Source organism: Gymnoscopelus microlampas (genome assembly GCF_963454915.1).
Source record: "Gymnoscopelus microlampas genome assembly, chromosome: 11".
NCBI classification, from domain to species: Eukaryota; Metazoa; Chordata; class Actinopteri; order Myctophiformes; family Myctophidae; genus Gymnoscopelus; species Gymnoscopelus microlampas.
In genome coordinates this window covers 37,525,463-37,642,530 of record NC_139948.1, presented here as the reverse complement: position 1 = coordinate 37,642,530, position 117,068 = coordinate 37,525,463, and the positions used below count along the sequence as shown (strand labels likewise).

Here is a 117,068-nt window from a genome sequence, read left to right as displayed (position 1 = left end):
GTTACTTTACACGACTCACTGGTTTGTACTACAGTATGTGGTAGCTGAGAATGAGGTGCGTTCAGGTCAGCTGAGTGTTTTCCACCAGGCTAACTCAATTCTCCCTCACCTTGCCTAATGGAAACAGAAACCTTACCTCCCGGACTGTCTCCTATCATTCATAGAACACCACCCCGAGTGTGTTTGTGTGCTACTGGATTCTGGATACTTATCAGAATCCTTTGTGCTCCTGAAATATATATGACTTCTAACTAGACGACAGTTAAATCACTCACTTCTAGTGTCGACGGGGCATCTGCGATACCGTAATACGATATACTGTAGTACACTTGATATGCTTAGCATGTCGCACCCAGAACGAAGGTCACTGATCGGTCTCGTGCTTCACCAGCGACTCTCAATCAGATTCCGTAGGCCTTTGAGGTGTACATTCGGCTGCAAAGCATTTTTAATTCAAATAATTGTTTTGTTACATTCACTTAGTTAATACTACTGACATAGTTGTTTAACCCATTAAAACCGGGAAAGCATCTGTCATTTTAGTTTTAATGTTGACTGCTGACTACTGGACTCTGACAAGGCTTATTATGAGCTGAGAGGAGGCAACACATCCCCTATTTACTAGAGCTCAGGTAAACCTGTTCTTCAAGTCTTTGTTGATCAATATCCTCTGTCCTTTACATACTGCAGTCAATTTGCTTTTCACTCACACAGCAGTCCAGTCTCTTACCCTTCATTTCGAGGAGCAAAAGATTGCACGTTCTGCAGTGCCCTTGAAACTTCCAACAGGAACCCAGCCATGCATGCGTTGCGCCCACGTGCGTCCTCCCAGCCCGGGAAACCTTCCTTCCTCCAGAGTGCCAAGATAGCTGCGGTCCTCCGTCCGCGGGCTGTTTCCTCGCGCTCGGGCTCCGTGCTGGAAGACGAGCTGTCCTGCCCCATCTGCTGCGAGATCTTCAAGGACCCTGTGGTGCTGAAATGCAGCCACAGCTTCTGCCGTGCCTGCCTGCAGCAGTTCTGGAACAAAAAGAAGGCCAGGAGAGAGTGTCCCGTCTGCAGGAGAAAATGCTCCCTGACGGAGCCCACGGTCAGCCTGGCCCTGAAGAACGTGTCCGACACCTTCCTGAAGGAGCAGGAGCGGCAGGCGGCCACGGGCGGCGCGGGCACGGCAAGCGGGTACTACGCGGGCATGACGGGGGACCAAGCAGAGGTGAGGTGCCTCACACACGGGGAGGTTCTCAAGCTCTTCTGCCTGGACGACTCGGAGGTTCTCTGCCTGGTGTGTCACACCTCCAAGAGACACCAGGGCCACAGGGTGTGTCCCTTGGAAGAGGGAGCTCACGACCTCAAGGTGAGGTTCTCTGCCGCTCGTTCCACAGAGGGCTTTATTCTACCGCGTTGCTCTCTGCCAGGAGACGTCTGTAAGCGGGTCTGTGTGTGTGTGTATCTGTCTGGAGGTAATCTCGCGAACTGCTTCTTGTGCATATTGCTAGTAGGCCACAGAAGAACTACCTCCACAATGTCTTCTTGTTTCTATATTCAGGCTCTGATTGGTATGCAACCTTTGTCCAAATTTGGAGTCAAAAGATATACAGTATTATGTCATAGACCACTGACATGGTGTAGATCAGGGGTTTGCAACTTTTTCACCCCAAAAAATAATCATATTTGAACTGGGGACCCCCACCCTGACAAGTACTTGGAAATGTAGTAGTTGAGGCATTACATTTAGTTTGACTCTGATAAATATTGTGAAAATATCTGATACAATCTCACAACGCCTTGCGTTGTGAGGCATTGTGAGCTTGTAGATCAGCTATTTTCATATTTTTGTCTCTTTCCTTTATTTGACAATTTGGCCAATGTTTGACCAGTTTTTAAAGTGTAGTTTGTTGATTATTTTTGACGCAATAATGGTCTTTTTCTCTTCTTTCTTTTTGAGGTATTAAAAATGTCTTTTATTTTTAGATTATGGAAATGTTTTGAAAATACATTGTAAAAAATGTCTCTGACCCCTGGATAACTTTCAAAATTGTCTTTAGATGTTGCTTTAAAAAAAAAAAAGATTTCTCCCTCTCTCTGTGTCTCTCTCTCCCTCCCTCTCTGTCTCTCTCTCTCTCCCTCTCTCATTCTCTCCGTCTGGATCCTTCTAGGAGGAATTGAAGAAGGAGCTGATTCCTTTGAAGAAAACTATGCGAAGCCTGTATGAGGGCAAGCAGGAGTGTGATGACACAACGGTTCACATGAAGGTATCAATAAACAAGTACTATTGTAGAATCCCAGCGTCTATCAGCTCTCTGACATTAAGGCACACACCCTGTTGGTGAATAAACACTTCGAGGAATGTGTTTGCAAAGCTCCACCCAGTTTGTTTTCAGGAGAAACGTTATTTGATTATGTGACATGGTGGTGTATTGTCTCTGTGCGTAAGCGGAACAATGCACAGCTCTGTTGTGAATTAACCCATTAAGACCCGAGGCCGATTTCTAAATCCCTAAACTGATTTCTGAAAAAAGACATATGTTGGCTATATCAGTGGCTCTCAAACCTTTTCATGTCAAGGACCACCCAAAATTACATGTATTTGGCCCCCATCTCAAAATATTTTGTTCCAGGGACCTCCAGAAGCAAAGATTTGAGTTTTTTTTAAATTTTTCGTTTTAAAAAATATATATATTCAAAGATTTGCAAATGTGCATGATTTAAAAAAAAAAGCAAGCTAGATTTTAGCTATATATATAATATAGCAACATTGGTTGGCTATTCAAAAATAGCAGATATACAAGCTCATAGTGCGTCACTTTGTGCTGTGCTACAAGCTTGTAAATTTGCTATTCTTTATATAGCCAAAGTATAAAATATGTTTAAAGTGGTTAAAATGACACAGATGCTTTCCCGGTTTTAATGAAATACTGGTTTGGGTGATATACTGATTTTATATACCTACTGCTTTTCTACAGTATATGCTGGATATGTTTTCAACCTGGGCAAGAAGCATTTCTGCTAATTTTCAATCATGCACCTCATGTATATGCCGGTCTTTGTATGTTTTTATTTGACTGTGCCTTCCTGCTATTTTTGTTCCTTTATTCTCGCCTTTTCCCTATTCTAACTCGTCCTGTAACTGGAAAAAGCAATTACAAGTATCAATGCAATGTAGAAACACTCTGTTACAAGTAAAAGTCTGGTAATCAAAATGTACTCACGTAAAGTACAAAAGTATTGGCATAAAAATATACTTAAAGTACCAAAAGTAAAAGTACTCATTATGCAGAATGTCCCATTTCACAAGTTATAATAATGCCTAAAATGTATTAAAATCTTTAGAAAATAGCAGATCTACAAGCTCACAACGCGTCGTGAGTTTGTAGATCGGCTATTTTCAAATAGCCAAAGTTTAAATAGGGGATGAATGGGTTAATTTTGTAATTTGTTTTGTAATACTAATTCAAATCTACAAAGTAACTTAGTAACTAAAGTTGTCAAATAATTGTAGTGGAGTAAAAAGTACAATATTTGCCTCTGAGATGTAGTGGAGTAGAAGTAAAAGCATTGAAAATTGGAAACACTCCAGTAAAGTAATAACTCCTCAAAATTGTACTGAAATACAGTACTTGAGTTAATGTACTTAGTTACCTTTCCACAACTGGTTGAGAGCTTGCATTGTTTACGCTGATCTGTAATCGTGTGATGTGACACTGAAGCTGATATTTGTGTGTCATTTAGAACCAGACGCAGGCTACAGAGATGCAGATAAAAGAGGAGATCGAACAGCTCCGGCAGTTCCTCCAGAAGGAGGAGACGGCGCGGCTGGCCGCCCTGAGGGAAGAAGACGAGGAGAAGAAACAACAAATGAAGAAGAAGACCGACAGCATCACCAAAGACATCCTCACGTTCTCTCACGCCATCATCGCCATCGAGAACGAAATTGCATCCGACGATGCTCAGTTCCTTCAGGTAAGGTGCGCTTTTGGTTAAATGTTTACATTTTAAAGGGGGTGTTAGTGAAATTGTTTTGTTAAAGTAAGTGTTAACTCATTCACTGCCAAGAACGACTTACACAACTTGTTTCCCATAGGCCCAGACTGTAGCTCTATATTCTGATAGTAATCATGGCTATGGAGTGTGTGTTCAGTAACAGGGGTCTTCCTGTATCTCCAGCTCTTTAGTAAACAGAAAAATACATTTGCAGGTCAGGGTATCAACTCATACAGGATACAAAATAAACAATTGGAAGTGATGAAACAAAGAACATTTATTGACGGTTTACCAAAGAGCTGGAGAGATGGGGAGACCCCTGTTACCGAACAAACACTATCTACTTGTATAGCAATGATTACTATCGACATGTAGATTTAACTTTTTAACAAAAATATCACTTATACCACCTTTAATAGTGTTTCTCCTTGTTGATTTACATCTGACCACACAAATGCTCCTTTCTGATTTCAGAACTATAACAATATCAAGAAGAGGTAAGTTCTTTTGTATCTTCTTCTCCCACTACCATTTAATACAAACTTCCAAGACTACGCTGCAAAATCCAGAGTGTTTATGGTAAAAATGGACCCCCAGAATGATTTAGCTGAGTACCCATGCGGCTGACGCCCCTGTGTGGGATGTTATTTCCACAGAGCACAGATCACTCCAAAGGAACCAGAAAAGCTACCTGAAGTTCTTATAGACGTGGCCAAACACATCAGCTCCTTAAAATACCAGATCTGGGAGAAGATGGTGGACCTTGTTCAATACAGTAAGCAGAACCCCCCCTACTCTATGTAATCGGTGATAATAATGTTGTTGTTTTTTTAAATATATTTACATCAGTGGTTCTCAACATTACATAGAACCACAGCTCTATGTAATGGCTGATATAAACAATGTTGTTGTTTTTTTTACTATGTAAAAGAACATTTCAGGGTTATTCTAACAACGTCTCTGTCTCCCCTCTCCATTCAGCGCCAGTCTGCTTGGATCCCAACACGGCGTACTCGTGGCTGTCCCTGTCCAAAGACCTGACCGCCGTGGCCAACAGCGGCTCCGTCCGGCAGCTTCCGGACAACCCGGAGCGCTTCGGACACTTTGTGTTTGTGCTGGGCTCCGAGGGCTTCACCACGGGCCGCCACGCCTGGGAGGTGGACGTGGGCGACAAGGAGGACTGGATGCTGGGGGTGGTCAAGGGGTCCATCAGCAGGAAGGGCCGCATCTCTGGATGTCCGGAAGGAGGGTTCTGGATGATCACCCACTGCGAGGGCGAGTATTCGGCCATGACTCGGCCCAGCACCCCTCTGGAGCTGGAGGGGGAGCTGACCAGGGTGAGGGTGCAGCTGGACTATGACTCTGGAGAGGTCACCTTCTCCAACCCGATCAGCATGACCCACATCTACACCTTTCACGATTTCTTCACCGAGAAGATGTTCCCCTTCTTCTGCCCGGGAGCCAACATAAATGGGAACAACCCTGCCCCCCTTAGGATCTGCCCTGCTAAAGTGGCTGTATGGAATAGTGCCACCTGGTGAAATGGATGGATTTAGCAAGGCAGTACTTGTATATTAAATGAACTTTAATGTTTGTATTTGGTGTGTTTTAATCAGTCACACAACACATCTTCATAAAGAAAAAAATAACTTGATCTTGAACCAGAAGTAATCAGAAGTACACCGTTTTTCTTGTTTAACTGCAGTTATAATAAACTTTATCTATATAGCACTTTACATGACATGAAATGCAGCCTAAAGTGCTTTACATAAAAAAGATCCACAATAGAAAAATGCAAGCAAAAGAAAAATAACACAATATTAAACAAGATAAAAAACATTAAGATCAAAAATATGACCAAGAAAACATTAAAATGAGGAAAGATCAAATGAAAACGATACAAGAAAATAGCAAGAACAGAACAAAGACCCAGACCCAGAATAAAAAAGTGGGTATTGAGCTTGCTTTTAAAGCTATCTTGTTCAGGCCAGCACTAGATGACCTAAGGAGACGGGTTGGAACATATTTGGACAGGCAATCAGAAAGGTATGAGGGTGCTAAGCAATTAAGTGCCTTAAAAACTATTCAAATGTTTTTAAAGTCAATCCTAAAAGTTACCGGGAGCCAGTGCAAAGATGCTAAAACTGGAGTGATATGTTCTCTCATCTTGGTTTTTGTTAACAGTCTGGCTGCCTGTCTGTCGGTGCTTTTCTTAGGAAGGCCAGAAAAAAAGTGCATTACAGTGGTCGAGCCGTGAGAAGACGAAAGCGTGGATTAGTGTTTTTGCAGTTGATGAAGTACAGAGTGACTGTGTGTCTACCAGGGTACGGGCTTCCCCTGGTAATCCAGGAAGGCTCCATTCTGCTTGTCAGTCAGGGAATCCATCACACGGAGCATCCCCTCCACACTCTCTGGAGGGTCAATTTGTGCCTGGTGGTCACAAACACACACTTAGCGTTTAACATTTCATTGCTGTTGGGCAGAAACCTCCTAGCTCCATATTCTAACTTTTTGTGTTTTTTCATATAATGCCCTACCTTGATCACACTACAGCGTCACACAAAAGCATCAACTGTAGCAGATCCACAAGCTTGAAACGTGGAGAAAAACTACACGTTTTGAGCTTGAATCCTTGAAAAGTAACAGTTTTGGACTTATATATTACACTGTAGATTGATTCTCTACTCTCCCAGTCATCCAGCCAATCATGTTTCCAGCAGCTACAGATCAGCTGGAGTCTTGGCCCTGCAATAACATCATAATGGCTGGAATTGCTCCAGATTATTGTTCCCATTACTGTATGTATCATGCATGTCAACATGTGAATTACGTTCTTTGGGAAATTAATAAAGTTACTTTTAAATGAATTTTCATTCGTTTGTTTACGGATTCTAATTGGTATGTATTGTAATCTATTTTATTTCCTGACCTCGATGTCAGTGGCATCGGCTTCATTTGCCACACTTCCGCCCATCTCGGTGCGCACCCAGCCAGGGTGCAGGCCTGCAAACAGGATCCCATCTTTCCTGAACTCCTCTGAGCAACACAGCATCAGCATGTTCAGCCCCGCCTGGTGGTTACAGGAGAGACCAAGGGAAGGAAAGGGAAAGGAAAGGTGTGACAGGAAAAATAAAAGGCCAGTCAGGACATTAGAGGTGATGGTTCACCAGTTCCTCTGTCACATGTTTAACTACTTAAATCCTATACACTTCCTTATACAATTTACAATTTAGGAGACGCTCTTAATCCAGAGCGATTTACAGTAAGCAAGGAAAACACGAGGTAATACATAAAATGCATAGAAATAGTAATCTAGGATCACAGGTAAACCAAGAACCTATCATCGGTCTAAAAAGTATAATGTCAAAAAATCAATCTGTGCGTTGAAACTATGCATACTAGGATGCCAGGTATACAAATTACCTGGCATCTGCCTACATAACATGCTATCTAAATTACATTTTAGCCTTTGCATAAGCCTGCAAGGTCGTCAAGGCTAGGGCAAGTGCTACGGCCTGGAGTGGAGTCTGAAGAGGTGAGTCTTCAGATTACATAGAATATACAAAATAGCAAAAATAGCTGATCTGCAAGCGAGCTTACAGCTCACGGCAGTTTCTACAGTGTGTGTTGTATGCATTAGGAAATTAAATGGTCTGTTAGTTTGTCTGTCTCCACCTTGCTGATTCGGTAGGACAAAGCAGGGGCGATGGAGTATGAAGCTGCCAGAGCTGCCATGGAGGCCATTACTGTGGTGATGTTGATGACGGCCGCTTTGCAGCAAGACATCCCAGGTGCTCCGCTGGCCCTCGCCGCTGTCTGCAGAAGAGGCAGGAACTCCTAATGACGACCGAAGGGGGAGAGAGAGGCCATGATGAAACTTCTGTCGATGGAAGTCCAACTTCCTTGCAGAATTACTTCTAAACTTCCAGTGGATTCTAGAATGAGCATAGAAAATTATTTTTCTTCTATAGGACATGGTTGGAGTTTTGCAAACACATTCCTCGAAGTATTTATTCACCAACAGGGTGTGTCTCAATGTCAGAGCTGATAGGGCTGGGCCGCTGGGCGATATGGACAAAATCAAATATAATATTTTTGACCAAATACCTCAATAAAGATGTTGTGATGACAATATCATATTGTAAAACCAAGAAAAGATACCACTCACCATATTACGATAACCAAAATCTAGTTTTATATCATATCGATATTATATCGATATATTTCCCAACCCTAATACCAACTAACTTATGTATTACTTGTGCTTACTTGTGCATGACATGTTTACAGTATGTACACATTTTTGTTAGAAGGCTCGTCTTGGCACATCCTCTGCCCTTACTTTAGTCGCATTCATAGGGCCCATAATGTTGGTGTTGAATGCAGCTTGCATGTCCTCTGGGCTGGTGGTCATCAAGTTGCTCTGGGCAAGGACCCCTGCATTGTTGACCAGCAGATTGAGACCACCTGTCCCCACCAGAGAGCCTACCTGCTGGGCAGACTGCTTTATGCTAGAGAGGTCAGTGACATCTGAGAGACAGTGAGAGAGAACAGAGCAGCAGTCAATACCAGACACTCACCATACTCATCAGAACACTGGGTTTCTTATACCCACTAGTGTAGCGCATGGCTGGTCCCACAGGGGGTTTGACAGAAGGGCTATTGAAAGATTTAATGGGACCATAACAGAGAGGGGAACAGAGCTCTTATACCAAGACGGATGACAGTGATGACGTTAGGGTGCTTCTTTGCCAGGGCTTGCAAGGCCTGTAAACACACAGGAGAAATGGTTTTGGTATCGGCACTCTGACAGATTTTTGTATAAATGGACAATTCTCACCTCACTTCTGGGTCCAGCTGGGTCCCTGCAACAGGCAAATAACTTTTGGATTGGACGCTTGGTTTCCACCATTTGCTTGACCATCTCCAGGCCTAAACCTCGGTTAGCTCCCGTGATAAGCACACTGTATGTTTTAGCAGCCATTTCCCCTGTCTCAGATTTACCCAGTTTCTGCATCTCAGGCAAAGTCCCTCTCTTTTGTTAGATGTTTATCTTAGGGGCTGGTCAGGCCACACCCTCCAGTTTTGGGCAAGCTCTTTTTATGTTTGCGCACATACCGGTTACACAGAGAAATGTACAGTCATACAGGGTGAAATATGAAGCCACTTGGAAATGATTATGATTCATTTTGTCAAAGTGGCCTATTTACATAGGAGATTAAAGCAACATCTAACGAAATTGCTTTTACTACCAATATCATGTTCTTAAAATTGAACAAGATGTGTCTATTATTATCTATTAATATTATAATGTATTAATAATCTCATTGTGGGCATATTCTGAGCATAACAAACTGCAAAAATAAGTGAAATGTGAAATTAGGAGAGCTAAACGGATGCAAAAAGACAAAATAGAAGACAATCTTAATAGCAATAATCTTGGCATTAGATGGTTTTAACTCTGACAAGTCATTGGCTCAAGTCACACTGAGTTACAGATTATATGTTTGTTCTGTGATGAATATGATCAACTGTTAGCCTTTCTAACTCATCTACCCTTATTACAGTGATGATCAACGTACTGGTTAACACTTTGAAGCACTGCAAACACAAGACAACCCAGATCAGTGGTTCCCAAACTGGGGGTAACTCGGGACCATTCAGAAATGGGGGAATCCTCCCCTCCCTCTAAATTCAATAAAGCTAAGATTGCTATGATGCTATTAACTACAATTAACAAAACTACCATAAAGAACATAAAGTAAAGAAGCCTAAAATGATTATGTCGACCTTAAGTTTAAAAATAAGGATTTCAACCAGCAGGGACATTAGCTGGTATTATTATTATTATTATTATTATTATTATTATTATATAAATGCATTTGACTACAAAAGGCAAAAAGTCACGTAACTATCAAGTATTTTGGTCTCATGTTGTTGCCGCGACACCTGCTGGCTGAAAAAAGTCAATGTAGGGCTTTATAAACACTGACAACATAATTATTCACATTCATTTTTATTGTGTATTATGTAGATAAATTACTGATAGCATTCTTTCTCTGTTGGTGGGGAAGTGTAAGGTTTGTGCGTGATGAATCTAAAACTTGCCTTACTTTAGGAAGGGGGGAAACAATAATTGACAATTATGAATTATGAATTGCACTTCATAAACTTACAATATCACTGGTGTTCACCGTTCACTTAGGCTACGGGGTTGGGAAAAGCCATCTAAAACTTAAAATGCAATCAAAAATCCATAATTCAAGTTGCACAAAGATGTGTCTTTTCAACAGACGTCTCTACGCACATGTTAGGGACCAAAAAAAGTGTCACTACAAAGTACTACCAATCAACTCTAAATTGCCTGAAACGTAGGCCTACTCCTAACAGGTTTTCGGGGGGGCGATTTTGGCCTCCACACTTAGTGATTTTTTCGGATTTAAAGGGATATTTCACTTTAAAAAAAACTTTTGGTCATTTTATGGTCTACTCAGGCTTTTGTGAACCCCCCAGACAGTTTTTAAGTTGCTTGATTCAGTATTTAGATATTTGATATTCATTTTGCCAGCCACGCCCCCTTCCTATACAAACCCATTGTAACTTCAAACTCTATTTTTAACCCGTTTAACCATCAAAAACACCCGTCCTTGGTTGTGGTGACTCACCCTGCCCTCCTAATGCATGAGAGGGCCGTGTTTTTTTGATAACTTTTTTCATTTATTTTTAATATTTTTTTTTTGTATTTAATTTTTTCATTTTTCAAAAAAAATAAATAAAAATAAATGAAAAAAGTCATCAAAAAAACACGGCCCTCTCATGCATTAGGAGGGCAGGGTGAGTCACCAGAACCAAGGACGGGTGTTTTTGATGGTTAAACGGGTTAAAAATTGAGTTTGAAGTTACAATGGGTTTGTATAGGAAGGGGGCGTGGCTGATAAAATGAATATCAAATATCTAAATACTGAATCAAGCAACTTAAAAACTGTCTGGGGGGTTCACAAGGGCCTGAGTAGACCATAAAATGACCAAAAGTTTTTTTGAAAGTGAAATATCCCTTTAACTTCGTTTTGGTAGTGACACCATTGTGTCACTACCGAAACGGAAAAAAAATTACGAAGTCCAGAGCTCGATGAATGTTAGGGACCAAAAAAAAAGTCACTACCAATCAACTTTAAATTGCCTGAAACGTACTGTACCCCTAACAGGTTTTTGGGGGAACAATTTTTTTTTAGTTTCGGTAGTGACACCATTGTGTCACTACCGAAACGGAAAAAAAATCACTAAGTCCAGAGCTCGATGAATGTTAGGGACAAAAAAAAAAGTCACTACCAATCAACTTTAAATTGCCTGACACGTACTCCTAACAGGTTTTTTCGGGGAACAATTTTTTTTTCGTTTCGGTAGTGAGTGTGACACCATTGTGTCACTACCGAAACGGAAAAAAAATTACTAAGTCCAGAGCTCGATGAATGTTAGGGACCAAAAAAAAAGTCACTACCAATCAACTTTAAATTGCCAGATTTAAAGTTGAATTTTTATTTCGTTTCGGTAGTGACACCATTGTGTCACTACCGAAACGGGACCAATTTTTTTTTGGCCTCCACACTTAGTGATTTTTTCGGATTTAACTTCGTTTCGGTAGTGACACAATGGTGTCACTACCGAAACGAAAAAAAAATTACTAAGTCCAGAGCTCGATGAATGTTAGGGACCAAAAAAAAAGTCGGTAGCACTTTACAATAATGACCCGTTATAAAGCATTTATAAACGTTTATAAGTAGTTTGTAAACTATTAACAAATCATTAACAACCTGTTTGTTGACATTCGTAAATGATTACTAAAACCTTTATAACTACAGTTACAAATCATTTGTAAAGTATTAGTAAGTAGTGAACTATTCATGAATAAGCCATTTATATACATCTTTAAAAGATTATTATATCATTTGTAACGACCCATTCTAAAGCATTTATAAACGTTTATAAGCAGTTTGTAGACTATTAACAAATCATTAACAACCTGTTTATTGACATTCGTAAATGATTACTAAAACCTTTATAACTACGGTTACAAATCATCTATAAAGGTATTAGTAACTATTCATGAATAAGCCATGTATAATACATCTGTAAATGATTATTAAATCATTTGTAACTGATGTTACATAATATATACAAGCTATTGGTAGCTTGTTCATGTTTAACATATGCTTTGTTAAACATTCCTAAAGTATCTATAAATCCTTAGTACATGTTATTATGTGCCCTATAGTAAAGTGAAGACAGTTCATCATTTACAACTGTCTGTTAATGTGTTTGTTCATGTTTAACATGCTTTGTAAAAGATTCCTAAAATATCTATAAATCCTTTGTCCATGTTATTATGTGCCCTACAGTAAAGTGAAGACAGTTCATCATTTATGACTGTCTGTTAATGTGGACTTTCTCCTTACCTGTTGCAAACTACCTGGCTTTCATGAATGCAGACACCAAACAATTACTAGAATTATCATTCATGTTAAGCAAATGATGCGTAAGACATTCGTAAAGAGTATGTAAACCATTTGTGGTGTTAGGGACCAAAAAAGTCACTACAAAGCACTACCAATCAACTCTAAATTGCCTGAAACGTACTCCTAACAGGTTTTTGGGGGGACGATTTTGGCCTCCACACTTAGTGATTATTTCGGATTTAACTTTCGTTTCGGTGGTGACCAACTTTCGTTTCGGTAGTTTGATTACAAAATGTCAGTTGTGTAAAAAATAATCTGACTATACTAAGTTGTTATTTGTTTGTTTAAGTCAGGCTATACTCTACTCAGAGTCATAAGTTTACAAAATGTACTAAAGTACAGTGAACGTCTGTGCGGTTTGTTTTCATCACTGAAAATAACGTACATGTAAACTGATGTCATGTGCAGTTGGGGTGAAGAAACACAACCATTTCCCTCCTAATAATACCTATTTGATTTGACATCCTGACTTGTTGCTGTAGCTGAGGCTTGAACCTGTTACCTGCGGCTCACTAGTCAGTGACTCTATCCATTCACCTACAGCTCTTTCCTTGGAATCTGCGGTTCTGAAACGCTTTGTTGTCAACCCCCCAAATTGACATGTATTTGGGCAGTGGACCCCAATGTGAAAAGATGTAGTGTCAGGGCCCCCCATGAAAAAGATTTATATTTATGCTGTAACACATTATTTTAAAGTTATTTGTCTTGTTTGTTGTTCAAGTCAAAGCACCAGGAAGGCTGTACTTGTCAGCCATCTGTTGGCTCAATGGGTTGAGACGCAGTATTCATGATCCAGAGGCCATGAGTTCAAATCCCATTGATGTCTTTCCTATGATTCTTTCCTTTGCAGACTGGCTTCCAGAAGATCAACTGAAAACTACCAGGAAGGCTATATTTGTCATCCAACTGTTAGCTCAATGGGTTGAGACGCAGTATACATGATCCAGAGGCCATGAGTTCAAATCCCATTGATGTCTTTCCTATGATTCTTTCCTTTGCAGACTGGCTTCCAGAAGATCAACTGAAAACTACCAGGAAGGCTGTACTTGTCAGCCATCTGTTAGCTCAATGGGTTGAGACGCAGTATTCATGATCCAGAGGCCATGAGTTCAAATCCCATTGATGTCTTTCCTATGATTCTTTCCTTTGCAGACTGGCTTCCAGAAGATCAACTGAAAACTACCAGGAAGGCTGTACTTGTCAGCCATCTGTTAGCTCAATGGGTTGAGACGCAGTATTCAAGATCCAGAGGCCATGAGTTCAAATCCCATTGATGTCTTTCCTATGATTCTTTCCTATGCAGACTGGCTTCCAGAAGATCAACTGAAAACTACCAGGAAGGCTGTACTTGTCAGCCATCTGTTAACTCAATGGGTTGAGACGCAGTATACATGATCCAGAGGCCATGAGTTCAAATCCCACTGGTGTCTTTACTGTGATGCTTCCCTTTGCAGACTAACTTCTAGAAAAACAAGTTAAAACCACCAGAAAACCTGTAACTCTCAGCCAACAGCATAGCTCAACTGGTAGAGCGTCTGTCCAATAACATGACTTGACTTGACTTGAGTGGGTTCGATTCCCACTCGAGTCAAGTGTCCCCGGTAACTTGGGGCAACGGATAAATTGACTGATATCCTTAGTGATGCTTCCCTTTGCAGACTAACTTCTAGAAAAACAAGTTAAAACCACCAGGAAACCTGTAACTCTCAGCCTACAGCATAGCTCAACTGGTAGAGCGTCTGTTCAATAACATGACTTGACTTGACTTGAGTGGGTTCGATTCCCACTTGAGTCAAGTGTCCCCGGTATCATGGGGCAACGGATAAATTGACTGATATCCTTAGTGATGCTCTTGTTCCCCCAAGTTACCGGGGATACATGACTCGGAGTGGGAATCGGACCCACTCAAGTCAAGTCAAGTCATGTTATTGGACAGACGCTCTACCAGTTGAGCTAAGCTGTTGGCTGAGAGTTAAAGGTTTCCTGGTGGTTTTAACTTGTTTTTCTAGAAGTTAGTCTGCAAAGGGAAGCATCACTAAGGATATCAGTCAATTTATCCGTTGCCTCAAGTTACCGGGGACACTTGACTCGAGTGGGAATCGAACCCACTCAAGTCAAGTCATGTTATTGGACAGACGCTCTACCAGTTGAGCAAAGCTGTTGGCTGAGAGTTACAGGTTTCCTGGTGGTTTTAACTTGTTTTTCTAGAAGTTAGTCTGCAAAGGGAAGCATCACTAAGGATATCAGTCAATTTATCCGTTGCCCCAAGTTACCGGGGACACTTGACTCGAGTGGGAATCGAACCCACTCAAGTCAAGTCAAGTCATGTTATTGGACAGACGCTCTACCAGTTGAGCTATGCTGTTGGCTGAGAGTTACAGGTTTTCTGGTGGTTTTAACTTGTTTTTCTAGAAGTTAGTCTGCAAAGGGAAGCATCACAGTAAAGACACCAGTGGGATTTGAACTCATGGCCTCTGGATCATGTATACTGCGTCTCAACCCATTGAGCTAACAGATGCCTGACAAGTACAGCCTTCCTGGTAGTTTTCACTTGATCTTCTGGAAGCCAGTCTTCAAAGGAAAGAATCATAGGAAAGACATCAATGGGATTTGAACTCATGGCCTCTGGATCATGAATACTGCGTCTCAACCCATTGAGCTAACAGATGGCTGACAAGTACAGCCTTCCTGGTAGTTTTCAGTTGATCTTCTGGAAGCCAGTCTGCAAAGGAAAGAATCATAGGAAAGACATCAATGGACATCAATCAGGACCTTCAGTATGCAAGGCCTGAATCTTAACCACTGCTCCACCATGGTATATACTTCCTATGGTCTCTTGCACGCTCTGCAGTGAAAGATCAGATAAAGGTGCAGGAGTCGGGTATTGGTTGGACACCTGTCCTGGTTGGATTTGAACCGGTAACCTTCTGGTTGCAAATCCTGTATCTAAACCACTGCACCACAGAGGTTCTGACTTGTTCTGTTAACGTAGCCTGGCAAAGTTTGTACCCTTTTCCCTATAAATATCCATTGCCATTGACAATGTATTGGGCGCTTAAAGTTAATCAAAAACTACAAATCATTTCAAAGTAAAACATCTCAAGGATGCATGTCCACAGTAAGGGGGAATTGTTGTACTGTGAATGGAGTTTCTAGGTGAAAGTGTTTTTTTGAGGTCCCAAAACCTTCCATCCGCCTCCATTATAAATCTCTGAACTTTTAAAGGAGTACAATTCTAAAACTATGCAACATTTCAAAGATTCCTTTTCAGGCAAACATGTCCACAGTAAGATGAACATTTTAAAGTATGAATGAGGTTACTAGGCGTAAGTATGTAGTTGTAAGCCTGCCTTTAAATGTCCATTCCCGCATCGACAATACATGGGGCGCTTAAAGTTAAATATCTCCCAAACTATAAATGATTTCAAAGAAAAAATCTCAAGCATGCATGTCCACAGTAAGGTGGAATTTCTGAACTGTGAATGGAGTTTCTAGGTGAAAGTGTTTTTTTGAGGTCCCAAAACCTTCCATCCGCCTCCATTATAAATCTCTGAACTTTTAAAGGAGTACAATTCTAAAACTATGCAACATTTCAAAGATTCCTTTTCAGGCAAACATGTCCACAGTAAGATGAACATTTTAAAGTATGAATGATGTTACTAGGCGTAAGTATGTAGTTGTAAGCCTGCCTTTAAATGTCCATTGCCGCATCGACAATACATGGGGCGCTTAAAGTTAAATATCTCCATAACTACAAATGATTTTTAAAAAAAAGTTTCTCAAGCATGCATGTCCACAGTAAGGTGGAATTTTTGAACTGTGAATGGAGTTTTTAGGTGAAAGTGTTTTTTTGAGGTCCCAAAACCTTCCATCCGCCTCCATTCTAAATCTCTGAACTTTTAAAGGAGTAAAATTCTAAAACTATGCAACATTTCAAAGATTCCTTTTCAGGCAAACATGTCCACAGTAAGATGAACATTTTAAAGTATGAATGAGGTTACTAGGCGTAAGTATGTAGTTGTAAGCCTGCCTTTAAATGTCCATTTGCCGCATTGACAATGTATTGGGCGCTTAAAGTTAAATATCTCCAAAACTACAAATGATTTCAAAGAAAAAATCTCAAGCATGCATGTCCACAGTAAGGTGGATTTTTTGAACTGTGAATGGAGTTTCTAGGTGAAAGTGTTTTTTTGAGGTCCCAAAACCTTCCATCCGCCTCCATTATAAATCTCTGAACTTTTAAAGGAGTACAATTCTAAAACTATGCAACATTTCAAAGATTCCTTTTCAGGCAAACATGTCCACAGTAAGATGAACATTTTAAAGTATGAATGATGTTACTAGGCGTAAGTATGTAGTTGTAAGCCTGCCTTTAAATGTCCATTGCCGCATCGACAATACATGGGGCGCTTAAAGTTAAATATCTCCATAACTACAAATGATTTTTAAAAAAAGTTTCTCAAGCATGCATGTCCACAGTAAGGTGGAATTTTTGAACTGTGAATGGAGTTTCTAGGTGAAAGTGTTTTTTAAGGTCCCAAAACCTTCCATCCGCCTCCATTCTAAATCTCTGAACTTTTAAAGGAGTAAAATTCTAAAACTATGCAACATTTCAAAGATTCCTTTTCAGGCAAACATGTCCACAGTAAGATGAACATTTTAAAGTATGAATGAGGTTACTAGGCGTACAGTAAGTATGTAGTTGTAAGCCTGCCTTTAAATGTCCATTTGCCGCATTGACAATGTATTGGGCGCTTAAAGTTAAATATCTCCAAAACTACAAATGATTTCAAAGAAAAAATCTCAAGCATGCATGTCCACAGTAAGGTGGATTTTTTGAACTGTGAATGGAGTTTCTAGGTGAAAGTGTTTTTTTGAGGTCCCAAAACCTTCCATCCGCCTCCATTATAAATCTCTGAACTTTTAAAGGAGTACAATTCTAAAACTATGCAACATTTCAAAGATTCCTTTTCAGGCAAACATGTCCACAGTAAGATGAACATTTTAAAGTATGAATGAGGTTACTAGGCGTAAGTATGTAGTTGTAAGCCTGCCTTTAAATGTCCATTGCCGCATCGACAATACATGGGGCGCTTAAAGTTAAATATCTCCATAACTACAAATGATTTTAAAAAAAGTTTCTCAAGCATGCATGTCCACAGAAAGGTGGAATTTTTGAACTGTGAATGGAGTTTCTAGGTGAAAGTGTTTTTTAAGGTCCCAAAACCTTCCATCCGCCTCCATTCTAAATCTCTGAACTTTTAAAGGAGTACAATTCTAAAACTATGCAACATTTCAAAGATTCCTTTTCAGGCAAACATGTCCACAGTAAGATGAACATTTTAAAGTATGAATGAGGTTACTAGGCGTAAGTATGTAGTTGTAAGCCTGCCTTTAAATGTCCATTCCCACATCGACAATACATGGGGCGCTTAAAGTTAAATATCTCCCAAACTATAAATGATTTCAAAGAAAAAATCTCAAGCATGCATGTCCACAGTAAGGTGGAATTTTTGAACTGTGAATGGAGTTTCTAGGTGTAAGTGTTTTTTTGAGGTCCCAAAACCTTCCATCCGCCTCCATTATAAATCTCTGAACTTTTAAAGGAGTACAATTCTAAAACTATGCAACATTTCAAAGATTCCTTTTCAGGCAAACATGTCCAGTGTAAGATGAACATTTTAAAGTATGAATGATGTTACTAGGCGTAAGTATGTAGTTGTAAGCCTGCCTTTAAATGTCCATTGCCGCATCGACAATACATGGGACGCTTAAAGTTAAATATCTCCATAACTACAAATGATTTAAAAAAAAGTTTCTCAAGCATGCATGTCCACAGTAAGGTGGAATTTATGAACTGTGAATGGAGTTTTTTGGTGAAAGTGTTTTTTTGAGGTCCCAAAACCTTCCATCCGCCTCCATTATAAATCTCTGAACTTTTAAAGGAGTACAATTCTAAAACTATGCAACATTTCAAAGATTCCTTTTCAGGCAAACATGTCCACAGTAAGATGAACATTTTAAAGTATGAATGATGTTACTAGGCGTAAGTATGTAGTTGTAAGCCTGCCTTTAAATGTCCATTCCCACATCGACCATACATGGGGCGCTTAAAGTTAAATATCTCCCAAACTATAAATGATTTCAAAGAAAAAATCTCAAGCATGCATGTCCACAGTAAGGTGGAATTTTTGAACTGTGAATGGAGTTTTTTGGTGAAAGTGTTTTTTTGAGGTCCCAAAACCTTCCATCCGCCTCCATTATAAATCTCTGAACTTTTAAAGGAGTACAATTCTAAAACTATGCAACATTTCAAAGATTCCTTTTCAGGCAAACATGTCCACAGTAAGATGAACATTTTAAAGTATGAATGATGTTACTAGGCGTAAGTATGTAGTTGTAAGCCTGCCTTTAAATGTCCATTCCCACATCGACCATACATGGGGCGCTTAAAGTTAAATATCTCCCAAACTATAAATGATTTCAAAGAAAAAATCTCAAGCATGCATGTCCACAGTAAGGTGGAATTTTTGAACTGTGAATGGAGTTTCTAGGTGTAAGTGTTTTTTTGAGGTCCCAAAACCTTCCATCCGCCTCCATTATAAATCTCTGAACTTTTAAAGGAGTACAATTCTAAAACTATGCAACATTTCAAAGATTCCTTTTCAGGCAAACATGTCCACAGTAAGATGAACATTTTAAAGTATGAATGATGTTACTAGGCGTAAGTATATAGTTGTAAGCCTGCCTTTAAATGTCCATTGCCGCATCGACAATACATGGGGCGCTTAAAGTTAAATATCTCCATAACTACAAATGATTTTAAAAAAAAGTTTCTCAAGCATGCATGTCCACAGTAAGGTGGAATTTTTGAACTGTGAATGGAGTTTTTAGGTGAAAGTGTTTTTTTGAGGTCCCAAAACCTTCCATCCGCCTCCATTCTAAATCTCTGAACTTTTAAAGGAGTAAAATTCTAAAACTATGCAACATTTCAAAGATTCCTTTTCAGGCAAACATGTCCACAGTAAGATGAACATTTTAAAGTATGAATGAGGTTACTAGGCGTAAGTATGTAGTTGTAAGCCTGCCTTTAAATGTCCATTTGCCGCATTGACAATGTATTGGGCGCTTAAAGTTAAATATCTCCAAAACTACAAATGATTTCAAAGAAAAAATCTCAAGCATGCATGTCCACAGTAAGGTGGATTTTTTGAACTGTGAATGGAGTTTCTAGGTGAAAGTGTTTTTTTGAGGTCCCAAAACCTTCCATCCGCCTCCATTATAAATCTCTGAACTTTTAAAGGAGTACAATTCTAAAACTATGCAACATTTCAAAGATTCCTTTTCAGGCAAACATGTCCACAGTAAGATGAACATTTTATAGTATGAATGATGTTACTAGGCGTAAGTATGTAGTTGTAAGCCTGCCTTTAAATGTCCATTGCCGCATCGACAATACATGGGGCGCTTAAAGTTAAATATCTCCATAACTACAAATGATTTTTAAAAAAAGTTTCTCAAGCATGCATGTCCACAGTAAGGTGGAATTTTTGAACTGTGAATGGAGTTTCTAGGTGTAAGTGTTTTTTTGAGGTCCCAAAACCTTCCATCCGCCTCCATTATAAATCTCTGAACTTTTAAAGGAGTACAATTCTAAAACTATGCAACATTTCAAAGATTCCTTTTCAGGCAAACATGTCCACAGTAAGATGAACATTTTAAAGTATGAATGAGGTTACTAGGCGTAAGTATGTAGTTGTAAGCCTGCCTTTAAATGTCCATTTGCCGCATTGACAATGTATTGGGCGCTTAAAGTTAAATATCTCCAAAACTACAAATGATTTCAAAGAAAAAATCTCAAGCATGCATGTCCACAGTAAGGTGGATTTTTTGAACTGTGAATGGAGTTTCTAGGTGAAAGTGTTTTTTTGAGGTCCCAAAACCTTCCATCCGCCTCCATTATAAATCTCTGAACTTTTAAAGGAGTACAATTCTAAAACTATGCAACATTTCAAAGATTCCTTTTCAGGCAAACATGTCCACAGTAAGATGAACATTTTAAAGTATGAATGAGGTTACTAGGCGTAAGTATGTAGTTGTAAGCCTGCCTTTAAATGTCCATTGCCGCATCGACAATACATGGGGCGCTTAAAGTTAAATATCTCCATAACTACAAATGATTTAAAAAAAAAGTTTCTCAAGCATGCATGTCCACAGTAAGGTGGAATTTTTGAACTGTGAATGGAGTTTCTAGGTGTAAGTGTTTTTTTGAGGTCCCAAAACCTTCCATCCGCCTCCATTATAAATCTCTGAACTTTTAAAGGAGTACAATTCTAAAACTATGCAACATTTCAAAGATTCCTTTTCAGGCAAACATGTCCAGAGTAAGATGAACATTTTAAAGTATGAATGATGTTACTAGGCGTAAGTATGTAGTTGTAAGCCTGCCTTTAAATGTCCATTCCCACATCGACAATACATGGGGCGCTTAAAGTTAAATATCTCCCAAACTATAAATGATTTCAAAGAAAAAATCTCAAGCATGCATGTCCACAGTAAGGTGGAATTTTTGAACTGTGAATGGAGTTTCTAGGTGTAAGTGTTTTTTTGAGGTCCCAAAACCTTCCATCCGCCTCCATTATAAATCTCTGAACTTTTAAAGGAGTACAATTCTAAAACTATGCAACATTTCAAAGATTCCTTTTCAGGCAAACATGTCCAGAGTAAGATGAACATTTTAAAGTATGAATGATGTTACTAGGCGTAAGTATGTAGTTGTAAGCCTGCCTTTAAATGTCCATTGCCGCATCGACAATACATGGGGCGCTTAAAGTTAAATATCTCCATAACTACAAATGATTTTTAAAAAAAGTTTCTCAAGCATGCATGTCCACAGTAAGGTGGAATTTTTGAACTGTGAATGGAGTTTTTTGGTGAAAGTGTTTTTTTGAGGTCCCAAAACCTTCCATCCGCCTCCATTCTAAATCTCTGAACTTTTAAAGGAGTACAATTCTAAAACTATGCAACATTTCAAAGATTCCTTTTCAGGCAAACATGTCCACAGTAAGATGAACATTTTAAAGTATGAATGATGTTACTAGGCGTAAGTATGTAGTTGTAAGCCTGCCTTTAAATGTCCATTCCCACATCGACCATACATGGGGCGCTTAAAGTTAAATATCTCCCAAACTATAAATGATTTCAAAGAAAAAATCTCAAGCATGCATGTCCACAGTAAGGTGGAATCTTTGAACTGTGAATGGAGTTTCTAGGTGTAAGTGTTTTTTTGAGGTCCCAAAACCTTCCATCCGCCTCCATTATAAATCTCTGAACTTTTAAAGGAGTACAATTCTAAAACTATGCAACATTTCAAAGATTCCTTTTCAGGCAAACATGTCCACAGTAAGATGAACATTTTAAAGTATGAATGATGTTACTAGGCGTAAGTATATAGTTGTAAGCCTGCCTTTAAATGTCCATTGCCGCATCGACAATACATGGGGCGCTTAAAGTTAAATATCTCCATAACTACAAATGATTTTAAAAAAAAGTTTCTCAAGCATGCATGTCCACAGTAAGGTGGAATTTTTGAACTGTGAATGGAGTTTTTAGGTGAAAGTGTTTTTTTGAGGTCCCAAAACCTTCCATCCGCCTCCATTCTAAATCTCTGAACTTTTAAAGGAGTAAAATTCTAAAACTATGCAACATTTCAAAGATTCCTTTTCAGGCAAACATGTCCACAGTAAGATGAACATTTTAAAGTATGAATGAGGTTACTAGGCGTAAGTATGTAGTTGTAAGCCTGCCTTTAAATGTCCATTTGCCGCATTGACAATGTATTGGGCGCTTAAAGTTAAATATCTCCAAAACTACAAATGATTTCAAAGAAAAAATCTCAAGCATGCATGTCCACAGTAAGGTGGATTTTTTGAACTGTGAATGGAGTTTCTAGGTGAAAGTGTTTTTTTGAGGTCCCAAAACCTTCCATCCGCCTCCATTATAAATCTCTGAACTTTTAAAGGAGTACAATTCTAAAACTATGCAACATTTCAAAGATTCCTTTTCAGGCAAACATGTCCACAGTAAGATGAACATTTTAAAGTATGAATGATGTTACTAGGCGTAAGTATGTAGTTGTAAGCCTGCCTTTAAATGTCCATTGCCGCATCGACAATACATGGGGCGCTTAAAGTTAAATATCTCCATAACTACAAATGATTTTTAAAAAAAGTTTCTCAAGCATGCATGTCCACAGTAAGGTGGAATTTTTGAACTGTGAATGGAGTTTCTAGGTGTAAGTGTTTTTTTGAGGTCCCAAAACCTTCCATCCGCCTCCATTCTAAATCTCTGAACTTTTAAAGGAGTACAATTCTAAAACTATGCAACATTTCAAAGATTCCTTTTCAGGCAAACATGTCCACAGTAAGATGAACATTTTAAAGTATGAATGAGGTTACTAGGCGTAAGTATGTAGTTGTAAGCCTGCCTTTAAATGTCCATTGCCGCATTGACAATGCATGGGGCGCTTAAAGTTAAATATCTCCAAAACTAAAAAATGATTTAAAAAAAAACAAATCTCAAGCATGCATGTCCACAGTAAGGTGGAATTGTTGAACTGTGAATGGAGTTTCTAAGTGAAAGTGGTTTTTTGAGGTCCGAAAATCGTCCATCGACCTCTTTTATAAATCTCTGAACTTTTAAAGGAGTACAATTCTAAAACTATTAAACATTTCAAAGATTCCTTTTCCATGTCCACAGTAAGATGAACATTTTAAAGTATGATTGAGGTTACTAGGCGTAAGTATATATAGTTGTAAGCCTGCCTTTAAATGTCCATTGCCGCATCGACAATGCATTGGGCGCTTAAAGTTGCTGGCCTAGCCTGGGATCGTACCTGGGGCAACCAGGGTCTCTGGTTCCCTGGGCAGGCTTATTAACCACTCAGCTATGGCCACAGTACCTACTGAGCCCTTGGATAGACAGAATTGGATTTTATGTGTGGTAAGTTATCATACAGTATGGGTTGCTTATTATATACATACAAGCTCATAATGCGTCACATTGTAGATCGGCTGTATGTGGTTACTGTACAGTAGGTGTTGTATTAATAATTACATCTGCAAAGTAACAAGTAACTAAAGCTGTCATCTGCTGTAATTGGAGTGGAGTAGAGTAGTAAAGTAAAAGTACCTAAAATTGTACTGTGCATGTGACAGGTGTGATTGGTGATGAGTGAGAGGGGTGGATCCAATCCATGGGAATAGGGGGAATTCCATATGATGATCACCTCATCACATTGTTGGGGACAGGGATCGAACCAGCGATGCATGGATTCACAGGTTGCCTCTCTTCTCATTGAGCTAGAGATAGGGCCTCCCTGACGGTGTCTGTTGATATCTATAGTTTTTTCCGTCCGTTCTGAACCAAGCCTCTGTTTCGCTAACTACTAATCTCCTCGGAATGGAAACTACTGAAAATAGTCGATCTACAAGCTCATAATGCGTTGCTATATAAAAAGGTGTGAGATTGTAGATTGGCTATTTTCACAAGAAAATATGTCATACATAAAAAACAACTACTCTCAAAAGCATTTCATGTTATTGTTTAAAAATTGCACATGTCTGAATTAACAGGGTCCGCTTGAGAGTTGTTATTTTCAAATTAATCATGCATGTCCACAGTAAGGTGGAATTTTTAAATTGTGAATCAAGTTTATGAGCTTGTAGATCTGCTATTTTTGAAAAATCTTGAAAATGTGTGCATATCTTTGAAATATATATTTTTTTTTAAAGCGAACATTTTTAACTCAAATCTTTGCTTCTGGGGGTCCCTGGCACAAAACATTTTCAGATGGGGAGCCAAATGTATTTAGGGGTCCTTGGCATGAAAAAGGTTGAAAACCACTGTTCTAAATGGCAGTGGTTCACAAACTTTTTAGCTCAAGAGTCTTGAGGCTTGGGTCCCGGCTCCCGGGGAGACATCAAATTTCTCTTTTGGGTCTTGAGTCCCAAGACTCGAGACCCAATTTAGACTTATTTAGAGTAGCCAATAATGTTTTACCCCCTTATCGTCATTATGCCAATTAATTCCTCCCCATACACATTTCTGTGTTGTCACTGCTGTTGCATCCTACTGACTAGTGAGGAGCCCCCACCGAGAGGACATAGAGCCCTTCGTCCTACTCCACCCACGCAACACTCCCTGTTAACAGGTGCCGCCCCAGCCCGTAAGAGTACATGCAATGACCAATATCACCCTCCCAGCCCGGCTTCCCTACCCCGAACATGGGCCAATTGTGTTCGCATAGAAGTCAGATGCACTACAGTGGATTCGAAGTAACAACCTCCATGGTGGTGGGCAGGGACTTCACCACTGCTCCACCCGAGCGAACAACAAATCTTTACAGAAAAAAACTTGATCTTGAACCAGAAGTAATCAGAAGTACACAGTTTTTCTTGTTTTCTTTTTTTTGGTCAAATATGTTTTATTAAGAACAGATTTTATTCCCGCCGGGGACGCTGTGGGCGCTGGGGGCGTGTCTTCTCCTCCGCGTCATCAGCGCCCATACCCTTGGTGGGGTTGGCGAAAGGGCCTACTCTGTGTGGAGTTTGCATGTTCTCCCCGTGTCTCCTAGGGTAGTTAATACCCTCACAAAAACATGTAGTAATCCTGGTCACTATACTGCCTCCCCCTGGTCAGCCGGGGCGCCTGATGGAGGGGAAGGGAACTGGTTGGAATAACGTGTTCCTTCCACGCGCTACGTCCAACCAGGGAAACTCTCCCCTGTCAGGTGACAAGAAGGTCAGTTGGCTCTCATGCATTGAAGGAGGCATGAGCTCGGCCCTGGCCTCCCTAGGCTGGTGGGGGGGGTGTAGTGCCCAGGATCACTTAGCAAATTGGCACCGGGTGTAAAAAGGGTTACAAAATCGTGGGATAAAAATTAATAAAAAAAAAAAAAAAAGAACAGATTTTAAAATGTTATATAATATGTACAATGTACATTCTTATTTTTTCCGTACAACAAAATGCAAAGAAAGAAGAACAAATAAGACAAAAGGAAAATAAAACCCTCAATCCCTCCCACCCATACTGTTCAGTGACATTACATAAAATAAAGTAGTAAAATGAAATGTTGCCATGGAAAACAAAAACAACACTTGTGAAAATGATGATAGCCTAGTCGACCACAGTTTTTCTTGTTTAACTGCAGTTGATGAAACACAGAGTGAGTGTCTGTGTCTACCAGGGTATGGGCTTCTCCTGGTAATCTACCAGGTAATCTACCAGGGTATGGTCTTCCCCTGGTAATCTACCAGGGCTTCCCCTGGTAATCTACCAGGTAATCTACCAGGGTATGGTCTTCCCCTGGTAATCCAGGAAGGCTCCGGTCTGCTTGTCAGTCAGGGAATCCATCACACGGAGCATCCCCTCCACACTCTCTGGAGGGTCAATGGGTGCCTGGTGGTCACAAACACACACTTGGTTGCTGTCGGGTTGCTGTCGGGCAGAAACCTCCTATCCCCACATTCTAACTTTTTGTGTTTTTTCGTAGACTTTTTGCCCTACCTTGATCACACTAGAGCGTCACACAAAAACATCAAAAGTAGCAGATCTTGTCGATCTGCTACTTATACTGTTTTTAAAATTGAATCCTGAGTAACAGTTTTGGACTTATATATTACACTGTAGATTCTCTACACTCCCAGTCATCCAGCCAATCATGTTTCCAGCAGCTACAGATCAGCTGTAGACTTGGCACTGAAATAACATCATACTGTCTGGAAGCATTGCTCTATATGTATTGTATTTTTTTTTATTCAGCAATCCTGACCTAGAGGTCAGTGGAATCAGGTTATTTACCGCACTTCCGCCCATCTCGGTGCGCACCCAGCCAGGGTGCAGGCCTGCAAACAGGATCTCATCTTTCCTGAACTCCTCTGAGCAACACACTGTCAGCATGTTCAGCCCCGCCTGGTGGTTACAGGAGAGACCAAGGGAAGGGAAAGGAAAGGTGGGACAGGAAAAATAAAAGGCCAGTCAGGACATTGGAGGTGATGGTTCACCAGTTCCCCTGTCACATGTTCAACTACTTAAAGCCTATATACTTCCTTATACATAGAATAGAAAAAAATCTAAAAGCTCACAAGCTAGTTTACAATTGACTATTTAGGCATTTAGCAGACGGTCTTAATCCAGAGTGATTTACAGTAGGCAAGGAAAGCACATAATACATCAAATGCATAGAAATAGTAATCTAGGATCATAGGTAAACCAAGAACCTAAACAGTAGAATATCCCCAAAAATCTATAATCTGTACATTGAAACTAAGCACACTATTGGATGCCAGGTCTACAAATGACCTGGCACACATAACATGCTATCTAAATTTCATTTTAGCCTTTGCATAAGACTGCAAGGTCATCGAGGCTTACAGCTCACAGCAGTTTCCACAGTGTGTGTTGTATGCATTAGGAAATGAAATGGTCAGTTTGTCTGTCTCCACCTTGCTGATTCTGTAGGACAAAGCAGTGGCGTAGGAATATGTAGCTGCCGCATCTGCCATGGAGGCCATTACTGTGGTGATGTTGATGATGGCCGCCTTGCAGCAAGACATCCCAGGTACTCCACTGGCCCTCGCTGCTGTCTGCAGAAGAGGCAGGAACTCCTAATGACGACCGATAGGGGGAAAGAGAGGCTGAAAATGGGCTGAGAGGCCATGACGAAACTTCTGTCAATGTAAGTCCAACTTCCTTGAAGAATTACTTCTAAACTTCCAGTGGGTTCAAGAATTAACATGTGTTTTTCTTCTATAAGACAGGTTGGAGTTTTACAAACACATTCCTCGAAGTTTATATTCACCAACAAGGTGTGCCTCAATGCAGTGGCTTAACGAGCCAACAGTGGGCCAGACGCGGTTGCTAATCTCCCGCTTTGGGTATAGCTGAAATCAGTATCAAGAGCTGATAGGGCTGGGCGATATGGACAAAATCAAATATCATAATATGTTATGCAAATACCTCAATTAAGATGTTGTGCCGATTGAACAATTTTGAACTAAGTATAAAATAGTAAACCAAGAAAAGACACCACTCACCATATTACGATCTAGTTTTATTATCATATCGATATAATATAGATATATTTCCCAACTCTAATACCAACTAATTGATTTGTATATTATTACTTGTGCATGATATGTTTATGAACACATTTTTGTTAGAAGGCTCGCCTTGGCACGTCATCTGCCCTTACTTTGGTCACATTCATAGTGCCCATAATGTTGGTGTTGAATGCAGCTTGCATGTCCTCTGGGCTGGTGATCATCAAGTTGCCATGGGCAAGGACCCCTGCATTGTTGACCAGCAGATTGAGACCACCTGTCCCCACCAGAGAGCCTACCTGCTGGGCAGACTGCTTTATGCAAGAGAGGTCAGTGACATCTGAGAGACAGTGAGAGAGAACAGAGCAGCAGTCAATACCAGACACTCACCATACTCATCAGAACACTGGGTTTCTTATACCCACTAGTGTAGCGCATGGCTGGTCCCACAGGGGGTTTGACAGAAGGGCTATTGAAAGATTTAATGGGACGATAACAGAGAGAGGAACAGAGCTCTTATACCAAGACGGATGACAGTGATGACGTTAGGGTGCTTCTTTGCCAGGGCTTGCAAGGCCTGTATACACACAGGAGAAATGGTTTTGGTATCGGAAGCACTCTCACAGATTTTTGTATAAGAGCATTGTAGCACAGAGGACAATTCTCACCTCACTTCTGGGTCCAGCTGGATCCCTGCAACAGGCAAATAACTTTTGGATTGGACGAGTGGCCTCCACCATTTGCTTAACCAGCTCCAGGCCTATACCCCGGTTAGCTCCAGTGATAAGCACACTGTATGTTTTAGCAGCCATTTCCCCTGTCTCATTAACCCAGTAGCTGCATGTCAGGCAAAGTCCCTCTCTATGTTGAATGTTTATCTTAGGGGCTAGCTAGGCCACACCCCCCAGTTTTGGGGAGGCTCTTTTTATGTTTGTGCACATACCGGTTACACAGAGACGTAAATTGCACTGCAGGGTGAAATATGAAGCCACTTGGAAATTATGATTAAAACGGATGAGAACACAAGGATGGTATTTTATATCAAAGTGGCCTATTGTCATAGGAGATTAAAGCACAAAAACATTATCGAAATTGCTTTAAGGGACTTGTCGAAATCTACAGAAGGGGGTCCCTGGAGGAAAATAGGGGAGGGTCATGTCTTTCTAATTTTAGTCCAAGGGAGGGTCAGCTAATTTTACTTTGAAGGGTCATGGCATTTTAGATCAGGGCAGATACATTTTCTCCAGGGGTACCCTTCTTTAAAAATCGACCTGTCCCTTACAACTAATAACGTGTTCTTAAAATTTAAAACGATTTAAAAAACATTTTTACAGCACATTTCATAAGCATTGTGCGTTTACTGTTATTGGATAAAATATGCTCCTTTTGTTAGAACTGGTCCCAGATTCAGACATTTGATGTTAGTTCCAGGGTGTCTCATTGTGGGCATGTTCTGAGCTTAACAAACAGCAAAAAATAAGTGAAATGTGAAATTAGGAGAGCTAAACGGATACAAAAAGACAAAATAGAAGACAATCTTGGTAGCAATAATCTTGGCATTAGATGGTTTTAACTCTGACAGGTCATTGGCTCAAGTCACAGTGAGTTACAGATCATATGTTTGTGATTTCTGTGATGAATCTGATCAACTGTTAGCCTTATTACAGTGATGATGAACACACTGTGGTTAACACTTTGAAGCACTGCAAACGTAATAAATTGTCAAACATTGGCCAAATTGTCAAATATTACCTAAGAAAGAGGCAACATTTTCACAACATTTATCTGTGGGGGTCAAGGCCTGAAAAGGTTGAGAGCCATTGGCCTAGATAACAATAGGATCCATCTGCTCACCTGCAGAATAGTGTTGTACCATAACAATGTTGTCACTCAGCCAGCAGAGGGTTCCAAAATGATGGAAACCGTCTACTGTGATTCCTGTTGCCAAGAACATCCACTCAAAGGTCCGAAATAACTACGGGCCAGTTTCCCTGCAGATCATCCTTTTCATAACGTCCTTTGAGAAACAAATGTAAACGTCTGGACCAAAACCAACACAATCTGTTTCAGTTTGCATACAGGGCCTAGAATGTAAAACTCATGCAAAGCTGTTTGTTGATTTTCTCCCCCATCAGCTTTCAACATCATTCAACCCCTCCCAATCCTTTTAACTACTTTGCAGTTGATTCCATTTTGGCTCAAATTGGCCGATTGGATCCTTGACTTCCTCTCCAACAGAATACAGAGGGAGAGTGACAATTGTGACAGTGCATGTCATGTGAGCTCTCTTCATCCACAGGTTCACCCCATGGGTGACAGTGGTTTTCATGTCAAGGACTCCCACATTGATACACATAGGCTGCAGGTCCTCCAGTATCTTGATGGCATGGGACTTGAACCTGCAAACTGTCTATAGCAGAGGCAACCTATGAAGCACACCCCATCATTGCGCCAAGGCACCTTTGGGCCTTCAGCAGGTGTCCTCTAATGCTTTTGTATTTTAGATTTGAAAATTCCAAAGTACTGTAACATTGAACTATATGAGGACAGGGATTTGAACATGGAACCTATGTGCTTAAAATCAGATCATTAGACCACTATACTATACTACCTCTCAGGCACTGTATGGTGTATGTCTCCTAGTCCTCTTGAAGCGTTTTCTTTTGTATTTTAGCCATGAAAATGACAAAGTACTCCAACATTGAACTATAGGAGGACAGGGATTTGAACATGGAATCTCTGTGCAAAGCGTCTGATCACTAGACTATTACAGTCACTCTCAGCAGATGTCTCTTAGTACTGTTGAAGTGTTATTTTGTATGCTAGCCTTCAGTTAGTAAAGTTGCATTATGTATTTCCTGTTCAACCCTGGAACAGGAAATACTCTGAAAAAATGTCAGAATGCACGTATTGTAAGTCGCTTTGGATAAAAGCGTCTGCTAAATGACTGTAATGTAATGTAATGTAATGTATTCCAACAATGAACTATAATAGGAGTTCTGGGACTTGAACATGGACTCTCCGTGCTGAATGGCAAACCACATTAGACCAATACACTATCACTCAGTAATTCTCAACATGTGTCCCGTAGCACTCCAGCATTTAAAGCTTCATTATGTAACATTATGTGTTCAACCCCAGATTTGTCTTTCAGTGCTTTTGCGTTGTTCTTTTGTAGTTTATCTGGCAAAACGTTAAGGTACTCTAGAATTTGGTTCAACTACAGATGTCCTGGGACTTGACGATGGAAACTCTCTGCTGGAAGACTGAGAGCCCTATCTTGTGCGGCACCTTATCGCTTATGCCTAATCTTATTAGGCAGTTTTTTAGTATTTGGGAAAAAAGTGTTAAAATAGACGATCTACATTGACACATTGTGAGCTTGTAGATAGCCTATTTTCACTATTTTAAAATGTTTTTCAAAATACAAACAAATGCCTAAAAAGATTAGGCATAAGGGATAAGGGGCACACTATCATGTGGTCCCCCTGGGGTTCCCGAGCCACAGCGAAAACCACTGCTTTAGAAGAGTTCATGTCCTACGGCGGAACACCAGTACTATTGACCTGTGAAGGCCTGAGAAGATGGGGATTATCCTGATTACAGCCTATTCTTATACAACAGTGACAATGTTTTTTCACCCCTTAATGTCTAGTCAGGTGGTTCTCAACCCTTTTCAGGCTGTGACCCCCCCAAAATAATCATTTTTGAACTGGGGACCTCCCACCCTGATAGCAGATATACAAGCTTGCAGCGCAGCTTGTATATCTGCTATATGAGAACTACTGTTCTAAACCACCATTCTAAATCCAAAGAGTTTTCTGAAAACCCATGTTATATAGCAAAAAAAATCTCATGCATTGAAGGAGGCATGAGCTCTGGGCTCCCTAGGCTGGCGGGGGGAGTTTAGTGCCCAGGATCACTTAGATAATTAGCACCGGGTGAAAAAGGGTTACAAAATCGTGGGATAAAAAAAAAATATATATATATAAAAATATATATATAGCTAAATCTAAAATGACAGATGCTTTCCCGGTTTAAATTGGTTAAAGACTGATCTCTTTTACTGATCTCTGCATGAATTAACACAACGAGACGGTAAGAGACTATTATTGACTGACTTTAATATTTACATATTTTCATCCGCTAAAATAGCACTGAGAATGCATTGGCAGTAGGCTAGTACAGTAGTGCAGGCAGGGGTGAATGAGAATGCATTGGCAGTAGGCTAGTACAGTAGTAGTGCAGGCAGGGATGCCGAGTGGCATTCTGACCACACGAGTGCACCGTTTCTCTGCCTATATTCTCACGTTCAGGTTTCCAGACTAAAAGATTCACGGAGGCTTGCCTTGCTCTACACATGCATGTCTTGTCCACCATGCACGGCAACGACGATGGCAAGCTGGGATGCAGTGACGACGGCGACATAATTGCTCAGTTTGTGTAATTTATGTTCCGTCGCACGACTGCGCCGAAAACAGCTAAAATCTGACACCGTAGTGTGACGAAGTAGGCCATATAAATCAGGCTTTGAGTGACAGAGGCGGCGAGGGACCTTAGAAACAGACAAACAATAAACCAAAGGACTTGTTTGTTCAAGAAATATCCACACATTGTTACAGAGGGTGAGGACAGGCAATTTTCGCAGATACGTGACAGAATAGGCCTCCATGGTGTTGACAGTATGTGCTAGCACAGTGGTTCTCAACCTTTTCAGGCCGTGACCCCCCAAAATAATCATAATTCAACTGGGGACCTCCCACCCTGATAAGTACTTGGAATGTAGGAGTTGAGGCATTACATTTTCGGTTCCACAGATAAATATTGTGAAAATAGCAGATCTAGAAGCTCACAATGAAGATCGGCTATTTTCAAAATGTTTGCCTCTTTCTTATATTATTTGACAATTTGGCCAATGTTTGACCAGTTTTTATAGTATAGTTTGTTGATTACTTTTGATGCAGTAATGGCCTTTTCCTTTTCTTTTTTTATGAGGTATTAAAAAGGTCTTAAAAGTCCTTAAATTGTCATCTGGAGACCCCCCCAAAATCATGAGGGCATCCCCCTGAGGGTCTCGACCCACAGGTTGAGAACCACTGTGCTAGTATGTTTTTGCCAGTTGATAGGACTGGTGATGTTTGGACAACTCTAGCTGCTTGCTAGAGTGGTAAATGAATGTGTGGCTCGAGGGTGCAAGCAATGGGTGAAGACAGGATTTATATGAAACAATATTCGTAGCACGTGAAACTGCAGCGGACAGTGTAAATAACATCAAATAACATTATAGTGTGACAAAAAAACACACCTTACAACATAGAGAGAAAGACACAAACATACTTCAACCTCCATTTGGCAATGTGTTCCTTTGGCTGTCCAGATAAAATTGGCAGTGTCTGGCTCTTAACCAACACACACACGCACGCACGCACGCACACGCACGCACACGCACACGCACACGCACACACACACACGCACACGCGCACGCGCACACACACACACACACACACGCACACACGTACGTACAGTCATATGGTACACATACACACTCTACATACATACATACAGTACATACAGGATGCGGTACATAAATAACATGCACAACAGTCACAAATATATAAATACGTGGTCATTAAATGCACTTCTGTGTCCCCCCCCCCCCCCCCCCCCCCCACCCCCCCTTCTGTGTCTTCGATTTGAAAACAAGAAGGTGCATAAATAAAACATTCCTATCATCATAGAAAAGGTCCATGCAGGTCTGACAGTCCTCTGAGGTCAGAGAGACTTTGAATGCCGAGAGAGAAAGATGCGGAGCACGTATTATACTGTAGCATCCCTGCCAAATTGGCTCTATTCCCCCCATCCGCCATTCCAGCACGGGCGGGCGGCCCCTCAGTGGTGGGGTGGGGGGTGGGCGCTCGCTGATAAGAGTCTGTCAGTCTTCTGCTCAGAGATGCGTGCTGTCCTGTGTGTCGAACCGGTGGCTCTCTGAGCGGCCCGCGCTACACTTCCTGCCGCCGCTCCCCTGATTGGGCACCAACGACAGAGGGTCAGGCCGGATCAGGTACCTGCAGAGTAGAGAGAGTAAAGACATTTTGAGTGGTTAACTGTGGAGCGTCTATATCACTGTTTCCCAATGTTTATGGGTTTATATATTATTTCAAAATACATATAAAAAAAAGTTGAAAACTACAAAATCACAACTTTTCATCAATTAAGAACAATTCCAAATCTTTTCAAAAAGTATTACATAAATAAAATGAATTCAAAAATAAACAAAGTGTCCCGGCGACATTGTCAGGGAGGCGGCTCTGTATCGTTTACGATAGTCAGTCACTCATATTTGATACAGTCTATTTCTGGCGAAAATGTTATTAATAAGGCGGCCGTAACGTTAGCGTTTTCTCTGCGTCAGTTGATGCTTCATAGTCAAGAGTCAAAACGCCGGGCTCATTTGTTTATTTTCGGAACAAAGTTTTTATATGAGGCAACATTAAACACGTCTATGGGAATTCAGAAGAAAAAAAAACTTGACCCAGGTAGGATGCGTAAATTACGTCAGACTATAATCTATTGGCATTGGCAACGACTAAATTGGGGGACAATGCAAAAAATGAAAAAGAAAAGTGTTTAACTGTGCTGGTTCTCTATGCACTCACACAACATCATGCAGCTCCAGCCTGGTGTCTGGTGAAGGGTTGATCAGGATGTAAGACAGTCTGTTTCCCTGGTCTGTCATCCCATCTGAAACAGGAAGGGATGTATGTACAGTATGCGTGAGACAGGAAATAGAATGAGCAGAGGAAATACAGTAGGCTATGCTGCGGTCATGGACACGGAGCAGAGGCGCTGAACGCTATAAATAACCCATAAGGAGGAAGGCGGGTGAAGATAAAAATGGACACAATATGATACAGTATATACAGTGGTGGAATGTAACTAAGTACATTTACTCAAGTACTGTACAATTTTGAGGTATTTTTACATTACTGGAGTACTTTTTCAATTTTCTATCATTTTACTTCTACTCCACTACATCTCAGAGGCAAATATTGTACTTTATACTCCACTACAATTATTTGTACTTTAGTTACTAGTTACTTTGTAGATTTCTGATCATTATTACAAAACATACATTAACCAATTCAGCCATGAATATACTTAAGCTATTTGAAAATAGCTGATCTACAAGCTCACAACGCGTCGCTTTATTACTTTGGGTACCTTGATTATACTTTGATGCCAATGCTTTTGTACTTTTACTCAAGTCAATTTTGAATACCAAACTTGTCTTGTAAACTGACTATTTCTACATTGTGGTATTACTACTTTTACTTACTGTAGGTAAAAGAAAAGTAGTACTTTTTCCAACCCTGAGTATATGAATTATAATAGACAGGCAGACAGACAGCTAGACAGACAGACAGACAGACAGGAAGACGTGGTGTACCAGAATGTCAATGCCTTCAGTGCTGCTACCAGCTGTAATGTAATGTATGTGCAGCACATTGACAATAATCCAATGAACCATGAACCACAAGAGGATAACTGCAAAGGGAACTGCACCGCGGCTCCAACGCGCTCCTTTGACCTGTTTCTTCCCTATGTTTTCTCCTTGCTCTCCCTCGTCTCTGTCCCCCCATCCCCCTCCCGGCGCTGAAAACTACATGGAGCTTGCACAAGGAAATAACGTCACCCACTTCTTCTTTAAACCTGTCTGTAAACCTGTGCTGTGACAATAAAGTTTATTCTGAGGAAAGCATAGACAGTAGGCAGTGGGAGTGGACACACCTTTGGTGTAAACATGCAGTGATGTTATTACCAGTGGTGGAAAAAGTACTAAATTTTTTTCTACCTAAGTCAAATATCAATACTGCAATGTAAAAACACTCTGTTACAAGTAAAAGTCCGGTTATCAACATTTACTTCAGTAAAAGTACAAAAGTATTGGCATCAAAATATACTTAAAGTACCAAAAGTAAAAGTACTCGTTATACAGAATGTCCCATTCACTAGTTATCATATGTCTAAAATGTATAAAAAGCTTTTGAAAATAGCAGATCTACAAGCTAGATCTGCTATTTTCAAATAGCCAAAGTTTAAATAGGGTTGAAATGGTTAATATATGCTTTGTGATATTAATCAAAATCCACAAAGTAACAACTAACTAAAGTTTTTGAATAATTGTAGTGGAGTAAAAAGTACAATATTTGCCTCTGAGATGTAGTGGAGTCGAAGTAAAAGTAAAAGTAAAAATTGGAAATATTCCAGGAAAGTAAAACCTCAAAATTGTACAAAAAAGTACAGTACTTGAGTACATTCATTACTTCTTTACACCACTGGTTATTATTACTCAACGGTCCTTACTGAAGCCCGTGGGCGAGAGGCCCAGGTGTTTCATCCTCATCCGCACCAGGGCGTTGAGCTCCTGCCTCTCGGAGCGGCGGAACAGGGTCAGCCTCTGCTGGCTGATCCTCTCGGCCGCGCTGCCGGGACCCCCTCCTTTGGCCCCGCCGTGGGGGCCCCGGCCCCCCTTCCTGCTCAGCCGCCGGGCCCACTGCATGCTCTTCCTCCTGAGGAGAGGGTGGTCCGCAGAGTGGGAGGAGGAGGAGCAGGTGGAGACGGGCTCCGAGGAGGTGGAGTTTCGGTGGGGGGCCGTGCGGGACAGCAGGGGCTCCCTGGGCTCCCTGGTGTCCTCGTAGTCCTCCACCGTGATGGACACCTGGGACTGAAGAGGACACACACACTACACATTTACTATACTTGTGAGGACATCAACGTTTTAGGACCCCGACTTTATGAAATCAGCTTATTGATCAGCTATTTTCGGTGCGCATAATGAAGCATGAATCAGGCATAACCCTATAAATGTCTAATGCTAATGCTAACCCCTACATGAATCTTTTCCTAATTGTAAACCTAACTATATAATCTTGTTCAACCATAAAAGAACCATTTCTCCTGCGAGGACCATTGTCCTCACAATGTCTATTACACAAAATATACTGTACTTGTGGGGACATTTGTCGCATACACACACGCACACACACTTAAATGAAACCAACGTTTCATTTCCTAGTCTAGTGTAAGTCAGTAATGAAGCCGCTATCAAAGACCTTTTATTAAATTAACTTATCTGCCTTTGACCTCTCTGATTGAGGAGGAAATTAGAAATATTAGTTTACTTTGTCTTATCAAAGTTGGGATGAGTGGTATACTTTCGATAGCGGTACAGTAGGTGTAAGGAGGAATTATTCCTGCATGTATAAAAGTGTGTTGTTGTTGTTCACACAGGACAGGAGTCTAAATCAGAGCTCAGAAATGCAGTGGTGGAAAAAGTACTCAAATGTTTTATTTAAGTAAAAGTATCGTAGCATCGTAATGTAGAAACACTCTGTCACAAGTAAAAGTCTGGTAATGAAAATGTACTAGTACAAAAGTATTCCCATCAAAATATACTTTAAGTAGCAAAAGTAAAAGCACTCATTATGCAGACTGTCCCGTTTCACAAGTTTTCATATTTGTAAAATGTATAAAACAAAACTTTTGAAAGTAGCAGGTCTACAAGCACACAACACGTCACATCGCAACGTGTACTGAGCTTATAGATCGTCTATTTTCAAATACCGGTAGCTAAAGTTTAAATAGGGCTGAAGTGGTTAATGTATGTTTTGTAATAATAATCAAAATCTCTAAACTAAAGTTTTCAAATAATTGTAGTGGAGTGAAAGTACAGTACAATATTTGCCTCTGAGATAGTGGAGTACAATCAAAAGCATAGAACATTGGAAGTAAAGTAACAGTACCTCAAAATTGTACCTAAGTACAGTACTTGAGTAAATGTACTTAGTTGCTTTCCACCACTGCCGAAATGGATACTGTTACGGCTGTATGTTGAGCAGAGACAGATAAAGAAAGCCATGGGGGCTATGGGTTAACTGTGAACAAAAGGAGAAGGTCTGCACACCGCCTTGATGCGGTAAATAAATAACGTTTCGGCCTATGTGGCCTTCGTTCGACGAAGGCCACATATGCCGAAACGTTATTTATTTACCGCTCTATTCATTAAATTATGTTGGGAGCATCAAGACGGTGTGCAGACCTTCTCCTTTTGTTCACAGTTTATCTAGTTTGATCCAGCACCCGTCGAAATGTTTGAATGTGCGTGCACCTCTTAACCGTTATAAGGCTAATGGGTTAACAACATTCTTACACGAAGAGTAAAAGTATTTGAACATATTTTCTACCAGCAATAAAGAGTATAGGCTACTTATTGAAATGAATTTCTCTGCTCTCCTCTCTCTCCTCTCCTGCAAAGATGCACAGCAGTTGCTACTTTTCTGTTAGGAATAGGAACAATGAAAAATCAACTGCTTGAAAAAGGGTTCACGTGCAGTTGCTGAGCTCATACATGATTTATGCATGGCAAATTAACTGGTGCTGATGCAATATATGGATAACAATCTGTCCCAGATCCATGAAATCCTTTTTTTTTTTTAAACATCAATGCTGTCTACCATGTTGAATGGCAGTGCTGTGTGGAATTCGGATGGATTTTGATTGCAAGCAGTGTGCGCGCATTGCAAACCTGCTTATAGGTCAATCTACTATCTAATGCAGGGGTTCTCAAACCTTTTTATACCACGACGGGATTTTTTGGGGCTAAAAAAAAAGAATATATTATTTCGAAAGATTTTTCAAACGTTTAAACAAAAAAAAAGTCACAACAAAATTAAAAACTATTCCAAAAATGTTCAAAGGTATTTCATGAATAAAATAAAAATAATAAAAATAATATCAAAAATAGCAGATCCACAAGCTTGTAGATCTCCTATTTTCACTAGTTTGGGCCCCGGGCAAATATCTCATTTCTCTTTTGGGTCTAAAAAGTTTGGGGACCAGTGTCCTACACTACCATATAAATACACATCACATGTACAGTTAACGTACAAGCACCTCAGAGATGGGAAGCTTGTGTGCCTCAGTGCGGTAGATGCCTATAGGGATGTCTCCAGTGGACGAGCACAGCTTCTGATAGAGTCTCCCATAGGTCCGGATCCAAAGGTCATCCTCCGTGATTTTCATCTGGGAGAGAAAACGTACACGCGCACACACGCACACACACACACACACACACACACACACACACACACACACACACACACACACACACACACACACACACACACACACACACACACACACACACACACACACACACACACACACACACACACACACACCTTGTTTTGGCATCAGTGAATCTATGGACACTATTGTGTTGCGATCTTAAGCCCTATGTACGCTGTTATAGCCACTAATAGCCTTCCTGTCGCATTCCTATGCCAATAATTTGATGACCGGCAGCGGTTCCGGTAGGAGACACAAAGAGTCTCCTTTGTGTCTCCTACCGGAATCGCTGCCTACGGGTCTGCTGGTCATCACATTATTGGCTTAGGAATGCGACAAAAAAAAAAGATATCCATGAAGTCTCCATGGGGGAACTAATCGATAGAAAAAAAAATCTTTTTTGGGGTGAACTATCCCTTTAAACTTAGGTTAGCCCATTAAAACCGGGAACCGTGTCATTTTAGATTTTAGCGTTGGCGATTCAAAAATAGCAGATATACATACAAGCTTTGTGCCGCACTGCAAGCAAGTACATCTGCTATTTTAGAAAAGTTTTGAAAAAGTCTTGAAAGTGTTTGAATTATTTATTTTATTCATTTTGAATTATTAAAAAGTGTGAGAACTACTGTTTTAAAAAGCATATGTAGAATCGGCCTCAGGTCTTAATGGGTTAAACCAGTGTTTTTGTTGTTGTTGTTTAGTTGTACTACTTACAGCACAGAGGAAGCCAGAGCCAGGCATGGAGTCTAGTCCCAGCAGCAGTCTGGTGATAGAGATCATGTAGTCTTTTACAAACGACTGGAAGGAGAACAGAGACACACACAGGGTTTAGTCCTCATGCACGTTAGTGGTGGAAAAAGTGCTCAAATAGTTTACTTAAGTAAAAGTATCAATACTGCAATGTAGAAATACTCTGTTAAAACTCTGCGTAAAAGTCCGGAATTCAACTTGAGTAAAAGCTATTGGTATCAAAATTTACTTAAAGCACCAAAAGTAGAAAGTACTTATTATGCAGAATGTCCCATTTCACACGTTTTCAAATGTATACAAATCTTTTGAAAATAAGATCGCGATGCGACGCATTGTGAGTTGTAGATCTGCTATTTTCAAATGGCCGAAATGTATATAGGGTTGAAGTGGATAATGTGTGTTTTGTAATAATAATCAAAATCTACAAAGTAACTAGTAACTCACGTTTTCAAATAATTGTAGTGGAGTAAAAAGTTTAATATTTACCTCAGAGAGAAGTGGAGTAGAAGTAAAAGTATTGAAAATTGTAAAACCTCTAAATTGTACTTAAGTACAGTATTTGAGTAAATGTACTTACTGTAGTTACTTTACACCACTGCATGCACGTCAGTGACAGTAGGATGTATGTGTGTTTTAAAGATACATGTGCATTATTCCAGTTACCTGGTAGAGCAGAGTGTCCAGCATGTTAACAGTTACCTGGTAGAGCAGAGTGTCCAGCATGCTGACACTGAACACCTTTCCTGCAGCGAAGGGCAGGCGGAACATGAAGACTAGGTTGGAACCCCTCTCTCTCTCCTTCTGAAGATCACGCACACGCACACACACGCACACGCACACACACACACACACACACACACACACACACACACACACACACACACACACACACACACACACACACACACACACACACAGGGAAGAGAGTGGACATTGAGTAAGCATTCTCTGAAACACAACAACATAAATAATAATAACAATTTAAAGTTGTTTTTCTGAGATGAGACATATGTTGGTTTACTTGTTCAATTTTAAGTTCTGTTATTGCTTGACCACACAGTTATTTAGATGGCATGTTATTTAGACAGATGCTTAGGTTTGATGTTCACTTGGTATCCTAGTTACGTCGCAGCACTGAACTGTTGTCTTTGTACTCTATTTACTTGAACATTCACCATGTCGTTTGTTGACCAGGGTTCATGCCATTTACTCTCATCTTGCACTTAAGCCATTAAGACCGGGAACGCATCTCTGTGTCATTTTAGATTTCTTTGGCTATTCAAAAATAGCAGCTATTTTTTTGAAAAACATAAAAGAAAATTGTGCAAATCTTTCAATATATGTATATATTTTTGAAGTGAAGATTTCCAATATTTGCAATTACAGCAATCTTAAAATGACACAGATACGTTCCCAGTCTTAATGGGTTAAGTCGCTCCGGATAAGAGCATCTGCTAAATGGCTAAATTGCGAATTGTAAGTCAAGCTGTGAACCTCATTTTAAGGACAGCGCTGCTGGCGATGCCACAGAGAAACTAGAAAGCTTTAACCCATTAAGACCTGAGGCAGATTCTACAATGCTGTCTAAATCAGTAGGCCGAGCTAGTTCTCAAACTTTTTCATGCCAAGGACCCCCAAATTGTATTTGGCCGCGGACCCACCATCTGAAAATGTTTTGTGCCAGGGAGACCCCCAGAAGAGAAGATTTGTGTTAAAAAAAAAATCAACGTTTTTCAAAGATTTAAAAGATTTTTCAAAAATATAAAAAAATAGCAGATGAACAAGCTCGCAGCGCGGAACAAAGTGACCGCTGTGAGCTTGTAGATCTGCTATTTTTGACAACTACTGTTCTAAATTCTTTAGCTATATATAGCTAAAATCTAAAATGACACAGATGATTTCCCGGTTTTAATAATAATATTTTTTATAATAATAAAAAAGGAACCGTTTTGGACATACAAGGTTTCCCCCCGACAGCTACGAAGGTGTGAACAGGTGTGGGTTGTGGAGAGAATGTGACCATGGGCGGGTGGGGGAAGAAAGTACAAAAGTATTAGCATCACAATATACTTACAATACCAAAGTAAAAGTACTAAAATGTGTCAAATCATTATGAAAATAGCTGATCTACAAGCTAGCCGAATCATAAAATGGAGCCTAGGTGGTTAGATTGTGTAGTTGAGTTTTAAAGAAAAACTTAGGTTTCTATATAGCTAAAATCTAAAATGACGCAGATGCTTTCCCGGTTTCAATGGATTAACCCATTAAGACCGGGAACGCATCTGTGTGTCATTTTTGGATTTATTTGGCAATTCAAAAATAGCAGATATACAAGCTCATAGCTCATCAGCTTGTAGATCTGGTATTTTTGAAAAGTCGTGACAATTTGTGCAAATCTTTGAATATATATATATTTTTAAAGTGAACATTTTTAACTCCAATATTTGCTTCTGGGGGTCCCTTGGAACAAAATATTTTGAGATGGGGGTGTATGTATTTGGCCGCGGACCCCCATCTCAAAATATGGGGAAAAGGGACCCCCAGGGGACCCCCAAAAGGGACCCCCAGAAGCAAAGATTTGAGTTACAAATCTTGTATCTGCAATTTTTTCAATAGCCAAATAAGTGGCTAAAAATGACAGATTCTTTCCCGGTCTTAATGGGTTAAGACAAACATAAAGCTCCTTACCTTCTCCAGCTTGGACAGAGCCAGGGAGTAGTGGTCTTTGACTTTGAACTGCATGAAGCGCATGTTGGCTGGGTGGGTGAGCTCTGTAATGATGCTGAGAGCTGGGAACAGTCTGGCAGTGGAGTGAGAGAACAGACAGAAAGAGGAGAGGGTGAAATGTAAGAACCCTGACCCCCCCAGACAGACATCACTTAGCTCAACGTGGGATTGTAAAGTGCGCTAGTAGGAGGAGGACGACGATCGAGTGCAGACCTGAAAAGCGTCTGAACATTCACAATGGTCTTGGCGTCGGCCATGTAATCTTCCTCGGCAATCATGGAGCTCTCCTTGTCGACCACCACCATGGTGTCGGCAAATGTCACTCCGCAGCGCAGCAAACTGTCCAGACTGCCAAGAGAGAGAGAGACATTAGAGAGAGAGAGAGAGAGAGAGAGAGAGAGAGAGAGAGAGAGAGAGAGAGAGAGAGAGAGAGAGAGAGAGAGAGAGAGAGAGAGAGAGAGAGACATTAGAGAGAGAGAGAGAGAGAGAGAGAGAGAGAGAGAGAGAGAGAGAGAGAGAGAGACCAGATGGAGCAGGCAATTAAATAGCGCTGCAGACAGTGTCAAAAAGCCAGAAAGACTTGAATTTGAATACATCAAAAGTGTTTTTTTTGAGTAGCGGGGCTACTCATGAAATGAATAAAGATGAGGGGATAGACGGAGAGGAGAGAGGGAAAAAAAGGGAAGATAAGTAATGAGATCAGCCTGAGCCGTCCGTCCGTCCGTCTTACTTGTCGATGGAGCCCACTGTGTAGAACACCATGGGGAACCAACAGATTGCCTCCAGGAAGTCTGCCTCAGGTCTGAAGAGCCAATCAAAATACAAATAGATGGTTTTATTTCTCTTTTGACAAGTATATCTCCCCAATATCGTCGCTGTCGCGGCGGAAACCTTGTTAGATATTAAAGAGTAATACGTAACATAATGAAGTGCAAGGCTCCCCGTGGAGATAGGATCCCTATGGTTTGGGGGAATACAGTAGGACTCTAGGTAATGACTACAGGAAATAACACAGCATTACAGTGGAGTGACTCAGCGGTTTATTGGCTTCTTCTTTTTTTATTGGATTCCGCAGTCGTTTCGCAGCGGTGGAAAAGTAACTAAGTACATGTACTCCAGTACTGTACTTACAATTTACATCATCAGTCTAACAGTATAATATAAAAACATCTATAATCTGTACATTGAAACTATACACACTATAGGATGCCAGGTCTACAAATGGCCTGGCATCTGTCTACACAACATGCTATCTAAATTACATTTGATCCTTTACTTAAGAGCAGTTTTGAGGTATTTGTTGTTGCTTTTTTACTCTACTGGAGTATTTACAATTTTAAATAGTAATCTCAGAGGCAAATTTTGTACTTTTTACTCTGCTACGATTATTTGAAAACTTATAGTTACATGTTACTTTGTAGATTTTTATTTCAAAACATGCATGCTGATATATTGCTGTATATTAATGTGTTGGATCCCAGGACGGCTGTCGCTTCGGCGAGAGCTGACGGGGATCCATATAAATAAACAAATAAACAAACATTTACGCTCTGTTTGCCTTTTTGGGCTTCGTAAAGAAAAACTGCACAGGGAACCAGATACAACGAATAATTTAAATATACAAAGAAATTACTGACAATACCCAGTACCAATAAAACAGGCCATATTTAATAATTGCATAGTTTCAAATGTTTTTTTTTTTAATAGCAGAAATAGCTGATGTGATGTGTTGTGAGCTTTTAAATCTGAACAGATGAATTAATACAGATAAACAGAAACGACTCTGACTAAATAATTACGATCAGGCAGATGTATTTAATAATTGTGATAGTTGTCACCAGAATGCTTGTTTGGAAGGAACTCACATGCTCTCCAGTAGCAGCACTATGGGGTTGAGCTCCTTGCGGGGTCTGTAGTACGCTCTCAGGGGGACAATGAAGTTGTACAGGCCGTTCCCCGCGCTCTCCGCTGACACGATGATCAGTTTGTTCTTGAAGCCGTAGGAACGGGCGTCCTCGAAAGGGACGTGGTGGCAGGCCTATAGGGGACAGAGGACTGTGTGTGATGTCTGTGTGAGCTACGGCAGGGGCTCTCAAACTTTTTTATGTCAAGGACCCCCTAAAAAATATATATTTGGCTGCGGACTCCCCCCCCCCCCCCATCTCAAAAATATTTTGTGCCAGAGGGACCCCCAGAAGCAAATATTTGGGATAAAAAATATACATATATTCAAAGATAATCTTTGGGGACCACTGAGCTACAGGGTGGCGGTCGGGGACGGAACTTGGATTTGCCATACTGTACCTTGTCCATGCGCAGGCAGCAAAAAGGCATCTTTTCCTGCAGCAGGTGGCACAGAGCAGGGGAGCTGCCGATGTAAGGAGAGTTCAGCGGGTAGCCCTTCACCCACCTGCACACACCCAAAATGAACAGACAAGCACTTGGTTAACCTTCAAAAGTTCAGTCTAGGGGTGCACCAGCTAATCGAACTAATCAAATTACTCCATTATAAACATAATCAATAATTTGGTAATGTCATTATAGATTTAGGTTTCCAAAAATGTAAAACAGAAATAGTAAAATACAATTACCATACTTTTAGGCCCGAAAACTACAAAAACCTGAAAAGGTGTCATTAAGAGCTTAATGACCTCAAAGTCACGCATCCAACAAGCTTTGAACTGAGCAGATTGGACCTTCCGTTCCAGAGATAATGGCCAAAACATCTTGAAGACGGCCAATTTCGCCGATTTTCGATTGAGTTTTGTCTATTGTTGTCTGTTTTTCTTTAATAACACAGGCTAGGAAGGTCGAACGGAGACAAACTAGAAGATACCTGTATAAAGTTCACTTTGTGCTGCATCCAACACACCCACTGCCATTTCCGTCCGCCTTACCTTTAGGCCGCTAGGGGCAGTTGAAATGTATTTTTTGGTGGTAATCGATTTTATCATTTTTAATTGGTCGTGTGGCAAAAAGAAAACCAAAGCCTAAAGTAAACAAAAAAAAACCCTCAGTAACTCACTCTTGGTGGCCGCCCCACCAGTGGCCCCCCCTCTCGTCTCGGTCGCTGTCCTCCTTGCCCTCCTCCCCGGCCTCGTCCTCGGACTGGTCTCCCAGCAGGTCAAAGGTCGGGTTGCTGACCCCGTCCACCAGCTCCAGCACGGGGGCGATGCTGTGCCGCCGGTCCTCCGTGGAGCCGTCGGCGGCGCCGCCCATGGCCGGCAGCGCCAGGGTGTTGGCGCCCCCCGCCTCGTTGTTCGTCCTGGAGCCGCTCCGGCTGCCTCTGCCACCACCGCCGCCGCCGGGCCCTCCCCCCATGCCGCCCTGGGGGTCCTGGCCCTCCGGGCTACTGTCGCTGGAGTCCTGCAGGTCTATGGCCACGGTGCCTGCAGCGGGTTAACAATCAAATTCAGGGTTAACAATCAAATTCAAATTCAATTCAAATTCAAGAACAGCAAAAGTAGCAGATCTGCAAGCTCAAAATTCGAGCTTGTAGATCTGTTACTTTTGATGCTTTAGTGTGACCTGTAGTGTGATCGAGTAGTCAAAAAAACTACTCGAAAAAATTGGCGAAAGGGCCTTTCTGTGTGGAGTTTGCATGTTCTCCCCGTGCCCCTAGGGTAGGTACCCTCACAAAAAACATGCAGTAATCCTGGTCTCTATACTGCCTCCCCCTGGTCAGCCGGGGTGCCTGATGTAGGGGAAAGGAACTGGTTGGAATAACGTGTTCCTTCCACGCGCAAGTCCTACCGGGGAAACTTCCCCCTGTCAGGTGATAAGAAGCAGCCTACTCACTCCTCATGCATTGAAGGAAGCATGAGCTCAGTTAGGGCTCTCCCCAGGCTGGCAGAGGGAGAGTAGCGCCCAGGATTACAAGCTTTGGCACCGGGTGAAAAATGGGTTACAAAATCGTGGGATAAAAACTTTGAAAGAGAAAAAAAAAAGTTAGAATATGGAAATAGGAGGTTTCTGGCCGACAGCAGCAACGATATAATGTTCTTTATGGGAAACACAACGTTTGTGTTTGGAGACCTTCATCAGGTCATCTGACAAGATAACAAGATAAGCTGATGAATGTCTCAGGATCAGGTCGTCTAACAAGAAAACAAGATAAGCTGATGAAGGTCTGCACACCGTAATGTTGTGTTTCCCATTAAAAAACGTGATATTCAGCATTTTAAGACAGTGTATGGGAGTGTTGCTTTTACATTGATCCACCCTCTGTCTTCTCCAACGCACCTGTCGTTCTGTTGGCAAGAGTTTTTTCTTACCATAGATAGAGTGCAACACTTGGAACGAGTGAGTGGAACAGTTCCAGTGTTCGCCACCAGGTGGTATCTATGTCCCCGACCCCCCCCCCCCCTATTTTAACCAACAAATGAATGTGCATTTGACATTTCAGTCTTATGGCAGCTGCTCTTATCAAGGCTGACAGTCAACCAGATACATTAATATTTTACATTAGCACGAGTCATTCCAATTTATCCTAATAGCTTTCAAATGTGACAATCTCACGGTGAGGGGAAATACACGGACCAGTGAACTATGGCAGTGGTTCTCAACCTGTGGGTCGGGACCCCCAGGGGGGTCCCCACAGGATTTTGAGGGGGTTCCCCAGATGACAGTGTAATGTAAGGACTTTTAACTAACTTAATACCTAAAAAAGAAATAAATGAAATGAAAAAAAAAACCCATTACTGCGTCAAACATAATCAACTATACTATAAAAACTGATCAAACATTGGCCAAATTGTCAAATAATATAAGAAAGAGGCAATTTTTTGAAAATAGCTGATCTACAAGCTCACAACGCCTCACCTCGCAAGGCGAGGTGAGGCGTTGTGAGATTGTAAATTGGCTATTTTCACAATATTTATCTGTGGAGCCGAGTCAAACCCAATTCCAAGTGCTTGTCAGGGTGAGGGTGGAGGGGTCCCCAGTTCAAATATGATTATTTAGGGGTCCCCAGTTCAAATATGATTATTTTGGGGGTCCCCAGTTCAAATATGATTATTTTGAGGGTCCCCAGTTCAAATATGATTATTTTGAAAAGGTTAAGAACCCCTGAACTATCTCTGAGTCATGTTTGAGCGTGTGGAGCGTCTGAGTGTACGCCTGATTTACATGTGGTTGTGCACCGCCGTCCGTCACGCATTGAAAGTAGAGACCGGCTATTTCCACTATTAATGTTTTTATTTTTTTAAAGTTATTAAATGTGCCAGTTATCTCTTTGTATATTTAGGTTATTTGTCATATCTGCCCTGGGCAACTTCAAAGCATTAAAAGCCAATAAGAAATAATATTCTAATTCATAACGTTCCAGTGTTCAACAACAAAAACACAATGAAATCGTTTAAATTGCAATTATTGGTGTGACAATGAATGGTCATGTAAAATGTAATTTCTCCTATAGAAAGGTGATGGCATTCAATGCCTACATCACCCCCGCATCCCTTATTTTACCCTTTTTCTACTCGGTACATATAGTGTTTTATATTTGTTGAAGATTGTATTTTGGTGTTATTTTTTATGCTATGTTGATGAATTGAATACATAGGACCACAATGGAAACAAGTCCCCAGGACTTTTTTTGTGTCATCCTTTTAGCCTTAATGTCTGCCTGTTCCTAGTGCTGTTTACATTTCTGTCCAATAAAGTATTCAATCAATCAGTGGTGGAAAGTAACTCAGTACATTTACTCAAGTACTGTACTTAAGTACAATTTGGAGGTGTTTTTACTTCACGGGGGTATTTCCAATTTTCTGCTATTTTCAAAAGATTTTCCTACCATTTATACATTTGAAAACTTGTGAAATGGGACATTCTGCATAATGAGTACTTTTACTTTTGGTACTTTAAGTACATTTTGATACCAATACTTTTGTACTTTTACTCAAGTACATTCTGAATTCCAGACTTTTACTTGTAACTTTCTACATTGCAGTATTGATACTTTTACTTAAGTAAAACATTTTAGTACTTTTTCCACCACTGCCTACTGACCCATGCTGGCGATGATGCTGTGGACGGGCAGGCGGGTGAGACCGTGGTAGATGGTCTGCTGCCGCGCCTTGCTGCCGCCCCCGTGGCCGCCGCCCCCGCCGCCCCGCCCCGAGGAGGAGGGCTGGTCCCTCTGGCCCCTGACGAAGGCAGAGTTCTCCTCCTTGGAGATGTTGATGTAGAAGCAGATGTCCGAGCCCCCCATGATGTGGCAGGGGCCCGGGTTCAGCAGGATGTTGGTGGTGTCCAGGCGGCGCACGCCGATCAGACACACGCCGTACCTGCAAGGCCACACGCAGACACAAAGCCACAGAGGTCAATGTTTTTGCAAGAAGGCATAGTTGTTGTTTTTTTTCCCCTCCTTTCCTTATTATCATGACTATTATTATTAATTTAATTCAGATAATTAATTAATATATATATTTTTCACTATTTTCATTATTATGTTCATTTCTTTTTCTTAAACAAGCATTTATAGCAGCTTGTGGCAAGCTAAACAATAACAACTGCAGTATTAAATGACATTTTGCGACTCCTTTTAACACTGTTTCAGAGACATAGCGAATTTCATTCTATAAATGTTGCAACTTTTAAAATCTATAGTATTTTTTTTGGCCACCAGATGGCGACCTAGGATTTTGTTTAAAGCCACGCCCATTTCCCCTAAGACCACGCCCCTTTTGCCTTCCAGGATATATAAAGGAAGGAACCTCCCACATTCCTCTCTGTGCTCATAGAGCATGTATGTATCTGTCATGTTCTGTGGAAGGAAGTAAAACAATGATTGCATTTGATCCTCGCATCACCCTCAGGCTGTTATAATGTACTGTACGTGGGGGTAGCTAATGTGTGCGATGTCTACTACCCAGACATCTATTTACTGACACAGGCATTCTCCTGTTGCATTGTACATGTTTGAAAGGCCAACACCCAACAATTGTCCTGACCTGATTCCCCGGACATTTTCCAGTGTTCGTATGAGAAAGGGGCTTTAGTGAATTTGACATTAGGCTCTTTACTTGGTCTGCTCTTTTTCCCCCTCTACACCAAACATCTTTTGCAGAAAATAGCAGATCTAGAAGCTTGTAGAAGCAAGCTTGTAGATCTGCTATTGTCAGCGAATGTTCCCACCAGATTAGGGATGCTAGGGGGTTTAAGTGGTTATGTAAAAAAAGAAAAAGCTGTTATCAAACAAAAAATGAATTTCCGCAAGGACAAATGAAGCATCTATCTATCTAAAGATTTGGCGACCCCCCCTGTAGTAACTCGGAGGATCACCTAGGGGTCCCGGACCCCCTGTTGAAGACCCATGAGGAGGCATGTCCAAAGTCCAGTCCGGAGGGGGCCAATCATGGCAAGGATGGCAGATTTTATATGGCCCGAGGCTTCCTTCCTAAAATGTATTATTCATGGCCCGCCGGTATATCTATGTGAAATTCATACGTTGAAATGAACCTGCAGAGATTGATATTTCTCAGGAAACGGCTTGTTCCTTGTGTTCTTTCATTCTCAAGATGTGAGAGAAAAGCTATTTCTTTATTTTACATCTGGTTACATTTGGCTACATTGCCATTTGATCAAAAACAACTTATTGGAATGCAGTGCATGAATGTGAAAAAAGGCAGAAAGAGAAATTGGCTAAATTGTTTTTTGTTTTGTTCCCAGGTCAGATGAGTGCATACTGATTTTGCATTGCAGTTAAATAAAATTGTTGTAACTAGACCATACCCGGTCGGCGCAGCGCATCCGTGGGTGGATATGCGCACATGATCTGGCAACCCGGGAGGCAGTTCGTCCCATAGCTGGGCAGCCCCGTAACCATGGCGACAGTGTTTTACACAAAAACGCTAATAAGAAGCTGAGATTTGATGAAATTGAAAAACGGGCTTCACAGTTAAGTTCAGATGGTAATGGTCAATGGCTGTGTGCAAAATCAGAGCAATTGGTCCAGCCACTGAGGAGAACCGGGTAGCTTCACCACCACCACCACTACAAACGCACAGAGGTTACTAAAATTATAGTAGGATGCGATGCATTTGTAGTTGACCTTGTTATGGTTAACACTTATTCTAACAAACAAACAAACAAATAAATAATAATACGATGATGATGGCCTTACTTTTTATGAGCATGGAAAGAGGCGAAGGTGAAACTCTTCCCATGGTACTCCCCGAAGAATTTGCTTTCCTCCAGACGGATGTGATGCACCTCATTGGCCGAGCAGCGCCGGTAGGTGCGCTGCCATTGGTCGGCCGAGGTGGCTCCGCCCTCCCTGAGACAGAAAAGGTAATAGGGACTTTTACATTAAGCTTGGGCAGATACAGGCTTTATGAATAACATTCAAAGAGCCTATCACTGATCTGCAGCTACTTAGTCAGGAGTATGTATAACGTGTTGCATGATGAAATGTCCTTGAGCTTTATGGGATTACAGTCTCTTAATGAGGAGGGAGGTGTTTGTTCAGTCTCCTCTTAAAGGCATGAACCCTACTTGATGTAATGTCTCCAACAACCACAGGGGGAAGGCTGTTCCATGTTGTTCCATGACTGATTGGCCATGAGGGGACTGTAATGCTTCCAGCTCAGTACCACCATAGACATAATGTAATATATACGTCAGTACCAGCATAGACAATGTAATATATGTCACTCAGTATAATGTAATATAAGTCACTCAGTACCACCATAGACATAATGTAATATACGTCGCTCAGTACCATCATAGATATAATGTCATATATGTCACCGCCATATTGGTACGGGCAACTGGCTAGAAGTCCACTGCAGGATATACCTGAGTCGTATATAACAGTAGTTCGCAAACTTTTTCGTGCCAAGGACCCCCAAATTGATTGTATTTGGCTGCGGACCACCATCTGAAAAAGTTTTGGGCCAGGGACCCCCAGAAGAGAAGATTTGGGTTAAAAAAAATCTAAATTATTCAAAAGTTTCCAAACCTTTTCGATATAAAAAAAAGTATTTGTTGTTTTTTTAGCAGATGTACAGTACATGCTCGCAGTGCAGATACCTGTTATGATACAGATAACCTGTATCATAACATATTATGTTGGACATTTGTAACAAACCAAACCGCTTGAAAATTGAAAATATGATGAGACTGGATTGATGGAGAATGAATGAATGAATGAATGAGTGAATGTCTTTATCGCAGACTCATAGTTCATAGAAAAACATATAAATACATACAACAAGGGACCAGTGGTGTAAAGTAACTAAGTACATTTACTCAAGTACTGTACTTAAGTACGATTTTGAGATTTTGAAGTGCACCAGTAAAGTAAAAATCACACCCTGTGTGAAGGAAGCGGTGCCTTTGGGGCGGGGCTTAACTCATTTCAGTTCGTCCCTATTGGTGGTCTGAGTCCACTTACCAAATTTGTACTTGGTAGCATGCTGCAAACTGGAATAATGGCTGTTTAAAGCCCAGCCAATGGTGGACAGTAACGGAGTAGATGTACTTGAGTACTGTACTTGAGTACAGATTCTGAGGATCTGTACTTTACTTGAGTATTAGATTTTTTTGATACGTATTACTCTTACTTGAGTACATTTCCAAGACAAATATTTTACTTTTACTCAAGTATATTTCTAGGAAGGCTATAAAGTACTGAGTACTTTTAAGCCCACTCCACATCCACAACAATGTTTCGATCGCCATGCAACTCCTTGCAACATGCAACTACTTGCAACTACTTGCAACCATTAGCCCCAATGGCAGTTGCAAGGAGTTGCATCGGTGTGGTTGACCTTAAAACAGTTTTGTTGCAAGGAGTTGCGACTAGCATTGGTGCGGTTTGGCCTTTAGGTTGGCTGTTTTTTTTCTTCCCTAAAATGCAATTGGCCTAACTTCTGCTCTCACACTAGCCGTGTTTCTGGCTTCCCCCTCCGCTCACCTCTTTGTTACATCTTGTATGGGTGTAGAGGAGTAAAAGTATTTAGTTCTGGTTCCTCAGTCATTTCTATATTTTTATAGGCATTTCTGAAGGCTTTGTATAACGTCTACAAGCAAGCACATCAGTGCATGCAGTGCAGGTGGTTTCAGAGAGTTACAGTACTTCTCTGAAACAAGAGTAACAAGGTCCTATAAATTCATTGTGAAAACATTACAGCAATTCATTGATATCAAAATTAAGAAATGTACTTCTACTTTTACTTTTACTTGTACTTTAAGTATTTTTCAAAGCATGTACTTTGGAATACTTAAGTATATTTAAAAGCAATTACTTTTTTACTCTTACTTGAGTAACATTTTGACTGAGCTACTTTTACTTATAGTGGAGTAAATTTGACCAAGGAGTATCTGTACTCTTACTCAAGTACTGGGGTCGAGTACTTCGTCCACCTCTGAGCCCAGCCAATGGGCAGACAGAGGGGGCGGGGCTTAAGTAATTACAGTTTGTCCCTATTGGTGGTTTTAGTGCATGTACAAAATTTGTACTCCGTAGCATGCTGCGAACTTGAGTTATGGCTGTTTAAAGGCCAGCCAATGGGAAGACAGAGGGGGCGGGCCTTCAGCAATGCATGCTCGTCCCTATTGGTGGTCTAAGTCCACATACTAAATTTGGACTTGGTGGCATGCTGCAAACTGGAGTTATAGCTGTTTAAAATCCCGTGCTCATCCCGTGCTCATACGGGCGGACGACATAACATACGCTGGGCGTCCCTGGACCCCTCGTTGATAACCAGTGGCACGTGTGGCCAATGAGAGGAGAGATGGCATAGGCAATCTCCACGTCCGTGTGTGTGTGTGTGTGTGTGAGTGTGTGTGTGTGCGTGTGCGTGTGTTTGTATGTGTTGCTTCTTTGCCGTGCTCATCCCGGGCTCATACGGACGGACGGACGGACACACAGACACACAGACACACAGACACGGAGTCAAAGTCAAATGTAGAGCAGTTGGCACCGCTAAAAATACCAGTTACTTGAGTAAATGTATATAGTTACTTTCCACCACTGGTAGGCAGCGAGGCCAACACGGTGGTATCTACGGTATCTATCTACACATCTATGAGTGGCCCCGCCCACACAACCATAGTCATTTCCTGTCAAGGCTGCTGTGGTAACGGCTGCTGACGTCTGTGTTCCAGGCTGCTGATCAATACGTCAATCAGCAGCACACACAGACACATGCAAGGCCACATGTCACATGGCGTCAGCCTGAGGAAGCCTTAACCCATTGAGACCTGAAGCCGATTCTACATAAATCCTACATAGATCCTAAATCTCAACAGTTTTCTGAAAAACATATGTTTCTATGTCAGAGGTGCTCAATCTTTTTCATGTCAAGGACCCCCAACATTATATGTTTTTGGCCGCGGACCCCCATCAAAATATTTTGTTCCAGGGACCCCCAGAAGCAAAGATTTGAGTTAAAAATGTTCGCTTTAAAAATATATACATATTCAGAAGATTTGCACACATTTTCACGATTTTTGAATAGCCCAAAGTGTAAAATAATGCTTTCTTAAATCAAATCTAAAAATGACACAGTTCCAGGTCTTAATAGGTTAACCCATGAAGACCGGGGAACGTGTCTGTGTCATTTTTAGATTTATTTGGCTTTTCAAAAATAGCAGATATACAAGCTCATAGCGCGGCACTGCTTATTTTTTTGAAAAAGTGTGAAATTGTGTGCAAATCTTTGAATATATATTTACACTTTTAACTAAAATCTTTGCTGGGGGGGGGTCCCTGGAACAAAATATTTTGAGATGGGACCACACATCATTTTGGGTGGTCCTTGACATGAAAAAGTGTGAGAGCCACTGATTATAGCAACATTCATTTTTATATTTAATATTTATTTTATATATGTTTTATATATATATATATTTGTAATATTTATATTTAATATATATATTTAAAGATTTGCAAAAAAAATATATGCTTAATAAAAATAAATAGCAGATCTACAAGCTTGTAGCGCAGCACTCGGTACCACGCTATGAGCTTGTATATCTGCTGTTTTTGAATAGGCAAAGTATAAAGAAATGGTTAAAGTGGTTACACAGATGCGTTCCCGGTTTTAATGGGTTAAAAAGTACAATGTCACAAGTTGAAGGCGGGCATGGACAATAATCATCTGAAGATGGATATATTGTTTCCGTCGGGCACAAACCTTGTATCTCCATATGTTTTTAATGGCCTACTTCCTCATACCAGAGTCTCAAGAAACAAAGTAGTGAAAATAGCCGATCTGCAAGCTCACATGTGACGCGAGGCGTTGTGAGCTTGTAGATAATAATAATAAAAAAGGAACAGCTTTGGACATACAAGGTTATCCCCCTGAAAGCGACGATATGGTTTAATATGTGGCGGCCAGAGGGTGTGAACAGGTGTGGGTTGTTGTGGAGAGAATGTGACCATGGGCGGTTGGGGAAAGAAAAGTACAAAAGTATTGGCATCAAAATATACTTACTGTAGTGTGTATAATACCAAAGTAAAAGTACTAAAATGTGTAAAATCTGTAAAAAAAAAAAAAAATGCTTATCTACAAGCTTGTAGATCAGCTACTTTCGAATAGACAAATTATAAAATGGAGCCTAAGTGGTTAGATTGTGTAGTGATAATCTTAATCTGCAATGTAACTTACTAAATCTGTTAAATAATTGTAGTGTAAAACATGAAGAAGTACTAGATTTGCCTCTGAGATGCAGTGGAGTAGAAGTATATAAATTATAAAAAAATGGAAATACTAAAGTAAAGCAAATGTACCTCAAGATTGTACTTAAAGGACCACTTTGGCCATTTTCAACCTACTGTATATTCATGTAATTGGTCCTCACTAATGATCATTATAATATGGTACCATTTCTGTCTATTACTGTAGGTCTGTGTTATCAGAGGGCTGTGGACAAGTTTGGTCATTTCAAACAATATTTCAAACTTTTTGCTATGTATTTATTTATTAATGCAAGAACAATGGCTTCTATTTCGGCAAGCTAAATTTCCAGGAAGAGAAAGGCCGTAGTTTCTATTAGCTTGGAATCCCAGTGGATTAGCTTGGAATCCCTTGGAAACCTGCCTACCAGTGACATCATCATGTCACTGGTAGGCAGGTTTCTGAACTGTCCACAGCCCAACCTCTGAGACACAGAGGGAGCAGACAGAAACGGTGCCATTTTTATTATGAGCATTAGCGAGGACCAGCATACAGTATATGAAGATAGGTTGAAAATGGGTGAAGGGGTCCTTTAAGTACAGTACTTGAGTAAATGTACTTAGTTACATGTCCGTCAGTGAATTTGTGGTGGCCAGTAGGTGTGAACAGGCCTGAGAACAGGCCCCGGGCCGTGGAGAGTGTGACTGTGGGCGGGTGGGCGGGCTGCAAAAAACAGAGCTTGACACGACAGTGCAGTGTGCCAGGCGAGCTTAACCCATTATGACCGGGAACGTCATTTTAAGATTTCTTTGGCTATTCAAAAATAGCAGATATACAAGCTCATGAGCTTGTAGATCTGCAATTTTTGAGAGAAAAGAATCGTGAAAACGTGTGCACATTTTTGAATATACATATTTAACTGAAATCTTTGCTTCAGGGGGTCCCTGGAACTAAATATCTTGAGATGGGGTCTCAAATACATATAATTTTGGGGGTCCTTGACATGAAAAAAGTTTGATAACCACTGATATTATAGCAGCATACGTTTTATTTCATTTTTTTAACTGTTAGGATTTAAAAGACATTTGTTGAATCCCCAGAAGCAAAGATTTGAGTTAAAAATGTTTAAAAAAGACAAAGACATCTTAACTCTTTAACTGCCAGAGTATATACACAATCTACCCCCTTCCCTGCCAGAGAAAATACATTGCAAAAAAAGGTAAAATGTGAATTTTGTCTCCGTATATTTTTTAACATTGAAGTGAATGGAGCAGAAAATCTTCGCATTGCGTTATCTCCTGCTTCCTTTGTGATAATTAAAAAAATTAAAAAGAAAAAAAAGTTTTTTTTTTTTTTTTTTTCAAAACTCTCGTTTTTCTCGTCGACGGCTGGCTGAGCCATGCGGAGAAAAACGAGAAATCTCGTCAATGGCAGGAAAAGAGTTAAAATGACACAGATCTATGCGTTCCCGGGTCTTAGCGGGTTAATGTCACTCCACAGACAGAAGGGTTGGAGAGTGACAAACACTGGGCATTTGTCATTGGCACATGCCACCAGTGCATGCCAAGGCTCACAACGGTCCAGCTGGAAGCTTAAGGACCTCTTGAGGACTGGAACAAAACCCGTTTATAGATTCACGTGGGACCTTTGCACTCCAACAACTAACAAATGATTTGTTGGCGACAAACTAATTCCCTGTTCATATCTTCTTCCCAGTGCAGGGCATCAGGACAACACTGTGCAGGATTATGTTCTGTACAGCATTGGTTCTCGAAGTGGGGTCCGGGGACCCCCAGGGGTCCTTGGGGGGGGGGGTACCAGGGGGTCCCCAGCAAAATTAGTTAATATAGCGTCACAATAATTTTAACCACTTAAACCATATTTTATACTTATGCTATTCAAAAATAGCAGATCTACAAGTTCATAGCGCGGTACAGAGTGCCGTGCTATGAGCTTGTAGATCTGCTATTCTAGAAAAATCCCTGGCAGAAAATATTTTTGAGATGGGGGGGGGGGTCCGCAGCTAAATATATATAATTTTGGTGGTCCTTGACATGAAAAAGTTTGAGAACCACTGCTGTACAGTATTTAGATTTACCTCTTTAGGTTTATTATCCCCTGCCAAGAGGCCGGAACGGCCGAAGGCGAGGGATTATGTTTTCGCCCTGTCCAACATATAGGCCATACACATGACACGATTTTCCGCAATTTTCCCGCGATGCATTGTGATCTACATTAAGTCGGTTATTGGTTCTAAATATCTGCGTCAATGTATTTTCGGTTAGTTAGTTCAGCCTTAAATTACATTTCGCCGTACGGCCCTTTTCACTCGACACATTTCCCACTATTTCTTTTTCCGTTAGTAAAAAATCACATCATTGCTGTGGAGCACCACACCACAGTGCTGCTAGAGCATACGTGAACCAGGCCTGGTTGTGTACTCACTGTCCCCTGGAGGAGTGGATCAATAGGGTGATCAGGGTGGAGGTTGCTGGACACACGCAGTTTAGAGCCAGCATGGCGTATTTAAACTCCTCTTCACACACCACATGATCTGTAAGGAGAGAGAGAGAGAGAGAGAGAGAGAGAGAGAGAGAGAGAGAGAGAGAGAGAGAGGCTCATCAGTGGCGGCTCACGCACGCCCGCCTCAGCAAAACACAAACAACAACCATAAATCGTCGCTGTCGGGTGGAAACCTTGTATGTAACCGTTACCTTGCCAGGAGAAGCTTTAATGATAGCTTTTAGGAAGGTCACTCCACAACCCGACCTTCTGGGGTTTGTTGGCCTTGCCGGCACATGTTTTGATTTCCATTTTTGTTCTTTTCCATATTTTTCCATTTTTGTTTTTATCACATGTATTAAAAATATATGTGCAAATAAACTAAACTACACTAAACTAAAGAGATGGAACGAAACATTTTGGAAATAGTGAAAGTATCTGCAGATCGGCTATTTTCACTACTGTTGCTTGACGGCCTTTTACGACGAAGTAGGGCATTAAGTGACAAAAAAACATAGAAAGTTTAAATGTGGAGATACACGGTTTCTTGCCTGACAATAATGATGTTTCACCAGCCAGGCAGAATACTTGATGTTCATCAGGGCAACAACAGTGTGCATAATTAATGTCGTTCCCGTAAATTAGCGACCTACTTCGTATTACAAGAGCGTTGATCAACATGTCACGACTCGTTATGAACTTTGATGTTGCAATTCGTTTTTTTTTTAAAGTTAAAGTGATAGAGTGTGTCAGTGTTTATTTTTTAACTATAGGTTCGAACATCTACGTTGCACCGCCGATCCGACCAATATGTCTGAGTCTTAGTGTCAAGGGCTTTGTCAGAGTACCCATTGTACCCTGTCTGTGACCTTTTTGTGGCCATATATGGAGATTTCTATATCTGTCTGTCTACCGGTGTCCCTTTTATGCCCATATATTATGGAGATCCCTGATGTATATTGGTATGCCTATATGGACATATCGGTCTGATCGGCGGTTCTGGACAACCGCATATCCGAACAACTCGACGGCGGCCAGCTTGCCGATGCGCAAGCTGGGTTTGGTAGGCTCCATGTATGCACATGACCTTATATGGGCATAGCGGTCGGATCTGTGGCTCTGGACAAACAGGTCTCCATATATATCTCTATATGGGCGTATCAGGTTTGTTTATGGTTAGGTCTGAGTCATAGTGACATGCCTATATATGGGTGTATCGGGTTTGTTTATGGTTATATCTGGGTCAGAGTGATGTGGATGCGGTCGGCCGGCCCTCGCACAAGCCAATTTTAATATAGGATATTTAACCAAAGAAAAGTATTTCCCCCATTTCCTGAAAAGTACGAGTTTTCTTTTGGACATACAAGGTTTCTTCCCGACAGTAACAATATACTGCAAGTATGATAATGCATACATACTTCTCCACTAACAGCTCACATGCTGCCTAAAAGCTGCTGTAATTGAGGTTAAAATGAAATAAGGCCTGTGGGCCGCTGTAAAGACTCATCATGCATTTCACTAATTACACTGATAAAATGAATTACTCCATTTTTTATCTCCAAAGACACACACACACACACACACACACACACACACACACACACACACACACACACACACACACACACACAGACACACACACGTACAAATACACACACACAAACCCCCACACACGCACACGCACACGCACGCACACACACACACACACACACACACACACACACACACACACACACACACACACACACACACACACACACACACACACACGCACGCACACGCACGCACACGCACACACACGTACACACACACACACACACACACACACACACACGCTGTAGATGTACAGTGTAATTGCCGTAATGTTTCAGGCAGGATATTTACACGTGTATAAATATGCATGGCCAACAGGGAATAATTAAGGGAATTAAGCCCTAGTATCTTCATGTTGTCTATTTTCCTGGCTCTGCTGGGCAGCTAGCTTGTGTTTACCCCTATATGTTATATTATTGTCTTAGTATTCGGAGCCCATGGCTCTGTTTTGCGGGGGTGCTGGGGAGACCTAGCAACGGGCCTGTGTCTTCCCCTCTGCATCCAACACTAAAGGTAGCTCTCCACCGCACTGACGACGGCGGCGGTGAGTGTTTGAAAGTTGCCAAAAATCTGCTGTTAAATGGGCGGTGGGCACACTGTCGCGTTGGGTTGCAAGTTGTAGGGAAGCTTTGAAACCGTCGGATAGCAGTGGGCTTGTTGTTGGAAAAAGACATCAAACCGGCCTGGACCACTGGCGTAGCGGTCCAGGCACCTATAGGCTCAATGTAGCCTGACAGCGTGTCGCGGGTTTGACTCCCGGTCCCGGCGGCCTTTGCTGCATTTATCTCCCCATTTCCTGTCAGCCTACTGTCCTGTCAAATAAAGGCATAAAAGCCCCCCCAAAAAACAAAGAAAAAGACATCAAGCCATAGGCTGTTTTAGCAACTTAGCAGCCGTCTGTCGGTGTCGTCTCTCAGGTGCATTCATTCATTCTATCTTTTGTGATATTATGTATAGCATATGTCCTGTTTTTTGTGTATTCTATTTTATTGGTTGTTATGTAATGTATATAACTAGCTGTATAGAACTAGTGGCCGTCGGAAGACTAGCGGTCGTTGAGGCGTCAACTAATGGGGATCCTTTTACAGAATAAACTAGGGATGTCCGATATTATCGGCCTCCCGATATTAGCATAAAAATTGATATCGGGAAAATAGCGGTATTGGTTTTTGAAAAAAAAAACATTTTTTTTTTTTATTTTTTTTTTTTTTTATAAATAAGTTACAGGAGTTCTTACTGTATATGGTGTGTGTGATATGAAATTTGAGCTTACCCTAATCACAATAATCCCCGCATATATCGGTATCGGTTGATATCGGTATCGGTAATTAAGAGTTGGACAATATCGGTATATCGGTTATCGGTAAAAAAGCCAATATCGGACAACCCTAGAATAAACCACTTTCAACCTGGGGTCTCTGTTTTGGCGATGTCATTACATTACTAAAATCGGAATAGCCGATCTACAAGCCCACAACGCATAGCACCGCGACACACTGTGAGCTTGCAAATCGTCTATTTTCGGTGAAGTATATAGCGCTTAAGTGATTAATACAGCTGTAGGAGCCAACACAACCAACAACAGTGATCAAACACAGATAACAAACAGTCTGCGCATTTATCTGTTGCTGTCTGCACACAGCTCCTTCCTTCAATGGAAAGACCGATAGAAAGATTAGTGCTTTTATATTACCAGGGAGCTGGGCCCCGGGAGCATCCAGCACCCCCCCCCCCTCCCCCCCCCGCTGTGTAATTCCTGATTGCATTATCTTCACTGACGAGCAGGCATAATATTACACCTGTCTCCGTTACCGACACGCTCATGCTTGATGTTAAAATGTGCTCCGTAGACCGTATTTCAACATCAGTAGCAAACTTCAGAGAGCAGCCCTTTTCATTTATTTATTTATTTATTTCGAACATATTAAAAGCATAAATGAGAATAAGACAAAGGAGAAAATAAGGGAAAATTAGATTAAAAAACAGCGCCAAAGTTATTTTAACGTCATCCTTAAATTATATTCCATGTTCGAAAAAGGAGTTTGTGAAAACAGTTTTGGTGACCCCATGGCCTTTCCTCTAGCGAAACACTTCATTTAACAAACAATTTTTATTAAAGCCTATACTTTGTTACAAAAATAGCCAATTGTGTAGATGAGCTTGTAGATCTGCTATTTTCGCTATTTTCGAACCTTTCAAAGATTGTGAAATTTATTTTGTGACATTTCAGACTGTAATGACCTGTCCAAAAATAGAAACGCCGCCCACTGCAGCCCGGGTCATTTGGGACACACACGCCAAGTTTGAGGTCAATCAGTTGTTCCCTGGACATGAACATTATTTTTTCATTCTTTTTAATTGTTTTGATGTTTAGTCCCACTAGCGAGAGCGCTATGCTCTAAGGATTGACAGCAACGAAATAAAGAGGCTAATTAGACTTGAAGTCATGAATGGCGTGGTGATGGGTCAGTGTTAATTAAAGCAGCTTGTTTATCAGCCAGAGCTCTAAATAGCACTTTATGTTGGTCAATGATACCAGCAAGCTGGTATTCAGTCACATCCCATTCAAAATAGAGGCTTTTAACACTGTGCTAATGGACCTTGAATAAGGACTTGATTGAATCGACTTCACTTGATTCTTAAAGCAAACAGCTTACCACACACACGCAAGAGCGCACGTGCACACATAGACACACGCGTGCACGCATACGCGCGCTCGCGCACGCACGCACACACGCACGCACGCACACACACACACACAGCCAGCCTGTCCCAATTATTACATAATCGTAATTATTTGAGATACCCAATGATTTGGCATAATCGTCATGAGTTGAACATTTTTCAAATATTTTCAAAAATAGTGTAAATAGCAGATCTACAAGCTTACAACTTGTGAGCTTGTAGCTATTTCCACTATTAATGTTTTTAAGCTTGTATAGGCAATTTAAAATATAAAATCTGTGTGTTCTCTTCTGGGGGTCCCTGGCACACAATATTAATACATTTTGGGGGTCCTTGGCTTTGAGAACTACTGATTTAGAAGGCATTTGTAGAATCGGCCTCAGGTCTTGGATGGATTAACCCATTCAATCCGGGAATGCATCTGTGTCATTTTAGATTTTAGCTATAGCCATTATTTTATAGGCTACTTTGACTTTCCGCGCTATGAGCTTGTATATCTGCTATTTTTGAAAAATCATAAAAATGTGTGCAAATCTTTGAATATATATATTTTTAAAGCAAACATTTGTAACTCAAATCTTTGCTTCTGGGAGCTTGTATATCTGATATTTTTTGCTACTTTTGAAAAATAATGATTTTTTTTGCAAATCTTTGAATATGTATTTTTTAAAGCGAACATTTTTAACTCAAATCTTGGCTTCATGGGGGTTAGGATTTAGAGGACATTTGTAGATTGAATCCTGATTGAATGGGTTAATAGCAGCTATATGGGTGTCTGCAGGGACGTGCACAGATAGACTCTAGGTGGTGCTGGAGCTGCTGCCCTTTGCCCTCTTGACCAGAAGTGCCCTTTTGAAAAAAATAAGAAAAAAAGTTTTTTTTCCCCCCAGTTTACAGCAGGGGTCTTCAACAGGGGGTCTGGGACCTCTAGGGGGTCCTCAGAGTTACTACAGGGGGTCCGCCAAATCTTTATGTGATATGATTTTTCCTTTTACCATAACCCCTCGAAACCTAGCATCCCTTTTCTGAGGAGAACTTTAGCCAAAAATAGCAGATCTACAAGCCCACAACGCCTCGCGCTGCGAGGCGTTGTGGGCTTGTAGATCGGCTATTTTTGGCAAAGAGGTATAGGTGTAGAGGGAAAAAAGAGCAGACCAAGTAAACAAAAAAAAGTATAATTTACTTGAGCACCTGCCCCTCAAAATGTCTGTGCACGCCACTGGGTGTCTGTCTGTCTGGGTGGAGCAGGTGCAGGGTTCCTGACGCACCGTGGAGACTGCTGGCCTTCAGATCCTCCACCATGCCTCTGGCAATAACCATGTACTATCTGCCTGTGTGAGTGACAGGCATGGAGTCCAGACAAAGACCAGAGCCCGCTGGGCTTTTTGTCTTACACTACCACTACACCAGTGATTCTCAACCTCTTTTCTTTCAAGGACCCCCCCCCCCCCCCCCCCCCCCCCTCAGTTTGACAATTATGCATTAACAGCACAGACCCCCCCGTTTGATAAGATTTTGTTCTGGGACCCAAATCTACACTGTAAAATCATCCGTGTTTGTTGGACATTTGTACACTCTCAGAGTTACATACAGACCCATAAGAGCAGTGGTGTAAAGTAGCTAAGTACACAAATCATATCCGAGGCTTAAGACCCTTTAAGGTCGCCCCCCCACGCAACTGGACCAAAAAATAAACCTTTTTCGTCATTTCCAGTAGTCCTTCTTGCAGCACTTCTGTAAGAACTTAAGGACTATTATCTCCCCTCGTCATCCTCTCCTGTGGTCTCTCTGCTCGAGGGGCCTGAACTCACACTACCACACAAACCTGATTACTGACCTGGAGTCAAACACATGCAACAAGACACACACACACACACACACACACACACACACACGCATGCGCACATACACACGCATGCTAGCACGCACAGTCGCGCACGCCTTTCTGTTCAACACTGAACGGAAATCAATTACCACAACGCAGCAGCACACGGCACCACAAGCCCATTCTGCTTCCATTAAAGCCTCGGTCTCTCTTTTTTGCCACACAGCCCATTTAGACGGATGCTCTGATCTTTCCCAATGAGCGTTATGCCATTGTCAAGCTATTCCTGGGGATCAAATCAAGTCTTGACTGCGGGGCTCATTAAAAGCCTCCCACACTGGCACTTAGCGAGCATTTCCCAAGCAGTGTCACATTGAGGCAACAACCGCTAAAAGCCCACGTGATGGCATGCTGATTTGTTCCCTGGGCATCCCTATCTTAATGACACAGAGTACACTGTAAAGTCTATACCGAGGATGCGGTCCATGATTATTAGCCCTGAGATCGTTAGTGTTCTGATTCATCATGAATAACTTATAAAGCCTATAGGGGGTTCTCAACCCGTGGGATAGGGACTGCTGGTGGGGCGCAAGGGTATTGCAAGTGGGACCCCAAATAATTGGCAAAACATTTCAATGATAATATAACATGGATATAAAATAATAAAATATATATATATTATATATGCAGTAAAAAAATATATCATTTTTTTCCCTTTACATTTTTGACAAAATGAGTTTTCATTGTGATACCGATTTATAGGAAACTTGTACTACGTTATTTAAATTTTCCAAGCCGGAACACAATAGATTGATCGTTAAAATAAACATGCTCTGAAAATGAACGCGGTTGGCGGCCCACCCGCAGTTGGTGGCCCACCCGCTGTTGGTGGCCCACCCATCTGACCACTTAACGCGGCAGCCAACGCTTTTGAGATTTTCAAGTGGGCCCTGATCCAGAAAAGGTTGAGGTACCACGGGCTTAAAAGGAGTAGTTCACCCTAAAAAGTGGCTTATTTTCTATCAATTACACACCCCCATGAAGCCTTGAATTCATGGAGATTTGTTTTTGTCGCATTCCTGAGCCAATAATTTGATGACCGGCAGAGACTCAATGGAGACTCTTGTCATTAAATGATTGGCTTAGGAATGCGACAAAAACAAACAAATCTCCATGAATTCAAGGCTTCATGGGGGTGTGTAATTGATGGAAAATAAGCCACTGTTTTGGGTGAACTAGTTCTTTAAGCCTAATATATAGTCTGTGGTTACGACAGGGGTTGCTCGTTGAAAAACAGCTTGTGAGACTTGTAGATCGGCTATTTTCGGCGATCGAGCATCAGCACACTTTGCTCATTCCACAGCACCTCACGTATTATTCAGCGAGCAGCAGAGACTGCTAAAGCACCTGCTGTTCCAACAATGGCTGCTTTGTTTCAAAAACAAAGAGCCCTGCACGACTTCACTCAAAATAAGTTAATTAACCTTGCGAGGCACTGAGGGGATGTTTACTCTCAGTGCCCGTCGCTGAAGATGCAACGCGGCATCCTCAGATGATACGGTACATCACATCAAACGGAGCGTGAGTCTGACCTGGCCCCCCACTCTCTCCTCCCTTAGCACAGTAGCTGTGAAATGTAAAACCTTGTGAAGCTGAAAACAGACCCTTTTTTTCTAAACAAACAAAACGCAACAGACACACACACACAAACACAATTTGAGTGGAAGGAGATCTGGAGGAGCTGGTTTGCTCATTCTTTCTCTCACCTAGTGCTTCGAGCCAAATTAATAACAATGTGAGACAATGAACAGTCAAGGGGGTAGGGGTGTGGGGGGATGTGTGTGTGTGTGTGTGTGGGGGGGGGGGCGTTTAGTGCAGCCACAGAAGTTGTCAGAGGATTCCCTTTGCCAAGGTAGCAAGTAAAACGTTAATCATTAATAGCGACAGGTGGGAAGAGGGTGGAGAGCTAGAATTGAGTTTGACACTCTCCACGCCTGCAGGCAGAGTGATGTGTGCGTATGCATGTGCGCGCGCGCACGCAAACGTGTGTGTGTGTGTGTGTGTGTGTGTGTGTGTGTGTGTGTGTGTGTGTTAGGGAGAGAGAGACAGACAGACAGAGTGGGAGAGTGAGTAGCTGTTGATTGGTATTTTGTGTCGAGCGAGAGAGGGAACATGGTTTTCCAAATGGCAACATGAAAAGGACCGGACACCCCGTGGCACACGGCCAACGCAATCTGTCCTCCACGATGCTCTGGAGACGTGGGAATAGTAGATGAAAATGCAAATGCGAATGTGAATGCAAATGTGCAGGCAAGGCCAACAGGAAAGATGACATTTGCAGTGCAAAGTGCATGGCTCTAGGAGCGGATAGGAGATCTCAGGTGGAGAACGGGAAAGGAGTCACACAGAGCAGATGCTGATGACATCACTGGACATCAACCTCAGCCGCATCAAAGCAAAGCCTGTATAACATTTGATATTGCAGAGCTTCAGCGGTAAACATTTCTGTTGTGGATCACTGCTGCTTGTGATTATGGAACGAACATGGGAACATTCTCATTCTACTACTCTGCCACCAAAATGTGGAACGCCCTGACACCATCCATTCAAAAATGTGAATCACTGGTTTCTTTCAAAACTAGCCTGAGAAACTATCTATCAGGAGACCGCAAGGGGAGGTAAATGTAAATTCCCATTGAAAGGAGGTGTCATTCACTGTTGACGTTTTTCCCTTTTCTCCTTTGTACATACAGTAGCCTATAGTGTTTTGTATTCGCTGATGACATGTATTATTGTGTTATTTCTTTATGCTGATGAATTTAATTCATAGGACCACAATGGAAACAAGTCCCCAGGACCTTTTAGCCTTAAAGTCTGACTTGTGCACTTTTACATTTCTGACTAATAAAGTATCAATCAAGTATCAAACTAATAAAGTATCAGTCCCTTCAGGTCTAAGTCATTCACATACACACCTATAGCTCTTGCATGGCTAATAATATGCACGTCGAGTCTGTACACAGTAAAGACCAGAGTGTTAAGGGATATTTACTCGCGACCCAAAAATGGGTCCCGGCCCAGTGTTTGGGAAACAGTGATGTACACCAGTCACGACAAGTGTTAACTGAAGTCTGATACAAACAGACAAGTGTGTGTGCGGTGTGTGCACTCAACAAGATAAGCCACCCAATCGAGTCTGTTCCAGTATTATCAGGCTTTCTCAGCTTACCTCCCCAACACACACACACACACACACACACACACACACACACACACACACACGCACACGCACACGCACTCCCAGCTGCCAACCTGCAAATTTGACGTGGAACTTGTTCTCCGGCTTGAGGATCTGGACATACAGGGGGCAATTCGGGGCAAAGTCTTTCACTGCCCACGCTCGAAGAATGGTCTGATGATCCTGAGAGAGAGAGAGAGAGAGAGACAGAGAAGGAGAGAGAGAGAATAGGTGAGAGGAGAACAACTCGTCATGTCAGCTGTCAATGGGTGTTGTGATAGCAGAGGTTATGTTTCATCACTAATGAGCTTCTTTAACCCATTAAAACCGGGAAAGCATCTGTCATTTCATATTTTAGCTATATACATTCAAAAATAGCAGCTCATAAGCTCATAGCGCGTCGCTTTGAAAAAAAATTAACATTTGGATTTTTTTTACTCAAATCTTTGCTTCCCGGGATCCATAGAACAAAATGTTTTATTTTGAAAACGGGGTCAGTGGCCAAATACATATCATTTTGGGGGTCCCTAACATGAAAAAATGTGTGCACCACCAGAAAACTGTTAGGATTTAAAAGAAATGTTTAGAATGGGGTCTCAGGTCTTAATGGGTTAAACCACTGACTGCACAGTGACAGCAGACACACAGCAGCATCCCAATTCTAATACTTTCATGGCTGTGTGCACCAAAGTAGGGGTTTGATGGAAGCATGGGGAGGGGCAGTGCATAGGGAGAATACCAACAGATGTTATAATAGAGCTGCAGTTATGCACTGTCCTCTAAACGGCCACAGAAAATTCAAAGAGGTGTTTGGGGGGGGGGGGGGGGGGGTGCACAAATGAGGGTGCGGTTGAGGCTGAGATGATGGGTTGTCGGGACAGTCACAGCATGGGTTAAAAGGGAAACGTTTGAGGAACGTACAGCAGCGAAGCGATCCACCTCGAACCGGTTGCTGAGGATAAAGCAGGCTTCAGCATCGTCCATCCTACGGGTGATTAGTAGAGCACGGGGTCAGAGGTCAAGCCAAGGACACAACAAGAGGTGCAGCAGCGAGAGGGAGAGAGAGAGAGAGAGAGAGAGGGGGGGTGGGGAGAGGGACGGGGAGGGAGAATCGGAGAGGCAGTGATGATGGAAGGAAAAAAGAGAGGGAGGACGTTGTCATGTTATTGAGAGAGCGAGGACAAAGGAGGTGGCTCCAGGACAATAGAACAACAAACGCGTCCTTCAAACCCACGCCATTTATGGACGAGATAGAAGGAGTCAAATTAAATTAAAAAGGCCTTTTCACTCCTTTGCTTCCTTCGCGAGGGAAGCAGAGCTCCTGCTTTTATGTCTGAGGAATTTCGCTTTTATGTCTGAAGACATAACAGAAACATTTAAAAGTTCAAAATTGCCAGAAATAGCAAAGGTAAGAAAATAAGAGAGATTTACTCGTGACCTAAAATAGCTAGGTCCCAACCAACTGTTGGAGAAACGTTGGTGTAGCCCAGTGGTTCTCAAAGTGGGGTCAAGGGACCCTCAGGGTTCATTGAGGGGGTTCCAAATTGACCCTTACCGGCAGTGGTGGAAAGTAACTAAGTACATGTAGTTAAGTACTGTACTTAAGTAAAAGTTTGAGCTATTTTTACTTTACTGGAGCATTTCCAAGTTTCAATACTTTTACTTCTACTCCACTACATCTCAGAGGCAAATATTGTACTTTTACTCCACTATAATTATTTGAAAAATTTGTAGTTACTTTGTAGATTTTGATTCTTATTACAAAACACACATTAACCACTTCAGCCCTATTATAACTTTGGCTATTTTCAAACGTGTAAAAAAACTTTTACACACGATGATAACTTGTGAAACGGGACATTCTGCATAATGAGTACTTTTACTTTTGGTACTTTAAGTACATTTTGATCACCAGACTTTCACTTGTAACAGAGTGTTTCTACATTGCAGTATTGATACTTTTACTAAGTAAAGAAAAAATATTACTTTCTCCACCACTGTAACTCGGAGGTAGTCCTCGAAATTAAAAGCGTTTTGAGAACAGCTGGTGCAGCTCGTGTCTCACATGCCTGTGGGGGACTGACTCACTTGGCCCTCATCAGGTCTTGGTCCTTGAGGGCAGAACCCTGCAGGTAGATGACCCTCTGCGCCCACAGGGGAACGTGGAGAACCCTCCGCACCTGGACGTCCATCTCAGCTGGACACAAGATCACCACATAGTAGTCCTGCACACGCACACACACGCACACGCACACACACACACACACACACACACACACACACACACACACACACACACACACACACACACACACACACACACACACGCAAGCACACACACATTTTGTCATTGATTCACTGATAACAGCAGGAAATAGCAGATCTAACAGCAGACCTAAAAGCCGTTGTACAAGCTCACAATGCGTTGCAGCAGCGTGACACGTTGTGAGCTTGTAGATCGGCTTGTAGATATTTCGGTGTGCAACCACTGTATAAATCTAAAGTATGAATCCTGCTTGCTGTTTGCTTACAGTGAGAGCTGAAAGAGGGAGAGAGAGAGATAGAGAGAGAGAGAGAGAGACATGCTTCAAATGGCAACAGACACATTTACAGGCTTGCGGATGTGCACGTTGATGGGCACACACAAACAAAGCACTAATAACTGTGACACACACACACGGACACACAAACAAACTCACACATCTGCTGTGACATAAATAAGACAGGCGTTTGATCTGCATTAATGCTGAATTAATCCTGCGTTTCGACCGCAGCTGGTAGAGCTTCTGCAGCGGATTAGAGACAAGACGCGCACGCACGCACTTAGGTACGCACGCACACGCACACACACACACACACACACACACACACACACACACACACACACACACACACACACACACACACACACACACACACACACACAAAAGTAACAAAGCACGAGACAGCATGCCCTCTTGCCCAGTGTGAAAACATTTAACCACATTTCTGTGTCCCTATTTTGGGAACACTGAGGATTGTGTAGATTTGGGTTCCAAACATAAATAAAATGGTATCAAATGAGAGTTTGTGGGCTAATACAAGGGTTCTCAACCTCGATTTTGGGGGGGTCCCCAGATGACAATTTAAGGACTTTTAAGACCTTTTAATGCCCAAAAAATTACTGCATCAAAAGTAGTCAACAAACTATACTATAACAACTGGTGAAACCAGTTTCACCTGGACAAATTGTCAAATAATAAGAAATAGGCACGTTGCGAGGCATTGTGAGCTTGTAGATCTGCTATTTTCACAATAATTATCTGTGGAACAGAGTCAAACGAAATTAAATGCCTCCTACATTCCAAGTGCTTATCAGGGTGGGGGGTCCCCAGTTCAAATATGATTATTTTGGGGGGTCACGGCCTGAAAAGGTTGGGAACCACTGGCCTAATGTACAATATATCAAACTGGGGGGTCCTTGAAAATAAAAAAAGGTTCAGAATCACTGGTTTAAGTGGTTAAACATACCTGCAGACGAGGGTGAGCAAAGAACTCATTGAGGAAGTCCATGAGAAGGTCGATCTTGAGGCAGCTGACACACAGCACCACGTGCTTCTCTGTCTGGGCGCGGTAGCGGCTGTAGTTCCCTCCCGACTTCTGGCGCTCCATCCACAGGAAAGCCAGCTGTTCGAACTGCACTCGGGAGATTACAGAGTGAAAGAAGTACAGTACTTACTTTAGAGTAAAAAGTAACAAAATAGCAATGTAAAAAATACTACATTACAAAGTAAGTAAGTGTGTTCTTTTCTTTTTGTTGCCAAGAAAGAAAACGGGTTGAGGCAACTTTCCTTCCCTTACTGAACTCTGGGTGATCTAGTCTAAATGCATGCCATTCTGCCAACTGCTTGCAATGGTTAGATATGGTGTACCACAGTGCTCTGAGGATTGTTACAGGCTGCAAGTTTCTCACTCACCAGATATCTATGCCAGAGTTGGATTGTCTTGTCACTGGCCTCACGTATAGACTCACTCACTGGTACCTATTTATTTATGAATCCAACCTTGGCTTGCTTCCATCCTATCGTTTGGGTATCATGGGTCTATTTCACAGAAAACCAGTAACTACAGCTTAACCCAGAGCCGGCGCGCCCTATTAGGCAGAGTAGGCAGTTGCCTAGGGCGCCACTAGGGGGGGGGGGCGCAAAAAAAAAAAAAAAACTTTTTTTTTTTTTTTTTTCCAGAATCTAGGTGGCGCTGTGGCAGAAAACGGTGGCAGTGCGGGGGGGGGGGGGGGGGGGGGGCATCTACCTTGAGCTAAAAAGCATTATTTTACACTTTGGGCTATTCAAAAATAGCAGATATACAAGCTCATAGCGCGGCACCGAGTGCCGCGCTATGAGCTTGTAGATCTGGTATTTTTGAAAAATCGTCAAAATGTGCGCAAATCTTTGAATATATATATTTTTAAAGCGAACATTTTTAACTCAAATCTTTGCTTCTGGGGGTCCCTGGAACAATATATTTTGATGGGGGTCCGCGGCCAAATACATATAATTTTGGGGGTCCTTGACATGAAAAAGTTTGAGCACCACTGATATAGAAACATACGTTTTTCAGAATACTGTTGGGATTTAGGAGACATGTAGAATCGGCTTCAGGTCTCAATGGTTAAGTTCAGCCGACACCCGCTTACTTACTGTCCCTATAAAGCTCGAAATGAACTTGTCAAGTGTGCTGCCCCTGCAGCTTGGAATTACTTGCAGACGGATCTGCAGCTTAAGGAACTGATCTCGCTTATGGGTCTTTTAAAAAGTTTACTTCACTGATTTTATGGCAGACTCCATCGGCACCTAGCTGCTTCTCTAACTAAGGGACTATTGGCGCTATTACTTTCTACCTTCTTAAATTATTTTAAATGTTCTGTTTTATGTAAAATGCTATGTAAATCCTACTTAAAAGCACATAAGTATTGCAGCAAAATGTAATTAAAGTGTTAAGTAAAAGTCATGGTTTGGTTCCTCTGAATGATATTTTATGATATATGACACATGATTATTAACCATCAGTAATGAATAAGTAAGCAGCATGTTAATGTTGTAGCCACTGGAGATGGAGCGTGTTAGTCCTGTGGTTCCTCCCAACCTAGGGAACTATTTTAAAAAGATTTGCTGTGGTCCAAATTGAGCAGGAGCAGGTGTTCGCAAAGACAGGCTGATGGAGACATTTTGTGGAAATTGAGGGAAATGAGGGGAAATAAACTGTTGTCAGAACTGTGGAGAGAGAGACTGGAGGACATACTTTTCACAGCCATAGAAAAATGGATCCATTGAAGTAGAGCTCTAGACAGACAGTTCATGGCTGAATGCTGATATGCTCTCCAGCTCCCCTGTGCAGACTCCAGTCTGGCCACACGCACGCACGCACGCACGCACACATCAATGGGGTGAGGTAGAGGGGGAGAGGGGGGGCACTTTCTAAATGTCAGGGGTTATTTAACCCATTAAGACCGGCAACGCATCTGTGTCATTTTAGATTTCTTTGGCTATTCAAAAATAGCAGACATATACAAGCTAGTAGCGTGGCACTGAGTGCCGAGCTTGTTGGTCTGCTACTTTAGAAAAATCATGGCATTTTTTAATATTTTATATTTTAAAGCAAACATTTGTAACTCAAATCTCTGCTTCTGGGGGTCCCTGGAACAAAATATTTTGAGATGGGGGTCCGCGGCAAAATACATATCATTTTGGGTGTCCTTGACATTAAAAAGATCATTTTGTAGAATCGGCCTCAGGCCTTAATGGCTTAAGGATGAAAGATGTGTAGTGGGCGTCATGCAGCATGTTGGCGATGCAAAGTTCACCTTGTCTTTTTGAGTCAGCTTTTTCTCGTTGTCGGCTCCGTAAAATAGACGTTTTACGTTTGTTTAATTCATTTCTTCATCACAGAACTATGTATTGGACAGGACAAGGCTCGTAACAGAAGCCAACAGTGCATTTGCCCGCAAGGGCTCCACATATGTGGGAAAAAAATCCACTAGAAATTAGACTAAACTACCGTAGACCATTTTTAAAAAAAAAGGCTTTTAACTTGAGTTTTTCTTCCTTTTTATGCTTTGAGGAATTAGACAGCAAGACTCTGCTGTCTATCATCTATTCTATGTTCTTAGTTCTCTTGACTGCACTGCTTATATTTTACCTGCACTTTGCTCGATTTGTGTTGTTTGTGAAGACCAGGGGTGTGAAGTAACTAAGTACAGCTTAATTAAACATATCTACCTAGTTTGGTGATGGATATTGGTGATGTGATCAACTGTCATTAATTTACGGACACATTTACATGCTGTCAACACAAGATGTAACAAAAGACATCTTGTGTCTTAAACTTTGACCCCCTTCTCTCTCTGACTTCAGTTTCCTGTCTCATAAAAAAAATACAAATTTCTCCCACGGGAGACAAAATAAAGTATCCTTGAACCTTGACAGAATATTCATGACTCTACCATTTAAGATCTGACAGGAATGTTCTAAACTGCGGCAGAGAGAGAAAAACAAGAACAAAAACATTCAGGTTTTCAGCCCTTCGAGCTCCCTCAGAGCTTCCCTTCACGACGTGCACGCAGATGAGGCAATATTATTCATATGGTCTCATCAGGAAATACAGGAACGCAGGGAACGCAGACAGACCAGCAAGTCTGAGTGAATGTCAGCTAGGATGATTGCATTTCAACTGGATAATCATGTTCGTGTGCAAACGGTGTTCCCAGAGTCATGATGCTCTCTCTCCATGGTGTAGTGAAATGATGTGGAAATGGACCCGGGGAGTTGAACTTGCAGAGATGAGGTTTATTTGTCGAAAATTAGTCTGGCGGAGTGGAAGTGAGGCGCACCATGTCTTAACCACTTAACCCATTTAAACCGGGAACGCATCACCACTTAAACCATTATTTTAATGCTTTGGCTATTCAAAAATAGCAGCTCTACAAGCTCATGGCGCGGCACTGAGTGCCGTGCTATGAGCTTGTAGATGTGCTATTTTTGAAAAATCTTGAACCTTTGTGCAAATCGGTCTTGGTCCCTGGAACAACATATTTTGAGATGGGGGTCGGCGGGCAAAATATATATATAATTTCGGGTGGTCCTTGACATGAAAAAGTTTGAGAACCACTGATATAGCAAAATACGTTTTTTTCAGAAAAAGACATTTTGAGGAATGAGAACCTCAGAGGCCCTAATGGGTTAAACCCTATACGGTCGACCAGAGTTCCTCATACTGCGTTCACACTGGCAGATACAAAAGATACAAAGATACAAACCAGCTCAATTATTTTGTAGCTTTCGTAGCAGCTACAAACGTCGGCTGTACCTTTGTATCTTCATGTCGCTGGCTTACATTGAAAATGAATGGTAGCCTGTAATTTTGTAGCTGGCAGCGTGAACGCAGCATCAGGGCTCTACACGAGTGTCTCGTCTGTGTTCTGTTATTGTGGGGAAAGCTTTTGCTGAAAATAGCCGATCGACAAGCTCACAACGTCGTGACGTCACATCGCGACGCGTTGTGAGCCAATCCAAAAGTATTGGCATCAAAATATATCACAAGTTTTCAAATGTATAAAATGTTTTAAAATCTTTGGAAAATAGCAGATCTACAAGCTCACAATGCGTCGCAGCGCGACGCATTGTGAGCTTGTAGATCGGCTATTTTCAAACGGCCGAAATGTATATAGGGCTGAAGTGGTTAATGCATGTTTTGTAATGTAAATCTAAATCTACAAAGTAACTAGTAACTAAAGTTTTCAAATAATTGTAGTGGAGTAAAAATACAGTACAATATTTTCCTCTGAGATGTAGTGGAGTTCACTACATACTCCAGTTCAGTAAAAATACCTCAAAATTGCACTTAAGTACAGTACTTGAGTAAATGCACTTAGTTACTTTACACTGCTGCATTCAAATAACGTTAAAAACATATTCCCCGTCCGTCGGCCGCTCTCGTTCACCACGTCACCTGGATTGGAAGCACGATGAGAGCCACAAATATCATGATGACCACCAGGAGCTGCGAGGGCCAGATCTTGGGGGTGACGTCTCCGAAGCCCACCGTGGAAAAAGTGACCACGCAGAAGTAGAGCGAGTCGAACAGGGTCAGGTTGTTACCCGCTCGCTCCAGATGCTGGATGCCACAGATACTGGTGGGGGGGAGGGGAGGGGAGGGGAGGGGGGGAGGCAGGGGTGCATAAGGAAATAAAAAGAGTTTTGGGTTAAGAGAGGAAGTAAGTGTCCATGAATAATGGATATTGATGGATAGTAGTGCTTTATCTCTCTGTGTGTGTGTGTGTGTGTGTGTGTGTGTGTGTGTGTGTGTGTGTGTGTGTGTGTGTGTGTGTGTGTGTGTGTGTGTGTGCGCGTGCGCGTGCGTGTGCACTGATGTGGGTGATGGACATTCAGTCCGAGACTCTGAGTGCCTTTATGTAAGACTGCTTGCTTGTGCGTACGTGCGTTCGTGCGTGAGTGTGTGTGTGCATGCGCGTGAGAGGGAGAGCCAATGTGTGTATACTATATGCACCGTATGCCCACGTATCGGTGTGGGTGTTTACCCGGCATTTAAGTGTAAGATGAGTCAACAGACAGACTGTCGGTCACGAAAAGGTCAAACCGTTTCATTCATGCTTCTTCTGTCTCTAGGAGGACCCTACTGGCTAATCTGCAGCTCTTTACATCCAGACACAGTGAACACGTCTCACCTCACAATCATACGATAGCAGCCGCCTTTGAGGCAGCTTTGTGCTTTTTCTCTTGCCATTTCAGACCACGATATCTCTCTCTGACACCCATCCATTAGCTTTTCATTCATGCTCAAACCAGCCAACCGTCCCCGCCATCGCCTAGCCTGTCTTTGCCCGAGGCACATCGTGCTCTTATCCTCCCAGCCTTTTTTCCCACGGGCATCGGACTGGAATTTCAGGTCAGTCAGACAGTTAGCCAACGTATCGTTAACACCCCTTGTAAATCAATGGAAAAGCACCTATGCATGCACATGTTCTTGGTGCACACCACATCTCTTCGCTCGATCAGGAGGAAAACATTTCTACTTGCACACAAGATATCTCAAAATCTAATGGGCGGATTGCTATGAAACATGCTGAGCACAACGCTCCCTGGACGATGAACCCTAACGATTTGAGTGGCCCCGTGACCTTTCCTCCAGTGCCACTCTACGGGCCAAAATGTCAACTCATATCTCATAATCTGATTGCAGAATGAACCCTAGTGATTTTGGTGACCCCATGGCTTTTCCTCTATAGAGCCAATAGCTTTTGAGTCAAACAAATTCTGGATTCTGGGCTAGTGTGACGACACACCTGTTGTGCATAATAATCGATGCACATCAGAATAAATCAAGCATCCCCACGCACACTCAGGAGAGAGCCTCTGATGTATGACAGCAATATTTCCATCTGCTCTGGCTTGTACCATCTTGCCCTCTCTGCAATAAATGTGTGTTGGTAGCGTCTTCTACCTGTGTCGCTGCTGCAGGAGCAAAGCCACGTGTGGCAGGCAAACTGCTACAATTTTCTTTTGCCAACAGCTGTTGATGACTGCCAAATGACTATGTGATCGTTTGGCAGCCGGTTGATGTGAAAACAAACGTCAAGGCTGGCAGACTATAAAACAGCTTTTCATAAAGCTGGGCATACACACTGTACGATTTTGAGACGAGTCGCCCATACACGAGACTCGACTTAGACTTGGCTTACCCGACACCATTGTCCTTTCCTTGTCTTGCGCAACGTAATCTGCGGTGCGCGCGGCCTCAGTATCTGCAATGTTAACATGGTGTGTGGGGGCTTTCATGACCTTTAATTATACAAGCTTTGCAATTAAAGAAACATGTTTAGCTCAGCAGCTCAGCTCATCTAACTTTGGTTAACTTAGCATTTGCTTTTTTTATAGGATCGTGATATTTTTTAAAGTCGGGTATTCCATGTTGCGCTGCTGTTATTAACTCATTGAGTGCCAGAATTATATAGAAATATGTTGTCCCAGTGCCAGAGTTTTTTTCAAAGTAAAAAAAAGTGCTTAGCGTTTAAAATGCTGCCCTCTACTTAAAGCTGCACTATGTAACCTTCCTGTTCTACCCTAGATTTGAACCCGGGTCTCCTGTGCAAGTGCTGCCATTTCTACCACTGAGCTAATAGAGCTTGCCTGCTTGCTCAGGGGAGGAGAAATTGAAGATTTGTGCCAAACCATAAACATTGTGTCGGGTCGTGTCCAACCTAGACACAGGATCTAAATGTCATAATAGGAAGCGAGATACAGCCTTTTTCAGTTATACGTTAAACAAGGAGTGAATGGAGCTGCAAATCTTCAGATGATGATATATTGGGTTCTGAACATGTTTTTTTTTTAAAAACATTTTTTTTTAAACTATTTTTTCAAAAACACGTCAAACACGTCATTGGCATCCAGCGGCATAGCGGTAAAAACACGTGAAACACGTTAATGGCACTCAATGAGTTAAAAAAACAAAAAAACTCTCGACTTCATTATTTCACTATTCCCGCCATACACGCACCGTTGGTCTGTAAGGTAATCTTGGCTCTTCCCTCTCTGCATCCGCTCGGGGCTTCAAGCCTGATTTTGTATGCGTCCCACATTATGAGCTTGTAGATTGGCTCTTGTTAAAGCCTTACGTCCCACACTCCATCTCTCCAGTTCTGATTTCTCCCCTCTCTCTATCAATAGTTGTTACAATAATTCATGCACCCTTGCCTCCAATCTATGTACAGTACAGTAGTCTCTCATTCACTCCTCTCACTCGACTTCCCTGGCAGCAGCGGCGCCAGGGAAAAATCTACCATTTTGAACAAGAGCTTCTCTACCTACCATGTGAACATGAGGCAGACCAGTGTGCTGATGAGAATCACTACTTGATTGAACATGGCTGAATGGGTCCTCTGGATCGCTCTGTGAAAGTCATTCTTACAGATGGAGATAGGGAGATAGAGAGAGAGGGGGGAGAAAAAAAGCGAATAAATATGTTGTTTTCTTAATCCAGAGGCCGATTCTACAAATGCCTTCTAAACTAAATTTTTCAAACACTTTAACAGTTAAAAAATAGCAGACGTATAACCTTGCAGTGCGGCACGAGGTGAAACATTTTAACCATGATAGATTCATCAAAAACACCCGTCCTTGGTTCTGGTGACTGATCCTTCCAATGAGGGGGCCGTGTCTTTTCAATTGCTTTTTTCATTCAAACAATTCTTATTGTATTACATTTTTTTTCATTTTCCCAAAATGATATTAAAATATGAAGATACAGTAAGAGGTTTCTGCCCGACAACAGCGATATTGTGACCACAATGGAAATAAGCTTTCCAGCTTTTTTGTGTTTATCCTTTTGACTGTGTTTTCACATGTACATGCGATTATGTCAATAAAGAATTCAATCAATCGATCAATCAATAGTCCCCCTGGGGGACCCCTTGTAAATGAAATATATAAGGGTTTAAATTGTTTAAGTATGGCAGAGTGAACACTGTGATTGAAGAGAAATTGGACATTGCAATGACACAGAGGGACACCTGCACGCCACCGGAAAACACTAAGCAGACGAGGCCATGAAAATGAAAGAAAAGAAAAGAAAAAAGAGGAAATATCTGTTGGAAATGGTGCCTCACTCACTATCATGTTCTCCAAGGCATGTTTGGCCAGCCAGCAGTTGAGAAATACAGGTATGAAGAGATTTCTGAGGGAGGGCAAAATCACCTGTAAACAAGAATAGAAGGAAAGCCTTTTACAACCCACATTTAATTTCATTTTCATCTTATTGTTTATTATTACAGTGACAGTGCACAATTAAAAGTAATTGCATCAGAGTTAGCTAGTAGCTAATTTGCATATCTTTTCCCTGGGTAGGTAGACAATGAACAATCACAACACATCAAATCCACTTAAAAATAACAATAAAAGGGTCACAATACAAACAGTCCTTCAGTGTGAGCTGAAATAATCAATATGACAAACATAATAAAAAACAATACAAAGAAGGCAATCATTGAGGGTGAGGCATTTGAGCTGACTTTATAGCCAACGATTGAGACTGGTTTTAAACAATGCAACGCTATTTTGGAAAAACATTAATATCCAGAAGTGTTGACAATTTATTGAGGAAGATTCAGACAGAAAAGACAATTTTAGGACTTTTAAACCCTTTTTAATACCCCCCTAAAAAAGAAAATAAATGAAATGAAAAAAGATCATTACTGGGTCAAAAATAATAAACAAACTATACTATCAAAACTGGTCAAACATTGGCCAAATTGCCAAATAATATAAGAAAGAGGAAAACGCCTACAACGTTGTGAGCTTGTAGATCAGCTATTTTCACAATATTTATCTGTGGAACCGAGTCAAACTCAATGTAATGCCTCAACCCCTACAATTCCAAAGTGCTTGTCAGGGTAGGGGGTCCCCAGTGCAATTTTGGGGGGGCCTGAAAAGGTTGAGAACCACTGCACTAAGTGACAGTACAAAAATGCTGACTGGTTAAGTTAAGAGCATCCATACTAAGACGTACAGGCTTCTTACACTTATGGACACCATCACTGGTATTGCTGGATCAGCCAAAAGAGAATAAATAGTGTAGTACAGGGGTCTTCAACGTTTTCAGGCCAAGGACCCCCTAGCTGAGAGAGAGATGAAGCAGGGACCCTCTCTAAATTGTATAACATTGTGTTTCAGATACAACTTTTGCTGCTTGTATAAAATTGTGTTTCAGATCAACTTTTGCTGCTCTTTTTTCCCTCTACACCTATAACTCTTTGCCAAAAATAGCCGATCTACAAGCTCGCTTGTAGATCTGCTATTTTTGGCCAAAATTCTCCTCAGAAAAGGGATGCTAGGGTTCAAGTGGTTAATGTAAAAAAAATAAAATCATATTACACAAAGATTTGGCGGACCCCCTGTAGTAACTGTGAGGACCCCCTGTTGAAGACCCCTGGTGTAGTAGAAATAGACGTTGGAACAATTGTTGAAGACAGCAACGGGAGCTGTGAAAAGACCCCATGCTGTGAAGCCAACACCCTTTGGTCCAAATACGAGTAGATAAATCAGAAATAATTAAAACAATTCTATTACAACGCCCACAAACATTAGAGATTCAGGGAATCTCTAATGTTTGTGGGCGTTGAATTCCAATTCCCCACCACTTTAACCCATTCAATCCGGGAACGCATTTTGTCATTTTAGATGTATTTGGCTATTCAAAAAATAGCAGATCTACAAGCTCATAGCGCGGCACTGAGCTTGTAGATCTCAAATCTTTGCTTCTGGGGGTCCCTGGAACTAAATATTTTGAGATGGGGGTCGGCGTCATACTATACATATAATTTTGGGGGTCCTTGACATGATAAAAGTTTGAGCACCACTGATATTATAGCAACATCATTTGTTTCTTAAGATTGTGTGTATTAAGTGGTTGTTGGGATGAATATAGGTCTATCTATCTATATCTACCAGAGAGAAAGACAGTCTGTCTGTCTGTCTGTCTGTCTGTCTGACTTGCATGGTTTTGAAACATTTGACCAACTTGTACGGGGGTCCCTGGCACAACGTATTTTCAGATGGGGTCCTTGACACGGAAACGTTAGAGCAGAGGTCTTCAACAGCGGGTCCGGGACCCCTAGGGGGTCCTCAGAGTTACTACAGGGGTCCGCCAAATCTTTGTGTGATTTTTACATTAACTACTTCAACCAGGCATCCCTATTCTGAGGGGCGTTGTGCGCTTGTAGATCTGCTATTTTCGGGAAAGTGGTTTAGTATAGGGGGGGAAAAGAGCAGGCTAAGTAGGCTACAGAGTGAAAGGTCAGGTTTACTAAGTATTGTTTAAGTGCATGGTTAAATGTCTGGAAATACACATCAACATGAATCCAACATGATCGTGCTGTGAAACAAGTCTATGAAACTGCCTATGAAATCTATGAAGAAAAAAAAAATCTATACAATATATAATGGGGGTCCCTGCTTTATCTCGCTCTCAGCCAAGGGGTCCTTGGCCTGAAAACGTTGAAGACCCCTGCGTTAGAGAACCACTGGTGTAGTGTATCTCCTGATGAGAGAGTCCTGTACTGAACTCACAGTGATCATGAAGGGCACGGCGCTGATCATCTCCAGAATGAAGGGAACACGTAGCACTTGCTCCCAAACGTTGCCCTGGAAACACATACCACACACACCCACACCCACACACACACACACACACACACACACACACACACAGAGAGAGAGGGGGGTCAGGGAACTCAATTGTCATGGTGACCTTCCGGGATTACCAGATAACAGATCTTGACCGGTGGTCAGAGAAGTGGGATAAATCGTTTGGTTTCTGCACTGTGGCAGGTGGGGGGGGGGAAAGGGGGAGAAAGGTGACAACATGGCTAAGTATCTATTCCATTAGGACACTGGATCCCAAACTTTTTAGCTTGAGGCGCAAAAAGAGAAATTTGATGTCTCCCCAGGACCCAAACTAGTGAAAATAGCTGATCTACAAGCTCACAACGCGTCGCGATTGTGAGCTTGTAGATCGGCTATTTTCACTACTTCTTAAGCGTTGTTTTTTAATTTATGGAATTTGTTTGATTTATTTTATTTATGAAATGATTTTGAAAAATCTTTGAATTTGTTTAATTCATACAAAAGTTAGCATTTTGGGGGATTTTTTATTATTATTATTTAAACTTTAAATAATAATAATAAAATGTAGGGAGAAAAAAAAGAAGGGATATTGATTTACTCGCGACCCATGAAAATGTGTCCGCGACCCACAAATGGGTCCCGGCCCAGTGTTTGGGAACCAGTGAATTAGGACTTACAGTATGCAGCCCCCGTTTTCTTTTTTTCCATGTGTCCGCAGTCTGCTCTCAGACTGACCTGAGTGTGACCGGTGTGGGAGGACAGGCACTGTGCAAAGCCACAGGAATCAATCAGCTCTAAATGCTGAGGTCCCAGCCTACGTGTTGCCCTGGATATATAAAAGGTTTAAAAGCAAGGGGTTCCCAAACGGTGTCCCCACCGAGGCACAACGGCGTGCTGTGAGCAGTGGTGGGCGTATAGTGCTACTTTTAGAAGTGGGGGAGCACGTAACTAAGTACATTTACTCAAGTACTGTACTTAAGTACAGTTTTGAGGTATTTTTTACTTTACTGGAGTAATTCCAAATTTCAGTACTTTTACTTCTACTCCACTACATCTCACATGCAACAATTATTTGAAAACTTTAGTTACTAGTTACTTTGTAGATTTTGATTATTATTACAAAACATACATTAACCACTTCAGCTCTATATACATTTCGGCCATTTGAAAATAGCCGATCTACAAGCTCACAATGCGTCGCATCGTGTGAACCTGTAGATTTGCTATTTTCAGTATATTTGTAGGGCATAAGTGATATAAGGTATAGCCTGTCCTATGAGGCAAGGAGCTGCTGCTATGCTAACTCACCTTGTAGCTGAGATACAACAGCAACATCGTTTCTGAAAAGCTGATGAAAGCCACAAGCACCTATAGATACAGAATGAAGAACAAGTGTGTGTGTGGGGTGGAGGGGGTGGGGGGTGGGGGAGATAAAAGACACAGAGCGACCATAGTGAAGTTAGAAGCGGTATAGTAGAAATAGAGGCATGTGTGGGTGGATCTTTTGAAGATTGATCATCCCAGGGAATGGGTTTAAGTGAAGCAATAAACCAGAGGGACTGTGTGGTGGAAGCTGGATATGTCTTGGCGGGGTAACAGGAAGAGTGGGCACTATGGAAGAGTTATGTAAAGTATGCATGATTAGAACATGTTTAATATTCGACAATTACGGTTTAATATTTCTACAATTGCTACAAAACCTGTACAGTATTATATCCAGTCGTTTTGGGGTATAAACAAGAAGTTGAAGGATAAAATTAAGTCTGATAATGATGTACCGTGCATGTTCACATCATGCAAACTTTACATTTACATTAATCTACTTAACTTTCATTTTTTAACATTTTGGTTTTGGACAAAATAGCCAATTTTACATGGAGGTCCCCACTCTTCTTGTATCCCTTGGCGGTATGCCTATCGTTAGTGTGTCATTGTTCTCAAAGTGGTTCCTTGGGGGGTTCCAGGGGGTCCCCAGCAAGAGTAGTTAATGTAGCGTCACAATCATTTTAACCACTTTATCCATTTATACGTTGGCTATTCAAAAATAGCAGCTCTACAAGCTCACAGCATGTGTGAAAATCTATGAAAAATACAATGTAATATCGCGTCATATAAGAACTGTGTTCCAACTTAGCATAAACAAATGAGCCCGGCGGTTTGACTCATACGGATATGACGCATCGACTGGCGGCGAAAAAACGCTAACGTTACGGCCGCCGAATTAAATACATTTTTTCGCCAGAAACTGACTGTATCAAATATGAGTGACTGGCTGAGTGAATGACGCTGTGACAATTTGTGTATTCTTGGACCACAATTCTTATATGACACGATTTTAAGATGAGAAATTACTTCTGTGACCAAGGGGACGAACGAGTGACGTCAGGACTTTGGTACTCTATATCACCTATCATACATAAGATGCAGCCTCCTAGGAGTAAGTAAACAGTATAGAATAATGCTTGTGTGTGTGTGTGTGTGTGTGTGTGTGTGTGTGTGTGTGTGTGTGTGTGTGTGTGTGTGTGTGTGTGTGTGTGTGTGTGTGTGTGTGTGTGTGAGAGTGTTTACTGAAAGCGTGAATGTGTGTAAGGCAGCACATGTAAACAGACTGCAGGCATGTTTACACAGGCGTGTGCTGCTGGCTCAGTGTGTCTGACCTGCAGTGCCCAGAGGGGTAGAGGCCTATCCACCCAGATGATCAGTTTCCTACACAAACCACACAGAGAGAGAGAGAGAGAGAGAGAGAGAGAGAGAGAAAGAGAGAGAGAGAGAGAGAGAGAGAGAGAGAGAGAGGAGATGATGGGACATATAGAAAGAACAAAGAGGGAAGAAAAAGAGAGACAGAAAGAACATCAGGGGAGGAAAAGACATAGCGATAATGAGAGGCGTAAATCGCACAGGGACCAATAAAGAAGACATATTTTGTCGTCTCCCTCCATCACGGAGATGCACTATGTGCGCCATAATCACAACTCATGTTCACTGCATTACGTTTAATTGCGCTGTTTACAGGCAAGGACGCGTATAGCTGCAGCTGCCAGCATGCTCGTGTCGTAGGAGAAGAGCAAAAAATTACAGCATTGTTGTGAGAGAAAGGTCTTTTTTATTTTCTTTCTTTTCTTTCTTTATTTCTGTCTTTTTTTTCCCAGCCCCAGGCACCCTAGGGCTTATCATGGCTGCCTGGCTGCCTGTGCTGCCGATTCGCCCCTATGAGTCTGCTGAGTGGAACAGGAGGCGGCCAATCCCTTTACTGAGCTCACCCTGTCATGGCCCTTATTCATTTGGAGCCAGAGCTTAGCCAGTGTCACCACCAGCCTCCAATTGGATCAATAGGTCCCTAAGCAAGCGCCATGGCACAACCCCAGGACCCCCTAACACTCCCTTAATCCTCCTCTTCCCACCACCCCCCAGCTATCCCCCTTTCTTTCTCTCTCTCTCTCTCTCTCTCTCTCTATCTATCACTCCACTGCTGTGTATTACATCGTTGCTGTCGGGCAGAAGAACGCTCGCATCTCCATATTTCCAATTTTTTTTTTTCTTCTCGTAGATTTCATCATACAAGAGCGTCGCACGAAAATAGCCGATCTACAAGCTCACGTCGCGACGTCGCGATGTGACACGTTGTGAGCTTGTAGATTGGCTACTTTCCCCCCAAAAGTCTATGTTTTTAACTTTTTACATTAATAATTAACCCATTAAAACCGGGAAAGCAGACTGTGTCATTTACGATTTTTGCGTTGGCTATTCAAAAATAGCAGATATACAAGCTCGCAGCACGTCACTTTGTGCCGCGCTGTGAGCTTGTACATCTGCTATTTTTGAACGTTTTTGAAAGATCTTGAAAGTGTGAGAATGCTGATTTAGGAGGCATTCGTAGGATCAGCCTTAGGTCTTATAAAAAGGAACAGTTTCGGACATGCAAGGTTTCCAGCCGACATCGACGAAATGCTTTGTCTGACCTGGACCGGCCGTTGATTAGGCTGAACAGGCACAACAATGTGTTATGTATTATGTTGGCAAATAATCCATACAAGTGGCACGGTGACAAATGAACGTGGAACTGTAATGTCCAATATACAGCATTGTGAAGCATCGGTTAAGTCAAGTTCCAATTGATTGTGTTACACAATGTCTGGAGCTGGTCCGGTGCTGCCAGCGCTACGGTCCCCCCGGACGCACGGCTCCCTGACCTTTATACTTCCAGGCCATTGTGATCACTCTTAACCCATTAAGACCTGAGGCTGTTTCTACAAATGTGTTCTAAATATTTTTTTCTTTTAAAAATATATATTTTTGGGGCTTTTTCTGCCTTTATTTGATAGTATAAAGTAGACTGACAGGAAATGGGGAGAGAGAGATGGGGAGTGACACGCAGCAAAGGTCGTCGGGATCGGGATTCGAACCCGCGACACGCTGTCAGCAGCCTAGGTGCCCGGACCGCTACGCCAGCCGTCCGGGCCGTGTTCTCAATCTTATCTCCACATTTTAACATTTGGTGGGTTTTTTTCTTGTCGTAAATTTACGCCCTTCTTCATCATGATACAGCGTCACACAAAGGCATCCAAAGTAGCAGATCTACAAGCTTGTAGATCTGCTACTTTGGATACTTTTGAATTTGAATCCTGAAAAGTAACAGTTTTGGACATACAAGGTTTCCACCCCGACTGAGACGATATGTATAGCTATAAATAAAAAAAAACACACAGATGCTTTCCCGGTCTTAATGGGTTAATTAGACGCCCTGTACTGCATGTGCTTCTTACCAGTCAAACTCGCTCCAAGCGCGGGCCGAAGCGTTCTGTTTGGTGCAGTTGACTCCGTCCACGCTGAGAGGAGGCAACGCAGAGAGAGAAACACGGGTGAGAACAACTTCCTGTCCGGTGACAATGTCGGAAAAGAAAATGACCATCATCACCTCACAGGACTGACGGACTGACTGACCCCCCATCCTCTGAAACAGTGGTTCTCAACCTTTTCAGGCCTTGACCCCCTCCAAAAAATAATCATATGTGAACTGGGGACCCCCCGCCCCACCCTGACAAACACTTGGAATGTAGGAGTTGAGGCATTCAATTACGTTTGATTCGGTTTCACAGATAAATAGCCTATTGTGAAAATAGCAGATCTACAAGCTCGGCTGGCACTGCGAGGCGTTGTGAGCTTGTAGATCAGCTATTTTCACAATTCTTTCTTATTTATTTGACAATTCGGTCAATGTTTGACCAATTTTTATAGTATAGTCTGTTGACTACTTTTGAGGTACTGAAAAGGTCTTAAAAGTCCTTAAATTGTCACTTATTCACTGTCATCTGGGGACCCCCGGGGGTCCCGAGTCCGACCCACAGGTTGAGAACCACCGCTCCGAACTAATGTTACTTCAAGTGGCTGCTTGTTGTCTGTATTACACTTGATTTTCTCTACGTTTGCGGTCAGTCCTTTTCGGGACACTGCAACTGTCACATACCCAGCCTTTATTTGCCCTGGGTGAGGGGAGCGATAAGCAGACAGAGAGGGAGATAAGCTTTCGCTTATTGGTCAGTTTGGCCGTATCTTCCTAATAGGGGTTATCAGAGCCATAGAGAGAGTTATGACACGCTTTGATCTCGCCGCAAAGCGGGCCGCTATGGGCTGTAGTTCCAAACATTGGAACTATCTCATTGAGATAGAACGAGCATTTCCGCATTCCATTCTTTGATTCTTACAATGATGTGAGTCAACGCTAGTGTCGTCACTCTCATAATAGATCACACTGGGGTTATATAGCAGCTGACCAATTAGCGCAAGCTAAAGCGGTATCTTCCCTAGTGGTTATACTGTATGGCAGCCGACCAATCAGCACCACAGGCTGAACTGGCTCTCTGAGTGACCTCGCTGCTTAAAGGAGTAGTTCACCCAAAAATAATGACTTATTTTCTATCAATTACACACCGCATGAAGCCTAGAATTCAGGGAGATGTTTTTGTTTTTGTCGCATACCTGAGCCAATGATTTGATGACCGGGTCATCGGTCAGTAAGAGACTATTTGAGTATCCTAACTGGAGACTCCGCTGGTCATCAAATAATTGGCTCAAGAAAGCGACAAAAACAAACAAATCTCCATGAATTCAAGGCTTCATGGGGTGTGTAATTGATAGAAAATTAGTATTTTTGTTAGGTGAACTACTCCTTTAACAGCATAAGCCTAATTCAAAAATGTTCTTAATAAAATATCTGCAAGCTTCCAATGCATTAGAGATCCGTAGATCTATTTTTGAAAATGTTTGAAAACTCTGGACAAAAATCAAACATTTTCACCTATAATGATATAAATATATAAGATATTTACCATGTCAAACACGGTTGCTGTGGTAAAAAAAATGTGTCCGCAAAAAGGAAACAAAAAAAAAACATTCAACAAAGCCAAGTATTCTGAGGAACTGTACCTTTTGTTTGCCAGTGCAGTTCCTCGTTGACAGTAGAGTTAATCCATCAACTTTACCACTTAAACCCTCTATACTTAGTTGCCCTGAGCCCCAGGGCTCTATAAAAGGTCAGTTAATTTTATGATCATACTGTAAAATATGCCTGATAAGCCTGCCCTCGGCTGGATAAGCTTGGACAGCAAGGAATGCCAGGTGATAATTCATATTTATCTCTAGGGATGTCCGATATTATCGGCCTCCCGATATTATCGGCCGATATTAGCATAAAAATTGATATCGGGAAAATATCGGTATCGGTTTTTGAAAAAAAAAAAAAAAATTTTTTTTTTTTTTTTTTTTTTTTGCTTTATAAATAAGTTACAGGAGTTCTTACTGTATATGGTGTGTGTGATATGAAATTTGAGCTTACCCTAATCACAATAATCCCCGCATATATCGGTATCGGTTGATATCGGTATCGGTAATTAAGAGTTGGACAATATCGGTATATCGGTTATCGGTAAAAAAGCCAATATCGGACAACCCTATTTATCTCAACCATTGAGCAGGTAAAGAAGACACCGCTGCTATCGTGTCTCCACCACTCTTGGCTTTATTTCATTTCATGGTCTCTCGCTCACCAGTCCTGTCTCTCCTGCTGTGGGTTGTCCAACAGCACTCTGACGATGTAGAGGAGACAGCTGAGCACTTTCAGTGCAAAGTTGAACATTCGCACACGAAGACCTGCAATGCAGAAAGAGCACACCTGGGTCAAACAAAACACACACACACAGGGGTGAAAATAATCTAGGATAGTGGTTCTTAAAGTGGGGTCCAGGGTGCCGGGGTTCCAAATAGACCCTTACAGAGTCTGTAACTCTGAGAGTGTACAAATGGAACCAAATGGGCCCGTAAGGGTCCATTTGGTTATGGTTGTCCTTGAAATTAAATAGTTTGAGAATCACAGATCTAGGAATAAATCAAAATTCCATTAACAATTGTGCAGTGTAACATCAAATTGTCGTGTAACATCAACTAAAACATTCAAAATATTACTGTAAATGAAAATAAAATGTCATATGATAAATGACGTGGTATCGGAATGGCATAGACTGTCATACTCACCGATACCAGCATTTTAGGCAGTATCGGCAGCTTTTCCGATACAGTATCGGAACAAGTCTTATTTTAAATCTGTGTTTTATACAGTTGACAGGATGTTGCTGTTTGCTAGTGTTTTGCTGTATTTGCTGTGTTTTCATGTCTCAACAACAATAGACAGTTGATACTATCTCCAACGTAAACACAGAGCCGTCACACAGAGTTTGGACAAGAAGACGAATAGAAGAAACAGAGTAAAACAGAATGGAGAAGGTCGAGGGCAAATAGGCACGGCACACACTGAAACAAACAACCAACACTCGCATAAAAAACGAACAACAAAAAAACATACATAAATGTCTTCAAAACATATCTGACTGCAGATGAAAAGAAAATGAAACCTGTAAGTAAACCCCAACAGAACAGAGCGGGCCGGGCGCCCAAACAATGAAACACGAAGGAGGGAGCCTCAAACGCAACAGATAATAACTCACTGGATCTTTGGTTTTTGATGAAGAAGAGCTTGAGGCGCTCCTTGAAAGTGTTTTCATTCACATAGAACTCTACCTGCACCCTGAAAAAAGGGATGGAGAGATAGACATAATATGAAGAGACAGGGAGAGAAAGAAAGAAGGGGTTAGAGCAGTGGTTCTCAACCTGTTGGTCGGGACCCCACATGATTATGGTTGGGGGGGTCCCCAGATGACAGTGAAGTGACAATTTAAGGACTTTTAAGACCTTTTTAATACCTCAACAAAAAAGAAAGAAAAGAAAAAGACCATTACTGCATCAAAAGTCATCAACAAACTATACTATAAAAACTGGTCAAACATTGGCCAAATTGTTAAATAATATAAAAAAAGGGGCAAAAATTGTGAAAATAGTTTTTTCACAATATTTATCTGTGGAATCGAGTCATACAATATGTAATGCCTGAACTCCTACAATCCCCATTTCACACGCATGATTATTTTGGGGGGTCACAGCCTGAAAAGGTTGAGAACCAATGGGTTGGTTGGAGCAGTGGTTTTCAACCCTTTTCATATCAAGGTCTATTATTGATCATTTGAGCCACGGACCACTATTTGATGAGATTTAGACTCTTAGACCCAAAACTTTGAATATTTTGTTATGGTTGGATACAATTTTGTCCGCAATTCCATCCTGTATTGATGAGGTACCACATAGGAGAGATAACAGGCAAACGTTGAACATATATTTAATTAAGTAATGCAGATGTTTAACAATAATTTTACTCTTGAGAGCGTAAAATGAATTTTACACTCTCAAGAGTTAAAGATCTATGAGGGTCCATTAGGTTACCAATTCCATCATTTAAGCTGGGGACCCCCTTCAAGGACCACTGGTTGAGAACCACTGGGTTAGAGGAAACAGCCCGTACAGGAGGTGTGCTGCATACAAAGAGTATACAGCTTGGATGAAGAGGGAGTGAAGAGAGACAGAACAAGAGAAGAGGGGATTGATTGAGACAAAGCAGAATGGACGTTCAAGCAAGGGGTGATAATGATTATTTGAACACCGATAAGTTGGTAAATCGGACGGTTTGTAGGGCTGGTATTAAAGACTAATGGGTTTTTAGGAGGAAATGGCGCTCCTGTTTGTCTGGCAGAGCCACGGCCTCCAGACAGCTGCAGTCAGTCTCGTTATCTCCGCTGATTAAATATAGACCAACAAATTACTTCCCTCTGATGTTCATCGCAACATGAGAGTCCATAATTACTGCTCTTTCTCCTTTCCCTATCTTGGCCCTTGTGACCAGAGGGACACGCACACACACACACACGCACACACACACACACACACACACACACACACACACACACACACACACACACACACACACACACACACACACACACACACACACACACACACACACACACACACACACACACATTTGGGTTATTAGGAATTATTACACCATTCACACACGCAGTTACGGGTGGCCACAGACCACCATGCTCGGGGAAGAGAGGCAAGATGCTACACAGCAAGCTTAATTTGGCCACTTTCAGAGATAAAACTGCACCAGCATTATTCAGAGTACCTGAAGGAGGGTTTCAAAGCAAAGGCTGGATGGCCAGGGGGTAATTTAGAGAAACTTAATTTATGCTCCATTGTACGATGGTGTTGTGCACCAAAAATATAGCCGATCTACAAGCTTAAAACACGTTGCGGATGTGACACGCTGTAAGCTTGTAGATCGGCACGTGCCACCGTCGTACGACTAAGTATACAGTATATCGGGCTTAAACCCTCGGCCTAGGCTGAGTTTGTTTTCCAGTTCAGGTTAATCTATTAAAACTGGGAAAGCATCTGTGTCATTTTAGATTTGAGCTATATATATAGCATAAAATAAAATAAAATTACACGTCTGCACTAAATAGACTGCAGATGGTGTGCGGGTCATTTTATTTTATTCTATATGTTTGATCCCTGCCTACGCTGATCAGGTGTGCATAAGACTTTGTTGTTATCAGCTATATATATACAGTATTCTGTCTGTCTCTCCTCTGTCTCTCCCTCTCTCTCTCTTCTTTCCCCCGACACGGTCGAGGCAGAAGGCCGCCACCCTAGAGCCTAGGGTCTGCCTGACGTTTCTTCCAGTTAAGGGGGAGTTTTTCGTTGCCACTGTCGCAAAAGTCTTGAGACAACTTGTTGTGATTTGACACTTTAATAAAATTGAATTGAATTGAATTGAGTATAGCAAGTTCGCAACATACGTTTTTCATACGGTCCCTGGCACAAAACCTTTTCAGGTGGGGGTTAGGGGTTAGGCTACATATCATTGTGGGGGTCCTCCTTGACACGAAAAAGTTTGAGAACTACTGATTTAGGAGGCATTTGTAGAATCGGCCTCAGGTCTTAATGGGTTAATGGGTTAGGCTGCAGAAGACTTGTCTTATAGTAGTAATACAATTATTTTTTTTATCCTATTTAGTTGACCTTGTATTTGAACTGTACTTTCATGTGCTTTTTTTCTGCAAACTTCTAAATAGTATTTAATATATCAAGTATTCAATCAATCAACAATTTTGATTGGAAGTTAAGATTTAGTGTGTCACTACTGTCTATGCTTGCACATTGGCACTCCTATGGCTCTGGGCACACCTAAATCGAACACACCCATTATTAATTTGATAAGCTGCAGTTGGCTGCATATTTTTTGGGGTGCTTTTCATGCCTTTATTTAGAGGGATAGGGAAAATAGGCTGACAATAAATGGGGAGAGAGATGGGGGTTGACACGCAGCAAAGGTCATCGGGAACGGGAGTCAAATCCGCGATACGCTGTCAGGCTGGAATTACAGCCTAGGGTGCCAGGCCCCTGCCATGTTTTTAATATGTTGTAGTTTTTAACCTACAACATATTATAGCAAACTATACAAAATCAGTCTATAGGGGTTCATGCCCCTTTAAAACAGTTTTGTCTTGTAGCAAATATTTGGTGTGAACTAGGCTTAAGGATGGAGGATGAAAACACAAGTCAAAGCACTCTGTGATTCCTTTCTTCACACGCATGCACATGTAGATTTGTATAGTCTATTATTTTTTTATAGTTTCATTCTATTCTATTTTCTTTTCTTGCTTTAATATATTTTTGTTATGAACGTATGTAGCACAATCTGCAGGACAAGTCCCGCGACTTCTTGAATCACACACACATTTGAAATGTTTATTCATGTCCACAATCCACATAAACAGAAGTACAAGAATGCCTTGTACATTCTTGTCGACTCTACACCGTCAACACTTTGTGAATGAGGCCGACATGAACGGACCGCACGGTTCCTCCGACAGTATCCTACTGAGGAATAAACAAACTGCGACAGGTCTGGTTTGATAGAACCAATTTATACATGAAAAATGAAACTGTTGTGAAGGAACTGAGGTCGACTTTTAAGAAACGCTCCTGGTTGTCTGGTGGTGATTGTTGACACTTTTACACGTATATGAACACATGAATTCTCGAATATCCAGGCATTATGCCTAATCCTTACCAAAAAGACAGGACGAATGAAGATCCGAGGATTGGACACCATTAGCCTCTTATAAAGACTTTGAAATGTATTTTTGTATTATGTTTTGTATTTAAAATATTTTTTGTGATGTATGAATTTAAAAGATATGTAGGTTAAACATGAATTCTTTCTATAAATAGACTTTATGACGAGGATCTGAACTAACAAACTGTATAGGCTATTTCTGTCTCTTCGTCTTTATTGTGTAGATTAAATGACAACCTTTCAAGAGAGGGGTGGATTTAAAGTGAGTTTTCAATGCGAAGAGAGGCTCGACTTGCCCTTTTAATAGTAAAACACTAAAAAGGCCTAATATTATGTTTTATAGTTGGGGTATGTGTCTGAACCTGTCTTCCTATCAAAGAGTGAGCCTGACTGGAGCTACTATTGCACGTTGTTTTGTTCTTTAAAGCTTGCATTGGTTGTTGCTATATACATTTTTTGTCGTAATACTATTTAGTGGAAATACTATTTTTTTCTTTTTATAACAAAAGGACTGGATAAGGGATAGACACATGCAGTACTACTATATTGTCTTTAAGCACTGCTTTCTTTCTCTTTTCTCTTTTTCTGTTTGCTAAATGTTTACATGAGTACCTTAACCCTCTTTTGTGAGGACTCAGCTGTTTGTGCATTATTTTGTCTTTACTTGGACCCCTTTATTGGAACAGACTCAGATTAATTGTATTGGTATTTGAAGACTGCAAGGACTTTATGTGTAATTTAATGTGATGACCATAATGACCTGTTGATGTGGTGTTATGTATTTGGATTATGACTGCGCTTTTGGTGTACAAATTGTTTGGAAGTTGATGATCTCTACATGGACAGGGGGAGTTTGTCTTACCCGGACCCTATAAATTGGACACTTCCGGTGCCCACAGCACACAACGCTGATGAAGGCTTAACGCCGAAACGCGTCCGTTGTTTACTGTTCTGCAGCGTACTACCATGCTTAAAATGCTTAAAATATATAAATAAATGTACCTTTAAAATGACTATTCCGTGAGTGCTGGTATTCTCTTATTGCCTTGTACAAAGGACATAAACACCCAATAGGAAAACAGCCAGTTACAAAGTGCCTGTAAGGCAGAACATTGTTGCATACAATAATGTTGGCATACTTGTCAGACAGAGCGGACATAAATCATGGATAAAGGAAAAAAAGGCTCCTTCAAATTGAGCGGCTTCCTATATAGCTGATACTACAGCAGTTACCTTGCTAACTGCTTGGCCCTCCTTCTGGAGAGGCCAGCCATTTGAAGGCCCCTCACAACCAACTTGTCCACGTGCCCTAGGCTACCAAAGATAAAAACTAAAAGTTTACATCTGTAGCCTAGCAGTGAGATTGGTCTGCTCTAGCACACACACACACACACACACATAAAAACACGTGCGAGCGCGGATGACAAAAGACAGATGGTTGTCTATTCTCCTGGCTCAGAAGGGGGTCTTCCGAGGACTCCCATCATGCCAGGAACCAAGCATCTCACATGGTCCAGCACATGGTACCAAAAACGCCCCACACATTCAAAACACTCTGGGGGGGGGGGAAGGAAAACCCAAGTTTCCTCCTTGTTGCTATGGTGACAGAAATCCGTTCTCTCTCTCTTTCCCTCTCTCTGCCACACACACACACGTCGCACACACACACACACACACACACACACACACACAGTTGAGTGTGAACACATATATGTGTGAAATGTGTTCAGCGATCATAACCGATAGTCCCCTTTCCAACTTGTTGACAGCTGCCTTCGCTCTGACTGTTTCGGTTTCGCACCAGTGATGGGAAAACAGAGGCGAGATACAGAGGAGATATGTTATGCCCTGCTCTCCAAGATCCCCCATAGACAACCAGGGTGTGTAATTACACGTTTTGATTAGAAAATTAGTTAGCTGAGGGGGCTCGCTCGCAGTGGCAGCCGTCAAGGAATGGATGGAATGCCTGATGCCTAAACAAAAATAGCCGATCGACAAGCTCACAACGCGTCACATCATGTGCTGTGAGCTCGTAGATCGTCTTTTTGCGTTATCCTTTTAGCACCATTATATAATCGTACCACTGTGCTGTTTGCAAACTGTTAATAAAGTATTCAATCGATCGATGTTTTCGGCGCACGACGCCACTGTACAAGACAGTGTAGATCAGGCTTGACGGTGAGGAAATGAAGGCGGTGTGCGAGGGAGTGGTGGTTAATGCTAATGGATCACAGGATCAGATCCGCCATGGTGGTAATGGACAGGTTATAATAAATTTGTCGAAGTACAAAGGGACTGCTGGTTCTTCACTGCTTCGTGTCAAAAAGAAAGGCTCTAGACCAGTGGTTCTCAACCTATGGGTCTGAAAGGTGTTAAGGACTTTTTAATACCTAACAAAAACAAAGAAAAGAAAAGAAATTAAATGAAGAAAAAAAAATCACACCCTGTGTGAAGGAAGCGGTGCCTTTGGGGCGGGCCTTAACTCATTTCAGTTCGTCCCTATTGGTGGTCTGAGTCCACTTACCAAATTTGTACTTGGTAGCATGCTGCAAACTGGAATGGTGGCTGTTTAAAGGCCAGCCAATGGGCAGACAGAGGGGGCGGGGCTTAAGTAATTACAGTTTGTCCCTATTGGTGGTTTTAGTCCATGTACAAAATGTGTACTCCCTAGCATGCTGTGAACTTGAGTTATGGCTGTTTAAAGGCCAGCCAATGGGAAGACAGAGGGGGCGGGGCTTCAGCAATTCATGCTCGTCCCTATTGCTGCAAACTGGAGTTATAGCTGTTTAAAATCCTGTGCTCATCCCGTGCTTGGGGGTCCCTGGACCCCTCTTTGATAACTTCAGCAATTCATGCTCGTCCCTATTGGTGGTCTAAGTCCACGTACCAAATTTGGACTTGGTGGCATGCTGTGAACTGGAGTTATAGCTGTTTGAAATCCCGTACTCTAAACGGGCGGACGGACATAACATCATTGGGGGTCCCTGGACCCCTCTTTGATAACTTCAGCAAGTCATGCTCGTCCCTGTTGGTGGTCTAAGTCCACATATCAAATTAGGACTTGGTGGCATGCTGTGAACTGGAGTTATAGCTGTTTGAAATCCCGTACTCTAAACGGGCGGACGGACATAACATCATTGGGGGTCCCTGGACCCCTCTTTGATAAGCAGTGGCACGTGTGGCCAAAGAGAGGAGAGATGGCATAGGCAATGTCCAAGTCCGTGTGTGTGTATGTGTGTGTGTGTGTGTGTGTGTGTGTGTGTGCGTGTGTTTGTATGTGTTTCTTTGCCGTCAGGCTCATACGGACGGACATACGGACAAAGTCAAGTGTAGAGCGGTTGGCACCGCTAAAAAACATTACTGCATCAAAGGTAATCAACAAACTATACTATCAAACATTGGCCAAATTGTCAAATAAAAAAATATCTGGCGTTCTGAACTTGTAGATCTGCTATTTTCACAATATCTATCTGTGGAACCGAGTCAAACTAAATGTAATGCCTCAACTCCTTCATTCCAAGTGATTATCAGAGGGGTCCCCAGTTCAAATGTGATTATTTTGGGGGGTCACGTCCTGAAACGTTTGGGAAGCCTTGCTCTAGACCTGCAACGCTGATCGAAAAAAAAACAACGCTGCATGCTCAAAATGATGACATGAACTAGCATCGAGCATTAAGCCGGGCCTTCCACAACCATAACCCGATTCTGACTCCTAAAGTAGCTCTGATAAGATTGCTAGGAATAAATTGTGACATCGGGACAAACGGCACTTTTAACATGACATGAAGGTATCCCGTGAGGCGAACAGACTTAAGTGCTGCCATTACTCCCCAAACGATGTGCTCTGTGACAGCCAAATCCATCAGGCACTGTACCTGCATTGCTGTCCCCCAAAAGGCCACCATCTGTAGCCAAACTTCTTTTCAATTCTTTCATCCTGCTTCTCATCTATACAACTCATCCATGTTCACTTTTAAACCCAACCATGGATTTGCATGCATCTCTGTTGGTCACAGTTGCCAAAACATCCTCTCAAACTCCCATAGAAGAAGTCATGAATCCCTCCCAGTTGAAGGGGATTCGTTGAAGACAGGGGTCTTCAACATTTTAAGCCCAAGTACCCCTTAGCTGAGAGAGAAGAAGCAGGGACCTCCACGACATACTGTATAACATATATAAAACTATTTCATAGATAGCTTCATCACTGTTGTGTCAATTAAAGTTTTTTTGTTTTGTTTATTTTAGGCATTTAACCACTTAAATACTTTGGCTCTGTACTTGGTTTGCTCCTTTTTCCCTCTACACCAAACCTTTTTGCCGAAAATAGCCGATCTACAAGCTCACAACGCCTTGTGCAGCGAGGCATTGTGAGCTTGTACATCTGCTATTTCTGGCTAGACTCCTCAGAATAATGATGCTAGGGTTCAAGTGGTTAATGTAAAAAACTATCCTATCACACAAAGATTTGGCGGCCCCTCTGTAGTAACTCTGAGGGGACCCCCTGTTGAAAACCCATGGTCTAAGAGTACATTTTTCCCTCCATATGCATTTTTCTGTGTGGGGAGATTTCTACTTGACTGTACAACAAAAGGCTGAGAGGTAGAAGGGTATATACAAGCCCAATAAAAAGCTGAGCTGTAGAAAGATTCGAGTGAAGTGGGGGTCTAATCTAGGGGGAGGGTGTGAGACAAAAGCCCATTAAAAGCTCATAAAGAGCATGATGTCAAAACAGAAGCAAAAGCGCACGGTGATCAATGATGGCGCCTCTCGACGAAAAATACACAATTAAAGGACTGCTTTGAAAGACAACAAGACAAGTCTTTTAAATATGGAACTGTGTGAAACAAACATAAACTGATGCAGCCATTTGAAACCAACAGCTGGAGATAGGGTATCGATAGAGATTGCATTTGTGCGCCAGTGGTCCGGGGCTGAGTAAGTGGCACACATGAGGTTTAACATTGACAGGTGGAAGAATAACCTGCTATTGTGTGTAGTCCTGGGAGACAGAGTGACGAGCTCTCTCTCTCCCTCTCCCTCTCCCTCTCTCTCTCTCTCTCTCTCTCTCTCTCTCTCTCTCTCTCTCAAACCTATTATATTCATACTGCCTATGCCTTTCTAGCTCGGAAAACATCTGAAGCATTCGATAATCACAGCTAGGTTAAACAAAGCCAGCTCTAGAGTATATATTTTTTAACTGCTAGTCCTAGGAACAGGTGATCATTGAAATAAGGGCATTACAGAGTCCTTCAGTGAGCCGTGTGAAGCTGAACTGAAGGGCTGGGGGTGGGGCGGGTATTTGCATTGCTGTATTTACATTTACAGCAGGTTCAAGTATGAAAGAGAGAGTGAGAGAGAGAGAGACATTACAGACATTCAGACAGACATAGAGAGATGTGCGTGGGAGGATCTCACAGAGCGAGAGAGAGAGAGAGAGAGAGAGAGAGAGAGAGAGAGAGAGAGAGAATGAGAGAGAGGGAGTGAGAGAGAGAGCAGGATCTTGTTCATGCTGTTTCCAGCCATGCCTGCACTCCATAATGACACAGCACCGGCCAACTAATGACACAGAGGAAGAGACCCTACTCTGCACAGCACTGATGATGAGCCCATCATTCCAACCCCCATCCACAACTCTCAAATAGCATATTACAGGCAAAGGAATACGTGCTTCTATTTAACCCTTTAAGACCTGAGGCCGATTCTACAAGTGCCTTCTAAATCAGTGGTTCTCAAACTTTCTTTTCTGCCAAGAACCCCTAAATTGACATGCATTTGGCAGCGGACCCCCATCTGAAAATGGTTTGTGCCAGGGAACCCCAGAAGAGAATATTTGTGTTTATTTACCCCTTAATGCTATCTAAAGCTAATTTGGAACCCCTGATAGACAAACTTAAGAATAATATCCAGTGTTGGAGAACGCTTCCTCTGTCTTTGGTAGGGAGGGTAAATGCTATAAAGATGGTTTCTTCCGCAGCTGTTATATATACTCCAGAACATGCCCGTAATCATTACTAAAGCATTCTTCAAACGATTGGATTCCACTATTCTTGATTTTGTGTGGGATTATAAAACACATAGAGTAGGGAAGGCTCATCTTTGTAAATCCAAAATGAATCCAAAATTCTGTCACTATTACTGGGCCCTCTCCTACTGGTTGGATGATACAGCATTGCTGCCCGATGGATTAGAGATGGAGCGAGAGCATTGTCTACCGTTTACCATAGGGGCAGTCATTTTATCACCGGTATCACTAAACAAGAAGATATAGAATTATAACCCAATAATCTATAACACAAATCATTTCAAGCTCAGGGCAATGTCGTTTTTGCTACCCATTGCAGCAAATCCCTCGTTCGCTCCTTCCAATCTTAATGGTGCTTTCCTTGACTGGAGAAAGGAATAACTTTAAATTTATATGTGGACGGGGTATTCGCTTCCTTTACACAGATAAAAGAGAAATATGACCTCCCCCGGCGAGAATTTTTTAGATACCTACAGATTAGGAGTTACGTGAGAAAACATATTCCTGATTTTTAAACTGCAAGGCCAGACAAATTGGATGAATGTTTAAAACATGCAGCTGAGACCAGACGCATCATTTCTTATTTGTGTGACACTTTACATAACATGGCTCCCGTCTCGGCTGACTCTATTAAAGCCGATTGGGAGGCAGAACTGGGCGTACAGCTGACTGAAGACATCTGGGAGTCTGGAATACATACATAACTGTTTGATTAATGCGCAACATTGTTTAATACAATTCAAAATATTATGTAGGTTACATTACTCGAAAGTTAAATTACACAAAATATTCCCAGACATCTCTCCCCAGTGTGATAGGTGTAAATCAGCAGATGCAACTCTACTACACAGTTATGCCCTGTGCCCCAACCTACACAATTTCTGGATAGAGATATTCAGACTATTTTTCCAATATACTAGAGGTAGAGATAGAGCCAGACCCAGTGTCAGGCATCCTGGGAGTGTCAGAAGGGATGAAGAAATTACGAGTAACTCAACAGCGCCTGCTCTCATACGTCTTATCACTGCAAAAAAAATGATATTCTTATTTTGGAAGAAGAAAGAGGTGCCCACAGTCATGCTTTAGCTCAATGAGATGACAAAAACTCTACACTTAGAAAGAAATAGATTTATACTAAGAATTCAACCCATAAGTACATTTTAACATTGTATTATTTTTATTGTACCTGTTTATTTTGTGTGTATGTCTGTTTTTGGAAATAGGGAAGCACTTCATAAGTGTTTGAATTGAAAATGTATATCTTTATCCTATGTTTCACAATACAAACATTTAAAAAAATTTTTTTTTTATTAAAACTGTTAAAAAATAGCAGATGTACACGCTCAGTACAGTGTGCTTGTACTGTATCTGCTATTTTTAGATCCACTGTTCTAAATCCATAGAGTTTTCTGAAAAACGTATGTTGCTATAGCTAAAATCTAAAATGACACAGATGCGTTCCCGGTTTTATCGACTGAGCTACCCGTACACATTGGGAAGCCTCTAAACAACACCGAAATCAAAAGCGATTTCACTTACACCCATAGGGGGCGCCACTAATGCATACTGGGAGCTGATGGTAGGTGTTGTGCTCCACCTCAGAAATCCATCTCCCAGACATCTAGCGCATCCTCGGCTGATACCACAATGAGCCACTCTGACCTACTTACAGTTTTTCACACAAATATATTTAACAATGAGGGGGAGTCCAGGTGTTCACTCGATAACACATATTGAGATGTTCAATGTTAAAAGTATGAATGTGACTGCAATGAAAAGCAATGGCCAAGAGACAGCTATGCAAAAAAGCGCATATACAAGAAGAAACATTCTTCTTCGCAAGCAGACCGTTTACATCCGTGCTACAATGGAAACGTTTATGTTGGTCGTTTTGAGATTTATGCTCTAGTCTATTGAAAATAATTCCCTACAGACATATGCCACTGCCGATTGAGTGAAGTGTATTGAAAGAATCACTGAACAGGATCCTCTGGGAGAGGAGGGGCGCAGTAACAGTTAACAGAAAAATGACAGGACACAATAGCAAACAAACAGGCAACAGCCAACGAATAGAGGCAAGAGAATTCTATGGGGCAACAGCAGGGTAAAAAAAAATTGCACACCGTGCTTCATTCAAGTCATTGAAAAGACAGCAAGCTTGTCCCTGACCCAGATACACAACTGTTGATGGAAGATGGAGGAAGAAAGATTAGAGAAAGCACTTTTAGAAAACATCCCTTTTCCTGTGATTAAAAGACGTTTTTCCTTTACAAGTCTGACTGTGTATCTGAGTTCCAACAGATAAATGTTAACACTGGTGAAACATCAAGGTTTATGAGTGATTGAGTGGTACAAACGTTTTCTCTGTCCCTACGTACAGTTGTTGTTAAAAATGTGAGGAGGAAACTCAGCCAATCTTCCCAGTGACTGATGCCAGTGTCTATCGGCGAGGGCCCACAACGCTCTCCCCCCCCCCACCCCCACAATCCCTCCACGCAAACTAAATGAAAGCCATCATTTACCGGTGCCTGTGTATCTTACACTGACACTAAGTAAGCGTGCTCTATAGCCTGTCACTGAAACCGATTTTCCTGGACATTGCTCTCAGTTCACATGGATTAAGACATGCTATACATCATCTGTGAAACTGCCATATGTCTCCCTTCACTCTTGGTTAAATTGATCAACCACTGCCTCTCACTTCAGGGAAGAGATGTGCTTATCTCTTTTCAAAGTCATTTCCCCATTTACTTGAAGGAGGGATGAAGAAAAAGAGCTTTGAGTTCTGGAAATGCTATACATATTCTTACTGTAGCAAGTCAGTCACATTCACTGCTGCTGGTCCATTAGAAATCGTTTGTTCAATGAAGATTCCGCTGACATCCTTCCTCTCTAAAGTCAATCGTAATGCAGCTACAAATTGGTGCAGAGCTAAATGCACGTTCACAGCTCTATTCAAATCCACCGGGTGACATTTTATCTCTTTGTCTCCTCACATTGCCAAGTACCTCCTGATAATTGCCTCTGATGTCCATGGACATTTAACATTTGATCAAATCAAAATGAAATCTGAATCCACTGGAAAAACTTTCTACAATTACTGCCTGGGAGATGACATCCACACAACGCAAGATAGATGTAATATGAGAAGAATCTTCTCTGTGGCTGCTAACGCAGGTCCTTGGGGCTGTTGCTTGGAGCCACGACAATTCCTGTGGTGTATTAAGCTAACGCAATTTGGGACGAAGGGACCTGCGATCAGTGGACAACTGTGTTTGTGACTCCCCCACACCCCCCCCCCCCCCCCCCCCCCCCCCACACACACATACACACGCACGCACGCACCCACCCACCCACCCACCCACCCACCCACCCCCACACACACACACACACACACACACACTGCTGAATCTATCCACAGCATCCAACTCTGCATGACCCCAGGAGAGCTCGGACAAATCCAAGCCAGTGCCATGATGGCTCTGCTAGCAAACTCCATAGGCTTGATGGGGCTTTATCAACCAGGATTCCTGGGATCATTCAAGCCCTGAGATTGTGAAAACAAACGTGAAAATAAGGCAGTGTAGAGTTCCAAGTATATACTGTAGGATTAAACATGCGATGGCCTTGCTTCTGGCCTTAAATCTGAAACAGTTGCAATAGATGTCGCATCGTGTAGCTAGTCCTCCTATAGTTCTAGGCTCGAGTATTTCAACGTAACTTTACTAACTGGAGGCTAACATACAAAAGAATACTTCAACAGTACCACTGATGAGATTGACTGAGTGATGGTGTAGTGGTCTAATGATCAGATGCTCAGCACAGACAGTCCATGTCCAAATCCCAGTCCTCCTATATAGTCCAATGCTAGAGTACTTTGACATTTTCATTAGAGCTATCATTGAAATGCAAAAGGCAGTGTAGAGTCCAAAGTATAATATCCACATGGAACATCCTGCCAGGGTAGTATACCGGCCTCAGAGAAAATGCCTGTGATGATGATGTGAGGACTGAAGTAGATATCAAAAGAAAATCTAAGCCATCTACCACTGAGTTTGAGGTGCCCTGGACCCTTCAAATGAATTCTCATCAGTGAGAGAAGACTGACTGCCCTGTGTGGGAGGGCAGTCAATATACTCCTACACCAAGCAGGCATATATTGTATTTTGAGTTGGCTATTCTTTCTTTGTTTGTGACCTATTTATTAGCTAGATAGTAGATGTGTTATTTTCAAATGTTTACCTATTATGACATGTCCAGAAGATGGACGCTAGGGTTCAAATGCTTATAAGCTATCTTCATTGTTTCTTTTGGGGTCACCGTCCACGTAGCCGTGCCGACGATGCGAATGACCTCCTCGCCAAAGACTACTGGGTCAGCGGCCCTCCTGGAACCCACGTCCCCTCCCCTCATCCATTCTGATTTCATTAATAAATGTACTTAAACTTACTTAAAGGTGTGGTTCTTGGTTTGTGAATAAACTGTTAAGACTGATGATGGGTTCTTGGTTTACCTATGATCCTGGATTATTGTCTATGCATTTGATGTATTACCTCGTGTTTTCCTTGCTTACTGTAAATCGCTCTGAATTAAAAGCGTCTGCTAAATGCCTAAATTGTCAATTGTTACTGTAAATTGTAAATTCTGACAATGCAGTTTAATGACGCATGACACATTACACACATCACTGTGTTATGCAGGCTGACAATAAAGGTGTCTCTCTCTCTGTTGCTGCTGTGATATTGGACCTGGGAGATGATGGTTATGAGCTAAGGGATCCGTTTATTCTTCTGGCGCACTTTTACACTCTTTCTTTTGGTTTTCTTAGTAAGAAAACGAGTAAGAGAAAAGCTCTTAAGACTCATGTTGGTTTTCCTTCCTGTCACACTTCACTCCACTCAGAATGCTTGCTGGTTCTCCTGAAAGTAGGCTCCTCTTACAGTCCTACATTTCCACCGTACAAGCCCTCTTTCATGTCTATGTCTATCCCTCCTATGCATTACAAGTCTACCCTTTTAGCCAGAGGCTGGGGACACTGACTGAGCAAAGAGAGAATTCTAATTTGATCAAACTCTTTGAGTGTGAGTGAGTGAGCCCAGGCAGTGTGTGTCATAGCTCTCTGCCTGCAGGTACCGTCATGATGTCTCCGCTGTACAGCAGTGGTTCCCTAACAGAGCACTGAAGCACACGGCTGTGTCCTTCGTTAGAACAGCGGTTTTCAACCTTTTCAGGCCGCGACCCACCGAAATATTAATATTTGACCCGGGGACCCCCCAATAATAATCATATTTGAGTTGAGGCATTTCATTAGTTTGACTCGGCAATAAATATTGTGAAAATAGCCGATCTACAAGCTCACAAACGCGTGGCATTGTGAGCTTGTAGATAAGCTATTTTCACAATGTTTGCCTCTATTATATTATTTGACAATTTGGCCAATGTTTGACCAGTTTTAAAAACAAGCACTCCTTTTTCAATCTGACTGGTTTTCCAATCATATTGTAACATATATACTGTGTACGGTGTGTGTGTGTGTATATATATATATATATATATATATATATATATATATATATATATATATATATATACACACACACACACACACACACACACACACACACACACACACACACACACACACACACACACACACACACACACACTTTTACACCACCATATATTTTAGAAAATAGCTAAAATAGCCGATCTAAAATAGCCGATCAGTAGCAATTTTCACTATGGATACAGGTGTGCCTTGAGATTTTGACTTGCTTATTGGTGTGAATTGGGCACAATAAGTTTGAGCTCATTAACAGAACCTTGTTTAGCAGGCACACTATACGAGGATTAAAGCAAAATAAAATCTCACGACTGAAACATTTTCGTATGACCATGTCCTAATCTGTGATTTGTCTAACAGGGTGAAAGGACCACACAACACTAGCGCTGTTTCCTAAACAATTAACACAATATGTAACATTATGATGTTTTTGTAATACTGTTTGTCACCTGCCAACCAGGTGAAGAAATCACAGACTGAGGCTTTAACCTTTGCTTTTATGAAACATCTGAGACCATTGGGGGGGTTTTATGGAAGATGCTTCGAAACATAATCGCTAGTTTGACCACGTCAAATGCTCTAATCTTAAAATCATAACCGAAAACAGCCTATCTAACAGTGCTCTCAATGCGTCACGCATTGAGAGCTTGTAGATAGCCTGTTTTGTTTTCACTGTGTGACATGTTTCCATAAAAGACATCGTGGCTTCTATGGAATCTAAATGACTGAAATAAGTCGTGGCAACTGAGAACTTTAATCCATAGTGTACAACAGTGGTTCTCAAACTTTTTCATGTCAAGGACCCCCAAAAATGATATGAATTTGGCTGCGGACCCGCCCATCTCAAAACTATTTTCTGCCAGGGATTTAAAAAAAATAGCAAACATACAAGCTCATAGCGTGGCACTCTGCGCCACGCTATGAGCTTGTATATCTGCTATTTTTTAATAGCCAAACTTTAAAATATGGTTAAAGTTGTGACGCCATATTAACAAATATTAACACATTTTGCTGGGGACCCCCTGGTACCCCCTCAAGGACCCCTGGGGGTCCCCGGACCACACTTTGAGAACCAATGGTGTACGAAGCCTTCACCTTACAGCCGACCTTCCTCATGCAGGCAGGACAATTGCTTCCCCCTCCTCTCCTCTAATGAGCTCTAATGAGACCTGTCTTACAGTGACCCCCCACAGAGCAATACCTCCTTTATGCCAATACTCATTAAGGTCTTTGTTGACTTTTTTTTTTCTTTCTCTCCTTTAAATTAACAGTGAAGGACACAGGGTAATGATTCAATTGTCGGGTCACACGTGTGTCACACATGTCACTCTTATCATCATCCAGCTGTGTCCCCCCCAGCTCTGCGGTGGTGGCTTCCGTCAAACACACACACACACACACACACACACACACACACACACACACACACACAAAGCCAGCCAATTACTTCTAGTTAGAGTAAGAATAAAAAGCAATGACTGTCCAGCTTACTTATACATCAAGGTATACACTTTGTTATACCCAAACTCGAAATGAAGTCTCGAGTCTGAGACCAAACACATCAGTGAATCCATGCTTCAATAAAGGATTTTTTTATAAGAATGAGAGTAGGGATGGAACGATAATTACAATTCACGATTTTTGAATCAAAAAAATAATCAAAATATGCTTAACATTTTCAATGTTCTGTTGACCACTTGAACCCCCAGCATCCATATTCTGTGGGGAACTTTCGCCAAAAATAGACGATCTACAAGCTCACAACGCGTTGAGCGATTGTAGATCTGCTATTTTTGGCGAATCGATTGAAATAAGAGCGTACCAAATGTGCTCTTCACAGGTCTGTTTTATCAAGCAGTCATTCACTTTGTCATGGTGCAGTGCACGCCATCTGTACTGCTATACGCCCCCTATTCATGCCTGCTATTCAGACAGGTTGCTTATCAAGTCTACGGTATTGTCTTCCTCACTGCAAGATGTAAATGGGGCCTCAGAGTCAATTTCAGCTCGCGGGGGGGAGAGGGTTAGAAAACTGCCACAAGTATTGATGTTATCGATGTGTTGATGGACCATGTTCCACATTGGCCTTACTAGATTAAGCCTTGGAAGGACATATTATGGGAGTAGGGGGACATGGCGAGAGACAGAGATTGAGTGAGGGAACATGTGGTGGCGACAGCCAATAAGGGATTGTCTTAAGGACAAAAGGCTGTCATTTGTATGGTAATCCCAGACTCAGAGAGAGACCCCCACAGAGGCGGCACAACTGTGCTGTTGTGCACTGGGAGCCTGTTGCATTTCACATTAACTCCAACAATCCACACAGAAACAAGTCGCGGTGTGGCAGATGTGCAAGTATCCTGAATGCACAAAACACCATCAACATCCCAGACAGATCGAGGCCCAGTGTTTTGTGTGTGATGTTGGATCACAATAACTTGTTATTATACTTTCAGAGAGAATATCCAAGAAAGACTGTCGGAAGAATACTGCAATGATACAGCACCACCTAATTCCAACACACTTTGCTAGTTTGGGATGGCTCAGGGTAGAAAATACTAAGCAAATACAAATGGGATTGATATTTAAGATAATCAAAGGGACAGCACCCTCAACACCCTCATACCTGACTAACTACTTCTCCAAAGTGAGTGGCACCCGCAGCCATAATCGAGAGGGAGCGACCATGATCTGGTAATACCCAAATTTAGAACAAAAAATCTCATTACACTACTCTGCCACCAATAGGTGGAACGCCCTGACACCATCCATTAAAAGATGGGAATCACTGGTTTCTTTCAAAATTGGCCTGAAAAAAACAACTATCAGGAGACCACATAAAGGGGAGGTAAATGTGAATCCCCATTGAAAGGAGGTGTCATTCAATGCCACCGTTTTTCCTTTTTCTCCTTTGTACATACATGTATAGTGTTTGTATTTGTTGATGACATGTATTATGTTATTTTTTTATGCTATGTTGATGAATTGAATACATAGGACCACAATGGAAGCAAGTCCCCAAGACTTTTTTGTGTTATCCTTTTAGCCTTAACGTCTGTCTGTACCACGTGCTGATTACATTTCTGACTAATAAAGTATTCAATCAATAAAAAAAGCAAACAAGAGACAGAGAGAGGCAGAGAGAGAGAGAGAGGCAGAGAGAGAGAGAGAGAGAGAGAGAGAGAGAGAGAGAGAGAGAGAGAGAGAGAGAGAGAGAGAGAGCAGTAAGTAACCCACATTATTTACACTTAATGGAGTTAATTTAACACTAATGTGCACTGTGTTGTTGACTTGACTTGATTTACATAGAGGTGGTCAGATATCTCTAATATCAACCATCAACTAAAGTGCACCCACTACAGACGCAGGGGATTTATATATTAAGCTTATTTTGGAGAGACTCTGGGCTGCCCTTTTGACTGGAGAAAGGCCTGTCAAGCCTTGAGGAGATTTGTTTCATTGTTTGGTCATCTGGCATTTGCTGATCAAAACAATAACCTCTGACTCACTGCCAGAGAATATAAATAGTGGCAGAGAAGGCACGCTCCTATGGATCTGAGCACGATCCATTTCTGCAACACCAGACTAGATTGGCATGGACAACTATTTTAGATCAATTTCAATCTTCTCTCTATCCAATTTTCGGTCTTGATGCCCCACATGTGTATAGTCCCTGTCACTGCCAACGCCTACTGTTTGGTCTTGGGGAGGGTGCAGACAACCACGTCTCCTCCGATACTAGAGAGATGTACCTATACCACTTTCTCCTTCCCGATACCAATACCCATACCCATAACTTGCATATCGGTCGATACAGAGTACCGATCCGATACCAGCGTGTGATTTAAAAAAATCACACCCTGTGTGAAGGTAGCGGCGCCTTTGATACATTTTGTCATCGATATGTGTTTATAATGTGTTTATAGCCATGTGTCACGTGAAGCTTGACCAATCACTTTGTTGACGGGTCTGACCAATCAGAACATTGACGGGTCTGACCAATCAGAACGTTGACGGGTCTGACCAATCAGAACGTTGACGGGTCTGACCAATCAGAACGTTGACGGGTCTGACCAATCAGAACGTTGACGGGTCTGACCAATCAGAACGTTGACGGGTCTGACCAATCAGAACGTTGATGGTGAACACGGACAAAGTCAGGTATAGAGCAGGATCCGCTCTATACCTAAAGGTATAGAGCGGCTAGCGCCGCTAAAAATAAACCTTGACATCATAGTGATGTCATGAATAGTCCCCTTGCCTGACAAATCAGAACCTTGACGGGCCTGACCAATCAGAACCTTGACGGGCCTGACCAATCAGAACCTTGACGGGCCTGACCAATCGGAACGTTGACGGACCTGACCAATCAGAACCTTGGCGAGCCTGACCAATCAGAACGTTGACGCAAAAGCCAGGTATAGAGGGCTAATATCCGCTCTATACCTAAAGGTATAGAGCGGCTAGCGCCGCTAAAAATATATAGGACAGTGGTTCTCAAAGTAGGGTCCAGGGACCCTCAGGGTTCCTTGAGGGGGTTCCAAATGGACCCTTACAAGTCTGTAACTCTGAGAGTGTACAAATGGAACCAAATGGACCCGTAACAATTTCAGAGTTATGGGGTCCTTGAAATTAAAAGGTTTGAGAACCAGTGCAACATCAATTAAAAATATTACTGTAAATGAAATATCCTCATGTGATAAATTACATGGTATTGGAATGGCACAGACTGTCATACTGCCAAATACAGATACCAGCATTTTATCTCTCACGAGACTGTCCATCATTGCCAGTCTGACAACCAAATCTTGCAATACTACTTTGCCTGAAACGATACCTGCCGCTGTTTAGATGCCTCAATAAAATGACGTACTGTGCACATCGAAAAACCGGTGATGACTAAACAACCAGTGATATGTCTTCTTTTATATTCCTGGACAGATTCTATGACAATGGTCGCAATCGTTCGGAAATAGTTTGTTAATAAGCTGGTCCAGCTGACTCTCATTCACTGCAACTTCCGGTGCGAGTTTGCCACCCATGAGCGTCCAGCATGTCACTTCCTTAATTTACCTTCGTTGAATAAAACCAGGAAAGAGTGGTGGATGTGAGCCAAGACCAGCGACACTATTAATTTTACTAACAGTACAGGCAGGCAGGTGGCTACTATGCCCTCAAGTGTGTAAAATCAATCATAAATCAATTCCCTTCTAAATTCTGCCAAATCCCACTCACATTCTGCGAGCTGTTAAAAGAATATGGTAGAATGTATTCCACAGAGATACTGTAGTGGAGAGCTCTTGAAAGAGGAGAAAAGCATGATATTGGAGGCACTTAAATCAGAAAAATGACGGTGTGGGGCGGGTGGAGGACCGGGAGGAGAGCCAAAGTGGTAAAAAAAAGAAGAGATATGGATGAATTTGTAAGATGAGAGCAGAGGATCATGGGAAGAGAGAGGGGGAGGTGGTCCCAGGAGGTCAACACTAAACAGTAGAGGGGATTACAAGACTCACTATTGTTTTCACTTGATTGATTGATTTTAGTGGGAAAATTAAAATACAATACACTGATATATAGCACCTAATCTATCAGGATATTGCAGTAAAGTCACATGACTTATTTCCATTGCCCTCCCGTAGACTAGGCTGGAATGCAGGCAGGAATAGAGTGTAACATGTACTCATACTGTATAGCACATTGTTACAGTATATCAATTTTATTCCATTCTTTCCCACCTGAGTTCACCATGTGTCAGGGAGATAACTTATGTGTACACACGTGTCTCTAGATGCATCCCTATGCCCATGGGGAACATGCATATCTTTAGAGGTGTTAGCTAGAGAGTGCCCTTACATTAATTGACCTGTGCTGGGGTGGTGTTTGCATTAAGCCATCTGTTAGTGCTGCAACGATCGGTTATTTCTTTAGCAATTATTCTATCGATCACGTTTTCCATTCGTATTTTTCCCATAGTAACAACTCAATTAACCACTTAAGCATTATTTTATACTTTGTCGCACAAAAGTCGCACAAAACTTTTTTACAGCAGTCCAGGCTCCCTGTCTTGACCCATGGCAGAGTTGCAGAGAGCAAGACTCAGATTTCCTTTCCTCTCGGGCAGTGGTTCTCAACCTTTTCAAGCCGTGACCCCCAAAATAATCATATTTGAACTGGGGACCTCCCACCCTGACAAGCACTTGGAATGTAGGTTAGTTTGACTCGGTTCGACAGATCCCAGTATAGTTTGTTGATTACTTTTGATGCAGTAATTATATTTTTTCTTTTTCTTTTTAGGTATCAAAAATGTCTCAAAAGTCCTTGTCTACTGACTCTGAGGAAGGTCGTAAGACCAAATGAATGAAGTTAGCCGAATGAATCAATGTTATCGATTTAAAAAAGAATATTGATAATCAATCATTTTATCCAACTAGACCTACTCTGTAACGATTCTGGACAACCGACCTATCCTGTTAGGATCTGGTGAAAACCAGAGACAATCTGGTGGAGGAGCCAAGGGCCTTGCAAAAAGAATTAAGTAAGTTGAGGGCCTCTGTCGGAGAAAATATCCGTAGGGATGTCGTGCAAACGGAAGACATTGCTCATATTGCCGACTCGGCGCCGTGCACTCAACCCCCTCGGGTTGGCGGCGTCGCACGTACTGTATTTGAAGTCGGTTGGCCGGATACGTGAACTACAGATGTACGTACATACGTGCAGAGATTCCGTGCATTTATTGTAAGATAAATAATTCATAATCGATCCCTATTTTGGGCAATTAATTATAGGCGAAAGGTAAAAATCAAATCTAAAATAGTGAAAAAGATCACAATGAGTTATGTGACACTTTGTGACCTTGTAGATCTGCTATTTTCACAATTACTAGAGGTTTGGGCTGCTATGCGGCCCTCACACCTGCTACTCGCACCGCAGATCCGACTGATATGCCCATATTGAGATGTATCTGTCAGTCCTTGTCCCTTTTATGCCCATATATGGAGATCCCCGATGTCATCAGTATATGCCCATACTGTATATGGCCATGCCCGTTTTTGTGCCCATACATGGAGCTGACTGATTTGTTTGCGCCTGATGCCATGAGGACACATTGAGGTTAGACAACACACTCCATATTTGAATGTAGCTGCATTGGGAACTCCTCATATGATCATGGCTGAGTCATGATGACAAGAGTGTGACGACGTAGTGACATGAGCGTGGCGTCAAAGGCCGTCCTCCCTTAAGCCAATGTTACAATAGAATTGCACAACACTGTTGTGAGACAAAGTATAAAGTAACGCTTCTCGATTAATCAAAAAAGTAATAAATAGAATAATGCCTACGGAAATGATTGACAGTTGCAACCCTACTGCCCTCCATAACATTTATAAAGGTATGTGCTCCAAGTCTGCATACATCTGCACTTAACGTGCACGTGCATGTGCGCACACACACACACACACACACACACACACACACACACACACACACACACACACACACACACACACACACACACACACACACACACACACACACACACACACACACACACACACACACACACAGTAAGACTGTGGAGTGATGGACAGCATGCTACTGGATACCCTATAACCCACTCAGCATGGGCTTTGTCCTAAGTGGTCTATAGTCTACTTGGTTGCCTCCATTTTCACTCTACACCGAATCTCTTTGTCAAAAATGCAACACGTTGTGAGCTTTTAGTATTTACCTATTTTTTGGCTTAAAGTTCACCTAACATGACATGCCCAGAATCAAGACTCTACAGTTCATGTGGTTAAGTGGGTGTTAAGGCTGCAATTCATTTGTTTCATGTCTGAACCCAGGTCTCCCGCATTAGAGAAAAATGTCTACTGCTCTGCCAATAAGTCAATCTCCGCTTGGTCAGGGGAGATATTAAGGTTTTAACCTTCAGGCAGTTCTATAAGGCAATCTCTGCTTTATTCTGGTGAGATAGCAAGCTTATAATGAGCTTTAGGCAGTAAGTACTACTTGCCAATCAGTAGCTGGCCTTTCTCACTGGAAGAGTAGGGAGATCACCTCCAATCATAGCAATTGTGCTAGTATATTAGTATATTAACCTATTCAGATAGGTTAAAATAATGTTTATTCATTCAAACTAGTTCCGGACTGCAGCTTTAAAGCACATCTTTTGCAGCCTTTCTGTCACACTGCCACACGTCTCACCAAACTCATCTAAATCACTCTGTTGTTAACAGCATCAACATGCCTTTGAATGTTATTGTTTTTCTCCTCCTCCTCTCTTGTAACCCTGAGGTTAAGAATCACATTTTCTTTCTTTGACTTTTCCTAGAAACAAAGCGCTGCCTCCTGCTACCACAGAAGCCAAGTAATTATGTGACTGAGGTCACACTGTACTCTGGCTTGGTAACATTAGTCCTTGGGCAACGGCTGATACATCACCAGCAAGGCCACCAGTGGTGAGTGGATCTCCATGGTCTGGGGAACAAGTGATGGGGATGGGTTTTGAAATAAATTAATCCCTCTTGGAGGCTAACCACTTTCAACCTGGCATCACTGTCAATATACGTGAACATTTTCAAAACATAAATTAAAATATATATATATACAATAATAGTGACAAATAGTAACAATAGCCAAGTTCACAGAGCTTGTAGATCCGCTATTTTCGTCGTACGTCGGCACAGTCGTTTCTGAAAAACCTATGTTTCTAGTGGTTCTGAAACTTTTTCATGTCAAGGACCCCCAAAACTATATGTATTTGGCCCTACTCTTCCAGTGGCCGCGGATCCCCGTCTCAAAATATTTTGTTCCAGGGACCCCAGAAGCAAATTTTAGTTAAACATTTTCGCTTTAAAAAATGTATATATTCAAAGATTTGCACACATTTTTCAAAAATAGCAGATCTACAAGCTCGCAGCGTGGCACGAAGTGACACGCTGTGAGCTTGTATATCTGCTATTTTTGAATAGCCAACGCTAACATCTAAAATGGCACAATGCTTTCCCGGTTTGAATGGGTTAACTAAGCATCTGTGTCATTTTAGACTTTAGATATATACTGTATATAGCACATTGGTTGGCTATTCAAAAATCTTGAACATTCTTGCAAATACATATAATTTTGGGGGTCCTTGACATAAAAAAATCAAGGCTTCATGGGGTGTGTAATTGATCAAAAATAAGTCACAATTTGGGTGAACTACTCCTTTAAAGTACCTGTCCACCACTGCGAAGTCTAGGGGTTCAACTCCACGTTGCACTCGGGTCTATACACGAACACGATTGGCCGTGTTTGGCGTATCGAAGTTCGGCAGGGAAGTTGATCTTTGCTGCTGCATGTAGCCTACTCCTATGGGCTACACCTGTCACCAGAGGGGTGTTGAATACAAGGAGTATAGGACTGAAGTGCTACGTCCTCCCGGCGGGAGCTCCTCACTGGCAGGTGAGCCAGTAGGGTACAACAATAGTGGCAACACAGAAAAGTATGGGGAGGAATTAATTGGCATTATATGACTTAATTGGGGTAAAAACAAAAAAGGAGACCACCCACTCAAGTCCACAAGCAAGTGTCTAGTTTTGGTCCAATTTCCTCCCCTAGCAACAAGGGAGACCAAGCATGAAATCGAGGTTAAGGTTTCCCATTAGAATCGATAATGAAATGGCCAAATGAGGTGTTGTATTCTCCCATCTGACATGGCGGGGGCAAGGACATCAAAACAAATTAGAGTTTAAGCACAGGTTAATTGCCTGGAACACCCACCTAAAATTGCAAGGCACACAGCAAAATCCTGAGTTGTTAATTAACATTCAATTTAAATTTAAATTAACATTCTTGATTTCGCAGTTGCAGGTGGCACATACACTCAAGGTGTAAATGGCTGTAATTATGGCTTTTAGAAATAACATGAATATTAAATAATATTTAATAAGGGAGGAGAGGCCCAGTGATATCACTCTGGGCCTTCCTCTATACTCCCTGGTTTCATCCCTGAGTTCTCCCTCTTGCTGAGGACGACCCAAAGGAACCATTAGACATGATTTAATGTAAGAGGGGACACTCTAATTACCTGACATTTAAATAATAATGATGCATAATAGGTTCATTTAAACTAGGCTATTCTTAGAATGGTACTCCTTCAAACTTGTTTTTTTCTTCTTTCCCCCTGCAGTGTCAGTCCACAGTATTAGGAGCTGCTTAATTATTCCTCAAACAATATGTATTATAGTTACCACATAAACCAGCTTAGACAGGGGGTCCTCAGACTACAGGGGGTATGCCAAATCTTTGTGTGACATGATATTCTTTTTACATTAACCACTTAAACCCTATAGCATCCCTATTCTAAGAAGATCTTTGGCCAAAAACAGCAGATCTACAAGCTCACAACACCGATGTGAGCTTGTAGATTTGCTGTTTTTGGCCAAAGAGAGGGGAGAAAAGAGCAGACTAAGTACATAGTGAAAGGTCAAGTTTACAAAATATTAACGGTTTAAGTGGTTAGATGTCTGAAAATATACATGAATCTAACATAGTCTATGAAGCATATCTATGAAGTCTATGACAACGTTTAATCTGCATTGCAACACATTTTTATACAATATGTAGTGGGGGGGTCCCTGCTTCATCTCTCTCTCAGATAGGGGGTCCTTGGCCTGAAAAACATTGAAGATCCCTGACATATGGACTATATATATATAGGCTACTCTCAGTCTCTCAAGCCCACTGGCTCGATCATGCAACCTGTTGCAGCAGACAGTCACCCACAGCAGGGGTGTGATGCAGATACACCAGTGATATTGCAACGTTAAAATACATAATATATCCTGTAGAACTATTTGTTATTATAAAGACATAGCCTTGGATCAAAACTATTGTAGATGTATATTTTATCGAGTCTGACTTTTACTTTCATATATGCAAATCTATCAAAATCTATTAAATACATCTATGATAGTCTTGATCCAAGGCTAATAAAGACACGTAATTTAAGATAATTCCGAAACTTGGGATGAAATGCAAAAACATAATCATGTATATTAGGTTACACACTTTTAAAAAAAAACAGTAGACGTTGGATCACGCATTTATAACACACAACCTGCTGCAATTGTGCGTGTAATATAAATGTATCCTAAAGCGATGTGAAGAGTTTCCAGGACCTTACCTATCGTCAGTCTGCCAGTCCCCGAGCAACAGGTCGCGGAACCGGTACCGCGGAGGCAGCGGCAGGACCTCCTTCTCCAGCTCGACCATCGTCCCCTCCTCACAGCACCGACACAACCTGAAGCAGGGAACACAAACCGCGCCTCGACACTATACAGTGTGGAGGAGGATGATGGATCTCTGTGATCCCCACCACCACACACACACCAAACTCTTCCTAATCAAAACGCAGAGAACCGATACAACTCATTGCATCCCCCCCAAAGTCAACTTATTTTCTTCCCAGAGACGCTGTTATAAGCTCCACTACTTTCCTTTCTCCGAGAGACAACAGGTCGATGGTCGACTCGTCCGTCGTAATGCGCGCGGGTAGCTCTGGCTACTTTTACTGTGACAGCTGGTGGTGGAGTCAGTCAGTGTGCAACTGGTTGTTGGATGAACATCATCGACATCCTCTGGTCGACTGGAAAAGCTGTGAAACAAACCAGCGATTGGACGAACTCGTCCGCTAGGAATCCTGTCATCAACACTTAATAGCCTACTGTCTGTCATCAACACTTTCACTTTCTTTCTTTCCTATTTTGTTTTTTTTTAAAACATGAATATGTCCATTACTATTCATGACTCATAGGCTATAGATGGGCTATATATATGAATTAATGTTGATCCGGATGGATCCATATTGAAAATATTCGGAAGCTTCTTAAATATAGATGAAAAGGCATTCCAGTTCATTTGCAAGCATAATATAGCCCACTCAGATGTGCATTCATTTGGAATGCTTGGCAGTTTTGCAAGGTTTTCTTTGGCAAGCTGTTCATGCTCTGCTGGAGCCTATAGCCTATAATAAAATAATCACATTCAGTTCAAGGCACTAAGAAGTCGTGGGATTACCAAATATTCCAAAAATATTCCTATGAATTATTCATTATTAATCTTAATTCAATTCACAAACCTATTAATTTTGCTTCTGACTGTTCCACTATGGCTACTGCTCTGCTAGTTCATTTTGTCTCGTCTTTGTACCTACAAGTTGGATAATATGTAGTCAGTAAGGTTCATCTGCCTGCAATAGAAGTTTAAATTAAATTGTAATGATGTGAGAAATGTTGTTGCAGGTGTTGAATATAATTCCTCCAAAATTGCCTCAAAATTCCATCTTTAATGACATAACATGGAAGATGGTAGCCTACACTGTAGGCTACCATCACATGTGTGTGTAGGCCCTACAGGGTACTTTGGATACTCTATATCATTGGTTCTCAAAGTGGGGTCCGGGGACCCCTAGGGGTACTTGAGGGGGTTCCAGGGGGTCCCCAGCTAAATGATGGACAGGAACCCAATGGACCCTTATGGGTCTGTAACTCTGAGTGTGTACAAATGGAACCAAATGGACCCTAACGGGTCCATTTGGTTCCATTTGTACACTCTCAGAGTTAAATTAACATTGATTTTACAATATGAATTGGGCTCCCAGAGGTATAAATGCCATTAAATGGGGGTCCGTAGCCTAATGCATGTTAAACTGTGGGTCCTTCAAATTAAAATGGTTGAGAATCACTGCTAGGGAGCCATAAAAAGCTTCTCTTATTGGGGTCCCTGGCTTATCTTTTCAAATGGGGGTCCGTGGGGTAATAAGTGTCAATTTGGGGGTCCTTGACATGAAAAAGTTTAAGAACCACTGCTCTATATGAATGAATGAGTTTATTTAAAAAAGAAACAACAATTCTATCCAATATAGACAATTTTATCCACAAGTTTCCTAGGGAGTTGTGGGCATGTATCAGGGATCAAATCGACAGGAAGTGATGCCCACAATGCCCTAGGAAACTTGTGGATAGAAACAATAGCTGATAATTTATCAGTTGTGAAATATACAGGCTTGTTAATCAATTTAGTGTCACGTTTTGGTGTAGTTTTGCCCTCTAGTGGTCGTGTCATAATTATA

General features: G+C 41.7%; 4 protein-coding genes across 9 annotated transcripts; 1 reads left to right on the top strand and 3 right to left on the bottom strand.

The window, feature by feature from the left end:
• The first annotated feature begins 619 nt into the window (after window positions 1-619).
• Window positions 620-5,530, top strand: LOC311055002 (E3 ubiquitin-protein ligase TRIM35-like). The gene is made up of 6 exons (XM_084071064.1): window positions 620-1,351; window positions 2,154-2,249; window positions 3,727-3,957; window positions 4,453-4,475; window positions 4,635-4,753; window positions 4,960-5,530. The coding sequence occupies exons 1-6, from the start codon at window positions 800-802 to the stop codon at window positions 5,517-5,519; spliced, it is 1,581 nt and encodes a 526-aa protein (XP_083927190.1). The 5' UTR covers window positions 620-799; the 3' UTR covers window positions 5,520-5,530.
• Window positions 5,531-5,545: 15 nt separating this feature from the next.
• Window positions 5,546-8,987, bottom strand: LOC311055003 (C-signal-like). The gene is made up of 6 exons (XM_084071065.1): window positions 8,819-8,987; window positions 8,691-8,745; window positions 8,321-8,508; window positions 7,654-7,815; window positions 6,908-7,048; window positions 5,546-6,408 (listed from the first exon to the last, which is right to left on the bottom strand). Exons 1-6 carry the CDS (start codon window positions 8,960-8,962, stop codon window positions 6,295-6,297), a joined length of 804 nt encoding a protein of 267 aa, XP_083927191.1. The 5' UTR covers window positions 8,963-8,987; the 3' UTR covers window positions 5,546-6,294.
• Window positions 8,988-25,729: 16,742 nt separating this feature from the next.
• LOC311055005 (C-signal-like) lies at window positions 25,730-28,420 on the bottom strand. Of its 2 annotated transcripts, XM_084071067.1 has the most exons (6): window positions 28,261-28,420; window positions 28,115-28,169; window positions 27,745-27,932; window positions 26,996-27,157; window positions 26,352-26,462; window positions 25,730-25,949 (listed from the first exon to the last, which is right to left on the bottom strand). In XM_084071067.1, exons 1-6 carry the CDS (start codon window positions 28,402-28,404, stop codon window positions 25,836-25,838), a joined length of 774 nt encoding a protein of 257 aa, XP_083927193.1. In that variant the 5' UTR covers window positions 28,405-28,420; the 3' UTR covers window positions 25,730-25,835. The 2 variants fall into 2 exon arrangements, with proteins under 2 accessions (XP_083927193.1, XP_083927194.1); XM_084071068.1 differs by lacking the exon at window positions 28,115-28,169 and having other exon boundaries at window positions 27,745-27,903.
• Window positions 28,421-33,306: 4,886 nt separating this feature from the next.
• On the bottom strand, window positions 33,307-115,658 carry kcnt2b (potassium sodium-activated channel subfamily T member 2b). Of its 5 annotated transcripts, none has more exons than XM_084072729.1 (30): window positions 115,122-115,658; window positions 88,837-88,916; window positions 87,883-87,985; window positions 85,603-85,665; window positions 83,497-83,545; window positions 82,148-82,207; window positions 80,783-80,857; window positions 78,329-78,412; window positions 77,528-77,622; window positions 74,649-74,829; window positions 70,173-70,337; window positions 68,751-68,887; window positions 67,584-67,647; window positions 66,737-66,845; window positions 57,265-57,373; window positions 50,319-50,471; window positions 48,203-48,480; window positions 45,222-45,585; window positions 44,501-44,606; window positions 44,062-44,234; window positions 42,927-42,998; window positions 42,410-42,544; window positions 42,158-42,269; window positions 41,429-41,446; window positions 40,169-40,270; window positions 39,434-39,517; window positions 38,540-38,674; window positions 35,957-36,317; window positions 34,249-34,333; window positions 33,307-33,657 (listed from the first exon to the last, which is right to left on the bottom strand). In XM_084072729.1, exons 1-30 carry the CDS (start codon window positions 115,208-115,210, stop codon window positions 33,537-33,539), a joined length of 3,762 nt encoding a protein of 1,253 aa, XP_083928855.1. In that variant the 5' UTR covers window positions 115,211-115,658; the 3' UTR covers window positions 33,307-33,536. The 5 variants fall into 5 exon arrangements, with proteins under 5 accessions (XP_083928855.1, XP_083928857.1, XP_083928856.1 ...); XM_084072731.1 differs by having other exon boundaries at window positions 38,546-38,674; XM_084072730.1 differs by lacking the exon at window positions 41,429-41,446 and having other exon boundaries at window positions 42,140-42,269.
• Window positions 115,659-117,068: the final 1,410 nt, after the last annotated feature.

Bases quoted from the DNA above. Each gene is read 5' to 3' on its own strand.
- LOC311055002 (XM_084071064.1), top strand. From the start codon at position 800: ATGCATGCGTTGCGCCCACGTGCGTCCTCCCAGCCCGGGAAACCTTCC. The intron at 3,958-4,452 runs GTAAGGTGCGCT...TTCTGATTTCAG, and splicing joins ACGATGCTCAGTTCCTTCAG to AACTATAACAATATCAAGAA. The intron at 4,754-4,959 runs GTAAGCAGAACC...CTCTCCATTCAG, and splicing joins GGTGGACCTTGTTCAATACA to CGCCAGTCTGCTTGGATCCC.
- LOC311055003 (XM_084071065.1), bottom strand. From the start codon at position 8,962: ATGGCTGCTAAAACATACAGTGTGCTTATCACGGGAGCTAACCGAGGT. The intron at 7,816-8,320 runs GTAAGGGCAGAG...GGTCGTCATTAG, and splicing joins GCCCTATGAATGCGACTAAA to GAGTTCCTGCCTCTTCTGCA. The intron at 6,409-6,907 runs GTCAGGAAATAA...TGTGACCACCAG, and splicing joins CCGATGCCACTGACATCGAG to GCACAAATTGACCCTCCAGA.
- LOC311055005 (XM_084071067.1), bottom strand. From the start codon at position 28,404: ATGGCTGCTAAAACATACAGTGTGCTTATCACTGGAGCTAACCGGGGT. The intron at 27,158-27,744 runs GTAAGGGCAGAT...GGTCGTCATTAG, and splicing joins GCACTATGAATGTGACCAAA to GAGTTCCTGCCTCTTCTGCA. The intron at 25,950-26,351 runs GTAAATAACCTG...TGTGACCACCAG, and splicing joins CCGAGATGGGCGGAAGTGCG to GCACCCATTGACCCTCCAGA.
- kcnt2b (XM_084072730.1), bottom strand. From the start codon at position 115,210: ATGGTCGAGCTGGAGAAGGAGGTCCTGCCGCTGCCTCCGCGGTACCGG. The intron at 70,338-74,648 runs GTGACGTGGTGA...TCCCGAGTGCAG, and splicing joins TCATCGTGCTTCCAATCCAG to TTCGAACAGCTGGCTTTCCT. The intron at 38,675-39,433 runs GTAAGTAGTACA...TTTCTCTCCCAG, and splicing joins GCTCTGGCTTCCTCTGTGCT to ATGAAAATCACGGAGGATGA.